Source organism: Geotrypetes seraphini, chromosome 2, assembly GCF_902459505.1.
Source record: "Geotrypetes seraphini chromosome 2, aGeoSer1.1, whole genome shotgun sequence".
Taxonomy (NCBI): domain Eukaryota; kingdom Metazoa; phylum Chordata; class Amphibia; order Gymnophiona; family Dermophiidae; genus Geotrypetes; species Geotrypetes seraphini.
Genome location: NC_047085.1, coordinates 518,485,786 through 518,612,902, shown reverse-complemented (window position 1 = coordinate 518,612,902; position 127,117 = coordinate 518,485,786). Strand labels below are relative to the sequence as shown.

General features: G+C 45.6%; 2 protein-coding genes across 2 annotated transcripts; both read right to left on the bottom strand.

Annotated features, from left to right (window-relative positions):
- Positions 1–10,070: 10,070 nt before the first annotated feature.
- LOC117355027 (oocyte zinc finger protein XlCOF6-like) lies at positions 10,071–75,358 on the bottom strand. The gene is made up of 5 exons (XM_033932973.1): positions 74,890–75,358; positions 74,359–74,485; positions 73,466–73,582; positions 19,056–20,793; positions 10,071–10,188 (listed from the first exon to the last, which is right to left on the bottom strand). The coding sequence occupies exons 1-5, from the start codon at positions 74,911–74,913 to the stop codon at positions 10,071–10,073; spliced, it is 2,124 nt and encodes a 707-aa protein (XP_033788864.1). The 5' UTR covers positions 74,914–75,358.
- A 5,585-nt stretch (positions 75,359–80,943) lies between these two features.
- Positions 80,944–116,889, bottom strand: LOC117355026 (zinc finger protein 98-like). Its single transcript, XM_033932972.1, has 5 exons — positions 116,722–116,889; positions 116,344–116,470; positions 115,454–115,567; positions 94,149–95,159; positions 80,944–81,005 (listed from the first exon to the last, which is right to left on the bottom strand). Exons 1-5 carry the CDS (start codon positions 116,743–116,745, stop codon positions 80,944–80,946), a joined length of 1,338 nt encoding a protein of 445 aa, XP_033788863.1. The 5' UTR covers positions 116,746–116,889.
- Positions 116,890–127,117: the final 10,228 nt, after the last annotated feature.

The window sequence follows — 127,117 nt, the reverse complement described above, 5'->3', positions numbered from 1 at the left end:
TGGCCCTCATTGGTCAGAATGTTCCTGGGACGGGGAGGAGGGGTTTTAGTTTCTTCTGGCCGTCATTGGTCAGAATGTTGCTGGAGGCGGGAAAGAGCCAAGGAAGGCGGGAAGCTCTGCTGTGGTGAACTTCAGGCCTGGCGGCGCTTCACTCTGAGTATTCGGTTTACTGAGGGGAGGCAGTCTTTTCTTCTTGGTCCCGCCCCTTTCAGTACTGATTGGTCAGACAGTTGCTGGGGGTGGAAGAGGAGTTAAGACGTTCCACCCACGGAGGGAGAGGAGGGGTTTTAGCTTCTTCTGGGCACTCATTGGTCAGAATGTTCTTGGAGGCGGGAAAGAGCCCAGGAAGGCGGGAAGTTCTGTACATGCTCCGCCCCTTCCAGGAGGAGACTCAGTAGCTACAGGGTCGTCTTGGAAATGTTGCCGGATCCCTCAGTGAGAAGCTCTGCCCTCTCCTTTGTGATGTCATCGGTCTTTGTCCTATTAAAAGCGCTTCCTAAAACCCTCCAATCCTGGGGCTCACTTTCTCCCCTTTTCCTTGCACTGCAAGAGAGAAACCCTCAAGCTTCTCCCCTGTACCCAGAGAATGATCCCGATTCCTTTCTAAATCGTGTCTGCCCACATCCCATCTGAGGAACTCTTCTTTATATATTGGCATTTATTAAACACCTTTATGAAGAGATTTATTTATTTCAGTATTTATATACCACTTATAGCCTAAGTGGTTTACATTCCGGTACTCAAGTATTTTTGCTTATCTGCCCTGCTGGGCTCAGACTCTATCTAATATACCTGGGGCATTGGAGGTCCCAAGGAGGAGTGTGGAATTTGAACTCGCAATCTCAGGGTGCTGAGGCTGTAGCTCCAACCACTGGAGCATACGCTCCCAGATAGGGTTTCCAGACATCCAGGAAAACTCAGCATGTCCTCATTTATTTATTTATACAACTTTATAAAAAATTTTCCAAGCATAATCATCTTGTATAGAAAAGTACGATCAAGACATCTCTGTTTAAATTAATTTTCAATTCTGAAAAATAATTCACTCAAATTAGAATAGGAAAAGAAAAGAACAGCTTCCCTTGATCGCACACAAGTCCTCTAAATTAAACTAGATCCAAGATTTAAAGAGTATCTTAATTAAATGCAAACTAATAATAAAGAGGCACTTTAACTACTACCAGTGGTGTACCTAGGGTATGTGGCACCCAGGGCCCATCATTTTTTGACAACCCCAGCCTTTCCATTCACAAAAATAGAAGGAAGAAAAGTTCCCATTTCCTGCTGTCTCATGTCCCCGGCCTATACAATATTTTTTTTCTGCAGACCCTTCAAAAGTCTGACCAAATCCTCGTTTCACTTGCATTATAAAGTACTGAGGATGCCATCTCTCCCCAATCCCAGGTCCTAAAGTCTAAGACAGTAGCGCAAACTAATGCTGCCAGATTCAGGAAAAAAAATTTTGATTCGATTCAGCCTATTGAATTGGTTTTTCAATTCGATTTTCCTGCCCAGTTGGGTGATTTTTTTCAAAACTCCTGGTGGGTTTTATAGCTTTTTCACCCCCTTTGGCTTCTCCTAACCACACTGGCGCTGTGGTGTAAATAAAATAAAGAAACAAAAAGGACTTTTCCTCTCTCTGTTAAATCCTAGCTCACGTTTGCAGTCCAACACCTGGCAGGATACACATTTCAAATCTGACATATTGTAATCACAAAACAGAAAATAAAATTAATTTTTCTACCTTTTGTTGTCTTGTTATATTTCAAATCTTGTTGGTCCAAGGCTCTGGTTTTCTTCTGATAACTTGCTTGCCAGGGTTTCCTTCTTTCTTCATGCTAACCATCCATCTGCCAAATCTGTCCTCCCTTTCCATTTCCCTTCCCTCCCCAGGAAGTCTGGTATCTTTCCTTTTTTTCATCTCCCTCCACAGATCCACCTTTTCTAAACTACCCTTTCATCCGACATCAGAGGAGGGGCGGGACCGCAGCGCAGGAAGCAGCGCCCAAGCAGCTCAGGGATCGCTGACGTCGCGATCCTGCTGCGGGCTGCTTCATAGGTGGTGCAGGAAGGTCAGTGGGCGCGCGGTCCTTCTGAGGTGGGGGGGGACTGAACGGCAAGGCCGGGAGCACCCCCCGCCCCCCCCCTTGGTACGCCACTGACTACTACTAATACAGAGAACTAATTTCCAATAGGAGCTGTTGTTACTTCATTCTCAAGGCGTTTCATTGAGATAAATCTTATCAGATGAGAAGGATCTACAAATACATATTTCAATGAACCATCTAATGACACATTTACATGGGTATCTTAAAAAGAAAAACCCCCCAATTTGAGTCACTCCAGGCTTCAAATTTAGGAATTCTCTTCTTCTTTTTTGAGTCTCTCTTGAGACATCTGGAAAAATTTGAATATGGAAACCCAGGAAATCATTGGATCTATTCTTGAAGTAAAGATTCAGGATCCAGTCCTTGTCTGGAGCCAAAGCCACAGTCAAAAGGAAAGTGGCTGGCGTAGCCACTTCTCTGTCCGATTGTTCTAATATAGCGGAAATATCCAATGGTTGTTCCTGAGGTTCTTCAACTTTTTCTTTTTGAAGAGTTTGAGCATTAACAGGAAGATAATAAGCCCTTGTAAGGGGAGGTAGAGAATTTTCAGGTATCTTAAGAATCTCCATAAAATATCGTTTTATCGTATCTCGAGGGGAAACTGATAAAATCTTCGGAAAATTTACAATCCGCAGGTTATTAGCCCGAGTATTGTTCTCCAAAGCTTCCAATTTCCTCCTCATGATTATATTATCTTTAACCAGTTGATCTTGATTTTGTTTGATAGTTATTAATTCTTTATTGGTTTCCTGCTTTAATAAAGATACATCTTGTTTTAAGGAATTAATTTCTTCTTTCTGAGATTTTATTTCTGTGTCCAAGTTTTTTATTTGAGGATTTAAAGTGTTCCCCAAATTAACTACCAAATCCCAAAGAGCTTCTAATGTGACTTGTGGGGGTTTAACCACTGAAAATAATTGTACTTGTGTGGTTAGAGTCTGTTCTTGGAGCTGGTTTACCTCAGTGAAGCCTTGTCCTCCTCCAGCACTTGGTGTCCCAGTTACAGGCTGAGATGTCCCATTCAGCGAGCCCTCCAGCATGTTTGCCTCTCGAGAAGAGAGAACTTCCTGTCCGGATGAACTCAACTCTCGCGGTGAGCTGGCTGCCTGTGGTTGTGGCTGGTGGGGTGGCGTCCGTTCGTCAGGGCTCAGAGAGATGTCGGGCCCTAGGGAATTCGCCGCAGCGATACTCTCCAGCGGCGTTCCCAGCGGTGATGTCCCTGGCAATCCTTGTTCCCGTTGCAGTTGCCGTATAAAGTCATCAATTGTAGCCGACGGGGGTACTAAGCATCGGGAGACAACAGCAGCGCTTTTCCCCCTCCTTTTCGGCATTTCTTTTCCAGATAGGAGCGAAGTTACGAGCGTCTGAGCAGCAGTTAATAAGTTGCGGCCATCTTGGATCTAGCCAAGACCGGCAATTCTTATGCTCTTATCGCATGTCCTCATTTTTGAGAATTGTCTGGGTGCCCTGATGTTTTTTTTTAATGGGATACCAACAAGGAGGCAGTAAAAATCATGTGGTTCTCAGAGAGACTGTTTGCTGACCAAACTATAAACACTAATGGTGAGAAATCACGTTTATAATTAATATAATTTGATAATGGAGTACCCTCAGTGTGATAAAGCAGCGAAGGGAGCAATACTCCTACGCTTCACATCTGAGACAAGGGCCAACCAGTCCCTATGATGGTGTGGGGGCAGGGACTATGGGGAAACTCGCTTTGATAAACGAGCATTTTGGATTACGAGCATGCTCCTGGAACGGATTATGCTCGTAATCCAAAGTACCACTGTATATATATTTTACCTAGAAAAGTATTCCACGGGGGGCGCTGCTGAGCCCACGAGGAATGGCTGCTTAATTGTGCAGCTCCTGCACCCGATCGCAGTATCCTGCCTAACTGCACTTCAACTGAGCCCAAAATCGTTCTAATTTAACACCATCGGGTCAGTACGCTTGTCTCTTCTGAATCGCTAATTTTCTTGCGGGAATGGCGGAAAAGAAGCTGAATAAACGGCACAAACTGGAACTCCTGTCGCCCTCGAAAGCGCCGCTGCCGGGAGCCGAAACCGAAAGTAACAAAGAAATACTCACAGAGCTTCGCAGACACTAAATCGACCACGGATGAGATAAATGAAAAGCTTACAAACCTCTCAGTGGACCTTTCTTTGCTGCAGAACTGAGTCCAAACTCTGGAAGGCAAGATGGATGCCACTAATCAACACGTGGCTGATCTGCGTGCTCAGACCCGACGCATTGCTTCTATGGAGGCTGAACTGGAAGACAATAATAACAGATCTCGTCGCTGCAATATTCGTCTTTTGGGGCTTAAGGAAGGATCACATGACCGTGACCTGGTCAAACACCTGGAAGAATTGATTCCTAAACTACTGGACCTCTCCTTTCACCGTGATTTTGAGATCGAGAGAGCCCACAGAGTACCATCCTCTAAGAATCCAAATGATCGTTACCCAAGGCCTGTGGTTCTCAAGCTGTTAAGATATCAACATGTACTGGATGTTATGCAGCGTGCCAAAATCAGGGCTCCTGTGAAGCACAAGGGAGCCACCATCTTGTTCCTGCCCGATCTGAGCAAGTCCACTGCTGCCCGTTGGAAGAAATTGCTTTCCTTCCGTCCTCAGCTTAAACAGCTGAATGCTAAATTTGGCATGTTATATCCAGCCCGGATGAGAGTAACTCTCCACAATCAAACCAAGGATTACACCAACCCTGAGGATTTAGCTGCCTTCATAGAACTGCAATCTCCTACTCCTATTCATCAGGTTTGACTTCTCCCGGGGGTTGCAGGTTCCTGACATGTTGACCATCACTTACATGCTGACTATACACCATTACTATTGCTCAGTTGTTTTGTTCTACCTTACTTCTTGATAGCTAGCCAGACGTTTTGTAGATGACGTTATGATTATCTGCCTGGTTTATTCTGGTGCACAAGCAGTTTTTTTTATTGAATCTTACTGTTTTTGTTATATTGCGGTTTTCAATGGGTGCTCTGCTGTGGTAGCTGCTGTTATCGCTCTCTCAGCGCACATAGGTTCTGTATTGTGTGACTTTAGGTCACTTTATAGAGAATTTGGTGTTCTTTCATATCATGTCATTAAGTATTCTAACCTGTCTTTTTTTCCCTGGAAGTACAGAGGATCACATACAGAAAGGCATTTGGGAACCCCATTTAAGAGGGCCAGCATCAAGTTTTCAGTTAATCACTGTATAATACTGCATGTCCCTTAAATGTATCTCTCTTAATACTAAAGGGCTTAACAATAGGATTAAATTAAAGAAAATCCTGCTGTACTTAGATCAACAAAAACCTGACGTCATCATGTTACAAGAGACCCATCTGGACAAAGCGGCCTCTGACAAAGTTCACTTGGGGTGGGCACTGCCTGCTTTCTACTCACCAGCAATCGCAAAGAAGGGAGGTGTGTTGACTAATTCGGAAAAAACAGGATCTTACAGTCATATCTTCCTCTGCTGACTTAAACAGCAGATGGGTCAAAGTCACCATAGCATGCGGCGGCCAGCGGATCACCTTATTTAATATCTATGATCCTAACACGGACAACCCGGAATTCTTTCGTGAAATCACCTCCTCGGTGTTACTGGATTCTGATTCTCACTTGCTGATAGGTGGTGATTTTAATATGGTACTAGACCCTGACCTCGACAGGAACTCTCAATATAGATATAAAAAATAAAAATCGTAGTATGCGCTCCAACACCTGATCAAGGATCTTCATTTGGTCGATATCTGATGGTCTGTACATGGGACTGAGAGAGCATACACGTTTTACTCTAACCCACATATGTCCTACTCGCGTATAGACTTCTTTCTGTTGAACACACCATTGTGTGACTCGGTTGCTAACGCTGAAATCTTACCAATCACGGTTTCAGACCATGCTGCCATTTCACTCCAGATTCACTGCCGGTCACCATCGGCCACCCACCAACAATGGTGATTCAATTCTTCACTGCTTCAAGATTCTCAATTCAAAACATGCATTCGTGAGGCTATCACTCAATACTTTCACTTCAACACTCCGGACCAGACCTCATGGATTACATGCTTGGATGCTTTTAATGCCTTTATTAGGGGCGTCATCATCTCCTTCGCTGCCAGTAAACATAAAGCCCAGAGGGAGGCCACTTTGCAATTGGAAAATGAGGTCAAGCAGTTGGAACGGGATCATCAAACGGATCCTACGGATGTCCCTACTCTCGTACGCCTTGCAAAGGCTCGTTTCCAGTATAATTCCTTGATCAGTAGGACCGCTGCTGCCACGGTGTTCCAGCAATCTGCTTCATATTTTGCTGACAAGTGTGGACACCTACTGGCCTCTTATCTTAAAAAGAGACAAGACAGAAAGAATATAGCTGCCATTGAACTGGACAATGGTGAAACTTTGAACACTAACTCGTCCATATCCCAGGCCTTTAAAAATTTCTTCGAGAAGTTGTACACCACGGAATTAGATGACTGCAATACTTCCACACATTTTCTGGATGACTTGCCTCACCTTACTCTAACAAAAGAGGACAATGGTATGCTTGACCTTATTGCTCTAACAAAAGAGGACAATGGTATGCATTGACCTTATTGGAACTCACCCAAGTAATTGACTCTATGGCGTCGCATAAAGCTCCAGGACCAGATGGTTTGTCTGTAGAGTTTTATAAAGAATTCCAGGATGTTCTGAATCCATACTATCTGAAATTCCTTTCTTCTATCATAGACTCTGGACAGGTACGTGGTACATTTACTGAAGCTCATATCATTGTTCTCCCGAAACCAGATAAAGATCCACGTTTTGTCTCCAACTATAGGCCGCTTTCACTCATAAATGTGGACGCTAAAATTACTCTAAACTCCTCTCCAACAGATTACAAAAAGTCATTTCTAAATTAATCAGCACGGACCAATATGGTTTCATCACAGGGAGGTACTCCACAGATAACACGAGAACCTTCTCACACATTATTGCTCACTCTCAGGACCGCCATCAGGATCTCATTGCGGTGGGGCTTGACGCTGAGAAAGCCTTCGACCGTGTGGAATGGGCCTTCCTGTTTAGAGTCATGTCTTGATATGGTTTTTCCGCTGATTTCATCCACAAAATCAAAATATTATATTCTTCCCCGTCTACCAGAACTTACATCAATGGTACTTTATCTTCTACTTTTCATCCAACACGGGGCACCAGACAGGGTTGCCACTTATCACCCTTGCTGTTCAACCTGGCGCTGGAACCACTCATCATAGCAATCTGTGATAACAATCTCATTGAAGGCTTCAAAATTAAGGACACTAAGCTAAAAATTTCTGCATATGCTAACGATATACTCCTCTACGTCTCTCACACATCTCTTCCACACTTAATTTCGCTGATTCAGGAGTATTAAGTCCAGTCTGGGTACAAACTGAACATGAACAAAACAGTGGTCATGCCAATCAATTGCCCGGATGTTAAACATGAGGTGGAACAATTTGCTGTTCAATGGTCCGCCACGAAAATGAAATACTTAGGTGTTTATTTTGGCCCCACTATTGAGGAGACGATACAACACAACACTGATTACCTGTTAAAAATCGCTAGGCATACCACAACCGCCTGGACTCCCTTCAATCTCTCCTGGTGGGGACGCCTGGAGTCTATACGTATGATGATCATACCAAAAATCAACTATGTTTTAAATATGCTACCATTTTACTTACCTCGCTCCTTCTATTAGGCCTTGGACTCAATTCTCACGAATTATATCTGGAATAAGCATCATCCCCGTATTGCTCTTAGCAAATTGAAAATGGGAAAATGGGAGGGTGGTGTCAACTTCCCGGACTTTTACAAATATCATAGTGCCTTCATCATACATCATTGAACTCAAGGACACAATGGCCACAGAGCTTTGGATTTACCGGCTTGGATTGGTTTGGAACATTCGATCTATGACGCTCTTCGGATGAGGTACCTCCCTGGACAAACCTTATCAAAGCTTGACAAATCTGATCCCGTTATCACCTCTTACAAAACAGCACTTCAAGAACTCGACTCCTCCCTGTCTCATGGATGGGAGCACTCTAAGTACTTACCAATTTGGAACAACCAGAGATTTCAGATTCAGTCTAAGGCTATTTCTTGGCCCTTGTGGCAACAGAGGGGCATATGGATGGTCAAGGATCTGATGATTGCTAATAGGTGGATGTCTTTTCAAGAACTATTGGATAAATGGGGAATACCCAACAACCAGTTTTTCCCCTGGATGCAACTCATGCATTGTTTTAAGGCCACTCTACCTGATCCGCAGGCGCTGGCAGACAAGCCTAGTTTATGCATGCATTTAGACAAGACCTCAGCGACCGGATGTAAAGCCTCTTTCTGGTACAAATTGATTCAACTGAACAAAGAGAAGGAACCTCTGACCTCTGAGATCAAGTGGCAGCATGCTCTTAACCTTCCATCTGATGCCATTGATTGGACCACGGTATGGGCGACTTTATATAAATCCATCAGATCTGCCTCTTTATTACAGTCTGTTTTCTTTTTATTACATCGAGCTGTATGGACTCCTATAATGTCTCATAAGATAGATTCTTCAACATCATCTAAGTGTTGGACATGTGATACTGCTGATGGCAATTTGGAACACATGTTATTTCATTGTAAACACCTAGACCTCTTCTGGCATGGTGTTTGGCGTACAATATGCACAATTTTGGACATTGCAGAGCCTCTCACACTTAGAATCCCCATTTTAATGTCTCAAGGTCTTATTCTACCCATTGATAAACAAAAGGGTTACCTCCTGTCTGTCATGTTATCTATAGCTATTCAAACTGTACTCTTCTGCTGGAAGGACTTAACTAAAGTTGATTATCATGCTTGGTGGAATACCCTTTGCTTGCATGGCAAATATGAAAAAGTAATAGCCGAAAAGAATGATGCCCTTTGTAAGTATGATGCTATATGGTCTCCTTTAATCAAATACTCCACAGATATATGAACCTCACCTAGATTGCCTTACTGAATTGTTTCTTTACTGCTTGCTACTAGAATATTCATGTCATCATTAATGTTGTTATTATATGATTGCGTTGTTTTGACTACTTCATGGCTCTAACACAGCTGGATTGTCTTACATGAACACCATGTAATTTATACTTTGATATTTACTTATTTACTTTTTGTATTGTGCTTTAAAACCACAATAAAAAACTTTTGAACGACAAAAAAAAAAAGAAAAGTATTCCACATTCAGCTTGTCCAAAATTCACAGAAGTATGTTCATATCACACCTCTTTCAAAAAGAGAACTGGCTCCCTCTCTCTCATTTTGGGGTCCTTTTAAGATGCGCTTACCGATTTAGCGCGTGCTAAATTCGAAGGAATCCATTATATCCTATGGGCATCTTAGCATTTAGCTCACGCTAATCTTTAGCGTGGGCTAAATTGGTTAACGCATCTTAATAAAAGGATCCCTATGTCACATAAAACTGAATTACTTACCTTTAAAATACTAGTAACATAGTAATATAGTAAATGACGGCAGATAAAGATCTGAATGGTCCATCCAGTCTGCCCGTTATAAATTAACTTGTCTCTTTTTTGATATTTCTGGGTCATAGACTATAAAGTCCACCTGGTATTGTCCTAGGTTCCAAATGCTGAAGTTGCCGTCCAAGCTCTACCATAAAGTCTGGCCAGTAACATTCTCATGTTCCAAGACAGTGAAGTTCCCATTGATGCCCCCTCCCCAGCCCATCCTACACCAAATCACCACATATGGGACACAGACCGTGCAATACCGCCAGTACCAGCCTTAGTTCTTTAATTTACATCTTTCATTTTCTAATTAGCGATCCTCTATGTTTATCCCACTCTTGTTTTAACTCCATCACCGTTTTTCTCTCCACCACTTCCCTTGGGAGGGCATTCCAGGCCTCTTAGACCTTAGGAGGGTTGCCATGACCACTTCCAAGTAGCTCTTTTCGCACTAAGGCGTTTTGATCAAGTGCCATGCTGGAAGCTCCAATGCATTCCAGATGTTCCAAGACAATTAAACTGCGAGGGAGACAAGCCAGATGATGAGAAAGTTTCATACTCTTATCCCTCCAGAGCTGCAGACCACCAGAGCCGCAGACCACAGCTGAGATATCCCATCAGGAGTAACTAGGATTACCATAATTGGTGGGTCACTATTCTTTGAATTTCCCGGCCTGTATAGTATAGTAGCTTTGAACTCATAACCTTATTTCCCTTTGCTCACCACCCTAGCCAGCAGTTTAAGAACATAATAGCAGCCTTACTGGGTCAGACCAATGCTCCATCAAGCCCAGTAGCCTGTTCTCACGGTGGCTAATCCAGGTCACTAGTACCTGACCAAAAGCCAAGTAGCAATATTCCATGCTACCGATCCAGGTCTTTCTCAATAACAGACTATGGTCTTTACCTCCAAGAAATTGTGCAAACCCTTCTTAAAACCTACTACTCTATCCGCTCTTACCACAACCTCTGGCAATGCGTTCCAGAGCTTAACTATTCTCTGAGTGAATTTTTGCCTCTTTTGCAAGTTTCTCTTCATATTCTTTCTTAGCTTTCTTTATCAATGCTTTGCATCTAACTTGCCAGTGCTTGTGTCTCTTCCTATTTTCTTCATGCGGATCTTTTTTCCATTCTTTAAAGAATATTTTTTTGGTTCTAATAGCCTCTTTCACTTCACCTTTTAACCATGCCAGCTCTCATTTCCTCTTCGTTCCACCTTTGATAATATATAGAATATATATGGTCAAGGCATCCACGATGGTATTTTTAAATAACATCCACGCCTGGTTTACAGTCCTAACCTTTGCAACTGATCCTTTCAGCTTCTTTTTATCATAGTCGCCCTTTTGAAAATTAAATACCATCCCTCTAACTGTAACCCCCTACCATGGCATCCTGATTATCTGTCTTGATTGTTTAGATTGTATGTTCTCAGTGATGAAAGACAGAGAAGGCAGATGACGAATGCTACCACGATTGACTGACCATAATTTCAACACTGTGTCACTTTCAAGGTCTTCATAGCTAACTCTGATGCTGAGAAAGTCCCTGGTACCAAGACTGCAGCATGTAATTAATTAATTTATTTAGATTTTATCCCGTCCTCCCAGTAGCTCAGAACGGTTTACAAGTAAACATTCACAAAGGAGTGAATTGGACATACAAGATTATACAGTAGATTTAAATATTTGGACATATGAGACTGTGCAGCAGTTTAGATATAGGGACTATATAGAAAATTAAGAACAGTAGTTTAAATATAAGCAGTTTAGTTTAGATACAAGTTATTTGAGTATAGGCTGAGAGTGGACTATACAGAAATTTAGGCAGAAGATTAGAATGGAGAAAGAAGGGTAGAGGTGGGATTTAAGGGGGTTGGGTGTAGACTGAGGGTGACCTTTAGTTGAAGAGGAGGGTCTTTACCATTTTCTGGAATCTCATTAGTGAGTTCTGTAGTCTGAGTTGAGGGGGGAGTTGGTTCCAGAGTTGGGGAATGAAGTGGCTGTAGGAGCGTTTGCGGGCGGTTTCAGAGAGGAGGGACCTTCTGGGGGGAATGCATAGGTGTATCTCCGTTTCTGAGTGGAGGGTGCGGGTGGGGATGTAGATGGGTAACTTGGATTTTATGTAGGAGGGGATGGTGGCATAAATTATTTTGTGTGCTATTGCCAGGGCCTTGAATGAACAGCATTGGCTAATTGGGAGCCAGTGTTTAGCGCAGAGTGCTGGGGAGATGGGATCATGGTAGTTGAGGCTGTGTAGGAGGCGGATAGCTGCATTTTGGACCCGTTGGAGGCGATTGAGATCTTTTATGGTTATTCCATTAAATAGGGAGTTGCAGTAATCCATTCTGGAGAGGACATATGCGTAGAGGAGTTGAGCTAGGTCAGGTGTGGAGATGTAGGGCTTGATCCTTCTCAGTTTGAGGAGGTAGTAGAAGGAGGTAGAGACTACTTGGGATATGTGGGTGGATAGGGATAGGTGTCCGTCTAAGGTTACTCCTAGGCTGCGTACTTGGTCTGTTGCCGTTAGTAGAATGGAGTCCCATGATAGTGTTGGGCGTGTGTATTTTGTGTGTTTTTTCCTGATCCATAAGAGTTCGGTCTTAGAGATGTTTAGTTATAGTTTGTTATTTGTCATCCAGGTTTTCATGTCAGAGAGGCAGTGTTGGAGGTTAGCAATTTGGGACGATCGGTTTTCGCTTAGAGGGAGGAGCAGCTGGATGTCATCGGCATAGGAGTGGATTTTAATGTTGTACTTCTGCGCTATATCAATGATAGGTCTGATGTAGAGGTTGAATAGGAAGGGGGATAGAAGGGCGCCTTGGGGAACGCCATATTTGATAGGCTTGGGGTTAGATTTGTGTGTCCCTAGTAGGACAGTTTGGGTCCTTTGGTGGAGGAAAGAGGTGAACCATTGGAGGGCAGAGTCCTTGATTCAAAGGTCATAGAGTCTGGATATGAGGAGGTGGTGGTCGACCGTGTCAAAGGCAGCACTGAGGTCAAGTAGGACTAATAGGGCATCGCTGCCTTTGTCGAATATTGACCAGCTGTCATCGATGATGTAAACAGAATAAAACAAAGAACAATGTCCATATTAATTTTTCATACATTGGCAGCAAGAACCTTAGCAGCAGTGACAGGCCCGTAGTGCTTTGTAGGAGAATCCATGGTGATTTTGCTCTGGCTTCATATGCACACATAAAGGTTGTTCAGGCTGAGGCCTTGTAATAGAAGCCTTTATTGTGGGTTTGGCTTCATCATCAAAACCAAGCTGAAATGCACATTCAGCCTTCTGGCTTGTGAATGGCCTCCTCTCCTCCAAGGCCTGCGCTGCTCTCCTCTCTGAGCACACCCATACACTGTTAACTATAAAACTCCTGGGCTTACCTTACTACTCTGGTGGTCTAGTGACACACTGGAATAGGATCAATCCGCAGTTGCTCCTGCCCAGCCCATGTCTTAAGTCAAAATGGCTGCTATGATTTTCAGAGGCAGTATCACAAGATGGCTGCCGTGACTTCCAGCAGCAAGTTTGGAATATAAGGCAGAATGGGCAAGAACCAGTCTTAAGGTCAAACAATATTTTATTGATGATAGAGGAAAGAACAACTGTTAAAGCAGGTAAGAAATACACAGAAGAAACAAGAATAATAACAGAAACCTCAAAAGGACAAAAGTAACATCATCAAATTTTTCACAATACAACTGCCACAATAGATCCCATCCCCTCCAAAAAAACAGAAATAAAATACCCACCAATCCACTCTCTCTCCCTCATGACAGCAATACAGCAAGGCTACAACAAGGTAGAAATAGCCAAGGCCCTGGTTCCTTAAAGACCCCAGAACTAGAGGAAAGGAAAAGAAGTGTCACAGAAACTCCAACGTAAGCAAAATGAAAAAAGAAAAAAAAGAGAAATGATTGCCACCTTTTCCACAGCAACCGCCCCGAATCTGCGACGTGTGGAAAGAGGCTCCCATCCCCCAGAACAAGTGGGCATAGACCAGCAAGTCTCAAAATGAATTAAGCACTAAGCTCCGAGCTCTGTGGTGCAAAGAATCAAGATAGGGGGCAGTAGCCAGTCTAAAACACCAAAGTTATTTGAGAGTGCAGAAACTACCTGTCGAGTCACAGCCAGTGTCTTATTCCATGATGTGAATGTAGTGGTGAATGTTTAGATTGAAAGCTGATTGAAGCTTTTATTACATTCAGTACAGCAGGGTTTCTCAATGCGCTACACGTACCCCAGAGGATACGCGGGCCGCTCTTTGGGGGTACACTGGCTGACTGCCTCCCACCCATTCGCTCACCACTTCTCGCTGGCTCCATTTAATCCACCCTGCTGTTGCTTCCGTTAACTGCAAAAGGGCCAACGTATGCAGAGATTGCACGCTGCCGACCCAGAAGCCTTCCCCGATGTCAATTTCTTTTTTTTTTTTGTAATTCCTTATTTAAAATGCTGCAAATACAACCCATAGAACATACAACAAAGAAGTTCATTAATCATAAACAGTACCAGAAACTCATGGACAGTGTTAACCAATTTCTTAAGCCCCCAATGAACTCCCCCGACCCCTACCTAAAATCCAGAATAACTGCCCCCTCTCCCCCCCCACCAGGAAACAGCTGATAGAACACCCCCTCCCTAATAACTAACAGCCCTGTACTGCAACATGACAATGTATAGCATACAAGGCATAAGAACTTAAGAATTGATGCTGCTGGGTCAAACCAGTCCATCATGTCCAGCAGTCTGCTCATGTGGCGGCCCTTAGGTCAAAGACCAGTGCCCTATTTCAGTCTATCCGTACCTACGAATGTTCAGGTCTAGCAGGAACTTATCTAACCTTTTCTTGAATCCCTGAAGGGTGCTTTCCCCTATGACAGCCTCTGGAAGAGCGTTCCAGATTTCTACCACTCTCTGAGTGAAGAAGAACTTTCTTACATTTGTACAGAATCTATCCCCTTTTAACTTTAGAGAGTGCCTTCTCATTCTTTTCATTTTGGAAAGGGTGAACAATCTCTCTCTCTCTCTACTAAGTCAATTCCCTTCAATATCTTGAATGTTTCAATCATGTCCTCTCACAGTCTCCTCTTTTCAAGGGAGAAGAGGCCCAGTTTCTCTAGCCTCTCATTGTACGTCAATTCCTCCAGTCCCTTACCATTTTTGTCGCTCTTCTCTGGACCCTTTCGAGAAGTACTATGTCCTTTTTCATGTATGACGACCAGTGTTGGACGCAGTACTCCAGGTGGCGGCGCACCATGGCCTGGTACAGCGGCCTGATAGCCTTCTCAGAACTGTTTGTGATCCCCTTCTTAATCATTCCTAGCATTCTGTTTCCCTTTTCGCCTCCACCATGCATTGCGTGGACGGTTTAATTGACTTGTCTAAAAGTACTCCCAGGTCTCTTTCCTGGGGGCTATCTCCAAGTATAGCCCCGGACATCCTGTATTCGTGCATATGATTTTTGTTACCGACATGCATTACCTTGTTCTTATGCACGTTGAACCTCATTTGTCATTTCGCGGCCCATTCCTCGAGTGTGTTTATATCTCATTGTAGGTATTCACAATCCTTCTGTGTCCTCACTACTCTGAATAACTTTGTATGATACGCAAATTTAATCACCTCACTCGTCGTGCCAATTTCTAGGTCATTTATAAATATGTTGAAGAGCACAGGCCCAAGCACCGAAACCTGCGGTACTCCACTTCTGATGCTTTTCCAGTCTGAGTATTGCCCATTTACCCCCACTCTCTGTTTCCTATCCGCCAACTAGTTTTTAATCCATGTGAGTATATCACTCTCGATTCCTTGGCTCGCAATTTTTTGAAGCAGACATTCATGCGGGATCTTGTCAAACGCATTCTGAAAATCTAGATATACGATGTCTACTGGGTCACCCTTGTCTATCTGCCTATTTACTCCCTCGAAGAAGTGCAGTAAGTTTGTCAAGCTGGTCCTCATCAGTTTGTGTCTGTCAAAGTGATTGATGATCCGGTTCTTTATCTGCGCCTCTACCAGCTTTCCTGGTACTAAAGTCAGACTCACTGGTCTGTAGTTTCCCGGATCTCCCCTTGAACTTTTCTTGAAGATCGGTGTAACATACACCACTTTCCAATCTTCTGGAATCTGTCCTGATTTAATCGACAGATGGGCTATTAGGTGAAGCAGTTTAGATATAACCTCTTTCAGTTCCTTGATTACCCTCAGATGGATGCCATCTGGTTCCGGGGATTTATCGTTTTTAAGCCTATCAATTTGCCTGCATGCCTCTTCTAGACTGACCGTCTTCATTTCCTGTGTATAGCCTGTTGGATTGTGGAATATTGGATATATCCTCTTTGGTAAATACAGACATAAAAAATGTGTTCAGTTTGTCGGCGATGGCTTTGTCCTCCTTTAGTACTCCCTTTCTTCCATTGTCATCTAACGGCCCCACTGCTTCCTTCACGGGTCATTTCCCCTTAATATATCGAAAGAACGGCTTAAAATTCTTTGCCTCCTTGGATATTTTTCCTCATAGTCTCTTTTGGCCCCTTTTACCATTTTATGGCATTGGTTTGATGTTTGTTTGTGCTTTTTCCAGTTTTCGTCCGTTTTTGTCCTTTTCCATTCCTTAAATGAAGTCTTCTTGTCTCGGATCGCTTCCTTCACTGCTACAGTGAGCCACGCCGGTTCCATGTTCTTTTTCCCCCATCATACCAAGAGGACCCCCAAAAATCAACGTGGTTCATTACCCTCCACCACTAGAAATCTACCTCAAATTGCTGCTATCGACGTGTCAATAGAACAGAGTCTATATTTCTCAAAGACCCATCCCAATTTTTCCCTTATCAGTATCAAGGTAGACATCTGAGGACTCTTCCAAAACGAAACCAACACCAACCTGACTACAGTGCACGCCAGGCAAGCCAGCATGTCTTATCGTCCACCCCTCCGGGTATCACCTCCAATAAGGCAGTTTCTGTGTTCACTGCCACCCGATATTGTAAAAGTGGCTGCACATACCCAAATACCTGGGTCCAATAACCAGAGAAGTCTGGGGCACCCCATCACATATGTAAAAATGTGCCCTGCTGGTCGCACCCTTTCCAACACTTATCTGTACACGAAGTATACATGTTGCTAAGCAAGGCTGGCATAATATACCAACACACCAATAGCTTAATGGCATTCTCGACCAACTGTGGCGCCCACCAACGTCATAACTGAAATAGGGGGAAGGATTATGGGCCAGTGGGTGCAATCGCTGCATGCGCTGGCCATTTTGGAGTTGTGGCGGCAGCAGGGGAAATTAAATGGAGCGGGAGGTGGCAACGCATGGCAGGAGTGGCGAGAGGCAGAATCGGCAGTGGGTTGGCTTGGAGGTAGGCGTGGGGACGGAGGAGGCACTAACGTGACACAGGAAGGAAAGAGAGAGTGAGGAAGAAGGGGCATTGTGACATAGGATGGAGTGAAGGAGGGAATAGAAAGGGACAATTGTTGGGCCGAAAGAAATAAAGAAAGAAATGGATGCATAGTTAGAAGGAAGTGCAACCAGAGACTAAGGGCTCCTTTTACAAAGGTGCGTTAGGGCCTTAATGCACGGAATAGCTCACGCTAAAATGCCACACGCTTACCGCTACCCCCTCCTTTTAAGCAGGCAGTTATTTTTCGGCTAGTGCGCGCCATAGCTCGCGCTAATCTTGTGCGTGCGCTTAAAATGCTAGCGCACCTTAGTATAAGTAGCCCTAATCAAATCACCAGACAACAAAGGTAGAGAAAATGATTTTACTATCAAGTGTGAAATGCGATAGTTTTGAGAATTTATATCTGCTGTCTATATTTTGCACTATATTAGTCTATAGTGATTACAGAGGTGACATTGCATATTTTAAAGTTATCTACATTGACCTCTTTGAAGAAAACCTGAATTTAAAAGATAATTCCTCTGCATAGAGTGTGTTTTGTGGTTTTTTAATTTTGTGGTTACCATTACGTATTAATAAGATTATTGTAGAAGCATACATCAACTCATCTTGGCTACCAATCCAAGAGAGAATACTATTTAAATTCTACTGTATGTTATTTAAAACCTTAGACGGACACAGCCCAACTTACCTGAACAACCGCCTCATCCAAACCACCTCAATCAGACATAGAAAAACACACACCCCTCGATCAAAGAAGTAAAACGGAAAAAAAACTATACGATGGCCTCCTGGCCACTCAAGCAGCTAAACTAGACAACCAAATCTCCAATCTACAGATAACGACACCACACTACATAACGTTCAAAAAAGAAATAAAAACTATACTCTTAAAGAAATTCCTGAAACAGCCCTAACTTCAATCTAACCGTCCTTCCCCCCTCCCTCTTCACGCCACACAGAAACTACATAACCTACTCATTGCCTCTCGAGAAAGAACAAATGTTCTTCCATTGTAACCCTCCGTTTTTTAATCTCTTTGGAATCCGCCTTGAACCGCAAGCTTTTATTATACAGTGGTGCCTCGCATAACGAACGCCTCGCACAACGAACGCTGCACACAACGAACTTCATGTCTTGATTTACACAACGAACTTCGTTTCACACAACGAACTTCACACAACGAACTTCGTTTCACACAACGAACTTCGTTTCACACAACGAAGTCGCCCGAGCTGCCGATGTATTGCATCCTTCCGCGCAGGCACTGCAGGCAGTCGTTAGTCACTGCGCTTAACTGCCCTCTCTCACTGTATACAGTCGTCCTTTTAAGATAAACTCAATATTTTTTATATATCATGGCTTCTAAAAAAAGCAGGAAGGTGATTTCTGTTGAAATGAAACGGGAAATAATTAGAAGGAGTGAATGTGGGGTAAAACAGTGTGACCTCGTCAAAGAGTTTGGCCTCAGCAAGACCACCATTTTCACCATTTTGACAAATTTATCTTTTTTTATGTCATCTTAGCATATTTTATGCTGCAGAACGAATTATTTTTTTTAACATGTATTGTTATGGGAAAACGCGTTTCACATAACGAACTTTTCGCATAACAAACTTGCTCCTGGAACGAATTAAGTTCGTTGTGTGAGGCACCACTGTACTTAGTACATGTATGGTTTTCTATCCTGTGTGGATCATTTTGTGACGTTTTAGATGTGAAAGCTGAGTGAAGCTTTTATTACACTCACTACATGTAAATGGCTTGTGTCCTGTGTGGATCATTTCATGACTTTTCAGAGTTGAAAGCTGAGTGAAACTTTTATTACACTCAGTACATGTAAATGGTTTGTGTCCTGTGTGAATCATTTTGTGACTTTTTAGAGCTGAAAGCCAAGAGAAGCTTTTATTACACTCAGTACATGTAAATGGTTTGTGTCCTGTGTGGATCATTTTGTGACTTTTTAGAGCTGAAAGCCAAGAGAAGCTTTTATTACACTCAGTACATGTAAATGGCTTGTGTCCTGTGTGAATCATTTTGTGTCTTTTTAGAGCTGAAAGACAAGTGAAGCTTTTATTACACTCACTACATGTAAATGACTTATGTCCTGTATGGATCACTTTGTGTGTTTTTAGAGCTGAAAGCTGAGTGAAGCTTTTATTACACTCACTACATGTAAATGGCTTGTGTCCTGTGTGGATCATTTCATGACTTTTCAGATTTGAAAGCCGAAGGAAGCTTTTATTACACTCAGTACATGTAAATGGTTTGTGTCCTGTGTGGATCATTCTGTGACTTTTTAGAGCTAAAAGCTGAGTGAAGCTTTTATTACACTCAGTACATGTAAATGGCTTGTATCCTGTGTGAATCATTTCATGACTTTTCAGAGATGAAAGCCGAAGGAAGCTTTTATTACACTCAGTACATGTAAATGGCTTGTGTCCTGTGTGGATCATTTCATGACTTTTCAGAGTTGAAAGCCGAAGGAAGCTTTTATTACACTCAGTACATGTAAATGACTTATGTCCTGTGTGGACCACTTTGTGTCTTTTTAGAACTGAAAGCTGAGTGAAGCTTTTATTACACTCAGTACATGTAAATGGTTTGTGTCCTGTGTGAATCATTTTGTGACTTTTTAGATCTGAAAACTGAGTGAAGCTTTTATTACACTCAGTACATGTAAATGGCTTGAGTCCTGTGTGGATCATTTCATGACTTTTCAGAGTTGAAAGCCGAGTGAAGCTTTTATTACACTCAGTACATGTAAATGGCTTGTGTCCTGTGTGAATCATTTTGTGTCTTTTTAGATGTGAAAGCAGAGTGAAGCTTTTATTACACTCACTACATGTAAATGGTTTATGTCCTGTGTGAATCATTTTGTGTCTTTTTAGATGTGCAAGCTGAATGAAGCTTTTATTACACTCAGAACATGTAAATGGCTTGTGTCCTGTGTGGATCATTTCATGACTTTTCAGAGTTGAAAGCCGAGTGAAGCTTTTATTACACTCAGTACATGTAAATGGCTTGTGTCCTGTGTGAATCATTTTGTGACTTTTTAGAGCTAAAAGGTGAGTGAAGCTTTTATTACACTCAGTACATGTAAATGGCTTGTGTCCTGTGTGAATCATTTTGTGACTTTTCAGAGTTGAAAGCCGAGTGAAGCTTTTATTACACTCAGTACATGTAAATGGCTTGTGTCCTGTGTGAATCATTTTGTGACTTTTTAGATCTGAAAGCCGAGTGAAACTTTTATTACACTCAGTACATGTAAATGGCTTGTGTCCTGTGTGAATCATTTTGTGACTTTTTAGATCTGAAAGCCAAGTGAAGCTTTTATTACACTCAGTACATGTAAATGATTTGACTGCTTTGGGGGGGTGTTGCTGGATATTTAGAGTTGAAAGCCGAGTGAGGCTTTTATTATGCTCAGTAGATGGAAATGGTTTATTAATTTGGGAGGGTCTCTGGTTCTCAGGGCTGTGACTGAGTTCCCTGTCAGTTCTCTCACAGGAAGGGCCTCTATCCATTGAGTCTTCTGCAGGGTCTCTCTGTTCCCTTGATTCCTGCTTACAATTCTTTGTGTTAATAATTTCAGGCGTCTGGGAAATATTCTCATAGACGTTTTCTGACTGTGTTTGGATTTCCTCCATTTCCACAGGACCTTCTCCTTGATTCTCAATTCTCTTCCAGTCATGTCGGTTCTGATGATCTGCTAAATATAAACAGAAGATATTTCCCATGAGTTAGAAAACTGCAGTGATTTCTAAGATTCTTTAAACTTTCAAATAATAAAAGAACAAGAGGGCATTCGAAAAAGCTGAAAGGGGACAGGTTCAAAACAAATGCTAGGAAGTTCTTCTTTACCCAACGTGTGGTGGACACCTGGAATGCGCTTCCAGAGAACGTAATAGGGCAGAGTACGGTACTGGGGTACAAGAAAGGATTGGACAATGTCCTGCTGGAAAAGGGGATAGAAGGGTATAGAGATAGAAGATTACTGTGCAGGTCCTGGACCTGTTGGGCTGCCGCATGAGCGGGCTGCTGGGCGCGATGGATCTCAGGTCTGACCCAGCGGAGGCATTGCTTATGTTCTTAACCAGTGTCTAATGAGGAAATATAGATGTTGCAGAAAGATTTTCCATTTGTGGCTTGAGAATGGGTCAGTTTCCTACTTGCAAAGCATTTTTTCAAGCATTTATCCCTAGACAGTGCCAATTTGTGAGCGGTTCCTTGGCAATGGCAGTGTGGAGAGTTAAGGGAGTCAATTCTCTCTAGGGCAGCAAATATCCGATTGCTCTATAGATATTGCATGTAGGTATAAGAATCACCTATCTATAGCCCACTCATGCATCGTCTATTTGCACACCACCCCCTCTCACTTGCACTCAATAACTCTTAGGCACTATCTTATGGTATAGCACTTAAGGAAAAATTATGTTCTTACCTGTTAATTTTCTTTCCCTTAGACGCAGCAGATGAATCCAGAGACCAATGGGATAGCTCACATCTACCAGCAGGCGGAGATAGAGAAACTGATTAACAGGTGGTCCTATTGGCTGGCACTCCTCCTGTTTATCTAATATAGCTCCTTGCCCAAGCATCCGCAACCATCAATAGGCATAGCATGTAAAAAACTTCTTTCCCATAACAAATCTCAAAATGCAATAATACAGAAAACAACCTGCCATAATAACAAACTGCGAAAGTTGCAAAAGAAAAAACCGAGAGACAATATCCAGAAAGGATGGGGCTCTGGATTCATCTGCTGCGTCTAAGGGAAAGAAAATTAACAGGTAAGAACATAATTTTTCCTTCCCTAGCAACAGCAGCAGATGAATCCAGAGACCAATGGGATGTAGCAAAGCAATCCTCAATCTGGGTGTGAAGCAAACGCCGCCTCCGCAACAACCGAAGCACAAAACGCCCCTACCGCATGCGCCCCCACATCCATGCAGAAATGTGGAGAGAAGGCACTCACGGAAGACCAATTAGCCGCGAGACAAATCTCCTCCAAGGAAAAAACCTCTGGGCCGAGCCCAAGAAGTAGTCATCGCTCCAGCGGCATGGTCATGAAGTTCAATCGCCACCCGCTTCCCGGCCAGCAGGCAAGCATAAGGAATGTCCTCCTGGACCCATTGAGCGAGGTAGGCTTTGGACGCCGCCATACGCATGAGGCGTCCCTTGAAGAATACAAAAAGGAGATATAAACAACTAAAAGTCGTTAGAAACCGAGCTCGCGGAGAACGCTACATACGTATCAAAAAATGCAGTGAATAAAAGCACTGCTCCCAATATCTCCTCCCAGGAAGAAGGAAGGAAAAGCGAGCATGACATAAAAGAAAGGATGACACCCCCCTAGAAAGAAATAGAGGTACCATCCGAACTGATACCCCATATTTAGGAAATCAGAAATAGGAATCCCCGTTGAACAAGGCCCGCAACATAGAAAACTGCAGAGCTGAAGCCATGGCCACAAGAAACCCCATGTTCAACGGCACAGCCCTTTAGAGTCCCAAAAGACAAGGATGAAATGAAGCCTTCGGTAAACTGAGAAGAAGTACGTGAAGATTGTACTCCAAACCGGGCTTTCTAAGAGGCGCATGAATATACTGCACTCTGTTTAGGAACTGAACTACATGAAGCTGAGAAGTAAGCGAAGAGCCATATACCTAGCCTTTGTAACAAGCCAAGAATGGCACTAGAAGCTGAAGGGAATTGAACGCTAAGCCCTCGGCAATACACTTGTGCCAAAAAGGAACTCTGGAGTGGTTCAAACGTTAAGAAGCACCCAAGAAAGGAAAACCCTCCAAAAGGAAGCAGATGTCCGTAGCACCTGGATAAGAGAAGAAACAACCTGCTTTGCATAACCCTTACACATCAGCCAAGATTTAAAAAAAAAAAAAACTAGGTCGTAATACTAAAGTAGTACAAATATCCATGTGGATCGGACCCTAGGTGGGCAAAGCCGGAGACACCAGGAAACTTCTTAGTCCAGTTGTCGAAAGACTCATCAAATCCGCATAGGAAGGATGGCGCCGCCAATCCAGGGATTCTACAAACACTGTGCCCGGAAGGCGAGCTCGAGATGGCAAATCCAAGCCATCATCAGCCAGCGGAAAACACTGAAAAGGAGAAGGCAGAGGCGAGAAAGGAGCCATGCAGCAACCCCCTCTAACTCCCACTCCCTAGGCCCGCCGAAGAAGCTAGGAAGAATAGAATTGAGAGACGGGGCCATGAGGTCTAGGTCAAGGAGATCTCGCTTTCCTAAAAGGAGCTAGAACGCCTGAGCCACAAATCACCATACCCAGGATGCAGAAGATTATACAAGTACTAGCATGCACACTTACAAGAGCGTACACAGCGCTGTACACAGTAACATCCAAGAAATGGGCCATGCTCAGATTCCGCGGAGAGAAAGTCTATCCACACTCTTATCCTGATCCATAAAAGGATCTGCCAACAGAAGACGAAGACGAGAGTCCACCCAATGAAGCAGACCAACTTCACCTGCCAACTGAGTACAACACCTACTGCCCAAGCTGTAGAGAAAGACCCCCATCCTAATACTGACCAAAAGGACCCTCAGCAGCAATCCGGAAGAATGATCTGAAGCTCCAGAAAGGTAGCCTGACCCTACTCAAGAGCAGAAGAATGAACACGTACTGAGTCGCTTCCGAAGACTAGACTCCTGGAGCTGAGGACGGAAACCACCGAGCCCCCCAACCCGACAGCCCTGGATGGTCATTGGTCATGAGCTAGTCCAGTAAACACTGAGGCATGCCATGAAAAGAGAACCGCGCTGAGCTACCAAATCATACAGAGCGATTCATGAGGAGCATACCAAATAATTGGAGCCCTGAGATACCGGGAACCACCGGAACAAAAGTGACTGCTGAAGCATAAGAAGGGGAAAGCAAGCCGAAGTTCCCAGTGGAATCAGCAATATGGATCCCAGAAACCGTACAGAATCCTATACTCTTGGTCATGGTAAGCGAAGAAGAATACCAATCTGAGACCGAGACCCCACGCCTAAGTCTCCGGAAAGAAACACATGTCTCTCCTATATGAAGAAAAACATTACCCCGATATACCAATAAATAGTACAGGAGAAAAGAGCGCTGTGCAAATTCGAAGATGCACGTATAAAGAACTGAGGAAAAGATACCACCCTTTTATCGTCAGTCAAATGGCCCGACTGGAAGTCGTCCGAATCAAGCAGGCAGTCAAGAAGAAATTAGGTGAATCGCCTGGTAGCGCCAAAACGGTCCCACCGCCCACATCACCTAAAACGTTCGTGAAGCCTTGGGTAGGCGAAATGGCATGTGCCAAAACCGAAAGCGCTGCTCCAAGAGAGGCAGGCAAACCAAGTGCCGATTCGGAGTCCCTAGAGAAAATGTAAATATACTCCCAGGTTGTCTGCAGAAATGTGCAACCCCGAGAAACTAATTCAGCAGAATGGGATCCAGCCTGCCCAATGCCCCCGTCTCGGGCACCATGCAGGAAGTGGAACAACGTCCCTTAGTTCCCGAAGAACTACAAGAACTGTCCTGAGCACTAGTAACACTGAAAAGGGAAACACAAAACATAGAGACTCCAAGAACGAACTGGAAACCGGAGGAGGATGCAAAGATGCAAGCATCTGGAAAAATCCCACTGACCTGACATTATAGTGTCTTCCCCCTCATGAGAAAGCCTGAAGAGTCATTGGAAGAAGTCAAGATCCCCTCAGAATGAAGTGCAGAAGGTCAGGGAATGGCAGGAGGAGACGGTAGGATCTGCAAGAAGATTCTCCTAGGAAAAATCAAGTTTTCCAATGTAAAGAGGAATATCCTGTAACCATGAAAACAGTACCAACTCCATGCCACGGGGGCGAAATACGTATGGCCTATAAAGAGAATACGCACTAGCTGCAAGCAAGAAGCTATACTTACCGCCCTTTGACAACAACAGCAACTTAAAAGGTATCAGACAACAGCGTCGTGACCTGCCCATATGACTGCTCCCTGTCCATGAGAAAGCCGAAAGAGCCGACAGCGTGTGTGCAGTTCCATGTGGCCCAGGGAAAGCAAATGATGGGACACCCCGGCCGTAGACTCTGGAACGCTATACAGAAAAGATTGTTACGCCCGATGGAACAGCTGCGAGGTAGATGGCCTGGAGCTCTAGCACGTTGATGTGACAGCGGCGGTCTTCTGCTGACCACATCCCCTGGGTGCGTAGGCCATCCAGATGGGCTCCCCAAGCGTACTCCGACGAGTCCGTGGTGAGTACCTTGCTGTGAGGAGGGGCGAGGAAGAGCAAAGATTTGAAGAGTTGGCCCACCAGCGGAGCGATCGTTGCAAGGAAGGAGTCACTGTCATGGGACGATCAATCGGGTCTCGGTCTTGACGCCATTGAGAGGCCAGAGTCCATTGAGGGATTCTCAAATGGAGGCGGGCGAAGGGTGTGACATGGACGGTGGAGGCCATGTGGCCCAGGAGAGTCATCATCTGTCGAGCTGATACCGAGTTCAGCAGGGAGATCCTTCGACTCAGACTTACTAACGCCTCTAGACGCGGAGGGGGGAGGAAGGAACGGAGGCGAACCATGTCCAGCATGGCCCCGATGAACTGTAGGGACTGCGAGGGGCGTAGTTGGGATTTTGGGAAGTTTATCTTGAACCCCAGACTCTGTAGGTAGGTAATAGTCTGTCGGGTCGCTGAGATAACCCCTTCCCTGGACGGGGCTTTGATCAGCCAGTCGTCCAGGTATGGGAATACCTGAAGGCCCTGGGAGCGTAAGGTAGCTGCGACCACCACGAGGCACTTGGTGAAGACCCGAGATGACGATGCTAGGCCGAAGGGGAGGACTCGGTATTGTAGGTGCCAGTCCCCTACCTGAAAACGCAAGAACTTGCGGTGAGCGGGGTGCACCGGAACATGTGTGTACGCCTCCTTCAGATCGAGGGAGCAGAGCCAGTCGCCCTCGTCGATCAGGGGGTAGAGGGTCGGTAGGGAAAGCAGGTCTCGAGCTTCTAAGAGGAGTAGGGGTAGCTGCGTCCGGTTGGGAGGGCAATTCCTTGGGGGGTTGTCCGGAAGAATGGCCCGAAAGTTGAGAGAGTATCCTGATGAGATCACGCCAAGGACCCATGCGTCCGACGTGACTTGTTTCCAGCGAGGATAAAAGGCTTTGAGGTGACCCCCGATGGGAAGGAGGCCTGGGACTATGGCGGAGGGGGCCCGCCCCCTTCCGCGTATCCCGTCAAAAGGACGGGGATGGTTTGGTAGTCGCAGGCGGTTGGGACTTGGGCAGAGCACGATGGTGGGCTTGCGGATGCCTGGGTGGAGGCCGCGAGAAGGCAGGAGTGGATTTTTGTGGGTAGCGGCGCGGAGGGGCCCTGAACGGCCTGGACGCGGGCGGTTTAGGCTTTTCCCGGACGAGGGAGGCAAACGAGCGTTCGTGTTCGGAGAGGCGTTTTGTAGCCGCCTCGATAGTGTCATCGAACAGTTCTTTTCCCACGCAGGGTAGGTTAGCCAACCGGTCCTGTAAGTTGGGGTCCATGTTGACCAGGCGCAGCCAAGCTAGTCGGCGCATGGCGATTGCAAAGGCTGCCTCTCTGGAGGAGAGTTCGAAGCCATCGTAGGCCGCGTGGAATAGATGGAGGCGTAGGTTGGAGAGGGAGTCTAAAAGCAGGCCAAACGCTCCTTGGCGGGAGGCCGGAAAGTCAGTTTCAAAGGCTCTCAGTAGTCCAATGAGGTGTTTGAGGTAGTATGTGAAGGTGAAAGTGTAGCTTTGCACCCTAGAGGCCATCATCGCATTTTAGTATAGTCTCCTGCCGAACTTGTCTAGGGTTCGGCCTTCTCGGCCTGGGGGGACCGCCGCTGAGACCCAGGAGGGGTGAGCCTTTTTCAAGGAGGATTCTACTAACAGCGACTGGTGGGAGAGCTGTGGTTGTTCAAATCCAGGGTAGGGTACTGTACGGTACTTGGCCTCCATTTTGGAGGGTATGGCTGTGACCATATAGGGGGTCTCCAGGTTCCTGAAGAAAGCCTGTTGGAGTACCGGGTTAGGCGGTAAGCGAAGGGACTCTCTGGGCAGTGATATCCAGCTCCGCTAGGTACTCCTTAGAGTATCTGGAGAGTCGGACTGGAGGTCTAAGTCCAAAGCGTGGCCCATGTCCTGGACAAAGCGAGTGAAGGATGGGCGGGATGTTCCCGAGGCCCCGTGCGGGGTCGGTGAACGAGACCTCCGTCGGGTGGAGAAGGATGGGGAGGCTTCCCTAGAGTATCGAGGCTCCTGCTCCGATCCATGCTCCGAGACCATGGAAGGACTGTAAAAGTGTTCCGGGGTCGTGGATCTCCGACGTCTCGAGGAGCCCCTAGGAGACGATGCCGGGGTTCGGGGTACCGATCGATGTCGAATCGGTGACCTCGACCCGGACTCCCTCGGTGAAAGCCTGGAACCTCGGATCGGAGACCCGGTCCGAGGGTGAGTTCGGAGGATGCGCGGGTTGGAGAGTGATAACTCCGTCACCCTCAGCGGACCCGTACGAGGTGTAGGTGAACGGCCTCGTAGAGTGGGGGAACCCCGGGCCTTCTTGGAGGTACGGCGGTTCGAGGTTTCTGTCGTTTTAGCACGACGTTTTGCCCCGCGGCGGTCTGTGGAGGGAGAGCGCCTCGGGTGCCTCGGCGAGGAGTCCAAGGAGGATGGGATGCGGCGAAGCTTGCGCGCTTTTCCCCGAGGTGGCTCGACGCAAGCCTCAGGCTGGTCTGGCACATGCGGGGTCGAGGCCGGTTGCAGATGGGCCATTGCAGCGGACAGCTCCGACGAGATCATCGCTTGGAGTAGGTCCTGGAAAACGGGCACGGACAGCATCAAGGGCATGTCCACTGCCTCGGTACACTCCACCGGGGGCGACCTCGTATCAGAGTATTCCCGTGTGGTGGAGGCACGGCCCGAAGGCTTGGAGGGCTTCGCCGGGGCTGTAAGCATGGGACTTCCGCCATGCGTCGCCGGTGTCCACGAGGCTGGTTTCTTCGCTGGTACGGAACCTGAAGAGGGAAAAGGGGACTTACCCAGAGCCGAGGCTTTCTGTTGTCCTGAGGACTTCGGATTCGAGTCTCGAGGCGATGCCGAGGTATTCGGGGCCGAGGTCAAGGCCGGGGCCGAGGCCGACCTCGAGGCCGAGGTGGAGGGTTGGTCGGCGGCGAAAAGATCCGCCATGCAGGCTTTTCTTCGACGGAGGGCCCGGTTCTGGAAAGTAGCACACTGGGGGCAGGAGTCGGTTGGATGAGCGGCCCCCAGGCAGAGGATGCACCGGCGATGCGGGTCTGTGATGGAAAGAAGCCGCTCGCACCGGGTGCACTTTTTAAAGCCGGTCAAAGGCCGGGACATAGAATCGAAACTGGCCGCGGATCGAGTAGCCACGCGGCCACGGGGACCCGGAAGCCTCCGGGTCGGTCAAAACGAAGCAGGAACAAGTTGAAACAAGAAAAAATGTGGGCACAGTGACTTAATCGAGAAAAACAAGAAAAAATCGCGGTGCTAGAAGGCAGTTGGGGCAGAGCCTGAAAAAACACGACTTCTAGGCTCAGCGGAAAATTTTGAACTGGAGACCACGAGGGGATGCGCCCCCTAGTGGAGCAGGAAGGCACGCATGCGTGGAGCAGCAGAGCAAACTTAAATCTTCAATCAAGTTTGCTTGAAAATGCTTCCGCATCGGGGCTCCGTAGATGACGTTACCCACATGTGAGAATATCATGCCTGCTTGTCCTGGGATAAATGCTTTTTCAATCTTCATATGCTAAGAAAAGTCAGATCCTGCTTCCACCAACAACATTTCGCTGTCCTTGTCCAATCCATCATTCTATCCAGACTCGATTACTGCAACTCCATCTATCTAAGCCTAACAAAGAAAAGTCTTCTCAGACTTCAGCGGATTCAGAACACCGCAGCTAAACTAATCTTCGCAAAAGGCAAATTCGACCACGTCTCCCCGCTTCTGTCTAAGCTTCACTGGCTCCCAGTCTTCCTCAGGGTTCGCTACAAATGCGCCTGTCTTACCTTCAAATCTCTTCACGGCATCCTTCCTCCCCTCTTCCCACTATCTTGGCTCTCGAGTACTCACTCCACCTGATCCACTCAGAAATTCAAACTATCCTTCCCTTCTCTAATTGGCATTTTCCATACAGGAAAACTTGGTACATCCCTCCTCTTCAGGATCACCGAGCTGTGGAACAGCTTTACGGCCCATCTTCGGAGTTCGACCTCACTCCAACATTTCAGAAAACATCTGAAAACCTGGCTTTTCTCCAAAATGTAACTACACCCTCCCTCTCCATTATTCTAACTCCCCTCTTTCCTTCCTGTTCACCAAGCCCTTCTTCCTTCCATTGGAGTTCCTTTCTTTGTTTTTAATTCCTGTAAACCGTGTCGAGCTCCACTTCCGTGGAGATGACGCGGTATATAAACTTAAGGTTTAGTTTAGTTTAATGAAAAAGATCAGAATTCTTAAGCCCATATTCCTCAACTAATTCAGAGAAAGGGAGAAATCTATCGGCCACCCAGATCTGTTTCAAGGTGCGCAAAGAAGACAACCCAACGAAGAAAAGTAGTATAACATTGATTAGGTGGAAAATCAGGAAGGAAAGAAATAGGAGACAAAAGAAAATATTTACACTATGGAAACAGCGTATGGCAGGGTATCTGCATGAGAGTGGGCAGCTCAAAAAGTAATAGACGCAATCTATCCATCGGGAGCCATGGCACAAGCCCATAATGGAATGGAAGGTATCAGACTGCTCCAAACGAAGCCACGGTTTATATGCATTCCCGAACCATTCTCCAAAAATCTGTAATTGTGCAGCTTGGTGATAAGAGTGTGAAATGTGGGATCCCCATACCCCCCTCTCGTTTTTACCTGATAGAGTTGCCCGATTAACCCTTAGGGGGGTTCTTTTCCCAAATATATCAAAATACTTTCCTGTTTAATCTAAATAAAAAAATATTGGGGGATGGCAATCGGGAGAGCCATGAAAAGGTAAAGAAGTTTTAGCAAAATCTCCATCTTCACCGCATGGATACGTCCCAACCAAGATGTACTTAGACCCTTCCACCGGTCCATATCTAAGGAGATGTCCTTCAATTTGTCAGGAAAATTGTATTTATAAGCCTCACCCAAGGATCGCAGAAGATTAACCCCTAGATATCTTATAAAATGAGGAGCCCAAGAAAAAAGGAAAATTGGATTTCACTCAACTCACTTCCTCAAGAGATACATTAACTTTCAATAGTTCCGATTTATGCATATTGATCTTGAAACCAGACACTGCACCGTATCGCCTGAGAATATCCATAAGATTTCCAAGGGACACCGATGGATTGCTTAACATCAGCAAATAACAAGACCCGATGTTCTGCACATCCCGCCAAAATCCCCGTCACTTCCTCTGATGTTCTAATTAAGTGTGCCAAGGGCTTCACTGTTAAAGCGAATAATAAAGGGGGCAAGGAACACCCCTGCCGGACCCTCTAAACAATTCAAAAGGTTCAGTGTAATGACCATTGATCTTCAAAGAGGCCCAAGGTGATTTCTATAAAATCTGAATTCTCTGTAGAAAGGAATCCGAGATCCCAATATGCCTAAGAACTACCATCATAAAAGGCCAGTGCACCCTATCGAAGGCTTTCTTTGCATCAAGGGAGAGCAGAACTGAAGACACCCCTGACTCCCGCGCTACTTCAATAAGATGTAAGGCTCTATTAATGTTATCTGCGGCTCGCCTCCCTAAAATAAAACCTGCTTGATCTAGGTGTACAACCACTAAAATAACCTATTGCAACCTAGATGACAAGATCTTATTATAGATCTTTTAATCATTGACTAGGAGAGAAATGGGTCAATAGGACTCACATAGCTGAGGATCTTTTTCCGGCTTAAGGATAAGTGTTCTACTCTCTCCTGGTTTTCTTCCTATCTCTCTCGTCGTACCTTCAGTGTAGTTACGGTGGATCCTGCACCGCCGCATCTGAGGTGGCACTCTAGGGGGCGCTATGGAATGCATAATGTTTAAGATGTGTTTGTAGAGTATTTTGTGGAGTTTTTTCTACAAAAACGCCTTCTTTTCGTATGGTTCTGGATAACTCTAGTTAGATACAAGCATATGTATGAGTTAAGGCCACGCCCAATAGAAGCGTACAAAAAGTTGGTGAATAAAAATTCTGAGTATGAATGTAGCCAAGGCCAGAAAAACACACTACAGATTAATATTAAGGAAAAGCATAATAATATTATCTTTATGTACTTTGCTATTAAGCCAGAGCATAGAGGAAATCATGTATTAAGAACTCCATCTTGTTGTAATGACACCATTTTGTGGTTTTCTGGGTTTCTGTCTTTCTGTAAGTAGCTTTTTCTTGGCTTTTACTCCATCTTGGTTCTCTCTGCGGTCTTTGTTCAGTTTGAGCCTTGTGGGCTAATTGATAACAGATGTGCTTGAGCTGCTTAGGAGCATATTAGATTACATATACCAAAATGGGATTGTATTAAGTATGAATGCAATATACCGTGTTGTGTGTGAATGGGGCCCCGAATGAATGATGTATGAATGATGTGTGAAGGTATACTAAAAAATAAAAATAGAAAATTGGCTAAACAGTCCTCTCCCTTGAAGGAAAAGTGCAAGCTTAAAATTAAAATAATGGACATCAGTATGAGCTTTTATGCATGAACGAGGAACTATAGGCTCGGGCAGTGCCTTCATGAAGGTATACTAAACATGAGTGGGTTTTGAAAAAACATATTTTATATATTTTAAACCTGAAGAAACTCTAAGGCGAAATCCTGAGGCAACATCTGGAAATAGTTAGAATCAGAAACGCTGTAACAGTCTTAGAGAGGCCCACCAGCATAGGAAGGGGTCTGGGGCTTCTGAGTCTGTGTGTAAGTGAAATTTGTAACTGTCAGTTTTCCAAAGCAAGTGTGTCGTGGACTCAGACAAGGGGTTTTGATTTTACCTTTTTGAGAATGACAAAAAGAGTATCGGATATGTTATAATATGTTTATGCATATTCAGAAATTAAGGTAAACAAAAATATGACTTTAAAAACTATATCTTTGGGTTTGAAAAACTTGTAGAGGAATTCCCTTTGTCCAAAGTTAAGGACAGCCTCTATTAGTGGATTGGCTGACAAGTAATGATGTCATGCAGAATAAAAGGTACATATTGGGGAGCAACGAATTATCAGGTTGAGATCTTTGTCAGAAAGGACAGCTTTGAGGAAGGTGTTGTGGCGAATTGCCCAGTCCCAGATTTTCAGAGCCTCTTGACAGAGGGAGGCCGATCCCGTGCCTCCCTGTTTATTGACATAATACATGGCGACTTGGTTGTCCGTGCAAATGAGGACTACACGGTCGTGAAGTAGATGCTAAAAAGCATTGAGAGCATTGAAAATCGCTATGAGTTCCAGCAGATTGATGTGGCAATGACGATCCGCACTGGTCCAATAGCCTTGAGTATGGAGACCATCTAGATGAGCCCCCCAAGCATAAGTTGAAGAATCGGTTATGAGAACCTTCTGATGGGGGGGGGGTGCGTGTGAAAAAGTAAGCCTCTAGATAGATTGGAAGAGAGCATCCACCAGAAAAGAGACTTTATCAGAGCAGGAGTGACCTGGATGTGATGAGTCAGAGGGTCGGAAACCTGCGTCCATTGAGATGCCAGGGTCCACTGAGGAATACTGAGGTGAAGTCTGGCAAAAGGAGTCACATGTACTGTGGAAGCCATGTGACCCACAAGGACCATCATGTGTCTCGCCGAGATGGACGGGCAAGAGGAGATTGACTGACAAAGATGGAGAAGAATCTCCAGACGTTGTGGAGGAAGGAACGCCCTGAGTTGGACTGTATCCAGAACAGCTCCAATGAAAGGAAGAGTCTGAGAAGGTTGAAAATGGGACTTCGGAAAGTTGATTTCGAATCCCAGACTCTGCAGGAACCAGATAGTCCGCTGGGTCGCTAGGTCTATTCCCTGAGACATGGAATCCTTGATGAGCCAGTCGTCCAGGTAGGGGAACACCTGAAGACCATAGTTTCTGAGCGCTGCGGCCACCACTACCAGGCACTTGGTGAAGACTCTGGGCGACGAGGCCAGGCCGAATGGGAGCACTCGGTATTGGAGATGAAGATTTCCCACCCGAAATCTGAGATATTGCCGGGAGGCCAGATGGATGGGAATGTGCGTGTAGGCCTCCTTGAGATCCAGAGAGCATAACTAGTCATTCTGCTCGAGGAGGGGATACAGAGATGCCAGGGTTAGCATAGTAACATAGTAGATGATGTTAGATAAAGACCCGAATGGTCCATCCAGTCTGCCCAACCTGATTCAATTTAAAAATTTTTTTTTTTTTTTTCTTCTTAGCTATTTCTGGGCAAGAATCCAAAGCTTTACCAGGTACTGTGCTTGGGTTCCAACTGCCGAAATCTCTGTTAAGACTTACTCCAGCCCATCTACACCTTCCCAGCCATTGAAGCCCTCCCCTGCCCATCCTCCTCCAAACGGCCATACATAGACGCAGACCGTACAAGTCTGCCCAGTAACTGGCCTAGTTCAATCTTTAATATTATTTTCTGATTCTAAATCTTCTGTGTTCATCCCACGCTTCTTTGAACTCAGTCACAGTTTTACTCTCCACCACCTCTCTCGGGAGCGCATTCCAGGCATCCACCACCCTCTCCGTAAAGTAGAACTTCCTAACATTGCCCCTGAATCTACCACCCCTCAACCTCAAATTATGATCTCTGGTTTTACCATTTTCCTTTCTCTGGAAAAGATTTTGTTCTACGTTAATACCCTTTAAGTATTTGAACGTCTGAATCATATCTCCCCTGTCTCTCCTTTCCTCTAGGGTATACATATTCAGGGCTTCCAGTCTCTCCTCATACGTCTTCTGGCGCAAGCCTCCTATCATTTTCGTCGCCCTCCTCTGGACCGCCTCAAGTCTTCTTACGTCTTTCGCCAGATACGGTCTCCAAAACTGAACACAATACTCCAAGTGGGGCCTCACCAATGACCTGTACAGGGGCATCAACACCTTCTTCCTTCTACTGACTATGCCTCTCTTTATACAGCCCAGAATCCTTCTGGCAGCAGCCACTGCCTTGTCACACTGTTTTTTCGCCTTTAGATCTTCGGACACTATCACCCCAAGGTCCCTCTCCCCGTCCGTGCATATCAGCTTCTCTCCTCCCAGCATATACGGTTCCTTCCTATTATTAATCCCCAAATGCATTACTCTGCATTTCTTTGCATTGAATTTTAGTTGCCAGGCATTAGACCATTCCTCTAACTTTTGCAGATCCTTTTTCATATTTTCCACTCCCTCTTCGGTGTCTACTCTGTTACAAATCTTGTTATCATCTGTAAAAAGGCACACTTTTCCTTCTAACCCTTCAGCAATGTCACTTACATTCATATTGAACAGGATTGGCCCCAGCACCGAACCCCGAGGGACTCCACTAGTCACCTTTCCTTCCTTCGAGCGACTTCCATTAACCACCACCCTCTGGCGTCTGTCCGACAGCCAGTTTCTGACACAGTTCACCACTTTGGGTCCTAACTTCAGCCCTTCAAAACTTCATGCAAAACTTTTCTTTGACCAGATATTTGTTGAGCACCCTGAGATCCAAAATAGGACGCAGATCGCCCATCTTCTTTGGAACAAGGAAGTACCGGAATAAAATCCCTTGTTCTGTTGAGCCAAAGGAACTGGCTCGATAGCTCGGAGCTGCAACAATGCCTGAGCTTCCTGAAGAAGAAGGGTGGTCGGGGCAGAGGAGGAAGAATACTCTCTTGGAGGATATTCTGGAGGAACTTGATGGAATTGAAGAGAATAACCCTCCCTTACGATGGAAAGGACCCAGAGGTCGGTAGTAATAGTCATCCATCGATGGTAAAAATGATGGAGACGACCTCCGATAGGGGGAAAAACAGGGAAGGGCAGAACCACTGACCTTATGCTCTCGAGAAGACAGTCAATAAGGCTGAGGAGTCTTAGGCACAGCAGGTGGTTGAGGCTTCTGCTTCTTCTGCGGATGCTGCCTCTTGACAGGCTGACGAGTGACAGGAGCCTGTTTGGGTGGAAAACGCCGTTGGTAAATCAGAGGAGGGTGGGAAGGACGGGAAGGAGCCGGCCTAGGCTTAGGATGGAGAATAGATTGAAAGGATTTCTCATGGTCCGAAAGCTTCTTGGTCGCTGCCTCAATGGACTCATCAAAGAGGTCACAAGGGACATTAGCCAGCCGGTCCTGAAAATTTGGGTCCATGTCGATGGTCCTGAGCCATGCCAGGCATCGCATAACCACCGAGCAAGCAGTAGCCCGAGCTGACAGCTCAAAGGCATCATATGAGGATTGAAGCAATTGCAGCCGAAGTTGAGACAACGAGGCCAGAACCTCCTGGAACTCAAATTGTACCCGAGGATCCAAGTAGGTCATGAACTTGGGAAGGAAGGACAGAAAAAACTCAAAATATGTAATGAAATGGAAATTATAATTGAGGACTCTGGAGGTCATCATTGAGTTCTGGTAAATTCGAAGCTCAAATCTGTCCATTGTCTTGCCCTCTCTGCCCGGTGGAACAGTGGCATATACTTGAGAGGGGTGAGACCACTTCAATGAAGATTCCACCAGAAGGGATTAATGGGATAGTTGAGCCCCATCAAACCCCTTTTGATGAACCGTCCGGTATCTGGAATCCAATTTCCCTGGAACAGCTCCGATGGAATAGGGAGTCTCCAGACAGTGCACAAAAGTTTGATCCAGTAGCTTATGAAGAGGAAGCTTGAGGGATTCAGCAGGAGGTTGAGGAAGATGCATAGTCTCGAGATACTCCTTTGAAAATTTGGACCCAGTGTCAAGTTGAATGTCCAAATCAGCTGCCATATGACGAAGAAAAGAGGAGAAAGACAGCTGGTCAGCCAGAGCCGGGCCTCAAGAGGGACTCGAGGACGTTGAGGCTTCTGGATCCAATGAGGACGGGGATCTCGATGGGGAAAAAGACCCCATCGTGTCCTCGAGATCCAGAAGTGGAGGAAGCGAAGTAGCCGATGGGGAATACTGGAGAAAAGGCTGCCTTTGATGAGGTGAAGCATGCCTGGAGGAGTGCCTCGAAGAATGTCTTGATCGATGATGCGAGCTGTGTTTTGAAGCAGGCCTCGACAAACGAGGCGAGTGCATCTTCGCTGAAGCCCCCAGAGAGTGGATGGGGCTGGAAGCGGTAGATCGAAGCAGAGGTGGTTGGCTGGAAGTACCATGAGGCACTCGCAAAGACTCGAGTCCTTGCATCGAGTGGATAGGTTCCAATGGAGGCACTCGCAAAGACTCTACTCCTTGCATCGAGTGAATCGATTCCAATGGAGGCATGGGCAAAGAATCTGCTCCTTGCAATGCATACATCGATGCCAGACCAGACACTCACAGAGACTCTGCTCCCTGTAGAGAGTGTGCGTACGGCTGAGGCACAGGAGGCGGCTCGACCTCGCGGGAGACTTCCACATGCCTAGGCTGGAGTTGAGAGAGAAGCTTCGGCCCCATGGTGGTAAAGAGCTGAATGAATTGCTTCTCAAGTAAGGTCTGGAACAAAGCTGACAAGGATGGATCCGCGTCACCAACGGGACCACCTGCACGGGCTTCGTGCTTCCTTGAGGCAGTGTGAGAGTGCTTGGACTTAGAAGCCTTGGGCACTTTGAGCACTTCCAGGGAAATGGGCTGCTGCGCTATCTGACCTGAAGAGACAGAGGAAGGCAACGCAACCGGCGTCGAAGGATGAGCCGGTACAAACGAAGCAGGTTTGATGAGGCTCGGAGCAGTAGATGTGGAAGACTGGAGAGCCTCGGATGTGGTCGATGGTGAAGCACCCTTCGATGACGGAAGCTCCATCGAAGACTCCATGCTGTAAAGCTGCTCCCACAAGAGGCAACGAAGCTTGAAGGCATGGGCTGTAAATGTTGAACAAGGCCAGCATGATTTCAGGATGTGTTGAGGCCCAAGACACCAAATGCAGCGTCGATGAGGGTCCGTCAGTGAAATTGCGCGCTGGCACTTGGAACACTTTTTTAAAACCGGTCGCAGGCCGGGACATAGGCTGAAAAAGCTCCACCGCAAGATTGAAGCCGCGGGGCTGCGGCCACGTGGCCTGCCCAGTCGAACGGATGGAAGAAATTTTTTTTTTTTAAAAAACAAGAAAGCATGACGAAAATCAACGATTCTGAGAAAAAGAACCCAAAACCGCGGACTTAAGAAGGCACAAGTGAAAAAACTTCACGCAGAGAGTCGAAGACAGACTTCTCGGCTCCGTGGAAAAGTAAGAACTGAGGAGACGCGCCCTACGCTGGGCGGGAAGTCACTCACGCTTGAGCAGTGCGGGCAACTCGAAACTTCAAGTTTCTTCAAGCAAGACTGCTTGTTAGACGTCCGCATCGGGGATCCATTGGATCACGTCACCCACTTGTGAGAATACCTGCCTGCTTGTCCTGGGATAACTGAAAGGTATGGCGATTAAATAAATGGATTATATTATGTTATTTAAGCACCAAATGAAAACTTAAATGTACAGAGCACTAGGCCTCATGTGGGCAAGTGTGTTCTTATGTGCATTAAGTGCTTGGAGAACTCAGTGGTAGTCTATAAATCAGGGGTGTCCAACCTTTTGGCTTCCCTGGACCGCATTAGCCAAAAAAAAAAAATGTTTCTGGGGACGCACAAACACAGAAACGCTGCAGCAAGACAGAGGAGGGAGCCAGCAAGATGGTAAATACCTGGGGGCAGCACAGGAAAACATTACATCGCCTTTGACCGGGGCCGCACAAAATACTTCATACGACTGCATGCGGCCCTTGGGCCGCAGCTTGGACACCCCTGCTATAAAGTACACGCTCAGTAGCACATAAGTACCAGGAAGGGCCATGGACGGGGCGCACTTACAATCTTAACTTACAGAATAGATAAATAATGTGTTAAAGTGACACATTTAGGTGTTCGCTTTTATGGCTGCCAGCTGGACAACATGCAGAGACCCTGCTGCTACCCACGCTTCTGCACACAGACCCAGTACACAGCAAAGCTCACAACAGTCACAGCCCAGAATCTGGCACCACAAATCATGCCTTCCACCAAAAACCCACCATACTTCAATGATGCACAAACTGACAAAGCTATTTTACCTTTATGTTAGGCTATGTCCATATGGAAAATGATGTAACTTAAACCACCATAGGCTATGTCTTTTCAGAAAATGCTGCAATTTTAAAACACCCTATGTCCACTAAGTCTATATTTCCAAATCTGTATGTTATGACTATACTGTAAAAGCTAAAATTTATACCTCTATGTCCACCAAGTTTATCCTGCTTATTATACTGTGAATGTACTCTGTTCTGGGCTCCTTTGGGAGGCTAAATAAATGACTAACACACACAGTTTCCTCCACCTCTCCAGAGCTAAGACTGTATGGCCCACTGATTAAGCCTTCGTTACAGACCAAGTGACTGATCCTCATCTATAAAGGGGTAGAACCCCCCCTCCAGCAGTCACCCTACAGAAGGTGTTTTACCAGTCCCTCTTATTACTGCACTCACCCGTGCAGCTACTTTTCACAGTTTCTCTTTCCTCTGATCCTGGCTCATCCCTGATGTACGGCTCTTCTCCTCGTTCAATGTAGGATATAATCTTAGGGGTGAAGGTGGGAGAACCTGTTGTTAGGGTAAGAAAAGCGTGTTAATTTTTTCTTAAATGTAACATAAACCCTCTTTATTTACCTTTAAAATCTAATCCCCACTCTAAATATTGCAATATTATCACCTTCTCTTCAATATATGTAAACTTCTTTAAACCTTACACAGCATGCAGGTTTCCTTGTTCATACCTAAAACAGCTGGAATAAGGTGAAATAAACACAGACAGCATGTTCAGACTGATGTGAGCTCAGAGAAGGGGCAGGAAGCTAAAATTATTTCCCCACATCTCTCTCCAGAGAAAACTTTCCAGCAAAGAATCTGCATTTCAGAGATTATCTTTAACTAGTACAGTACGAAGTTCTTTTCCATTTTAACGTAGTTAACATAGTAAATGACGGCAGATAAAGACCTGCATGGCCCATCCAGTCTGTACAACAATCATAACTTCATGATTAAATTAAAATATCTTTTTTTCCTGTTCTCGAGTATGTTACCGGCCTCTTGTGGCACCCACTATTGTTGTTGGTGGACGCTGCCTCTTTGGGTAGGTTTGTCCCTGTGTGTTGCTTGCTGTAGTTTACTTGTGGTAGAATTGTTCTCACTGTTGCCAAATTTATCCATTGACTGCTGGTTACTAGGAACATTTCCTTCAGGCTTCATACAGCTGTCTTTTTTCATTTGGAGTAGGTTGGGTGGGTCCCCCCGACCTCCGCAGGCCTGAAGGTTGTGCCTACTCTTTAATCCCCCCCCCCCCCACTACTGCTAATAAATATGTTAAATTTATCCCATACCCAGAGAGATCAGGATCTCATAATTCTCCTTCATCACCTCCCTGTAGAGCTCCTTCTGCTCTTCATCTAAATACTCCCACTCCTCCTGGGAGAAAGAGACAGCGATCTCCTCAAATGTCACCTGCATCTGAAACACAAACCAGAAACACATTCAGCATTTTCTGCAACTCTTCCAGGACGGGCTGATGCTCATTGGGGAGGAGGAACATTTACTGTATATACATAACACACAGTCCCAGAATAATTATATTGCAGAAGAGCTGCCAGTGCTGGGACACAGTGAGGCAGAGGGAGATGTTTTGGGAGACCTCTCAGGGCAGAGGGAAGGGTTTCTGGGTTTGTCCCAGCCCAAATCTCTCTCCTTTCCACAAGACCCACCTGGGCAGAAGCTCCTGCAGCCATTTCCCAGGATCAGAAATGAAGGTGGTCCAGGGTTTGTCTCTTACACTTTTGCGAGAAAGAACAAAAGGGCAGAAGCTGAGACTTGAAGCCGGAATTACAGGAAGTAGAAAAGACTCGTTTCCTGTTGGGCACAGGCGGATGACATAACAAAAAGGAGGCGGAGCTTCACTCTGAGCACTCGGTCTACAGAGGGAGGCAGTCTTTTCTTGTTGGTTCCGCCCATTTCAGTGCTGATTGGTGAGACAGTTGCTGGGGTGGAAGAGGAGTTAAGACGTTCCATCCACAGAGGGAGAGGAGGGGTTTTAGCTTCTTCTGGCACTCAATGGTCAGAATGTTCCTGGGACGGGGAGGAGGGTTTTCAGCTTATTCTGGCCGTTATTGGTCAGAATGTTGCTGGAGGCGGGAAAGAGCCAAGGAAGGCGGGAAGCTCTGCTCTGGTGAACTTCAGGCCTGGCGGCGCTTCACTCTGAGTATTCGGTTTACTGAGGGGAAGGCAGTCTTTTCTTCTTGGTCCCGCCCCTTTCAGTACTGATTGGTCAGACAGTTGCTGGTGTGAAAGAGTAGTTATAAAGCTCCACCCACTAGCCGGGAGGAGGAGGGGTTTTAGCTTCTTCTGGGCACTCATTGGTCAGAATGTTGCTGGAGGCGGGAAAAGGCCAAGGAAGGCGGGAACCTCAGCTCTGGTGAACTTCAGGCCTGGCGGCGCTTCACTCTGAGTATTCGGTTTACTGAGGGGAGGCAGTCTTTTCTTCTTGGTCCCGCCCCTTTCAGTACTGATTGGTCAGACAGTTGCTGGGGTGGAAGAGTAGTAATAAAGTTCCGCCCACTAGCACTGAGGGTGGGAGGGGAGAAGGAGGGGCTTTCTTCTGGCCCTCATTGGTCAGAATGTTACTGGAGGAGGGAAAGAGCCAAGGAGAGCGGGAAGTTCTGTACATGCTCCGCCCCTTCCAGGAGGAGACTCAGTAGCTGCAGGGTCGTCTTGGAAATGTTGCCGGATCCCTCAGTGAGAAGCTCTGCCCTCTCCTTTGTGATGTCATCGGTCTTTGTCCTATTAAAAGCGCTTCCTAAAACCCTCCAATCCTGGGGCTCACTTTCTCCCCTTTTCCTAGCACTGCAAGAGAGAAACCCTCAAGCTTCTCCCCTGTACCCAGAGAATGATCCCGATTCCTTTCTAAATCGTGTCTGCCCACATCCCATCTGAGAAACTCTTGTTTATATATTGGCATTTATTAAACACCTTTATGAAGAGATTTATTTATTTCAGTATTTATATACCACTTATAGCCTAAGTGGTTTACATTCAGGTACTCAAGTATTTTTGCTTACCTGCCCTGCTGGGCTCAGACTCTATCTAATATACCTGGGGCATTGGGGGTCCCAAGGAGGAGTGTGGAATTTGAACTCGCAATCTCAGGGTGCTGAGGCTGTAGCTCCAACCACTGGAGCATTCGCTCCCAGATAGGGTTTCCAGACATCCAGGAAAACCCAGCATGTCCTCATTTTTGAGAATTGTCTGGGTGCCCAGATGTTTTTTTTAAATTGGATACCAACAAGGAGGCAGTAAAAATCATGTGGTTCTCAGAGAGACTGTTTGCTGACCAAACTATAAACACTAATGGTGAGAAATCACGTTTAAAATTAATATAATTTGATAATGGAGTACCCTCAGTGTGATAAAGCAGCGAAGGGAGCAATGCTCCTACGCTTCACATCTGAGACAAGGGCCAACCAGTCCCTATGATGGTGTGGGAGCAGGGACTGGTTGGCCCTTGTCTCAAGATGAAGCGTAGGAGTATTGCTCCCTTCGCTGCTTTATCACACTAAGGGTACTCCATTATCAAATTATATTAATTATAAACGTGATTTCTCACCATTGGTGTTTATAGTTTGGTCAGCAAACAGTCTCTCTGAGAACCACATGATTTTTACTGCCTCCTTGTTGGTATCTTGTTAAATTTCGCTGGCAGGTGTTTTGGAGTTATTTTTTGGGGGTTTTAAATGGGGACATCGGTCCTGGTTGAGCCAGTTCTTCCATCTACCTCCTGCTGCCCTGGCCCAGCTGCTATAATTTAATCTTCAGGCAGCAGCAATATGGTAAGCCTGCTCCCACTGGTCTGCGCCAGAAGCCACGTCTCTGCAATGACTTCCTGTTCCCTCTTAATCAGGACTTGCAGAGGCGGCTTCCAGGGCAAGATGGCGATAGCAGGCTTACCTCTTTGTTGGTGCTGCCGGCTTCCCGAAGATTCAATTGTAGCACATGCTCAAGGCCCAGCACCTGAGGCAGATCTTCGGGCACCGGCACCAGCACCAGCACAGGACATGCTGGTGCCGGTGCGGAAGCTACATCAAAGTAAGAAGAGGGTTCGGGTGGGTTGGGGGGACGTCAGATCGCAGCGGGGGGTGCCCGATGGCGGCGGGGGGGCAGTGCCAGATCGCGGGGGGGAGGGTGCCGGTTCGCGGGGGGGCCTTCGGGGGGAGCAATGCCGGTTCTTAATCTTACCAATCACGGTTTCAGACCATGCTGCCATTTCACTCCAGATTCACTGCCGGTCACCATCGGCCACCCACCAACAATGGCGATTCAATTCTTCACTGCTTCAAGATTCTCAATTTAAAACATGCATTCGTGAGGCTATCACTGAATACTTTCACTCCAATACTCCAGACCAGACCAGACCTCATGGATTACATGCTGGGATGCTTTTAATGCCTTTATTAGGGGCGTCATCATCTCGTTCGCTGCCAGTAAACATAAAGCCCAGAGGGGGCCACATTGCAATTGGAAAATGAGGTCAAGCAGTTGGAACGGGATCATCAAACGGATCCTACGGATGTCCCTACTCTCGTACGCCTTGCGAAGGCTCGTTTCCAGTATAATTCCTTGATCAGTAGGACCGCTGCTGCCACGGTGTTCCAGCAATCTGCTTCATATTTTGCTGACAACAAGTGTGGACACCTACTGGCCTCTTATCTTAAAAAGAGACAAGAAACATAGAAACATAGAAGATGACGGCAGAAAATGGCTACAACCCATCAAGTCTGCCCACTCTGCTTACCCACCCCCTGTCTATGCCCTAATGACCCAATTTCCTTATCTTGACCCTCGAAGGGATCTCACATGGGTATCCCATTTATTCTTAAAGTCTGGCACGCTGTCTGCCTCGATTACCTGCACTGGAAGCTTGTTCCAATGATCAACCACTCTCTCTGTGAAGAAATACTTTCTGGTGTCGCCATGAAATTTTCCGCCCCTGAGTTTGAGCGGGTGCCCTCGTTCATATCCCAGGCCTTTAAAAATTTCTACGAGAAGTTGTACACCACGGAATTAGATGACTGCAATACTTCCACACATTTTCTGGATGACTTGCCTCACCCTACTCTAACGAAAGAGGACAATGGTATGCTTGATGAACCATTGACCTTATTGGAACTCACCCAAGTAATTGACTCCATGGCGTCGCATAAAGCTCCGGGACCAGATGGTTTGTCTGTAGAGTTTTATAAAGAATTCCAGGATGTTCTGAATCCATACTATCTGAAATTCCTTTCTTCTATCATAGACTCTGGACAGGTACGTGGTACATTTACTGAAGCTCATATCATTGTTCTCCCGAAACCAGATAAAGATCCACGTTTTGTCTCCAACTATAGGCCGCTTTCACTCATAAATGTGGACGCTAAAATTACGCTAAACTCCTCTCCGACAGATTACAAAAAGTCATTTCTAAATTAATCAGCACGGACCAATGTGGTTTCATCACAGGGAAGTACTCCACAGATAACACGAGAACCTTCTCATACATTATTGCTCAGGCTCAGGACCGCTATCAGGATCTCATTGCGGGGGGGCTTGACGCTGAGAAAGCTTTCGACCGTGTAGAATGGGCCTTCCTGTTTAGAGTCATGTCTTGATATGGTTTTTCCGCTGATTTCATCCACAAAATCAAAATATTATATTCTTCCCCGTCTACCAGAACTTACATCATTGGTACTTTATCTTCTACTTTTCATCCAACATGGGGCACCAGACAGGGTTGCCCCTTATCACCCTTGCTGTTCAACCTGGAGCTGGAACCACTCATCATAGCAATCTGTGATAACAACCTCATTGAAGGCTTCAAAATTAAGGACACTGAGCTAAAAATTTCTGCATATGCTGACGATATACTCCTCTACATCTCTCACACATCTCTTCCACACTTAATTTCGCTGATTCCGGAGTATTCAGTCCAGTCTGGGTACAAACTGAACATGAACAAAACAGTGGTCATGCCAATCAATTGCCCGGATGTTAAACGTGAGGTGGAACAATTTGGTGTTCAATGGTCTGCCACGAAAATGAAATACTTAGGTGTTTATTTTGGCCCCACTATTGGGGAGACGATACAACACAACACTGATTACCTGTTAAAAATCGCTAGACATACCACAACCGCCTGGACTCCCTTCAATCTCTCCTGGTGGGGACGCCTGGAGTCTATACGTATGATGATCATACCAAAAATCAACTATGTTTTAAATATGCTACCATTTTACTTACCTCGCTCCTTCTATTAGGCCTTGGACTCAATTCTCACGAATTATATCTGGAATAAGCGTCATCCCCGTATTGCTCTTAGCAAATTGAAAATGGGAAAATGGGAGGGTGGTGTCAACTTCCCGGACTTTTACAAAAATCATAGTGCCTTCATCATACATCATTGAACTCAAGGACACAATGGCCACAGAGCTTTGGATTTACCGGCTTGGATTGGTTTGGAACATTCGATCTATGACGCTCTTCGGATGAGGTACCTCCCTGGACAAACCTTATCGAAGCTTGACAAATCTGATCCCGTTATCACCTCTTACAAAACAGCACTTCAAGAACTCGACTCCTCCCTGTCTCATGGATGGGAGCACTCTAAGTACTTACCAATTTGGAACAACCAGAGATTTCAGATTCAGTCTAAGGCTATTTCTTGGCCCTTGTGGCAACAGAGGGGCATATGGATGGTCAAGGATCTGATGACTGCTAATAGGTGGATGTCTTTTCAAGAACTAAATAAATGGGGAATACCCAACAACCAGTTTTTCCCCTGGATGCAACTCATGCATTGTTTTAAGGCCACTCTACCTGATCCGCAGGCGCTGGCAGACAAGCCTAGTTTATGCATACAATTAGACAAGACCTCAGCGACCGGATGTAAAGCCTCCTTCTGGTACAAATTGATTCAACTGAACAAAGAGAAGGAACCTCTGACCTCTGAGATCAAGTGGCAGCATGCTCTTAACCTTCCATCTGATGCCATTGATTGGACCACGGTATGGGCGACTTTATATAAATCCATCAGATCTGCCTCTTTATTACAGTCTGTTTTCTTTTTATTACATCGAGCTGTATGGACTCCTATAATGTCTCATAAGATAGATTCTTCAACATCATCTAAGTGTTGGACATGTGATACTGCTGATGGCAATTTGGAACACATGTTATTTCATTGTAAACACCTAGACCTCTTCTGGCATGGTGTTTGGCGTACAATATGCTCAATTTTGGACATTGCTGAGCCTCTCACACTTAGAATCCCCATTTTAATGTCTCAAGGTCTTATTCTACCCATTGATAAACAAAAGGGTTTCCTCCTGTCTATCATGTTATCTATAGCTGTACTCTTCTGCTGGAAGGACTTAACTAAAGTTGATTATCATGCTTGGTGGAATACCCTTTGCTTGCATGGCAAATATGAAAAAGTAATAGCCGAAAAGAATGATGCCCTTTGTAAGTATGAAGCTATATGGTCTCCTTTAATCAAATACTCCTCAGATATATGAACCTCACCTAGATTGCCTTACTGAATTGTTTCTTTACTGCTTGCTACTAGAATATTCATGTCATCATTAATGTTGTTATTATATGATTGCGTTGTTTTGACTATTTCATGGCTCTAACACAGCTGGATTGTCTTACATGAACACCATGTAATTTATACTTTGATATTTACTCATTTACTTTTTGTATTGTGCTTTAAAACCACAATAAAAAACTTTTGAACTTTAAAAAAAAAAAAAAAGAAAAGTATTCCACATTCAGCTTGTCCAAAATTCACAGACTTATGTTCATATCACACCTCTTTCAAAAAGAGAACTGGCTCCCTCTCTCTCATTTTGGGGTCCTTTTAAGGTGCGCATACCGATTTAGCACGTGCTAAATTCGAAGGAATCCATTATATCCTATGGGCATCTTAGCATTTAGCTCACGCTAATCTTTAGCGTGGGCTAAATTGGTTAACGCATCTTAATAAAAGGATCCCTATGTCACATAAAACTGAATTACTTACCTTTAAAATACTAGTAACATAGTAATATAGTAAATGACGGCAGATAAAGATCTGAACGGTCCATCCAGTCTGCCCGTTATAAATTAACTTGTCTCTTCTTTGATATTTCTGGGTCATAGACTGTAAAATCCACCTGGTATTGTCCTAGGTTCCAAATGCTGAAGTTGCCGTCCAAGATCAACCATAAAGTCTGGCCAGTAACATTCTCATGTTCCAAGACAGTGAAGTTCCCATTGATGCCCCCTCTCCAGCCCATCCTACACCAAATCACCACATATGGGACACAGACTGTGTAATACCGCCAGTACTGGCCTTAGTTCTTTAATTTACATCTTTCATTTTCTAATTAGCGATCCTCTATGTTTATCCCACTCTTGTTTTAACTCCATCACCGTTTTTCTCTCCACCACTTCCCTTGGGAGGGCATTCCAGGCCTCTTAGACCTTAGGAGGATTGCCATGACCACCTCCAGGTAGCTCTTTTCGCACTAAGGCCTTTCGATCAAGTGCCATGCTGGAAGCTCCAATGCATTCCAGATGTTCCAAGACAATTAAACTGCGAGGGAGACAAGCCAGATGATGAGAAAGTTTCATACTCTTATCCCTCCAGAGCTGCAGACCACAGCTGAGATATCCCATCAGGAGTAACTAGGATTACCCTAATTGGTGGGTCACTATTCTTTGAATTTCCCGGCCTGTATAGTATAGTAGCTTTGAACTCATAACCTTATTTCCCTTTGCTCACCACCCTAGCCAGCAGTTTAAGAACATAATAGCAGCCTTACTGGGTCAGACCAATGCTCCATCAAGCCCAGTAGCCTGTTCTCACGGTGGCTAATCCAGGTCACTAGTACCTGACCAAAAGCCAAGTAGCAATATTCCATGCTACCGATCCAGGTCTTTCTCAATAACAGACTATGGTCTTTACCTCCAAGAAATTGTGCAAACCCTTCTTAAAACCTACTACTCTATCCGCTCTTACCACAACCTCTGGCAATGCGTTCCAGAGCTTAACTATTCTCTGAGTGAATTTTTGCCTCTTTTGCAAGTTTCTCTTCATATTCTTTCTTAGCTTTCTTTATCAATGCTTTGCATCTAACTTGCAAGTGCTTGTGTCTCTTCCTATTTTCTTCATGCGGATCTTTTTTCCATTCTTTAAAGAATATTTTTTTGGTTCTAATAGCCTCTTTCACTTCACCTTTTACATTACAGCTACAACCTACTGACAGCTTCAACTGACCTCAAAACTTTTCGAAAAGAAATCAAAACCATACTATTCAAGAAATACATTCTAATTTCCTAACCCTACTCCTCTCCCCTCTCTCCCCTTCTTAGGATCCTCCCTTCAACTTGTGAATTAGACCTAACGCCTTTAACTGTATTCCTCTTCCTGAAAACGTCCAGCTATCGTTTAGATGTATTAGACCCTACGTCGTTAATTGTATTCCTATTCCTGGAAATGTCCAGTTATCTTTTTGTTGTAATCCGCTTAGAACTGCAAGGTACAGGCGGAATAGAAGTCATTAATGTAATGTAATGTAATGTAATATGTGGGTGGATAGGGATAGGTGTCCGTCTAAGGTTACTCCTAGGCTGCGTACTTGGTCTGTTGCCGTTAGTAGAATGGAGTCCCATGATAGTGTTGGGCGTGTGTATTTTGTGTGTTTTTTCCTGATCCATAAGAGTTCGGTCTTAGAGATGTTTAGTTATAGTTTGTTATTTGTCATCCAGGTTTTCATGTCAGAGAGACAGTGTTGGAGGTTAGCAATTTGGGACGATCGGTTTTCGCCTAGAGGGAGGAGCAGCTGGATGTCATCGGCATAGGAGTGGATTTTAATGTTGTACTTCTGCGCTATATCAATGATAGGTCTGATGTAGAGGTTGAATAGGAAGGGGGATAGAAGGGCGCCTTGGGGAACGCCATATTTGATAGGCTTGGGGTTAGATTTGTGTGTCCCTAGTAGGACAGTTTGGGTCCTTTGGTGGAGGAAAGAGGTGAACCATTGGAGGGCAGAGTCCTTGATTCAAAGGTCATAGAGTCTGGATATGAGGAGGTGGTGGTCGACCGTGTCAAAGGCAGCACTGAGGTCAAGTAGGACTAATAGGGCATCGCTGCCTTTGTCGAATATTGACCAGCTATCATCGATGATGTAAACAGAATAAAACAAAGAACAATGTCCATATTAATTTTTCATACACTGGCAGCAAGAACCTTAGCAGCAGTGACAGGCTTTGTAGGAGAATCCATGGTGATTTTGCTCTGGCTTCATATGCACACATAAAGGTTGTTCAGGCTGAGGCCTTGTAATAGAAGCCTTTATTGTGGGTTTGGCTTCATCATTAAAACCAAGCTAAAATGCACATTCAGCCTTCTGGCTTGTGAATGGCCTCCTCTCACCCAAGGCCTGCGCGGTTTGGAATATAAGGCAGAATGGGCAAGAGCCAGTCTTAAGGTCAAACAATATTTTATTGATGATAGAGGAAAGAACAACTGTTAAAGCAGGTAAGAAATACACAGAAGAAAGAAGAATAATAACAGAAACCTCAAAAGGACAAAAGTAATATCATCAAATTTTTCACAATACAACTGCCACAATAGATCCCATCCCCCCAAAAAAAACAGAAATAAAATACCCACCAATCCACTCTCTCTCCCCCATGACAGCAATACAGCAAGGCTACAACAAGGTAGAAATAGCCAAGGCCCTGGTTCCCTAAAGACCCCAGCACTAGAGGAAAGGAAAAGAAGTGTCACAGAAATTCCAACGTAAGCAAAATGAAAAAAGAAAAAAAAGAGAAATGGTTGCCACCTTTTCCACAGCAACTGCCCCGAATCTGCGACGTGTAGAAAGAGGCTCCCATCCCCCAGAACAAGTGGGCACAGACAAGCAAGTCTCAAAATGAATTAAGCACTAAGCTCCGAGCTCTGTGGGGCAAAGAATCAAGATAGGGGGCAGTAGCCAGTCTAAAACACAAAAGTTATTTGAGAGTGCAGAAACTACCTGTCGAGTCACAGCCAGTGTCTTATTCCATGATGTGAATGTAGTGGTGAATGTTTAGATTGAAAGCTGATTGAAGCTTTTATTACATTCAGTACAGCAGGGTTTCTCAATGCGCTACACGTACCCCAGAGGATACGCGGGTCGCTCTTTGGGGGTACACTGGCTGACTGCCTCCCACCCATTCGCTCACCACTTCTCGCTGGCTCCATTTAATCCACCCTGCTGTTGCTTCCGTTAACTCCAAAAGGGCCAACGTATGCAGAGATTGCACGCTGCCGACCCAGAAGCCTTCCCCGATGTCAATTTCTTTTTTTTTTTTTGTAATTCCTTATTTAAAATGCTGCAAATACAACCCATAGAACATACAACAAAGAAGTTCATTAATCATAAACAGTACCAGAAACTCATGGACAGTGTTAACCAATTTCTTAAGCCCCCAATGAACTCCCCCGACCCCTACCTAAAATCCAGAATAACTGCCCCCTCTCCCCCCCACCAGGAAACAGCTGATAGAACACCCCCTCCCTAATAACTAACAGCCCTGTACTGCAACATGACAATGTATAGCATACAAGGCATAAGAACTTAAGAATTGATGCTGCTGGGTCAAACCAGTCCATCGTGTCCAGCAGTCTGCTCATGTGGCGGCCCTTAGGTCAAAGACCAGTGCCCTATTTCAGTCTATCCGTACCTACGAATGTTCAGGTCTAGCAGGAACTTATCTAACCTTTTCTTGAATCCCTGAAGGGTGCTTTCCCCTATGACAGCCTCTGGAAGAGCGTTCCAGATTTCTACCACTCTCTGAGTGAAGAAGATCTTTCTTACATTTGTACAGAATCTATCCCCTTTTAACTTTAGAGAGTGCCTTCTCATTCTTTTCATTTTGGAAAGGGTGAACAATCTCTCTCTCTCTCTACTAAGTCAATTCCCTTCAATATCTTGAATGTTTCAATCATGTCCCCTCAGTCTCCTCTTTTCAAGGGAGAAGAGGCCCAGTTTCTCTAGCCTCTCATTGTACGGCAATTCCTCCAGTCCCTTACCATTTTTGTCGCTCTTCTCTGGACCCCTTCGAGAAGTACTATGTCCTTTTTCATGTATGACGACCAGTGTTGGATGCAGTACTCCAGGTGGGGGCGCACCATGGCCTGGTACAGCGGCCTGATAGCCTTCTCAGAACTGTTTGTGATCCCCTTCTTAATCATTCCTAGCATTCTGTTTCCCTTTTCGCCTCCACCGTGCATTGCGTGGACGGTTTCATTGACTTGTCTAAAAGTACTCCCAGGTCTCTTTCCTGGGGGCTCTATCCAAGTATAGCCCCGGACATCCTGTATTCGTGCATATGATTTTGTTACCGACATGCACTACCTTGTTCTTATGCACGTTGAACCTCATTTGTCATTTCGCGGCCCATTCCTCGAGTGTGTTTATATCTCATTGTAGGTATTCACAATCCTTCTGTGTCCTCACTATTCTGAATAACTTTGTATGATACGCAAATTTAATCACCTCACTCGTCGTGCCAATTTCTAGGTCATTTATAAATATGTTGAAGAGCACAGGCCCAAGCACCGAAACCTGCGGTACTCCACTTGTGATGCTTTTCCAGTCTGAGTATTGCCCATTTACCCCCACTCTCTGTTTCCTATCCGCCAACTAGTTTTTAATTCATGTGAGTATATCACTCTCGATTCCTTGGCTCGCAATTTTTTGAAGCAGACATTCATGCGGGATCTTGTCAAACGCATTCTGAAAATCTAGATATACGATGTCTACTGGGTCACCCTTGTCTATCTGCCTATTTACTCCCTCGAAGAAGTGCAGTAAGTTTGTCAAGCTGGTCCTCATCAGTTTGTGTCTGTCAAAGTGATTGATGATCCGGTTCTTTATCTGCGCCTCTACCAGCTTTCCTGGTACTAAAGTCAGACTCACTGGTCTGTAGTTTCCCGGATCTCCCCTTGAACTTTTCTTGAAGATCGGTGTAACATACACCACTTTCCAATCTTCTGGAATCTTTCCTGATTTAATCGACAGATGGGCTATTAGGTGAAGCAGTTTAGATATAACCTCTTTCAGTTCCTTGATTACCCTCAGATGGATGCCATCTGGTTCCGGGGATTTATCGTTTTTAAGCCTATCAATTTGCCTGCATGCCTCTTCTAGACTGACCGTCTTCATTTCCTGTGTATAGCCTGTTGGATTGTGGAATATTGGATATATCCTCTTTGGTAAATACAGACATAAAAAATGTGTTCAGTTTGTCGGCGATGGCTTTGTCCTCCTTTAGTACTCCCTTTCTTCCATGGTCATCTAACGGCCCCACTGCTTCCTTCACGGGTCATTTCCCCTTAATATATCGAAAGAACGGCTTAAAATTCTTTGCCTCCTTGGATATTTTTCCTCATAGTCTCTTTTGTCCCCTTTTACCGTTTTATGGCATTGGTTTGATGTTTGTTTGTGCTTTTTCCAGTTTTCGTCCGTTTTTGTCCTTTTCCATTCCTTAAATGAAGTCTTCTTGTCTCGGATCGCTTCCTTCACTGCTACAGTGAGCCACGCCGTTTCCATGTTCTTTTTCCCCCATCATACCAAGAGGACCCCCAATAATCAACGTGGTTCATTACCCTCCACCACTAGAAATCTACCTCAAATTGCTGCTATAGACGTGTCAATAGAACAGAGTCTATATTTCTCAAAGACCCATCCCAATTTTTCCCTCATCAGTATCAAGGTAGACATCTGAGGACTCTTCCAAAACGAAACCAACACCAACCTGACTACAGTGCACGCCAGGCGAGCCAGCATGTCTTATCGTCCACCCCTCCGGGTATCACCTCCAATAAGGCAGTTTCTGTGTTCACTGCCACCCGATATTGTAAAAGTGGCCGCACATACCCAAATACCTGGGTCCAATAACCAGAGAAGTCTGGGGCACCCCATCACATATGTAAAAATGTGCCCTGCTGGTCGCACCCTTTCCAACACTTATCTGTACACGAAGTATACATGTTGCTAAGCAAGGCTGGCATAATATACCAACACACCAATAGCTTAATGGCATTCTCGACCAACTGTGGCGCCCACCAATGTCATAACTGAAATAGGGGGAAGGATTATGGGCCAGTGGGTGCAATCGCTGCATGTGCTGGCCATTTTGGAGTTGTGGCGGTAGCAGGGGAAATTAAATGGAGCCAGAGAGTGGCGGGAGGTGGCAACGCATGGCAGGAGTGGCGAGAGGCAGAATCGGCGGTGGGTTGGCTTGGAGGTAGGCGTGGGGACGGAGGAGGCACTAACGTGACACAGGAAGGAAAGAGAGAGTGAGGAAGAAGGGGCATTGTGACATAGGATGGAGTGAGGGAGGGAATAGAAAGGGACAATTGTTGGGCCAAAAGAAATAAAGAAAGAAATGGATGCATAGTCAGAAGGAAGTGCAACCAGAGACTAAGGGCTCCTTTTACAAAGGTGCGTTAGGGCCTTAATGCACGGAATAGCGCACGCTAAAATGCCACACGCTTACCGCTACCGCCTCCTTTTAAGCAGGCAGTTATTTTTCAGCTAGTGCGCGCCATAGCTCGCGCTAATCTTGTGCGTGCGCTTAAAATGCTAGCGCACCTTAGTATAAGTAGCCCTAATCAATTCACCAGACAATAAAGGTAGAGAAAATGATTTTACTGTCAAGTTAGTGATTGAAATGCGATAGTTTTGAGAATTTATATCTGCTGTCTATATTTTGCACTATATTAGTCTATAGTGATTACTGAGGTGACATTGCATATTTTAAAGTTATCTACATTGACCTCTTTGAAGAAAACCTGAATTTAAATGATAATTCCTCTGCATAGAGTGTGTTTTGTGGTTTTTTAATTTTGTGGTTACCATTACGTATTAATAAGATTATTGTAGAAGCATACATCAACTCATCTTGGCTACCAATCCAAGAGAGAATACTATTTAAATTCCACTGTATGTTATTTAAAACCTTAGACGGACACAGCCCAACCTACCTGAACAACCGCCTCATCCAAACCACCTCAATCAGACATAGAAAAACACACACCCCTCGATCAAAGAAGTAAAAAAAACTATACGATGGCCTCCTGGCCACTCAAGCAGCTAAACTAGACAACCAAATCTCCAATCTACAGATAACGATACCACACTACATAACGTTCAAAAAAGAAATAAAAACTATACTCTTAAAGAAATTCCTGAAACAAACCTAACTTCAAACTTACCGTCCTTCCCCCCTCCCTCTACCCGCCACACAGAAACTACATAACCTACTCATTACCTCTCTAGAAAGAACCTCTCTAGAAAGAACAAATGTTCTTCCATTGTAACCCTCCGTTTTTTAAATCTCTTTTGTAATCCGCCTTGAATCCCAAGCTTTTATTACACATAAATGGTTTGTACCCTGTGTGGTTAATTTTGTGATTTTTTTTTAGATGTGAAAGCCGTGTGAAGCTTTTATTATACTTAGTACATGTATGGTTTTTTATCCTGTGTGGATCATTTTGTGACGTTTTAGATGTGAAAGCCGAGTGAAGCTTTTATTACACTCAGTACATGTAAATGACTTATGTCCTGTGTGGATCACTTTGTGTCTTTTTAGAGCTGAAAGTCGAGTGAAGCTTTTATTACACTCAGTACATGTAAATGGCTTGTGTCCTGTGTGGATCATTTCATGACTTTTCAGATTTGAAAGCCAAGTGAAGCTTTTATTACACTCAGTACATGTAAATGGTTTGTGTCCTGTGTGGATCATTCTGTGACTTTTTAGAGCTAAAAGCTGAGTGAAGCTTTTATTACACTCAGTACATGTAAATGGCTTGTATCCTGTGTGAATCATTTCATGACTTTTCAGAGATGAAAGCCGAAGGAAGCTTTTATTACACTCAGTACATGTAAATGGCTTGTGTCCTGTGTGGATCATTTCATGACTTTTCAGAGATGAAAGCCGAAGGAAGCTTTTATTACACTCAGTACATGTAAATGACTTATGTCCTGTGTGGACCACTTTGTGTCTTTTTAGAGCTGAAAGCTGAGTGAAGTTTTTATTACACTCAGTACATGTAAATGGTTTGTGTCCTGTGTGAATCATTTTGTGAATTTTTAGATCTGAAAACTGAGTGAAGCTTTTATTACACTCAGTACATGTAAATGGCTTGAGTCCTGTGTGGATCATTTCATGACTTTTCAGAGTTGAAAGCCGAGTGAAGCTTTTATTACACTCAGTACATGTAAATGGCTTGTGTCCTGTGTGAATCATTTTGTGTCTTTTTAGATGTGAAAGCACAGTGAAGCTTTTATTACACTCACTACATGTAAATGGTTTATGTCCTGTGTGAATCATTTTGTGTCTTTTTAGATGTGCAAGCTGAATGAAGCTTTTATTACACTCAGTACATGTAAATGGTTTGTGTCCTGTGTGGATCATTTCATGACTTTTCAGAGTTGAAAGCCGAGGGAAGCTTTTATTACACTCAGTACATGTAAATGGCTTGTGTCCTGTGTGAATCATTTTGTGACTTTTTAGAGCTAAAAGCTGAGTGAAGCTTTTATTACACTCAGTACATGTAAATGGATTGTATCCTGTGTGAATAATTTTATGACTTTTCAGAGTTGAAAGCCGAGTGAAGCTTTTATTACACTCAGTACATGTAAATGGCTTGTGTCCTGTGTGAATCATTTTGTGACTTTTTAGATCTGAAAGCCGAGTGAAACTTTTATTACACTCAGTACATGTAAATGGCTTGTGTCCTGTGTGAATCATTTTGTGACTTTTTAGATCTGAAATCCAAGTGAAGCTTTTATTACACTCAGTACATGTAAATGGCTTGTGTCCTGTGTGAATCATTTTGTGTCTTTTTAGATGTGAAAGCTGAATGAAGCTTTTATTACACTCAGTACATGTAAATGGTTTGTGTCCTGTGTGGATAATTTCATGTCTTTTCAGAGTTGAAAGCCAAGGAAAGCTTTTATTACACTCAGTACATGTAAATGGTTTGTGTCCTGTGTGAATCATTTTGTGACTTTTTAGAGCTGAAAGCTGAATGAAGCTTTTATTACATTCAGTACATGTAAATGGTTTGTGTCCTGTGTGAATCATTTTATGATTTTTCAGAGTTGAAAGCCGAGTGAAGCTTTTATTACACTCAGTACATGTAAATGGCTTGTGTCCTGTATGGATCACTTTGTGTCTTTTTACATCTGAAAGCAGAGTGAAGCTTTTATTACACTCAGTACATGTAAATGATTTGACTGCTTTGGGGGGGTGTTGCTGGATATTTAGAGTTGAAAGCCGAGTGAGGCTTTTATTATGCTCAGTAGATGGAAATGGTTTATTAATTTGGGAGGGTCTCTGGTTCTCAAGGCTGTTACTGAGCTCCCTGTCATTTCTCTCAACGGATAGAGGCCCTTCCTGTGAGTCTTCTGCAGGGTCTCTCTGTTCCCTTGATTCCTGCTTACAATTCTTTGTGTTAATAATTTCAGGCGTCTGGGAAATATTCTCATAGACGTTTTCTGACTGTGTTTGGATTTCCTCCATTTCCACAGGACCTTCTCCTTGATTCTCAATTCTCTTCCAGTAATGTCGGTTCTGATGATCTGTTGGATATAAACAGAAGATATTTCTCATGAGTTAGAAAACAGCATTGATTTCTAAGATTCTTTAAACTTTCAAATAATAAAAGAACAAGAGGGCATTCGAAAAAGCTGAAAGGGGACAGGTTCAAAACAAATGCTAGGAAGTTCTTCTTTACCCAACGTGTGGTGGACACCTGGAATGCGCTTCCAGAGAACGTAATAGGGCAGAGTACGGTACTGGGGTACAAGAAAGGATTGGACAATTTCCTGCTGGAAAAGGGGATAGAAGGGTATAGAGATAGAAGATTACTGTGCAGGTCCTGGACCTGTTGGGCTGCCGCATGAGCGGGCTGCTGGGCGCGATGGACCTCAGGTCTGACCCAGCGGAGGCATTGCTTATGTTCTTATGTTCTTAACCAATGTCTAATGAGGAAATATAGATGTTGCAGAAAGATTTTCCATTTGTGGCTTGAGAATTGGTCAGTTTCCATTTTTTTAAAGCATTTATCTCTAGACAGTGCCAATTTGTGAGCGGTTCCTTGGCAATGGCAGTGTGGAGAGTTAAGGGAGTCAATTCTCTCTAGGGCAGCAAATATCCGATTGCTCTATAGATTTTGCATGTAGGTATAAGAATCACCTACCTATAGCCCACTCATGCATCGCCTATTTGCACACCACCCCCTCTCACTTGCACTCAATAACTTTTAGGCACTATCTTATGGTATAGCACTTAAGGAAAAACTATGTTCTTACCTGTTAATTTTCTTTCCCTTAGACGCAGCAGATGAATCCAGAGACCAATGGGATAGCTCACATCTACCAGCAGGCGGAGATAGAGAAACTGATTAACAGGTGGTCCTATTGGCTGGCACTCCTCCTGTTTATCTAATATAGCTCCTTGCCCAAGCATCCGTAACCATCAATAGGCATAGCATGTAAAAAACTTCTTTCCCATAACAAATCTCAAAATGCAATAATACAGAAAACAACCTGCCATAATAACAAACTGCGAAAGTTGCAAAAGAAAAAACCGAGAGACAATATCCAGAAAGGATGGGGCTCTGGATTCATCTGCTGCGTCTAAGGGAAAGAAAATTAACAGGTAAGAACATAATTTTTCCTTCCCTAGCAACAGCAGCAGATGAATCCAGAGACCAATGGGATGTAGCAAAGCAATCCTCAATCTGGGTGGGAAGCAAACGCCGCCTCCGCAACAACCGAAGCACAAAACGCCCCTACTGCATGCGCCCCCACATCCATGCAGAAATGTGGAGAGAAGGCTCTCACGGAAGACCAATTAGCTGCGAGACAAATCTCCTCCAAGGAAAAAACCTCTGGGCCGAGCCCAAGAAGTAGTCATCGCTCCAGCGGCATGGTCATGAAGTTCAATCGCCACCCGCTTCCCGGCCAGCAGGCAAGCATAAGGAATGTCCTCCTGGACCCATTGAGCGAGGTAGGCTTCGGACGCCGCCATACGCATGAGGCGTCCCTTGAAGAATACAAAAAGGAGATATAAACAACTAAAAGTCGTTAGAAACCGAGCTCGCGGAGAACGCTACATACGTATCAAAAAATGCAGTGAATAAAAGCACTGCTCCCAATATCTCCTCCCAGGAAGAAGGAAGGAAAAGCGAGCATGACATAAAAGAAAGGATGACAACCCCCTAGAAAGAAATAGTGGTACCATCTGAACTGATACCCCATATTTCGGAAATCAGAAATAGGAATCCCCGTTGAACAAGGCCTGCAACATAGCAAACTGCAGAGCTGAAGCCTTGGCCACAAGAAACCCCATGTTCAACGGCACAGCCCTTTAGAGTCCCAAAAGACAAGGCTAAAATGAAGCCTTCGGTAAACTTAGAAGAAGTACGTGAAGATTGTACTCCAAACCGGGCTTTCTAAGAGGCGCATGAATATACCGCACTCTGTTTAGGAACTGAACTACATGAAGCTGAGAAGTAAGCGAAGAGCCATATACCTAGCCCTTGTAACAAGCCAAGAATGGCACTAGAAGCTGAAGGGAATTGAACGCTAAGCCCTCAGCAATACAGTTGTGCCAAAAAGGAACTCTGGAGTGGTTCAAACGTTAAGAAGCAACCAAGAAAGGAAAACCCTCCAAAAGGAAGCAGAAGCCACAGGAGAAGATGTCCGTAGCACCTGGATAAGAGAAGAAACAACCTGCTTTGCATAACCCTTACACATCAGCCAAGATTTTCAAAAAAAAAACTAGGTCGTAATACTAAAGTAGTACAAATATCCATGTGGATCGGACCCTAGGCGGGCAAAGCCGGAGACACCAGGAAACTTCTTAGTCCAGTTGTCGAAAGACTCATCAAATTCGCATAGGAAGGATGGCGCCGCCAATCCAGGGATTCTACAAACACTGTGCCCGGAAGGCGAGCTTGAGATGGCAAATCCAAGCCATCATCAGCCAGCGGAAAACACTGAAAAGGAGAAGGCAGAGGCGAGAAAGGAGCCATGCAGCAACCCCCTCCAACTCCCACTCCCTAGGCCCGCCGAAGAAGCTAGGAAGAATAGAATTGAGAGACAGGGCCATGAGGTCTAGGTCAAGGAGATCTCGCTTTCCTAAAAGGAGCTAGAACGCCTGAGCCACAAATCACCATACCCAGGATGCAGAAGATTATACTAGTACTAGCATGCGCTCTTACAAGAGCATACACAGCGCTGTATACAGTAACATCCAAGAAATGGGCCATGCTCAGATTCCGCGGAGAGAAAGTCTATCCACACTCTTATCCTGATCCATAAAAGGATCTTCCAACAGAAGACGAAGACGAGAGTCCACCCAATGAAGCAGACCAACTTCACCTGCCAACTGAGTACAACACCTACTGCCCAAGCTGTAGAGAAAGACCCCCATCCTAATACTGACCAAAAGGACCCTCAGCAGCAATCCGGAAGAATGATCTGAAGCTCCAGAAAGGTAGCCTGACCCTACTCAAGAGCAGAAGAATGAACACGTACTGAGTCGCCTCCGAAGACTAGACTCCTGGAGCTGAGGACGGAAACCACCAAGCCCCCCAACCCGACAGCCCTGGATGGTCGTTGGTCATGAGCTAGTCCAGTAAAGACTGAGGCATGCCGTGAAAAGAGAAACGCGCTGAGCTACCAAATCATACAGAGCGATGCATGAGGAGCATACCAAATAATTGGAGCCCTGAGATACCGGGAACCACCGGAACAAAAGTGACTGCTGAAGCATAAGAAGGGGAAAGCAAGCCGAAGTTCCCAGTGGAATCAGCAATATAGATCCCAGAAACCGTACAGAATCCTATACTCTTGGTCATGGTAAGCGAAGAAGAATACCAATCTGAGACCGAGACCCCACGCCTAAGTCTCCGGAAAGAAACACATGTCTCTCCTATATGAAGAAAAACATTACCCCGATATACCAATAAATAGTACAGGAGAAAAGAGCGCTGTGCAAATTTGAAGATGCACGTGTAAAGAACTGAGGAAAAGATACCACCCTTTTCTCGTCAGTCAAATGGCCCGACTGGAAGTCGTCCGAATCAAGCAGGCAGTCAAGAAGAAATTAGGTGAATCGCCTGGTAGCGCCAAAACGGTCCCACCGCCCACATCACCTAAAACGTTCGTGAAGCCTTGGGTAGGCGAAATGGCATGTGCCAAAACCGAAAGCGCTGCTCCAAGAGAGGCAGGCAAACCAAGTGCCGATTCGGAGTCCCTAGAGAAAATGTAAATATACTCCCAGGTTGTCTGCAGAAATGTGCAACCCCGAGAAACTAATTCAGCAGAATGGGATCCAGCCTGCCCAATGCCCCCGTCTCGGGCACCATGCAGGAAGTGGAACAACGTCCCTTAGTTCCCGAAGAACTACAAGAACTGTCCTGAGGACCAGTAACACTGAAAAGGGAAACACAAAACATAGAGACTCCAAGAACGAACTGGAAACCGGAGAAGGATGCAAAGATGCAAGCATCTGGAAAAATCCCACTGACCTGACATTATAGTGTCTTCCCCCTCATGAGAAAGCCTGAAGAGTCATTGGAAGAAGTCAAGATCCCCTCAGAATGAAGTGCAGAAGGTCAGGGAATGGCAGGAGGAGACGGTAGGATCTGCAAGAAGATACTCCTAGGAAAAATCAAGTTTTCCAATGTAAAGAGGAATATCCTGTAACCATGAAAACAGTACCAACTCCATGCCACGGGGGCGAAATACGTATGGCCTATAAAGGGAATACGCACTAGCTGCAAGCAAGAAGCTATACTTACCGCCCTTTGACAACAACAGCAACTTAACAGGTATCAGACAACAGCGTCGTGACCTGCCCATATGACTGCTCCCTGTCCATGAGAAAGCCGAAAGAGCCGACAGCGTGTGTGCAGTTCCATGTGGCCCAGGGAAAGCAAATGATGGGACACCCCGGCCGTAGACTCTGGAACGCTATACAGAAAAGATTGTTACGCCCGATGGAACAGCTGCGAGGTAGATGGCCCGGAGCTCTAGCACGTTGATGTGACAGCGGCGGTCTTCTGCTGACCACATCCCCTGAGTGCGTAGGCCATCCAGATGGGCTCCCCAAGCGTACTCCGACGAGTCCGTGGTGAGTACCTTGCTGTGAGGAGGGGCGAGGAAGAGCAAAGATTTGAAGAGTTGGCCCACCAGCGGAGCGATCGTTGCAAGGAAGGAGTCACTGTCACGGGACGATCGATCGGGTCCCAGTCTTGACGCCATTGAGAGGCCAGAGTCCATTGAGGGATTCTCAAATGGAGGCGGGCGAAGGGTGTGACATGGACGGTGGAGGCCATGTGGCCCAGGAGAGTCATCATCTGTCGAGCTGATACCGAGTTCAGCAGGGAGATCCTTCGACTCAGACTTACTAATGCCTCTAGACGCGGAGGGGGGAGGAAGGAACGGAGGCGAACCATGTCCAGCGTGGCCCCGATGAACTGTAGGGACTGCGAGGGGCGTAGTTGGGATTTTGGGAAGTTTATCTCAAACCCCAGACTCTGTAGGTAGGTAATAGTCTGTCGGGTCGCTGAGATAACCCCTTCCCTGGACGGGGCTTTGATCAGCCAGTCGTCCAGGTATGGGAATACCTGAAGGCCCTGGGAGCGTAAGGTAGCTGCGACCACCACGAGACACTTGGTGAAGACCCGAGATGACGATGCTAGGCCGAAGGGGAGGACTCGGTATTGTAGGTGCCAGTCCCCTACCTGAAAACGCAAGAACTTGCGGTGAGCGGGGTGCACCGGAACATGTGTGTACGCCTCCTTCAGATCATGGGAGCAGAGCCAGTCGCCCTCGTCGATCAGGGGGTAGAGGGTCGGTAGGGAAAGCATCCAAAATTTTTCCCGTACCAGAAATTTGTTGAGGTGTCTCAAGTCTAGTATTGGGCATAGGTCTCCCGTTTTTTTCGGTACTAGGAAGTAACGGGAGTAGAAGCCCTTCCCCCGTTGGCCGGGGGGAACCTCCTCCACTGCCCTCAGGCGAAGCAGGTCTCGAGCTTCGAAGAGGAGTAGGGGTAGCTGCGTCTGGTTGGGAGGGCAATTCCTTGGGGGGTTGTCCGGAAGAATGGCCCGAAAGTTGAGAGAGTATCCTGATGAGATCACGCCAAGGACCCATGCGTCCGACGTGACTTGTTCCCAGCGAGGGTAAAAGGCTTTGAGGTGACCCCCGATGGGAAGGAGGCCTGGGACTATGGTGGAGGAGGCCCGCCCCCTTCCGCGTATCCCGTCAAAAGGACGGGGATGGTTTGGTAGTCGCAGGCGGTTGGGACTTGAGCAGAGCCCGATGGTGGGCTTGCGGACGCCTGGGTGGAGGCCGCGAGAAGGCAGGAGTGGATTTTTGTCTAAGGTTCGGCCTTCTCGGCCTGGGGGGACCGCCGCTGAGACCCGGGAGGGGTGAGCCTTTTTCAAGGAGGATTCTACTAACAGCGACTGGTGGGAGAGCTGTGGTTGTTCAAATCCCGGGTAGGGTACTGTACGGTACTTGGCCTCCATTTTGGAGGGTACGGCTGTGACCATATAGGGGGTCTCCAGGTTCCTGAAGAAAGCCTGTTGGAGTACCGGGTTAGGCGGTAAGCGAAGGGACTCTCTGGGCAGTGATATCCAGCTCCGCTAGGTACTCCTTAGAGTATCTGGAGTCGGACTGGAGGTCTAAGTCCAAAGCGTGGCCCATGTCCTGGACAAAGCGAGTGAAGGATGGGCGGGATGTTCCCGAGGCCCCGTGCGGGGTCGGTGAACGAGACCTCCGTCGGGTGGAGAAGGATGGGGAGGCTTCCCTAGAGTATCGAGGCTCCTGCTCCGATCCACGCTCCGAGACCGGGGAAGCACTGTAAAAGTGTTCCGGGGTCGTGGATCTCCGACGTCTCGAGGAGCCCCTAGGAGACGATGCCGGGGTTCGGGGTACCGATCGATGTCGAATCGGTGACCTCGACCCGGACTCCCTCGGTGAAAGCCTGGAACCTCGGATCGGAGACCCGGTCCGAGGGGGAGTTCGGAGGATGCGCGGGTTGGAGAGTGATAACTCCGTCACCCTCAGCGGACCCGTACGAGGTGTAGGTGAACGGCCTCGTAGAGTGGGGGAACCCCGGGACTTCTTGGAGGTACGGCGGTTCGAGGTTTCTGTCGTTTTAGCACGACGTTTTGCCCCGCGGCGGTCTGTGGAGGGAGAGCGCCTCGGATGCCTCGGCGAGGAGTCCCAAGGAAGATGGGATGCGGCGAAGCTTGCGCGCTTTTCCCCGAGGTGGCTCGACGCAAGCCTCAGGCTGGTCTGGCACATGCGGGGTCGAGGCCGGTTGCAGATGGGCCATTGCAGCGGACAGCTCCGACGAGATCATCGCTCGGAGTAGGTCCTGGAAAACGGGCACGGACAGCATCAAGGGCATGTCCACTGCCTCGGTGCACTCCACCGGGGGCGACCTCGTATCAGAGTATTCCCGTGTGGTGGAGGCACGGCCCGAAAGCTTGGAGGGCTTCGCCAGGGCTGTAAGCATGGGACTTCCGCCATGCGTCGCCGGTGTCCACGAGGCTGGTTTCTTCGCTGGTACGGAACCTGAAGAGGGAAAAGGGGACTTACCCGGAGCCGAGGCTTTCTGTTGTCCCGAGGACTTCGGATTCGAGTCTCGAGGCGATGCCGAGGTATTCGGGGCCGAGGTCAAGGCCGGGGCCGAGGCCGAGGTGGAGGGTTGGTCGGCGGCGAAAAGATCCGCCATGCAGGCTTTTCTTCGACGGAGGGCCCGGTTCTGGAAAGTAGCACACTGGGGGCAGGAGTCGGTTGGATGAGCGGCCCCCAGGCAGAGGATGCACCGGCGATGCGGGTCTGTGATGGAAAGAAGCCGCTCGCATCGGGTGCACTTTTTAAAGCCGGTCAAAGGCCAGGACATAGAATCGAAACTGGCCGCGGCTCGAGTAGCCATGCGGCCACGGGGACCCGGAAGCCTCCGGGTCGGTCAAAACGAAGCAGGAACAAGTTGAAACAAGAAAAAATGCAGGCACAGTGACTTAATCGAGAAAAACAAGAAAAAATCGCGGTGCTAGAAGGCAGTTGGGGCAGAGCCTGAAAAAACACGACTTCTAGGCTCAGCGGAAAATTTTGAACTGGAGACCACGAGGGGATGCGCCCCCTAGTGGAGCAGGAAGGCACGCATGCGTGGAGCAGCAGAGCAAACTTAAATCTTCAATCAAGTTTGCTTGAAAATGCTTCCGCATCGGGGCTCCGTAGATGACGTCACCCACATGTGAGAATATCATGCCTGCTTGTCCTGGGATAAATGCTTTTTCAATCTTCATATGCTAAGAAAAGTCAGATCCTGCTTCCACCAACAACATTTCGCTGACTTGTCCAATCCATCATTCTATCCAGACTCGATTACTGCAACTCCATCTATCTAAGCCTAACAAAGAAAAGTCTTCTCAGACTTCAGTGGATTCAGAACACCGCAGCTAAACTAATCTTCGCAAAAGACAAATTCGACCACGTCTCCCCGCTTCTGTCTAAGCTTCACTGGCTCCCAGTCTTCCTCAGTGTTCGCTACAAATGCGCCTGTCTTACCTTCAAATCTCTTCACGGCATCTTTCCTCCCCTCTTCCCACTATCTTGGCTCTCGAGTACTCACTCCACCTGATCCACTCAGAAATTCAAACTATCCTTCCCTTCTCTAATTGGCATTTTCCATACAGGAAAACTTGGTACATCCCTCCTCTTCAGGATCACCGAGCTGTGGAACAGCTTTACGGCCCATCTTCGGAGTTCGACCTCACTCCAACATTTCAGAAAACATCTGAAAACCTGGCTTTTCTCCAAAATGTAACTACACCCTCCCTCTCCATTATTCTAACTCCCCTCTTTCCTTCCTGTTCACCAAGCCCTTCTTCCTTCCATTGGAGTTCCTTTCTTTATTTTTAATTCCTGTAAACTGTGTCGAGCTCCACTTCCGTGGAGATGACGCGGTATATAAACTTAAGGTTTAGTTTAGTTTAATGAAAAAGATCAGAATTCTTAAGCCCATATTCCTCAACTAATTCAGAGAAAGGGAGAAATCTATCGGCCACCCAGATCTGTTTCAAGGTGCGCAAAGAAGACAACCCAACGAAGAAAAGTAGTATAACATTGATTAGGTGGAAAATCAGGAAGGAAAGAAATAGGAGACAAAAGAAAATATTTACACTATGGAAACAGCGTATTGCAGGGTATCTGCATGAGAGTGGGCAGCTCAAAAAGTAATAGACGCAATCTATCCATCGGGAGCCATGGCACAAGTCCATAATGGAATGGAAGGGATCAGACTGCTCCAAACGAAGCCACGGTTTATATGCATTCCCGAACCATTCTCCAAAAATCTGTAATTGTGCAGCTTGGTGATAAGAGTGTGAAATGTGGGATCCCCAAACCCCCCTCTCGTTTTTACCTGATAGAGTTGCCCGATTAACCCTTAGGGGGGTTCTTTTCCCAAATATATCAAAATACTTTCCTGTTTAATCTAAATTAAAAAAATATTGGGGGATGGCAATCGGGAGAGCCATGAAAAGGTAAAGAAGTTTTAGCAAAATCACCATCTTCACCGCATGGATACGTCCCAACCAAGATGTACTTAGACCCTTCCACCGGTCCATATCTAAGGAGATGTCCTTCAATTTGTCAGGAAAATTGTATTTATAAGCCTCACCCAAGGATCGCAGAAGATTAACCCCTAGATATCTTATAAAATGAGGAGCCCAAGAAAAAAAGAAAATTGGATTTCACTCAACTCACTTCCTCAAGAGATACATTAACTTTCAATAGTTCCGATTTATGCATATTGATCTTGAAACCAGACACTGCACCGTATCGCCTGAGAATATCCATAAGATTTCCAAGGGACACCGATGGATTGCTTAACATCAGCAAATAACAAGACCCGATGTTCTGCACATCCCGCCAAAATCCCCGTCACTTCCTCTGATGTTCTAATTAAGTGTGCCAAGGGCTTCACTGTTAAAGCGAATAATAGAGGGGACAAGGCACACCCCTGCCGGACCCCCTAAGCAATTCAAAAGGTTCAGTGTAATGACCATTGATCTTCAAAGAGGCCCAAGGTGATTTCTATAAAATCTGAATTTTCTGTAGAAAGGAATCCGAGATCCCAATATGCCTAAGAACTACCATCATAAAAGGCCAGTGCACCCTATCGAAGGCTTTCTTTGCATCAAGGGAGAGCAGAACTGAAGACACCCCTGACTCCCGCGCTACTTCAATAAGATGTAAGGCTCTATTAATGTTATCTGCGGCTCGCCTCCCTAAAATAAAACCTGCTTGATCTAGGTGTACCACTAAAATAACCTATTGCAACCTAGACGACAAGATCTTATTATAGATCTTTTAATCATTGACTAGGAGAGAAATAGGTCAATAGGACTCACATAGCTGAGGATCTTTTTCCGGCTTAAGGATAAGTGTTCTACTCTCTCCTGGTTTTCTTCCTATCTCTCTCGTCGTACCTTCAGTGTAGTTACGGTGGATCCTGCACCGCCGCATCTGAGGTGGCACTCTAGGGTGCGCTATGGAATGCATAATATGTAAGATGTGTTTGTAGAGTATTTTGTGGAGTTTTTTCTACAAAAACGCCTTCTTTTCGTATGGTTCTGGATAACTCTAGTTAGATACAAGCATATGTATGAGTTAAGGCCACGCCCAATAGAAGCGTACAAAAAGTTGGTGAATAAAAATTCTGAGTATGAATGTAGCCAAGGCCAGAAAAACACACTACAGATTAATATTAAGGAAAAGCATAATAATATTATCTTTATGTACTTTGCTATTAAGCCAGAGCATAGAGGAAATCATGTATTAAGAACTCCATCTTGTTGTAATGACTCCATTTTGTGGTTTTCTGGGTTTCTGTCTTTCTGTAAGTAGCTTTTTCTTGGCTTTTACTCCATCTTGGTTCTCTCTGCGGTCTTTGTTCAGTTTGAGCCTCGTGGGCTAATTGATAACAGATGTGCTTGAGCTGCTTAGGAGCATATTAGATTACATATACCAAAATGGGATTGTATTAAGTATGAATGCAATATACCGTGTTGTGTGTGAATGGGGCCCCGAATGAATGATGTATGAATGATGTGTGAAGGTATACTAAAAAATAAAAATAGAAAATTGGCTAAACAGTCCTCTCCCTTGAAGAAAAAGTGCAAGCTTAAAATTAAAATAATGGACATCAGTATGAGCTTTTATGCATGAACGAGGAACTATAGGCTCGGGCAGTGCCTTCATGAAGGTATACTAAACATGAGTGGGTTTTGAAAAACATATTTTATATATTTTAAACCTGAAGAAACTCTAAGGAGAAATCCTGAGGCAACATCTGGAAATAGAATCAGAAACGCTGTACCAGTCTTAGAGAGGCCCACCAGCATAGGAAGGGGTCTGGGGCTTCTGAGTCTGTGTGTAAGTGAAATTTGTAACTGTCAGTTTTCCAAAGCAAGTGTGTCGTGGACTCAGACAAGGGGTTTTGATTTTACCTTTTTGAGAATGACAAAAAGAGTATCGGATATGTTATAATATGTTTATGCATATTCAGAAATTAAGGTAAACAAAAATATGACTTTAAAAACTATATCTTTGGGTTTGAAAAACTTGTAGAGGAATTCCCTTTGTCCAAAGTTAAGGACAGCCTCTGTTAGTGGATTGGCTGACAAGTAATGATGTCATGCAGAATAAAAGGTACATATTGGGGAGCAACGAATTATAGGTTGAGATCTTTGTCAGAAAGGACAGCTTTGAGGAAGGTGTTGTGGCGAATTGCCCAGTCCCAGATTTTCAGAGCCTCTTGACAGAGGGAGGCCGATCCCGTGCCTCCCTGTTTATTGACATAATACATGGCGACTTGGTTGTCCGTGCAAATGAGGACTACACGGTCGTGAAGTAGATGCTAAAAAGCATTGAGAGCATTGAAAATCGCTATGAGTTCCAGCAGATTGATGTGGCAATGACGATCCGCACTGGTCCAATAGCCTTGAGTATGGAGACCATCTAGATGAGCCCCCCAAGCGTAAGTTGAAGAATCGGTCATGAGAACCTTCTGATGGGGGGGGGGGGGCGTGTGAAAAAGTAAGCCTCTAGATAGATTGGAAGAGAGCATCCACCAGAAAAGAGACTTTATCAGAGCAGGAGTGACCTGGATGTGATGAGTCAGAGGGTCGGAAACCTGCGTCCATTGAGATGCCAGGGTCCACTGAGGAATACTGAGGTGAAGTCTGGCAAAAGGAGTCACATGTACTGTGGAAGCCATGTGACCCAGAAGGACCATCATGTGTCTCGCCGAGATGGACGGGCAAGAGGAGATTGACTGACAAAGATGGAGAAGAATCTCCAGACATTGTAGAGGAAGGAACGCCCTGAGTTGGACTGTATCCAGAACAGCTCCGATGAAAGGAAGAGTCTGAGAAGGTTGAAAATGGGACTTCGGAAAGTTGATTTCGAATCCCAGACTCTGCAGGAACCAGATAGTCCGCTGGGTCGCTAGGTCTACTCCCTGAGACATGGAATCCTTGATGAGCCAGTCGTCCAGGTAGGGGAACACCTGAAGACCATAGTTTCTGAGCGCTGCAGCCACCACTACCAGGCACTTGGTGAAGACTCTGGGCGATGAGGCCAGGCCGAATGGGAGCACTCGGTATTGGAGATGAAGATTTCCCACCCGAAATCTGAGATATTGCCGGGATATTCCCAGATGGATGGGAATGTGCGTGTAGGCCTCCTTGAGATCCAGAGAGCATAACTAGTCAGTCTGCTCGAGGAGGGGATACAGAGATGCCAGGGTTAGCATAGTAACATAGTAGATGATGGCAGATAAAGACCCGAATGGTCCATCCAGTCTGCCCAACCTGATTCAATTTAAATTTTTTTTTTTTTTTTTCTTCTTAGCTATTTCTGGGCGAGAATCCAAAGCTTTACCCGGTACTGTGCTTGGGTTCCAACTGCTGCTGTTAAGACTTACTCCAGCTCATCTACACCCTCCCAGCCATTGAAGCCCTCCCCTGCCCATTCTCCTCCAAACGGCCATACATAGACGCAGACCGTACAAGTCTGCCCAGTAACTGGCCTAGTTCAATCTTTAATATTATTTTCTGATTCTAAATCTTCTGTGTTCATCCCACGCTTCTTTGAACTCAGTCACAGTTTTACTCTCCACCACCTCTCTCGGGAGCGCATTCCAGGCATCCACCACCCTCTCCGTAAAGTAGAATTTCCTAACATTGCCCCTGAATCTACCACCCCTCAACCTCAAATTATGTCCTCTGGTTTTACCATTTTCCTTTCTCTGGAAAAGATTTTGTTCTACGTTAATACCCTTTAAGTATTTGAACGTCTGAATCATATCTCCCCTGTCTCTCCTTTCCTCTAGGGTATACATATTCAGGGCTTCCAGTCTCTCCTCATACGTCTTCTGGCGCAAGCCTCCTATCATTTTCGTCACCCTCCTCTGGACCGCCTCAAGTCTTCTTACGTCTTTCGCCAGATACAGTCTCCAAAACTGAACACAATACTCCAAGTGGGGCCTCACCAATGACCTGTACAGGGGCATCAACACCTTCTTCCTTCTACTGACTATGCCTCTCTTTATACAGCCCAGAATCCTTCTGGCAGCAGCCACTGCCTTGTCACACTGTTTTTTCGCCTTTAGATCTTCGGACACTATCACCCCAAGGTCCCTCTCCCCTTCCGTGCATATCAGCTTCTCTCCTCCCAGCATATACGGTTCCTTCCTATTATTAATCCCCAAATGCATTACTCTGCATTTCTTTGCATTGAATTTTAGTTGCCAGGCATTAGACCATTCATCTAACTTTTGCAGATCCTTTTTCATATTTTCCACTCCCTCTTCGGTGTCTACTCTGTTACAAATCTTGGTATCATCTGCAAGAAGGCACACTTTTCCTTCTAACCCTTCAGCAATGTCACTTACATACATATTGAACAGGATTGGCCCCAGCACCAAACCCTGAGGGACTCCACTAGTCACCTTTCCTTCCTTCGAGCGACTTCCATTAACCACCACCCTCTGGCGTCTGTCCGACAGCCAGTTTCTGACCCAGTTCACCACTTTGGGTTCTAACTTCAGCCCTTCAAAACTTCATGCAAAACTTTTCTTTGACCAGATATTTGTTGAGCACCCTGAGATCCAAAATAGGACGCAGATCGCCCATCTTCTTTGGAACAAGGAAGTACCGGAATAAAATCCCTTGTTCTGTTGAGCCAAAGGAACTGGCTCGATAGCTCGGAGCTGTAACAATGCCTGAGCTTCCTGAAGAAGAAGGGTGGTCGGGGCAGAGGAGGAAGAATACTATCTTGGAGGATGTTCTGGAGAAACTTGATGGAATTGAAGAGAATATCCCTCCCTTACGATGGAAAGGACCCAGAGATCGGTGGTAATAGTCATCCATCGATGGTAAAAATGATGGAGACGACCTCCGATAGGGGGAAAAACAGGGAAGGGCAGAACCACTGACCTTATGCTCTCGAGAAGACAGTCAAAAAGGCTGAGGAGCCTTAGGCACAGCAGGTGGTTGAGGCTTCTGCTTCTTCTGCGGATGCTGCTTCTTGACAGGCTGACGAGTGACAGGAGCCTGTTTGGGTGGAAAACGCCGTTGGTAAATCAGAGGAGGGCGGGAAGGACTGGAAGGAGCCGGCCTAGGCTTAGGATGGAGAATAGATTGAAAGGATTTCTCATGGTCCGAAAGCTTCTTGGTCGCTGCCTCAATGGACTCATCAAAGAGGTCACAAGGGACATTAGCCAGCCGGTCCTGAAAATTTGGGTCCTTGTCGATGGTCCTGAGTCATGCCAGGCATCGCATAGCCACCGAGCAAGCAGTAGCCCGAGCTGACAGCTCAAAGGCATCATATGAGGATTGAAGCAATTGCAGCCGAAGTTGGGACAACGAGGCCAGAACCTCCTGGAACTCAAATTGTGCCCGAGGATCCAAGTAGGTCATGAACTTGGGAAGGAGGGACAGAAAAAACTCAAAATATGTAATGAAATGGAAATTATAATTGAGGACTCTGGAGGTCATCATTGAGTTCTGGTAAATTCGAAGCTCAAATCTGTCCATTGTCTTGCCCTCTCTGCCCGGTGGAACAGTGACATATACTTGAGAGGGGTGAGACCACTTCAATGAAGATTCCACCAGAAGGGATTAATGGGATAGTTGAGCCCATCAAACCCCTTATGATGAACCGTCCGGTATCTGGAATCCAATTTCCCTGGAACAGCTCCGATGGAATAGGGAGTCTCTAGACAGTGCACAAAAGTTTGATCCAGTAGCTTATGAAGAGGAAGCTTGAGGGATTCAGCAGGAGGTTGAGGAAGATGCATAGTCTCGAGATACTCCTTTGAAAATTTGGACCCAGTGTCCAGTTGAATGTCCAAATCAGCTGCCATATGACGAAGAAAAGAGGAGAAAGACAGCTGGTCAGCCAGAGCTGGGCCTCGAGAGGGACTTGAGGACGTTGAGGCTTCTGGATCCAATGAGGACGGGGATCTCGATGGGGAAAAAGACCCCATCATGTCCTCGAGATCCAGAAGTGGAGGAAGCGAAGTAGCCGATGGGGAATACTGGAGAAAAGGCTGCCTCTAATGAGGTGAAGCATGCCTGGAGGAGTGCCTCGAAGAATGTCTTGATCGATGATGCGAGCTGTGTCTTGAAGCAGGCCTCGACAAACAAGGCGAGTGCATCTTCGCTGAAGCCCCCAGAGAGTGGATGGGGCTGGAAGCGGTAGATCGAAGCAGAGGTGGTTGGCTGGAAGTACCATGAGGCACTCGCAAAGACTCGAGTCCTTGCATCGAGTGGATAGGTTCCAATGGAGGCACTCGCAAAGACTCTACTCCTTGCATCGAGTGAATCGATTCCAATGGAGGCATGGGCAAAGACTCTGCTCCTTGCAATGCATACATCGATGCCAGACCAGACACTCGCAGAGACTCTGCTCCCTGTAGAGAGTGTGTGTACGGCTGAGGCACAGGAGGCGGCTCGACCTCGCGGGAGACTTCCACATGCCTAGGCTGGAGTTGAGAGAGAAGCTTCGGCCCCATGGTGGTAAAGAGCTGAATGAATTGCTTCTCAAGTAAGGTCTGGAACAAAGCTGACAAGGATGGATCCGCGTCACCAATGGGACCACCTGCACGGGCTTCGTGCTTCCTTGAGGCAGTGTGAGAGTGCTTGGACTTAGAAGCCTTGGGCACATTGAACACTTCCAGGGAAATGGGCTGCTGCGCTATCTGACCTGAAGAGACAGAGGAAGGCAACGCAACCGGCGTCGAAGGCTGAGCCGGTACAAACGAAGCAGGTTTGATGAGGCTCGGAGCAGTAGATGTGGAAGACTGGAGAGCCTCGGATGTGGTCGATGGTGAAGCACCCTTCGATGACGGAAGCTCCATCGAAGACTCCATGCTGTAAAGCTGCTCCCACAAGAGGCAACGAAGCTTGAAGGCATGGGCTGTAAATGTTGAACAAGGCCAGCATGATTTCAGGATGTGTTGAGGCCCAAGACACCAAATGCAGCGTCGATGAGGGTCCGTCAGTGAAATTGCGCGCTGGCACTTGGAACACTTTTTTAAAACCGGTCGCAGGCCGGGACATAGGCTGAAAAAGCTCCACCGCAAGATTGAAGCCGCGGGGCTGCGGCCACGTGGCCTGCCCAATCAAACGGATGGAAGAAATTTATTTTTTTTTTAAAAACAAGAAAGCATGACGAAAATCGACGAGTCTGAGAAAAAGAACCCAAAACCGCGGACTTAAGAAGGCACAAGTGAAAAAACTTCACGCAGAGAGTCGAAGACAGACTTCTCGGCTCCGCGGAAAAGTAAGAACTGAGGAGACGCGCCCTACGCTGGGCGGGAAGTCGCTTGCGCGGTGCGAGCTACTCGAAACTTCGAGTTTCTTCAAGCAAGACTGCTTGTTAGACGTCCGCATCGGGGATCCATTGGATCACGTCACCAACTTGTGAGAATACCTGCCTGCTTGTCCTGGGATAACTGAAAGGTATTGCGATTAAATAAATGGATTATATTATGTTATTTAAGCACCAAATGAAAACTTAAATGTACAGAGCACTAGGCCTCATGTGGGCAAGTGTGTTCTTATGTGCATTAAGTGCTTGGAGAACTCAGTGGTAGTCTATAAATCAGGGGTGTCCAACCTTTTGGCTTCCCTGGACCGCAATAGCCAAAAAAAAAAATGTTTCTGGGGACGCACAAACACAGAAACGCTGCAGTAAGACAGAGGAGGGAGCCAGCAAGATGGTAAATACCTGGGGGCAGCACAGGAAAACATTACATCGCCTTTGACCGGGGCCGCACAAAATACTTCATACGACTGCATGCGGCCCTTGGGCTGCAGCTTGGACACCCCTGCTATAAAGTACACGCTCAGTAGCACATAAGTACCGGGAAGGGCCATGGACGGGGCGCACTTACAATCTTAACTTACAGAATAGATAAATAATGTGTTAAAGTGACACATTTAGGTGTTCGCTTTTATGGCTGCCAGCTGGACAACATGCAGAGACCCTGCTGCTACCCACGCTTCTGCACACAGACCCAGTACACAGCAAAGCTCACAACAGTCACAGCCCAGGATCTGGCACCACAAAACACGCCTTCCACCAAAAAACCACCATACTTCAATGATGCACAAACCGACAAAGCTATTTTACCTTTGTGTTAGGCTATGTCCATATGGAAAATGATGTAACTTAAACCACCATAGGTTATGTCTTTTCAGAAAATGCTGCAATTTTAAAACACCCTATGTCCACTAAGTCTATATTTCCAAATCTGTATGTTATGACTATACTGTAAAATCTATACCTCAATGTCCACCAAGTTTGTCCTGCTTATACTGTGAATGTACTCTGTTATGGGCTCCTTTGGGAGGCTAAATAAATGACTAACACACACAGTTTCCTCCACCTCTCCAGAGCTAAGACTGTGTGGCCCACTGATTAAGCCTTCATTACAGACCAAGTGACTGATCCTCATCTATAAAGGGGTAGAACCCCCCCTCCAGCAGTCACCCTACAGAAGGTGTTTACCCCAGTCCCTCTTATTACTGCACTCACCCGAGCAGCTACTTTTCACAGTTTCTCTTTCCTCTGATCCTGGCTCATCCCTGATGTACGGCTCTTCTCCTCGTTCAATGTAGGATATAATATTAGGGATGAAGGTGGGAGAACCTGCTGTTGGGGGTAATAAAAGCGTGTTAATTTTTTCTTAGAAGTAACATAAACCCTCTTTATTTACCTTTAAAGTCTAATCCCCACTCTAAATATTGCAATATTATCACCTTCTCTTCAATATATGTAAACTTCTTTAAACCTTATACAACATGCAGGTCTCCTTGTTCATACCTAAAACAGCTGGAATAAGGTGAAATAAACACAGACAGCATGTTCAAACTGATGTGAGCTCAGAGAAGGGGCAGGAAGCTAAAATCATTTCCCCACATCTCTCTCCAGAAAAAACTTTCCAGCAAAGAATCTGCATTTCAGAGATTATCTTTAACTAGTACAGTACGAAGTTCTTTTCCATTTTAACGTAGTTAACATAGTAAATGATGGCAGATAAAGACCTGCATGGCCCATCCAGTCTGTACAACAATCATAACTTCATGATTAAATTAAAATATCTTTTTTTCCTGTTCTCGAGTATGTTACCGGCCTCTTGTGGCACCCACTATTGTTGTTGGTGGACGCTGCCTCTTTGGGTAGGTTTGTCCCTGTGTGTTGCTTGCTGTAGTTTACTTGTGGTAGAATTGTTCTTATTGTTGCCAGATTTATCCATTGACTGCTGGTTACTAGGAACATTTCCTTCAGGCTTCATATAGGTGTCTTTTTTCATTTGGAGTAGGTTGGGTGGGTCCCCCCAACCTCCGCAGGCCTGAAGCTTGTGCCTACTCTTTAATCCCCCCCCCCCCCCCACTACTGCTAATAAATATGTTAAGTTTATTCCTTACCCAGAGAAATCAGGATCTCATAATTCTCCTTCATCACCTCCCTGTAGAGCTCCTTCTGCTCTTCATCTAAATACTCCCACTCCTCCTGGGAGAAAGAGACAGCGATCTCCTCAAATGTCACCTGCATCTGAAACACAAACCAGAAACACACTCAGCATTTTCTGCAACTCTTCCAGGAAGGGCTGATGCTCATTGGGGAGGAGGAACATTTACTGGATGTACATAACACACAGTCCCAGACTAGTTCTGTTTTAGAAGAGCTGCCAGTGCTGGGGTTCAGTGAGGCAGATGTTTCTGGGTTTAAATAGTTCACAGCCACCTAACAGCCAATCCCAGAGTATCTCTCAAGGGCAGATGTACAGAATTGACCTTCACATAACCCACAGTGCCAGACTAGTTGTGTTTCAGAAGAGCTGCCAGTGCTGGGGCTCAGTGAGGCAGAGGGAGATGTTTTGGGAGACCTCTCAGGGCAGAGGGAAGGGTTTCTGGGTTTGTCCCAGCCCAAATCTCTCTCCTTTCAACATGACCCACCTGGGCAGAAGCTCCTGCAGCCATTTCCCAGGATCAGAAATGAAGGTGGTCCAGGGTTTGTCTCTTACACTTTTGCGAGAAAGAACAAAAAGGCAGAAGCTGAGACTTGAAGCCGGAATTACAGGAAGTAGAAAGGACTCGTTTCCTGTTGGGCACAGGCGGATGACATAACAAAAAGGAGGCGGAGCTTCCCTCTTAGCACTCGGTCTACAGAGGGAGGAAGTGTTTTCTTGTTGGTTCCGCCCCTTTCAGTGCTGATTGGTCAGACAGTTGCTGGGGGTGGAAGAGGAGTTAAGACGTTCCACCCACGGAGGGAGAGGAGGGGTTTTAGCTTCTTCTGGCACTCATTGGTCAGAATGTTCTTGGAGGCGGGAAAGAGCCCAGGAAGGCGGGAAGCTCTGCTCTGGTGAACTTCGGGCCTGGCGGCGTTTCACTCTGAGCATTCGGTTTACTGAGGGGAGGCAGTCTTTTCTTCTTAGTCCCGCCCCTTTCAGTACTGATTGGTCAGACAGTTGCTGGGGTGGAAGAGGAGTTAAGGCGTTCCACCCACGGAGAGACAAAAGAGGTTTTAGCTTCTTAGGCACTCATTGGTCAGATTCTTCCTGGAGGAGGGAAAGAGCCAAGGAGATCCGGATGTTCTGTATATGCTCCGCCCCTTCCCGGAGGAGACTCAGTAGTGCAGGGTCGTCTTGGAAATGTTGCCGGATCCCTCAGTGAGAAGCTCTGCCCTCTCCTTTGTGATGTCATCGGTCTTTGTCCTATTAAAAGCGCTTCCTAAAATCCGCCAATCCTGGGGCTCACTTTCTCCCCTTTTCCTAGCACTGCAAGAGAGAAACCCTCAAGCTTCTCCCCTGTACCCAGAGAATGATCCCGATTCCTTTCTAAATCGTGTCTGCCCACATCCCATCTGAGAAACTCTTGTTTATATATTGGCATTTATTAAACACCTTTATGAAGAGATTTATTTATTTCAGTATTTATATACCACTTATAGCCTAAGTGGTTTACATTCAGGTACTCAAGTATTTTTGCTTACCTGCCCTGCTGGGCTCAGACTCTATCTAATATACCTGGGGCATTGGGGGTCCCAAGGAGGAGTGTGGAATTTGAACTCGCAATCTCAGGGTGCTGAGGCTGTAGCTCCAACCACTGGAGCATTCGCTCCCAGATAGGGTTTCCAGACATCCAGGAAAACCCAGCATGTCCTCATTTTTGAGAATTGTCTGGGTGCCCAGATGTTTTTTTTTAAATTGGATACCAACAAGGAGGCAGTAAAAATCATGTGGTTCTCAGAGAGACTGTTTGCTGACCAAACTATAAACACTAATGGTGAGAAATCACGTTTAAAATTAATATAATTTGATAATGGAGTACCCTCAGTGTGATAAAGCAGCGAAGGGAGCAATGCTCCTACGCTTCACATCTGAGACAAGGGCCAACCAGTCCCTATGATGGTGTGGGGGCAGGGACTGGTTGGCCCTTGTCTCAAGATGTGAAGCGTAGGAGTATTGCTCCCTTCGCTGCTTTATCACACTGAGGGTACTCCATTATCAAATTATATTAATTATAAACGTGATTTCTCACCATTGGTGTTTATAGTTTGGTCAGCAAACAGTCTCTCTGAGAACCACATGATTTTTACTGCCTCCTTGTTGGTATCTTGTTAAGTTTCGTTGGCAGGTGTTTTGGAGTTATTTTTTGGGGTTTTTAAATGGGGACATCGGTCCAGGTTGAGCCAGTTCTTCCATCTACCTCCTGCTGCCCTGGCCCGGCTGCTATAATTTAATCTTCAGGCAGCAGCAATATGGTAAGCCTGCTCCCACTGGTCTGCGCCAGAAGCCACGTCTCTGCAATGACTTCCTGTTCCCTCTTAATCGGGACTTGCAGAGGCGGCTTCCAGGGCAAGACGGCGATAGCAGGCTTACATCTTTGTTGGTGCTGCCGGCTTCCCGAAGATTCAATTGTAGCACATGCTCAAGGCCCAGCACCTGAGGCAGATCTTCAGGCACCGGCACCAGCACCAGCACAGGACATGCTGGTGCCGGTGCGGAAGCTACATCAAAGTAAGAAGAGGATTCAGGTGGGTTGGGGGGACGTCAGATCGCGGCGGGGGGGTGCCCGATGGCGGCGGGGGGGAGTGCCGGATCACGGAGGGGAGAGTGCCGGTTCACGGGGGGGCCTTCGGGGGGAGCAATGCCGGTTCTCGGGGGGTGAAGCAGCGCTGCTGGCCTCGGGGGGGGGTGGAGGGTGGGAACGTATCAAAGCGAGTTTCCATTATTTCCTATGGGGAAACTCGCTTTGATAAACGAGCATTTTGGATTACGAGCATGCTCCTGGAACGGATTATGCTCGTAATCCAAGGTACCACTGTATATATATTTTACCTAGAAAAGTATTCCACGGGGGGCGCTGCTGAGCCCACGAGGAATGGCAGCTTAATTGTGGAGCTCCTGCATCCGACCGCAGTATCCTGCCTAACTGCACTTCAACTGAGCCCAAAATTGTTCTAATTTAACACCATCGGGTCAGTATGCTTGTCTCTTCTGAATCACTAATTTTCTTGCGGGAATGGCGGAAAAGAAGCTGAATAAACGGCACAAACCGGAACCCCTGTCGCCCTCGAAAGCACCGCTGCCGGGAGCCGAAACCGGAAGTAACAAAGAAATACTCGCAGAGCTTCGCGGACACTAAATCGACCACGGATGAGATAAATGAAAAGCTTACAAACCTCTCAGTGGACCTTTCTTTGCTGCAGAACCGAGTCCAAACTCTGGAAGGCAAGATGGATGCCACTAATCAACACGTGGCTGATCTGCGTGCTCAGACCCGACGCATTGCTTCTATGGAGGCTGAACTGGAAGACAATAATAACAGATCTCGTCGCTGCAATATTCATCTTTTGGGGCTTAAGGAAGGATCACATGACCGTGACCTGGGCAAACACCTGGAAGTACTGATTCCTAAACTACTGGATCTCTCCTTTCCCCATGATTTTGAGATCGAGAGAGCCCACAGAGTACCATCCTCTAAGAATCCAAATGATCGTTACCCAAGGCCTGTGGTTCTCAAGCTGTTAAGATATCAACATGTGCTGGATATTATGCAGCGTGCCAAAATTAGGGCTCCTGTGAAGCACGAGGAAGCCACCATCTTGTTCCTGCCCGATCTGAGCAAGTTCACTGCTGCCCGTCGGAAGAAATTGCTTTCCTTCCGTCCGCAGCTTAAACAGCTGAATGCTAAATTTGGCATGTTATATCCAGCACGGATGAGAGTAACTCTCCGCAATCAAACCAAGGATTACACCAACCCTGAGGATTTAGCTGCCTTCATAGAACTGCAATCTCCTACTCCTATTCATCAGGTTTGACTTCTTCCGGGGGTTGCAGGTTCCTGACATGTTGACCATCACTTACATGCTGACTATACACCATTACTATTGCTCAGTTGTTTTGTTCTACCTTACTTCTTGATAGCTAGCCAGACGTTTTGTAGATGACGTTATGATTATCTGCCTGGTTTGTTCTGGTGCACAAGCAGTTTTTTTATTGAATCTTACTGTTTTTGTTATATTGCTGTTTTCAATGGGTGCTCTGCTGTGGTAGCTGCTGTTATCGCTCCCTCAGCACACATAGGTTCTGTATTGTGTGACTTTAGGTCACTTTATAGAGAATTTGGTGTTCTTTCATATCATGTCATGAAGTCTTCTAACCTGTCTTTTTTTCCCTGGAAGTACAGAGGATCACATACAGAAAGGCATTTGGGAAGCCCATTTAAGAGGGCCAGCATCAAGTTTTCAGTTAATCACTGTATAATACTGCATGTCCCTTAAATGTATCTCTCTTAATACTAAAGGGCTTAACAATAGGATTAAATTAAAGAAAATCCTGCTATACTTAGATCAACAAAAACCTGACGTCATCATGTTACAAGAGACCCATCTGGACAAAGTGGCCTCTGACAAAGTTCACTTGGGGTGGGCACTGCCTGCTTTCTACTCACCAGCAATCGCAAAGAAGGGAGGTGTGCTGACTTATTCGGAAAAAACAGGATCTTACAGTCATATCTTCCCTCTGCTGACTTAAACGGCAGATGGGTCAAAGTCACCATAGCATGCGGCGGCCAGCGGATCACCTTATTTAATATCTATGGTCCTAACACGGACAACCTGGAATTCTTTCGTGAAATCACCTCCTCGGTGTTACTGGATTCTGATTCTCACTTGCTGTTAGGTGGCGATTTTAATATGGTACTAGACCCTGACCTCGAAAGGAACTCTCAATATAGATATAAAAAATCAAAATCGTAGTATGCGCTCCAACACCTGATCAAGGATCTTCATTTGGTCGATATCTGATGGTCTGTACATGGGACTGAGAGAGCATACACGTTTTACTCTAACCCACATATGTCTTACTCGCGTATAGACTTCTTCCTGTTGAACACACCATTGTGTGACTCGGTTGCTAACGCTGAAATCTTACCAATCACGGTTTCAGACCATGCTGCCATTTCACTCCAGATTCACTGCCGGTCACCATCGGCCACCCACCAACAATGGCGATTCAATTCTTCACTGCTTCAAGATTCTCAATTTAAAACATGCATTCGTGAGGCTATCACTGAATACTTTCACTTCAATACTCCAGACCAGACCTCATGGATTACATGCTGGGATGCTTTTAATGCCTTTATTAGGGGCGTCATCATCTCGTTCGCTGCCAGTAAACATAAAGCCCAGAGGGGGCCACATTGCAATTGGAAAATGAGGTCAAGCAGTTGGAACGGGATCATCAAACGGATCCTACGGATGTCCCTACTCTCGTACGCCTTGCGAAGGCTCGTTTCCAGTATAATTCCTTGATCAGTAGGACAGCTGCTGCCACGGTGTTCCAGCAATCTGCTTCATATTTTGCTGACAACAAGTGTGGACACCTACTGGCCTCTTATCTTAAAAAGAGACAAGACAGAGAGAATATAGCTGCCATTAGAAACATAGAAACATAGAAGATGACGGCAGAAAATGGCTACAACCCATCAAGTCTGCCCACTCTGCTTACCCACCCCCTGTCTATGCCCTAATGACCCAATTTCCTTATCTTGACCCTCGAAGGGATCCCACATGGGTATCCCATTTATTCTTAAAGTCTGGCACGCTGTCTGCCTCGATTACCTGCACTGGAAGCTTGTTCCAATGATCAACCACTCTCTCTGTGAAGAAATACTTTCTGGTGTCGCCATGAAATTTTCCGCCCCTGAGTTTGAGCGGGTGCCCTCGTTCATATCCCAGGCCTTTAAAAATTTCTACGAGAAGTTGTACACCACGGAATTAGATGACTGCAATACTTCCACACATTTTCTGGATGACTTGCCTCACCCTACTCTAACGAAAGAGGACAATGGTATGCTTGATGAACCATTGACCTTATTGGAACTCACCCAAGTAATTGACTCCATGGCGTCGCATAAAGCTCCAGGACCAGATGGTTTGTCTGTAGAGTTTTATAAAGAATTCCAGGATGTTCTGAATCCATACTATCTGAAATTCCTTTCTTCTATCATAGACTCTGGACAGGTACGTGGTACATTTACTGAAGCTCATATCATTGTTCTCCCGAAACCAGATAAAGATCCACGTTTTGTCTCCAACTATAGGCCGCTTTCACTCATAAATGTGGACGCTAAAATTACGCTAAACTCCTCTCCAGGAGATTACAAAAAGTCATTTCTAAATTAATCAGCACGGACCAATGTGGTTTCATCACAGGGAGGTACTCCACAGATAACACGAGAACCTTCTCATACATTATTGCTCACGCTCAGGACCGCTATCAGGATCTCATTGCGGGGGGGCTTGACGCTGAGAAAGCTTTCGACCGTGTAGAATGGGCCTTCCTGTTTAGAGTCATGTCTTGATATGGTTTTTCCGCTGATTTCATCCACAAAATCAAAATATTATATTCTTCCCCGTCTACCAGAACTTACATCAATGGTACTTTATCTTCTACTTTTCATCCAACATGGGGCACCAGACAGGGTTGCCCCTTATCACCCTTGCTATTCAACCTGGCGCTGGAACCACTCATCATAGCAATCTGTGATAACAACCTCATTGAAGGCTTCAAAATTAAGGACACTGAGCTAAAAATTTCTGCATATGCTGACGATATACTCCTCTACGTCTCTCACACATCTCTTCCACACTTAATTTCGCTGATTCAGGAGTATTCAGTCCAGTCTGGGTACAAACTGAACATGAACAAAACAGTGGTCATGCCAATCAATTGCCCGGATGTTAAACATGAGGTGGAACAATTTGGTGTTCAATGGTCCGCCACGAAAATGAAATACTTAGGTGTTTATTTTGGCCCCACTATTGGGGAGACGATACAACACAACACTGATTACCTGTTAAAAATCGCTAGACATACCACAACCGCCTGGACTCCCTTCAATCTCTCCTGGTGGGGACGCCTGGAGTCTATACGTATGATGATCATACCAAAAATCAACTATGTTTTAAATATGCTACCATTTTACTTACCTCGCTCCTTCTATTAGGCCTTGGACTCAATTCTCACGAATTATATCTGGAATAAGCGTCATCCCCCGTATTGCTCTTAGCAAATTGAAAATGGGAGGGTGGTGTCAACTTCCCGGACTTTTACAAATATCATAGTGCCTTCATCATACATCATTGAACTCAAGGACACAATGGCCACAGAGCTTTGGATTTACCGGCTTGGATTGGTTTGGAACATTCGATCTATGACGCTCTTCGGATGAGGTACCTCCCTGGACAAACCTTATCGAAGCTTGACAAATCTGATCCCGTTATCACCTCTTACAAAACAGCACTTCAAGAACTCGACTCCTCCCTGTCTCATGGATGGGAGCACTCCAAGTACTTACCAATTTGGAACAACCAGAGATTTCAGATTCAGTCTAAGGCTATTTCTTGGCCCTTGTGGCAACAGAGGGGCATATGGATGGTCAAGGATCTGATGATTGCTAATAGGTGGATGTCTTTTCAAGAACTATCGGATAAATGGGGAATACCCAACAACCAGTTTTTCCCCTGGATGCAATTCATGCATTGTTTTAAGGCCACTCTACCTGATCCGCAGGCACTGGCAGACAAGCCTAGTTTATGCATGCATTTAGACAAGACCTCAGCGACCGGATGTAAAGCCTCCTTCTGGTACAAATTGATTCAACTGAACAAAGAGAAGGAACCTCTGACCTCTGAGATCAAGTGGCAGCATGCTCTTAACCTTCCATCTGATGCCATTGATTGGACCATGGTATGGGCGACTTTATATAAATCCATCAGATCTGCCTCTTTATTAGTCTGTTTTCTTTTTATTACATCGAACTGTATGGACTCCTATAATGTCTCATAAGATAGATTCTTCAACATCATCTAAGTGTTGGACATGTGATACTGCTGATGGCAATTTGGAACACATGTTATTTCATTGTAAACACCTAGACCTCTTCTGGCATGGTGTTTGGTGTACAATATGCACAATTTTGGACATTGCAGAGCCTCTCACACTTAGAATCCCCATTTTAATGTCTCAAGGTCTTATTCTACCCATTGATAAACAAAAGGGTTACCTCCTGTCTGTCATGTTATCTATAGCTATTCAAACTGTACTCTTCTGCTGGAAGGACTTAACTAAAGTTGATTATCATGCTTGGTGGAATACCCTTTGCTTGCATGGCAAATATGAAAAAGTAATAGCCGAAAAGAATGATGCCCTTTGTAAGTATGAAGCTATATGGTCTCCTTTAATCAAATACTCCTCAGATATATGAACCTCACCTAGATTGCCTTACTGAATTGTTTCTTTACTGCTTGCTACAAGAATATTCATGTCATCATTAATGTTGTTATTATATGATTGCGTTGTTTTGACTACTTCATGGCTCTAACACAGCTGGATTGTCTTACATGAACACCATGCAATTTATACTTTGATATTTACTTATTTACTTTTTGTATTGTGCTTTAAAACCACAATAAAAAAATTTTGAACTAAAAAAAAAAAAAAAAAAGAAAAGTATTCCACATTCAGCTTGTCCAAAATTCACAGAAGTATGTTCATATCACACCTCTTTCAAAAAGAAAACTGGCTCCCTCTCTCTCATTTTGGGGTCCTTTTAAGGTGCGCTTACCGATTTAGCGCGTGCTAAATTCGAAGGAATCCATTATATCCTATGGGCATCTTAGCATTTAGCTCACGCTAATCTTTAGCATGGGCTAAATTGGTTAACGCATCTTAATAAAAGGACCCCTATGTCACATAAAACTGAATTACTTACCTTTAAAATACTAGTAACATAGTAATATAGTAAATGACGGCAGATAAAGATCTGAACGGTCCATCCAGTCTGCCCATTAGTTATAAATTAACTTGTCTCTTCTTTGATATTTCTGGGTCATAGACTGTAAAGTCCACCTGGTATTGTCCTAGGTTCCAAATGCTGAAGTTGCCGTCCAAGCTCTACCATATAGAAACATATAGAAACATAGAAGATGACGTCAGAAAAGGGCTACAGCCCATCAAGTCTGCCCACTCTGCTTACCCAACAAATGGAATCAGAGCAACTTCCTGAGTCAAAAATATAGAAATAAGCAAGGAATCCCCTATCAAATCCAATGAGACTAAGAATTTATCTGGCGCCACCAATGCTAAGACTGAACAAACTGTCTCTCTCCAGAGTCCTCATGCCTGGAATAAACTACCTGAGTCTGTCTCTTATTCAAAAGTAGGCTGAAAACCCAACTTCTTGAGTAAGATGACTTGTCTATATAGATGTCTCTATCGATCTCTCATGCCTCAGGCATAGTTACTAATAAACACTGTACAAAGTCTTTGTTAGCTTCATCGAATCCTTGATGAAAAATTGTGGGATATAATATTACATTAGTGACTTTTATTAAGCCTTAAAATAGTTCTAAACGGATTACAAAAGAGTTAAACTGGACATTTCCAGGAGAATTACAGGAGCAGGTATTAATTACAAGATTGTGACTTAGTTCGAAGTAAGGGATACTTAGGTACGGCATTAGCTTTTCTTGACATAGTTCCTGAATAGCAGAGTTTTTATTTCCCTTTGGAGGCTTTTGTAATCAGTTGATAACAGTATGTGGGCGAGATTGTGGTCTAGTTTCGCTGCCCATGTTGCTAGTAATCTGTCATACAACCTCTTGCATTGTGTCGTTGATTGGGGGGGTGAGTAAATGGAGTCTGAGTTCTTCATGGCCTGCTTTGCATCTAACTTGCCAGTGCTTGTGTCTCTTCCTATTTTCTTCATGCGGATCTTTTTTCCATTCTTTAAAGAATATTTTTTTGGTTCTAATAGCCTCTCTCACTTCACCTTTTAACCATGCCGGCTCTCATTTCCTCTTTGTTCCACCTTTGGTAATATGTAGAATACATCTGGTCTGGGCTTCCACGATGGTATTTTTAAATAACATCCATGCCTGGTTTACAGTCCTAACCTTTGCAACTGATCCTTTCAGCTTCTTTTTATCATAGTCGCCCTTTTGAAAATTAAATACCATCCCTCTAACTGTAACCCCCTACCCTGGCATTCTGATTATCTGTCTTGATTGTTTAGATTGTATGCTCTGATGGTTAGATGAATCATGTTCTCAGTGATGAAAGACAGAGAAGGCAGATGACGAATGCTACCACGATTGACTGACCATAATTTCAACACTGTGTCACTTTCAAGGTCTTCATAGCTAATTCTGATGCTGAGAAAGTCCCTGGTACCAAGACTGCAGCTTGTAATTTATTTATTTAGATTTTTATCCCGTTCTTCCAGTAGCTCAGAACGGTTTACAAGTAAACATTCACAATGGAGTGAATTGGACATACAAGATTATACAGTAGATTTAAATATTTGGACATATGAGACTGTGCAGCAGTTTAGATATAGGGACTATATAGAAAATTAAGAACAGTAGTTTAAATATAAGTAGTTTAGTTTAGATACAAGTTATTTGAGTATAGGCTGAGAGTGGACTATACAGAAATTTAGGCAGAAGATTAGAATGGAGAAAGAAGGGTAGAGGTAGCTATGCCAAAAAAAAAAAAATGTAACTTCGCCGTAAATGTACAGTCTCTTCATCTGTTAACTGCATAGAACTTCAATGGTAATGCGGTATACAAAAATAAAGTTATTATTATTATTATTTATGGGGGTTGGGTGTAGACTGAGGTGACCTTTAGTTGAAGAGGAGGGTCTTTACCATTTTCTGGAATTTCATTAGTGAGTTCTGTAGTCTGAGTTGAGGGGGAGTTGGTTCCAGAGTTGGGGAATGAAGTGGCTGTAGGAGCGTTTGCGGGCAGTTTCAGAGAGGAGGGACCTTCTGGGGGGGAATGCATAGGTGTATCTCCGTTTCTGAGCGGAGGGTGCGGGTGGGGATGTAGGTGGGTAGCTTGGATTTTATGTAGGAGGGGGTGGTGGCATAAATTCTTTTGTGTGCTATTGCCAGGGCCTTGAATGCACAGCATTGGCTAATTGGGAGCCAGTGTTCAGTGCGGAGTGCTGGGGAGATGGGATCATGGTAGTTGAGGCTGTGTAGGAGGCGGATAGCTGCATTTTGGACCCGTTGGAGGCGATTGAGATCTTTTATGGTTATTCCATTAAATAGGGAGTTGCAGTAATCCATTCTGGAGAGGACATATGCGTAGAGGAGTTGGACTAGGTCAGGTGTGGAGATGTAGGGCTTGATCCTTCTCAGTTTGAGGAGGTAGAGACTACTTGGGATATGTGGGTGGATAGGGATAGGTGTCCGTCTAAGGTTACTCCTAGGCTGCGTACTTGGTCTGTTGCCGTTAGTAGAATGGAGTCCCATGATAGTGTTGGGCGTGTGTATTTTGTGTGTTTTTTCCTGATCCATAAGAGTTCGGTCTTAGAGATGTTTAGTTATAGTTTGTTATTTGTCATCCAGGTTTTCATGTCAGAGAGGCAGTGTTGGAGGTTAGCAATTTGGGACATAGAAACATAGAAACATAGAAATTGACGGCAGAAAAGGGCTATAGCCCATCGAGTCTGCCCATACCAATGACCCACTCCCTGATTCTTACTCTCTTAGAGATCCCACATGAATATCCCATTTCCTCTTGAAATCTAACACGCTGCTGGCCTCAATCACCCGCTGAGGCAGCTCGTTCCAATGATCGACCACCCTTTCGGTGAAGAAGTACTTCCTAGCATCACCCTGAAATTTCCCTCCCCTGATTTTCAGCGAGTGTCCTCTGGTTACCGAGGGCCCCGTAAGACTGAAGATATCATCTTTCACCACTATACGCCCAGTAATATACTTAAAGGTTTCAATCATGTCTCCTCTCTGTCTTCGCTCCTCCAATGAGTACATCCGCAGTTTTTTTAACCTTTCTTCATACGTGAGATCCCTGAGCCCCAAAACCATCCTGGTAGCCATTCGCTGAACCGACTCAATTCTCAACACATCTTTTCGGTAGTGTGGTCTCCAGAATTGAACACAATACTCGAGATGAGGTCTCACCATGGATCTGTACAGTGGCATTATTACTTCAGGTTTTCTGCTGACAAAACCCCTACGGATACAGCCCATCATTTGTCTTGCCTTGGATGAAGCCTTCTCTACCTGATTGGCAGCCTTCATATCGTCGATCGGTTTTCGCCTAGAGGGAGGAGCAGCTGGATGTCATCGGCATAGGAGTGGATTTTAATGTTGTACTTCTGCACTATATCAATGATAGGTCTGATGTAGAGGTTGAATAGGAAGGGGGATAGAAGGGCGCCTTGGGGAACGCCATATTTGATAGGCTTGGGGTTAGATTTGTGTGTTCCTAGTAGGACAGTTTGGGTCCTTTGGTGGAGGAAAGAGGTGAACCATTGGAGGGCAGAGTCCTTGATTCAAAGGTCATAGAGTCTGGATATGAGGAGGTGGTGGTCGACCGTGTCAAAGGCAGCACTGAGGTCAAGTAGGACTAGTAGGGCATCGCTGCCTTTGTCGAGTATTGACCAGCTGTCATCGATGATGTAAACAGAATAAAACAAAGAACAATGTCCATATTAATTTTTCATACACTGGCAGCAAGAACCTTAGCAGCAATGACAGGCCCGTAGTGCTTTGTAGGAGAATCCATGGTGATTTTGCTCTGGCTTCATATGCACACATAAAGGTTGTTCAGGCTGAGGCCTTGTAATAGAAGCCTTTTATTGTGGGTTTGGCTTCATCATCAAAACCAAGCTGAAATGCACATTCAGCCTTCTAGCTTGTGAATGTCCTCCTCTCTGAGCACACCCATACACTGTTAACTATAAAACTCCTGGGCTTACCTTACTACTCTGGTGGTCTAGTGACACACTGGAATAGGATCAATCCGCAGTTACTCCTGCCCAAATGGCTGCTATGACTTTCAGAGGCAGTATCACAAGATGGCTGTCGTGACTTTCAGCGGCAAGTTTGGAATATAAGGCAGAATGGGCAACAGCCAGTCTTAAGGTCAAACAATATTTTATTGATGATAGAGGAAAGAACAACTGTTAAAGCAGGTAAGAAATACACAGAAGAAACAAGAATAATAACAGAAACCTCAAAAGGACAAAAGTAACATCATCAAATTTTTCACAATACAACTGCCACAATAGATCCCATCCCCCCCAAAAAAACAGAAATAAAATACCCACCAATCCACTCTCTCTCCCCCATGACAGCAATACAGCAAGGCTACAACAAGGTAGAAATATCCAAGGCCCTGGTTCCTTAAAGACCCCAGCACTAGAGGAAAGGAAAAGAAGTGTCACAGAAACTCCAACGTAAGCAAAATGAAAAAAGAAAAAAAAGAGAAATGGTTGCCACCTTTTCCACAGCAAACCGCCCCGAATCTGCGACGTGTAGAAAGAGGCTCCCATCCCCCAGAACAAGTGGGCATAGACCAGCAAGTCTCAAAATGAATTAAGCACTAAGCTCCGAGCTCTGTGGGGCAAAGAATCAAGATAGGGGGCAGTAGCCAGTCTAAAACACCAAAGTTATTTGAGAGTGCAGAAAGTACCTGTCGAGTCACAGCCAGTGTCTTAATCCATGATGTGAATGTAGTGGTGAATGTTTAGATTGAAAGCTAATTGAAGCTTTTATTACATTCAGTACAGCAGGGTTTCTCAATGCGCTACACGTACCCCAGAGGATACGCGGGCCGCTCTTTGGGGGTACACTGGCTGACTGCCTCCCACCCATTCGCTCACCACTTCTCGCTGGCTCCATTTAATCCACCCTGCTGTTGCTTCCGTTAACTCCAAAAGGGCCAACGTATGCAGAGATTGCACGCTGCCGACCCAGAAGCCTTCCCCGATGTCAATTTCTTTTTTTTTTGTAATTCCTTATTTAAAATGCTGGAAATACAACCCATAGAACATACAACAAAGAAGTTCATTAATCATAAACAGCTCCTAGACAATAACAGTACCAGAAACTCATGGACAGTGTTAACCAATTTCTTAAGCCCCCAATGAACTCCCCCGACCCCTACCTAAAATCCAGAATAACTGCCCCCTCTCCCCCCCCCCCAGGAAACAGCTGATAGAACACCCCCTCCCTAATAACTAACAGCCCTGTACTGCAACATGACAATGTATAGCATACAAGGCATAAGAACTTAAGAATTGATGCTGCTGGGTCAAACCAGTCCATCGTGTCCAGCAGTCTGCTCATGTGGCGGCCCTTAGGTCAAAGACCAGTGCCCTATTTCAGTCTATCCGTACCTACGAATGTTCAGGTCTAGCAGGAGCTTATCTAACCTTTTCTTGAATCCCTGAAGGGTGCTTTCCCCTATGACAGCCTCTGGAAGAGCGTTCCAGATTTCTACCACTCTCTGAGTGAAGAAGAACTTTCTTACATTTGTACAGAATCTATCCCCTTTTAACTTTAGAGAGTGCCTTCTCATTCTTTTCATTTTGGAAAGGGTGAACAATCTCTCTCTCTCTCTACTAAGTCAATTCCCTTCAATATCTTGAATGTTTCAATCATGTCCCCTCACAGTCTCCTCTTTTCAAGGGAGAAGAGGCCCAGTTTCTCTAGCCTCTCATTGTACGGCAATTCCTCCAGTCCCTTACCATTTTTGTCGCTCTTCTCTGGACCCTTTCGAGAAGTACTATGTCCTTTTTCATGTATGACGACCAGTGTTGGACGCAGTACTCCAGGTGGGGGCGCACCATGGCCTGGTACAGCGGCCTGATAGCCTTCTCAGAACTGTTTGTGATCCCGTTCTTAATCATTCCTAGCATTCTGTTTCCCTTTTCGCCTCCACCGTGCATTGCGTGGACGGTTTCGTTGACTTGTCTAAAAGTACTCCCAGGTCTCTTTCCTGGGGGCTCTCTCCAAGTATAGCCCCGGACATCCTGTATTCATGCATATGATTTTGTTACCGACATGCACTACCTTGTTCTTATGCACGTTGAACCTCATTTGTCATTTCGTGGCCCATTCCTCGAGTGTGTTTATATCTCATTGTAGGTATTCACAATCCTTCTGTGTCCTCACTACTCTGAATAACTTTGTATGATACGCAAATTTAATCACCTCACTCGTCGTGCCAATTTCTAGGTCATTTATAAATATGTTGAAGAGCACAGGCCCAAGCACCGAAACCTGCGGTACTCCACTTCTGATGCTTTTCCAGTCCGAGTATTGCCCATTTACGCCCACTCTCTGTTTCCTATCCGCCAACTAGTTTTTAATCCATGTGAGTATATCACTCTCGATTCCTTGGCTCGCAATTTTTTGAAGCAGACATTCATGCGGGATCTTGTCAAACGCATTTTGAAAATCTAGATATACGATGTCTACTGGGTCACCCTTGTCTATCTGCCTATTTACTCCCTCGAAGAAGTGCAGTAAGTTTGTCAAGCTGGTCCTCATCAGTTTGTGTCTGTCAAAGTGATTGATGATCCAGTTCTTTATCTGCGCCTCTACCAGCTTTCCTGGTACTAAAGTCAGACTCACTGGTCTGTAGTTTCCCAGATCTCCCCTTGAACTTTTCTTGAAGATCGGTGTAACATACACCACTTTCCAATCTTCTGGAATCTTTCCTGATTTAATCGACAGATGGGCTATTAGGTGAAGCAGTTTAGATATAACCTCTTTCAGTTCCTTGATTACCCTCAGATGGATGCCATCTGGTTCCGGGGATTTATCGTTTTTAAGCCTATCAATTTGCCTGCATGCCTCTTCTAGACTGACCGTCTTCATTTCCTGTGTATAGCCTGTTGGATTGTGGAATATTGGATATATCCTCTTTGGTAAATATAGACATAAAAAATGTGTTCAGTTTGTCGGCGATGGCTTTGTCCTCCTTTCTTCCATGGTCATCTAACGGCCCCACTGCTTCCTTCACGGGTCATTTCCCCTTAATATATCGAAAGAACGGCTTAAAATTCTTTGCCTCCTTGGATATTTTTCCTCATAGTCTCTTTTGGCCCCGTTTTATGGCATTGGTTTGATGTTTGTTTGTGCTTTTTCCAGTTTTCGTCCGTTTTTGTCCTTTTCCATTCCTTAAATGAAGTCTTCTTGTCTCGGATCGCTTCCTTCACTGCTACAGTGAGCCACGCCGGTTCCATGTTCTTTTTCCCCCATCATACCAAGAGTACCCCCAAAAATCAACGTGGTTCATTACCCTCCACCACTAGAAATCTACCTCAAATTGCTGCTATCGACGTGTCAATAGAACAGAGTCTATATTTCTCAAAGACCCATCCCAATTTTTCCCTTATCAGTATCAAGGTAGACATCTGAGGACTCTTCCAAAACGAAACCAACACCAACCTGACTACAGTGCACACCAGGCGAGCCAGCATGTCTTATCGTCCACCCCTCCGGGTATCACCTCCAATAAGGCAGTTTCTGTGTTCACTGCCACCCGATATTGTAAAAGTGGCCGCACATACCCAAATACCTGGGTCCAATAACTAGAGAAGTCTGGGGCACCCCATCACATATGTAAAAATGTGCCCTGCTGGTCGCACCCTTTCCAACACTTATCTGTACACGAAGTATACATGTTGCTAAGCAAGGCTGGCATAATATACCAACACACCAATAGCTTAATGGCATTCTCGACCAACTGTGGCGCCCACCAACGTCATAACTGAAATAGGGGGAAGGATTTTGGGCCAGTGGGTGCAATCGCTGCATGCGCTGGCCATTTTGGAGTTGTGGCGGTAGCAGGGGAAATTAAATGGAGCCAGAGAGTGGCGGGAGGTGGCAACGCATGGCAGGAGTGGCGAGAGGCAGAATCGGCGGTGGGTTGGCTTGGAGGTAGGCATGGGGACGGAGGAGGCACTAACATGACACAGGAAGGAAAGAGAGAGTGAGGAAGAAGGGGCATTGTGACATAGGATGGAGTGAGGGAGGGAATAGAAAGGGACAATTGTTGGGCCGAAAGAAATAAAGAAAGAAATGGATGCATAGTCAGAAGGAAGTGCAACCAGAGACTAAGGGCTCCTTTTACAAAGGTGCGTTAGGGCCTTAATGCACGGAATAGCGCACGCTAAAATGCCACACGCTTACCGCTACCCCCTCCTTTTAAGCAGGCAGTTATTTTTCGGCTAGTGCGCGCCATAGCTCGCGCTAATCTTGTGCGTGCGCTTAAAATGCTAGCGCACCTTAGTATAAGTAGCCCTAATCAAATCACCAGACAACAAAGGTAGAGAAAATGATTTTACTGTCAAGTTAGTGATTGAAATGCGATAGTTTTGAGAATTTATATCTGCTGTCTATATTTTGCACTATATTAGTCTATAGTGATTACTGAGGTGACATTGCATATTTTAAAGTTATCTACATTGACCTCTTTGAAGAAAACCTGAATTTAAATGATAATTCCTCTGCATAGAGTGTGTTTTGTGGTTTTTTAATTTTGTGGTTACTATTACGTATTAATAAGATTATTGTAGAAGCATACATCAACTCATCTTGGCTACCAATCCAGTACATCTTGGCTACTGTATGTTATTTAAAACCTTAGACGGACACAGCCCAACCTACCTGAACAACCGCCTCATCCAAACCACCTCAATCAGACATAGAAAAACAGACACCCCTCGATCAAAGAAGTAAAACGGAAAAACACTATACGATGGCCTCCTGGCCACTCAAGCAGCTAAACTAGACAACCAAATCTCCAATCTACTGATAACGACACCAGACTACAAGGGATACAGAAAAGAAATAAAAACTATACTTTTCAAGAAATTCCTGAAACAGCCTTAAGTTCAGAAAAGAAATAAAGCCTACATTCTTCAAGAAATTCCTTCCCCCCTCCCTTTTCATGCCACACAGAAACTACATAACCTACTCATTACCTCTCTAGAAAGAACCACTCTAGAAAGAACAAATGTTCTTCCATTGTAACCCTCCGTTTTTTAATCTCTTTTGTAATCCGCCTTGAATCCCAAGCTTTTATTACACTCAGTACACATAAATGGTTTGTACCCTGTGTGGTTAATTTTGTGATTTTTTTTTTAGATCTGAAAGCCGTGTGAAGCTTTTATTATACTTAGTACATGATAGGAGGCTTGCGCCAGAAGACGTATGAGGAGAGACTGGAAGCCCTGAATATGTATACCCTAGAGGAAAGGAGAGACAGGGGAGATATGATTCAGACGTTCAAATACTTAAAGGGTATTAACGTAGAACAAAATCTTTTCCAGAGAAAGAAAAATGGTAAAACCAGAGGACATAATTTGAGGTTGAGGGGTGGTAGATTCAGGGGCAATGTTAGGAAATTCTACTTTACGGAGAGGGTGGTGGATGCCTGGAATGCGCTCCCGAGAGAGGTGGTGGAGAGTAAAACTGTGACTGAGTTCAAAGAAGCGTGGGATAAACACAGAAGATTTAGAATCAGAAAATAATATTAAAGATTGAACTAGGCCAGTTACTGGGCAGACTTGTACGGTCTGTGTCTGTGCATGGCCGTTTGGAGGAGGATGGGCAGGGGAGGGCTTCAATGGCTGGGAGGGTGTAGATGGGCTGGAGTAAGTCTTAACAGAGATTTCGGCAGTTGGAACCCAAGCACAGTACCTGGTAAAGCTTTGGATTCTCGCCCAGAAATAGCTAAGAAGAAAAAAAAAAAAAAAAATTTAAATTGAATCAGGTTGGGTAGACTGGATGGACCATTCGGGTCTTTATCTGCCGTCATCTACTATGTTACTATGTATGGTTTTTTATCCTGTGTGGATCATTTTGTGCCGTTTTAGATGTGAAAGCCGAGTGAAGCTTTTATTACACTCAGTACATGTAAATGACTTATGTCCTGTGTGGATCACTTTGTGTTTTTTTAGAGCTGAAAGCCGAGTGAAGCTTTTATTACACTCAGTACATGTAAATGACTTATGTCCTGTGTGGATCATTTCATGACTTTTCAGATTTGAAAGCCGAGTGAAGCTTTTATTACACTCAGTACATGTAAATGGCTTGTGTCCTGTGTGGATCATTTCATGACTTTTCAGATTTGAAAGCCGAGTGAAGCTTTTATTACACTCAGTACATGTAAATGGTTTGTGTCCTGTGTGGATCATTCTGTGACTTTTTAGAGCTAAAAGCTGAGTGAAGCTTTTATTACACTCAGTACATGTAAATGGCTTGTATCCTGTGTGAATCATTTCGTGACTTTTCAGAGATGAAAGCTGACTGAAGCTTTTATTACACTCAGTACATGTAAATGGCTTGTGTCCTGTGTGGATCATTTCATGACTTTTCAGAGTTGAAAGCCGAAGGAAGCTTTTATTACACTCAGTACATGTAAATGACTTATGTCCTGTGTGGACCACTTTGTGTCTTTTTAGAACTGAAAGCTGAGTGAAGTTTTTATTACACTCAGTACATGTAAATGGTTTGTGTCCTGTGTGAATCATTTTGTGACTTTTTAGATCTGAAAACTGAGTGAAGCTTTTATTACACTCAGTACATGTAAATGGCTTGAGTCCTGTGTGAATCATTTTGTGTCTTTTTAGATGTGAAAGCAGAGTGAAGCTTTTATTACACTCAGTACATGTAAATGGTTTGTGTCCTGTGTGAATCATTTTGTGTCTTTTTAGATGTGAAAGCAGAGTGAAGCTTTTATTACACTCACTACATGTAAATGGTTTATGTCCTGTGTGAATCATTTTGTGTCTTTTTAGATGTGAAAGCTGAATGAAGCTTTTATTACACTCACTACATGTAAATGGTTTGTGTCCTGTGTGGATCATTTCATGACTTTTCAGAGTTGAAAGCCGAGTGAAGCTTTTATTACACTCAGTACATGGAAATGGCTTGTGTCCTGTGTGAATCATTTTGTGACTTTTTAGAGCTAAAAGCTGAGTGAAGCTTTTATTACACTCAGTACATGTAAATGGCTTGTATCCTGTGTGAATAATTTTATGACTTTTCAGAGTTGAAAGGCGAGTGAAGCTTTTATTACACTCAGTACATGTAAATGGCTTGTGTCCTGTATGGATCACTTTGTGTCTTTTTACATCTGAAAGCAGAGTGAAGCTTTTATTACACTCAGTACATGTAAATGGCTTGTGTCCTGTGTGGATCATTTTGTGTCCTTTTAGATTCGAGAGCCGAGTGAAGGTTTTATTACACTCAGTACATGTAAATGGCTTGTGTCCTGTGTGAATCATTTCATGACTTTTCAGAGTTGAAAGCCAAGTGAAGCTTTTATTACACTCAGTACATGTAAATGGTTTGTGTCCTGTGTGGATCATTTCATGACTTTTCAGAGTTGAAAGCCAAGTGAAGCTTTTATTACACTCAGTACATGTAAATGGTTTGTGTCCTGTGTGAATCATTTTATGACTTTTCAGAGTTGAAAGCCGAGTGAAGCTTTTATTATGCTCAGAAGATGTTAATGGTTTCTTATTTTTATGATCCCTTTTGTGCATCTGGAGTTCTTTCTGGTGTGTTTTTCTTTTCCTCTTGCCATAGTGGGATTCAGAAGTCACTTTATCACTATTACTAATTTGGGAGGGTCTCTGGTTCTCAAGGCTGTTATTGAGCTCCCTGTCATTTCTCTCAACGGATAGAGGCCCTTCCTGTGAGTCTTCTGCAGGGTCTCTCTGTTCCCTTGATTCCTGCTTACAATTCTTTGTGTTAATAATTTCAGGCGTCTGGGAAATATTCTCATAGACGTTTTCTGACTGTGTTTGGATTTCCTCCATTTCCACAGGACCTTCTCCTTGATTCTCAATTCTCTTCCAGTCATGTCGGTTCTGATGATCTGCTAAATATAAACAGAAGATATTTCTCATGAGTTAGAAAACAGCATTGATTTCTAAGATTCTTTAAACTTTCAAATAATAAAAGAACAAGAGGGCATTCGAAAAAGCTGAAAGGGGACAGGTTCAAAACAAATGCTAGGAAGTTCTTCTTTACCCAACGTGTGGTGGACACCTGGAATGCGCTTCCAGAGAACGTAATAGGGCAGAGTACAGTACTGGGGTTCAAGAAAGGATTGGACAATTTCCTGCTAGAAAAGGGGATAGAAGGGTATAGAGATAGAAGATTACTGTGCAGGTCCTGGACCTGTTGGGCGCGATGGATCTCAGGTCTGACCCAGCGGAGGCATTGCTTATGTTCTTATGTTCTTAACCAGTGTCTAATGAGGAAATATAGATGTTGCAGAAAGATTTTCCATTTGTGGCTTGAGAATTGGTCAGTTTCCTACTTGCAAAGCATTTTTTCAAGCATTTATCTTTTGACAGTGCCAATTTGTGAGCGGTTCCTTGGCAATGGCAGTGTGGAGAGTTAAGGGAGTCAATTCTCTCTAGGGCAGCAAATATCCGATTGCTCTATAGATATTGCATGTAGGTATAAGAATCACCTACCTATAGCCCACTCATGCATCGCCTATTTGCACACCACCCCCTCTCACTTGCACTCAATAACTTTTAGGCACTATCTTATGGTATAGCACTTAAGGAAAAATTATGTTCTTACCTGTTAATTTTCTTTCCCTTAGACGCAGCAGATGAATCCAGAGACCAATGGGATAGCTCACATCTACCAGCAGGCGGAGATAGAGAAACTGATTAACAGGTGGTCCTATTGGCTGGCAATTCTCCTGTTTATCTAATATAGCTCCTTGCCCAAGCACACGTAACCAGCAATAGGCATAGCATGTAAAAAACTTCTTTCCCATAACAAATCTCAAAATGCAATAATACAGAAAATAACCTGCCATAATAACAAACTGCGAAAGTTGCAAAAGAAAAAACCGAGAGACAATATCCAGAAAGGGTGGGGCTCTGGATTAATCTGCTGAGTCTAAGGGAAAGAAAATTAACAGGTAAGAACATAATTTTTCCTTCCCTAGCAACAGCAGCAGATGAATCCAGAGACCAATGGGATGTAGCAAAGCAATCCTCAATCTGGGTGGGAAGCAAACGCCGCCTCCGCAACAACCGAAGCACAAAACGCCCCTACCGCATGCGCCCCCATATCCATGCAGAAATGTGGAGAAAAGGCACTCACCGAAGACCAATTAGCCGCGAGACAAATCTCCTCCAAGGAAAAAACCTCTGGGCCGAGCCCAAGAAGTAGTCATCGCTCCAGCGGAATGGTCATGAAGTTCAATCGCCACCCGCTTCCCGGCCAGCAGGCAAGCATAAGGAATGTCCTCCTGGACCCATTGAGCGAGGTAGGCTTCGGACGCCGCCATACGCATGAGGCGTCCCTTGAAGAATACAAAAAGGAGATATAAACAACTAAAAGTCGTTAGAAACCGAGCTCGCGGAGAACGCTACATACGTATCAAAAAATGCAGTGAATAAAAGCACTGCTCCCAATATCTCCTCCCAGGAAGAAGGAAGGAAAAGTGAGCATGACATAAAAGAAAGGATGACACCCCCCTAGAAAGAAATAGTGGTACCATCTGAACTGATACCCCATATTTCGGAAATCAGAAATAGGAATCCTCGTTGAACAAGGCCTGCAACAAAGAAAACTGCAGAGCTGAAGCCATGGCCACAAGAAACCCCATGTTCAACGGCACAGCCCTTTAGAGTCCCAAAAGACAAGGATGAAATAAAGCCTTCGGTAAACTGAGAAGAAGTACGTGAAGATTGTACTCCAAACCGGGCTTTCTAAGAGGCGCATGAATATACCGTACTCTGTTTAGGAACTGAACTACATGAAGCTGAGAAGTAAGCGAAGAGCCATATACCTAGCCCTTGTAACAAGCCAAGAATGGCACTAGAAGCTGAAGGGAATTGAACGCTAAGCCCTCAGCAATACAGTTGTGCCAAAAAGGAACTCTGGAGTGGTTCAAACGTTAAGAAGCACCCAAGAAAGGAAAACCCTCCAAAAGGAAGCAGAAGCCACAGGAGAAGATGTCCGTAGCACCTGGATAAGAGAAGAAACAACCTGCTTTGCATAACCCTTACACATCAGCCAAGATTTAAAAAAAAAAAAACTAGGTCGTAATACTAAAGTAGTACAAATATCCATGTGGATCGGACCCTAGGCGGACAAAGCCGGAGATACCAGGAAACTTCTTAGTCCAGTTGTCGAAAGACTCATCAAATCCGCATAGGAAGGATGGCTCCGCCAATCCAGGGATTCTACAAACACTGTGTCCGGAAGGCGAGCTCGAGATGGCAAATCCAAGCCATCATCAGCCAGCGGAAAACACTGAAAAGGAGAAGGCAGAGGCGAGAAAGGAGCCATGCAGCAACCCCCTCTAACTCCCAGTCCCTAGGCCCGCCGAAGAAGCTAGGAAGAATAGAATTGAGAGACAGGGCCATGAGGTCTAGGTCAAGGAGATCTCGCTTTCCTAAAAGGAGCTAGAACGCCTGAGCCACAAATCACCATACCCAGGATGCAGAAGATTATACTAGTACTAGCATGCGCTCTTACAAGAGCGTAAACAGCGCTGTACACAGTAACATTAATCCACGGAGAGAAAGTCTATCCACACTCTTATCCTGATCCATAAAAGGATCTGCCAACAGAAGACGAAGACGAGAGTCCACCCAATGAAGCAGACCAACTTCACCTGCCAACTGAGTACAACACCTACTGCCCAAGCTGTAGAGAAAGACCCCCATCCTAATACTGACCAAAAGGACCCTCAGCAGCAATCCGGAAGAATGATCTGAAGCTCCAGAAAGGTAGCCTGACCCTACTCAAGAGCAGAAGAATGAACACGTACTGAGTCGCTTCCGAAGACTAGACTCCTGGAGCTGAGGACGGAAACCACCGAGCCCCCCAACCCGACAGCCCTGGATGGTCGTTGGTCATGAGCTAGTCCAGTAAAGACTGAGGCATGCCGTGAAAAGAGAACCGCGCTGAGCTACCAAATCATACAGAGCGATGCATGAGGAGCATACCAAATAATTGGAGCCCTGAGATACCGGGAACCACCGGAATAAAAGTGACTGCTGAAGCATAAGAAGGGGAAAGCAAGCCGAAGTTCCCAGTGGAATCAGCAATATGGATCCCAGAAACTGTACAGAATCCTATACTCTTGGTTATGGTAAGCGAAGAAGAATACCAATCTGAGACCGAGACCCCACGCCTAAGTCTCCGGAAAGAAACACATGTCTCTCCTATATGAAGAAAAACATAACCCCGATATACCAATAAATAGTACAGGAGAAAAGAGCGCTGTGCAAATTCGAAGATGCACGTGTAAAGAACTGAGGAAAAGATACCACCCTTTTCTCGTCAGTCAAATGGCCCGACTGGAAGTCGTCCGAATCAAGCAGGCAGTCAAGAAGAAATTAGGTGAATCGCCTGGTAGCGCCAAAACGGTCCCACCGCCCACATCACCTAAAACGTTCATGAAGCCTTGGGTAGGCGAAATGGCATGTGCCAAAACCGAAAGCGCTGCTCCAAGAGAGGCAGGCAAACCAAGTGCCGATTCGGAGTCCCTAGAGAAAATGTAAATATACTCCCAGGTTGTCTGCAGAAATGTGCAACCCCGAGAAACTAATTCAGCAGAATGGGATCCAGCCTGCCCAATGCCCCCGTCTCGGGCACCATGCAGGAAGTGGAACAACGTCCCTTAGTTCCCGAAGAACTACAAGAACTGTCCTGAGGACCAGTAACACTGAAAAGGGAAACACAAAACATAGAGACTCCAAGAACGAACTGGAAACCGGAGGAGGATGCAAAGATGCAAGCATCTGGAAAAATCCCACTGACCTGACATTATAGTGTCTTCCCCCTCATGAGAAAGCCTGAAGAGTCATTGGAAGAAGTCAAGATCCCCTCAGAATGAAGTGCAGAAGGTCAGGGAATGGCAGGAGGAGACGGTAGGATCTGCAAGAAGATTCTCCTAGGAAAAATCAAGTTTTCCAATGTAAAGAGGAATATCCTGTAACCATGAAAACAGTACCAACTCCATGCCACGGGGGCGAAATACGTATGGCCTATAAAGGGAATACGCACTAGCTGCAAGCAAGAAGCTATACTTACCGCCCTTTGACAACAACAGCAACTTAACAGGTATCAGACAACAGCGTCGTGACCTGCCCATATGACTGCTCCCTGTCCATGAGAAAGCCGAAAGAGCTGACAGCGTGTGTGCAGTTCCATGTGGCCCATTGAGAGGCCAGAGTCCATTGAGGGATTCTCAAATGGAGGCGGGCGAAGGGTGTGACATGGACGGTGGAGGCCATGTGGCCCAGGAGAGTCATCATCTGTCGAGCTGATACCGAGTTCAGCAGGGAGATCCTTCGACTCAGACTTACTAACGCCTCTAGACGCGGAGGGGGGAGGAAGGAACGGAGGCGAACCATGTCCAGCGTGGCCCCGATGAACTGTAGGGACTGCGAGGGGCGTAGTTGGGATTTTGGGAAGTTTATCTTGAACCCCAGACTCTGTAGGTAGGTAATAGTCTGTCGGGTCGCTGAGATAACCCCTTCCCTGGACGGGGCTTTGATCAGCCAGTCGTCCAGGTATGGGAATACCTGAAGGCCCTGGGAGCGTAAGGTAGCTGCGACCACCACGAGGCACTTGGTGAAGACCCGAGATGACGATGCTAGGCCGAAGGGGAGGACTCGGTATTGTAGGTGCCAGTCCCCTACCTGAAAACGCAAGAACTTGCGGTGAGCGGGGTGCACCGGAACATGTGTGTACGCCTCCTTCAGATCGAGGGAGCAGAGCCAGTCGCCCTCGTCGATCAGGGGGTAGAGGGTCGGTAGGGAAAGCATCCAAAATTTTTCCCGTACCAGAAATTTGTTGAGGCGTCTCAAGTCTAGTATTGGGCATAGGTCTCCCGTTTTTTTCGGTACTAGGAAGTAACGGGAGTAGAATCCCTTCCCCCGTTGGCCGGGGGGAACCTCCTCCACTGCCCTCAGGCGAAGTAGGTCTCAAGCTTCGGAGAGGAGTAGGGGTAGCTGCGTCCGGTTGGGAGGGCAATTCCTTGGGGGGTTGTCCGGAGGAATGGCCCGAAAGTTGAGAGAGTATCCTGATGAGATCACGCCAAGGACCCATGCGTCCGATGTGACTTGTTCCCAGCGAGGGTATAAGGCTTTGAGGTGACCCCCGATTGGAAGGAGGCCTGGGACTATGGCGGAGGGGGCCCGCCCCTTCCGCGTATCCCGTCAAAAGGACGGGGATGGTTTGGTAGTCGCAGGCGGTTGGGACTTGGGCATAGCCCGATGGTGGGCTTGCGGATGCCTGGGTGGAGGCCGCGAGAAGGCAGGAGTAGATTTTTGTGGGTAGCGGCGCGGAGGGGCCCTGAACGGCCTGGACGCGGGCGGTTTAGGCTTTTGTCGGACGAGGGAGGCAAACGAGCGTTCGTGTTCGGAGAGGCGTTTTGTAGCCGCCTCGATAGTGTCATCGAACAGTTCTTTTCCCACGCAGGGTAGGTTAGCCAACCAGTCCTGTAAGTTGGGGTCCATGTTGACCAGGCGCAGCCAAGCTAGTCGGCGCATGGCGATAGCAAAGGCTGCCTCTCTGGAGGAGAGTTCGAAGCCATCGTAGGCCGCGTGGAATAGATGGAGGCGTAGGTTGGAGAGGGAGTCTAAAAGCAGGCCAAACGCTCCTTGGCGGGAGGCCGGTAAGTCAGTCTCAAAGGCTCTCAGTAGTCCGATGAGGTGTTTGAGGTAGGATGTGAAGGTGAAAGTGTAGCTTTGCACCCTAGAGGCCATCATCGCATTTTGGTATAGTCTCCTGCCGAACTTGTCTAAGGTTCGGCCTTCTCGGCCTGGGGGGACCGCCGCTGAGACCCGAGAGGGGTGAGCCTTTTTCAAGGAGGATTCTACTAACAGCGACTGGTGGGAGAGCTGTGGTTGTTCAAATCCCGGGTAGGGTACTGTACGGTACTTGGCCTCCATTTTGGAGGGTACGGCTGTGACCATATAGGGGGTCTCCAGGTTCCTGAAGAAAGCCTGTTGGAGTACCGGGTTAGGCGGTAAGCGAAGGGACTCTCTGGGCAGTGATATCCAGCTCCGCTAGGTACTCCTTAGAGTATCTGGAGTCGGACTGGAGGTCTAAGTCCAAAGCGTGGCCCATGTCCTGGACAAAGCGAGTGAAGGATGGGCGGGATGTTCCCGAGGCCCCGTGCGGGGTCGGTGAACGAGACCTCCGTCGGGTGGAGAAGGATGGGGAGGCTTCCCTCGAGTATCGAGGCTCCTGCTCCGATCCACGCTCTGAGACCGTGGAAGCACTGTAAAAGTGTTCCGGGGTCGTGGATCTCCGACGTCTCGAGGAGCCCCTAGGAGACGATGCCGGGGTTCGGGGTACCGATCGATGTCGAATCGGTGACCTCGACCCGGACTCCCTCGGTGAAAGCCTGGAACCTCGGATCGGAGACCCGGTCCGAGGGGGAGTTCGGAGGATGCGCGGGTTGGAGAGTGATAACTCCGTCACCCTCAGCGGACCCGTACGAGGTGTAGGTGAACGGCCTCGTAGAGTGGGGGAACCCCGGGCCTTCTTGGAGGTACGGCGGTTCGAGGTTTCTGTCGTTTTAGCACGACGTTTTGCCCCGCGGCGGTCTGTGGAGGGAGAGCGCCTCGGGTGCCTCGGCGAGGAGTCCAAGGAGGATGGGATGCGGCGAAGCTTGCGCGCTTTTCCCCGAGGTGGCTCGACGCAAGCCTCAGGCTGGTCTGGCACATGCGGGGTCGAGGCCGGTTGCAGATGGGCCATTGCAGCGGACAGCTCCGACGAGATCATCGCTCGGAGTAGGTCCTGGAAAACGGGCACGGACAGCATCAAGGGCATGTCCACTGCCTCGGTGCACTCCACCGGGGGCGACCTCATATCAGAGTATTCCCGTGTGGTGGAGGCACGGCCCGAAGGCTTGGAGGGCTTCGCCGGGGCTGTAAGCATGGGACTTCCGCCATGCGTCGCCGGTGTCCACGAGGCTGGTTTCTTCGCTGGTACGGAACCTGAAGAGGGAAAAGGGGACTTACCCGGAGCCGAGGCTTTCTGTTGTCCCGAGGACTTCGGATTCGAGTCTCGAGGCGATGCCAAGGTATTCGGGGCCGAGGTCAAGGCCGGGGCCGAGGCCGACCTCGAGGCCGAGGTGGAGGGTTGGTCGGCGGCGAAAAGATCTGCCATGCAGGCTTTTCTTCGACGGAGGGCCCGGTTCTGGAAAGTAGCACACTGGGGGCAGGAGTCGGTTGGATGAGCGGCCCCCAGGCAGAGGATGCACCGGCGATGCGGGTCTGTGATGGAAAGAAGCCGCTCGCACCGGGTGCACTTTTTAAAGCCGGTCAAAGGCCAGGACATAGAATCGAAACTGGCCGCGATTCGAGTAGCCACGCGGCCACGGGGACCCGGAATCCTCCGGGTCGGTCAAAACGAAGCAGGAACAAGTTGAAACAAGAAAAAATCGCGGTGCTAGAAGGCAGTTGGGGCAGAGCCTGAAAAAACACGACTTCTAGGCTCAGCGGAAAATTTTGAACTGGAGACCACGAGGGGATGCGCCCCCTAGTGGAGCAGGAACGCACGCATGCGTGGAGCAGCAGAGCAAACTTAAATCTTCAATCAAGTTTGCTTGAAAATGCTTCCGCATCGGGGCTCCGTAGATGACGTCACCCACATGTGAGAATATCATGCCTGCTTGTCCTGGGATAAATGCTTTTTCAATCTTCATATGCTAAGAAAAGTCAGATCCTGCTTCCACCAACAACATTTCGCTGTCCTTGTCCAATCCATCATTCTATCCAGACTCGATTACTGCAACTCCATCTATCTAAGCCTAACAAAGAAAAGTCTTCTCAGACTTCAGCGGATTCAGAACACCGCAGCTAAACTAATCTTCGCAAAAGGCAAATTCGACCACGTCTCCCCGCTTCTGTCTAAGCTTCACTGGCTCCCAGTCTTCCTCAGGGTTCGCTACAAATGCGCCTGTCTTACCTTCAAATCTCTTCACGGCATCCTTCCTCCCCTCTTCCCACTATCTTGGCTCTCGAGTACTCACTCCACCTGATCCACTCAGAAATTCAAACTATCCTTCCCTTCTCTAATTGGCATTTTCCATACAGGAAAACTTGGTACATCCCTCCTCTTCAGGATCACCGAGCTGTGGAACAGCTTTACGGCCCATCTTCGGAGTTCGACCTCACTCCAACATTTCAGAAAACATCTGAAAACCTGGCTTTTCTCTAAAATGTAACTACACCCTCCCTCTCCATTATTCTAACTCCCCTCTTTCCTTCCTGTTCACCAAGCCCTTCTTCCTTCCATTGGAGTTCCTTTCTTTGTTTTTAATTCCTGTAAACCGTGTCGAGCTCCACTTCCGTGGAGATGACGCGGTATATAAACTTAAGGTTTAGTTTAGTTTAATGAAAAAGATCAGAATTCTTAAGCCCATATTCCTCAACTAATTCAGAGAAAGGGAGAAATTTATCGGCCACCCAGATCTGTTTCAAGGTGCGCAAAGAAGACAACCTAACGAAGAAAAGTAGTATAACATTGATTAGGTGGAAAATCAGGAAGGAAAGAAATAGGAGACAAAAGAAAATATTTACACTATGGAAACAGCGTATGGCAGGGTATCTGCATGAGAGTGGGCAGCTCAAAAAGTAATAGACGCAATCTATCCATCGGGAGCCATGGCACAAGCCCATAATGGAATGGAAGATATCAGACTGCTCCAAACGAAGCCACGGTTTATATGCATTCCCGAACCATTCTCCAAAAATCTGTAATTGTGCAGCTTGGTGATAAGAGTGTGAAATGTGGGATCCCCATACCCCCCTCTCGTTTTTACCTGATAGATTTGCCCAATTAACCCTTAGGGGGGTTCTTTTCCCAAATATATCAAAATACTTTCCTGTTTAATCTAAATAAAAAAATATTGGGGGATGGCAATCGGGAGAGCCATGAAAAGGTAAAGAAGTTTTAGCAAAATCACCATCTTCACCGCATGGATACGTCCCAACCAAGATGTACTTAGACCCTTCCACCGGTCCATATCTAAGGAGATGTCCTTCAATTTGTCAGGAAAATTGTATTTATAAGCCTCACCCAAGGATCGCAGAAGATTAACCCCTAGATATCTTATAAAATGAGGAGCCCAAGAAAAAAGGAAAATTGGATTTCACTCAACTCACTTCCTCAAGAGATACATTAACTTTCAATAGTTCCGATTTATGCATATTGATCTTGAAACCAGACACTGCACCGTATCGCCTGAGAATATCCATAAGATTTCCAAGGGACACCGATGGATTGCTTAACATCAGCAAATAACAAGACCCGATGTTCTGCACATCCCGCCAAAATCCCCGTCACTTCCTCTGATGTTCTAATTAAGTGTGCCAAGGGCTTCACTGTTAAAGCGAATAATAGAGGGGACAAGGCACACCCCTGCCGGACCCCCTAAGCAATTCAAAAGGTTCAGTGTAATGACTATTGATCTTCAAAGAGGCCCAAGGTGATTTCTATAAAATCTGAATTCTCTGTAGAAAGGAATCCGAGATCCCAATATGCCTAAGAACTACCATCATAAAAGGCCAGTGCACCCTATCGAAGGCTTTCTTTGCATCAAGGGAGAGCAGAACTGAAGACACCCCTGACTCCCGCGCTACTTCAATAAGATGTAAGGCTCTATTAATGTTATCTGCGGCTCGCCTCCCTAAAATAAAACCTGCTTGATCTAGGTGTACAACCACTAAAATAACCTATTGCAACCTAGACGACAAGATCTTATTATAGATCTTTTAATCATTGACTAGGAGAGAAATGGGTCAATAGGACTCACATAGCTGAGGATCTTTTTCCGGCTTAAGGATAAGTGTTCTACTCTCTCCTGGTTTTCTTCCTATCTCTCTCGTCGTACCTTCAGTGTAGTTACGGTGGATCCTGCACCGCCGCATCTGAGGTGGCACTCTAGGGGGCGCTATGGAATGCATAATGTTTAAGATGTGTTTGTAGAGTATTTTGTGGAGTTTTTTCTACAAAAACGCCTTCTTTTCGTATGGTTCTGGATAACTCTAGTTAGATACAAGCATATGTATGAGTTAAGGCCACGCCCAATAGAAGCGTACAAAAAGTTGGTGAATAAAAATTCTGAGTATGAATGTAGCCAAGGCCAGAAAAACACACTACAGATTAATATTAAGGAAAAGCATAATAATATTATCTTTATGTACTTTGCTATTAAGCCAGAGCATAGAGGAAATCATGTATTAAGAACTCCATCTTGTTGTAATGACACCATTTTGTGGTTTTCTGGGTTTCTGTCTTTCTGTAAGTAGCTTTTTCTTGGCTTTTACTCCATCTTGGTTCTCTCTGCGGTCTTTGTTCAGTTTGAGCCTTGTGGGCTAATTGATAACAGATGTGCTTGAGCTGCTTAGGAGCATATTAGATTACATATACCAAAATGGGATTGTATTAAGTATGAATGCAATATACCGTGTTGTGTGTGAATGGGGCCCCGAATGAATGATGTATGAATGATGTGTGAAGGTATACTAAAAAATAAAAATAGAAAATTGGCTAAACAGTCCTCTCCCTTGAAGGAAAAGTGCAAGCTTAAAATTAAAATAATGGACATCAGTATGAGCTTTTATGCATGAACGAGGAACTATAGGCTCGGGCAGTGCCTTCATGAAGGTATACTAAACATGAGTGGGTTTTGAAAAACATATTTTATATATTTTAAACCTGAAGAAACTCTAAGGAGAAATCCTGAGGCAACATCTGGAAATAGTTAGAATCAGAAACGCTGTACCAGTCTTAGAGAAGCCCACCAGCATAGGAAGGGGTCTGGGGCTTCTGAGTCTGTGTGTAAGTGAAATTTGTAACTGTCAGTTTTCCAAAGCAAGTGTGTTGTGGACTCAGACAAGGGGTTTTGATTTTACCTTTTTGAGAATGACAAAAAGAGTATCGGATATGTTATAATATGTTTATGCATATTCAGAAATTAAGGTAAACAAAAATATGACTTTAAAAACTATATCTTTGGGTTTGAAAAACTTGTAGAGGAATTCCCTTTGTCCAAAGTTAATGACAGCCTCTGTTAGTGGATTGGCTGACAAGTAATGATGTCATGCAGAATAAAAGGTACATATTGGTGAGCAACGAATTATCAGGTTGAGATCTTTGTCAGAAAGGACAGCTTTGAGGAAGGTGTTGTGGCGAATTGCCCAGTCCCAGATTTTCAGAGCCTCTTGACAGAGGGAGGCCGATCCCGTGCCTCCCTGTTTATTGACATAATACATGGCGACTTGGTTGTCCATGCAAATGAGGACTACACGGTCGTGAAGTAGATGCTAAAAAGCATTGAGAGCATTGAAAATCGCTATGAGTTCCAGCAGATTGATGTGGCAATGACGATCCGCACTGGTCCAATAGCCTTGAGTATGGAGACCATCTAGATGAGCCCCCCAAGCGTAAGTTGAAGAATCGGTCATGAGAACCTTCTGATGGGGGGGGGGTGCGTGTGAAAAAGTAAGCCTCTAGATAGATTGGAAGAGAGCATCCACCAGCAAAGAGACTTTATCAGAGCAGGAGTGACCTGGATGTGATGAGTCAGAGGGTCGGAAACCTGCGTCCATTGAGATGCCAGGGTCCACTGAGGAATACTGAGGTGAAGTCTGGCAAAAGGAGTCACATGTACTGTGGAAGCCATGTGACCCAGAAGGACCATCATGTGTCTCGCCGAGATGGACGGGCAAGAGGAGATTGACTGACAAAGATGGAGAAGAATCTCCAGACGTTGTGGAGGAAGGAACGCCCTGAGTTGGACTGTATCCAGAACAGCTCCGATGAAAGGAAGAGTCTGAGAAGGTTGAAAATGGGACTTCGGAAAGTTGATTTCGAATCCCAGACTCTGCAGGAACCAGATAGTCCGCTGAGTCGCTAGGTCTATTCCCTGAGACATAGAATCCTTGATGAGCCAGTCGTCCAGGTAGGGGAACACCTGAAGACCACAGTTTCTGAGCGCTGCGGCCGCCACTACCAGGCACTTGGTGAAGACTCTGGGCGACGAGGCCAGTCCGAATGGGAGCACTCGGTATTGGAGATGAAGATTTCCCACCCGAAATCTGAGATATTGCCGGGAGGCCAGATGGATGGGAATGTGCGTGTAGGCCTCCTTGAGATCCAGAGAGCATAACTAGTCATTCTGCTCGAGGAGGGGATACAGAGATGCCAGGGTTAGCATAGTAGATGATGGCAGATAAAGACCCGAATGGTCCATCCAGTCTGCCCAACCTGATTCAATTTAAATTTTTTTTTTTTTTTTTTTCTTCTTAGCTATTTCTGGGCGAGAATCCAAAGCTTTACCAGGTACTGTGCTTGGGTTCCAACTGCCGAAATATCTGTTAAGACTTACTCCAGCCCATCTACACCCTCCCAGCCATTGAAGCCCTCCCCTGCCCATCCTCCTCCAAACGGCCATACATAGACGCAGACCGTACAAGTCTGCCCAGTAACTGGCCTAGTTCAATCTTTAATATTATTTTCTGATTCTAAATCTTCTGTGTTCATCCCACGCTTCTTTGAACTCAGTCACAGTTTTACTCTCCACCACCTCTCTCGGGAGCGCATTCCAGGCATCCACCACCCTCTCCGTAAAGTAGAATTTCCTAACATTGCCCCTGAATCTACCACCCCTCAACCTCAAATTATGATCTCTGGTTTTACCATTTTCCTTTCTCTGGAAAAGATTTTGTTCTACGTTAATACCCTTTAAGTATTTGAACGTCTGAATCATATCTCCCCTGTCTCTCCTTTCCTCTAGGGTATACATATTCAGGGTTTCCAGTCTCTCCTCATACGTCTTCTGGCGCAAGCCTCCTATCATTTTCTTCGCCCTCCTCTGGACCGCCTCAAGTCTTCTTACGTCTTTCACCAGATACGGTCTCCAAAACTGAACACAATACTCCAAGTGGGGCCTCACCAATGACCTGTACAGGGGCATCAACACCTTCTTCCTTCTACTGACTATGCCTCTCTTTATACAGCCCAGAATCCTTCTGGCAGCAGCCACTGCCTTGTCACACTGTTTTTTCGCCTTTAGATCTTCGGACACTATCACCCCAAGGTCCCTCTCCCCGTCCGTGCATATCAGCTTCTCTCCTCCCAGCATATACGGTTCCTTCCTATTATTAATCCCCAAATGCATTACTCTGCATTTCTTTGCATTGAATTTTAGTTGCCAGGCATTAGACCATTCCTCTAACTTTTGCAGATCCTTTTTCATATTTTCCACTCCCTCTTCGGTGTCTACTCTGTTACAAATCTTGGTATCATCTGCAAAAAGGCACACTTTTCCTTCTAACCCTTCAGCAATGTCACTTACATTCATATTGAACAGGACTGGCCCCAGCACCGAACCCTGAGGGACTCCACTAGTCACCTTTCCTTCCTTCGAGCGACTTCCATTAACCACCACCCTCTGGCGTCTGTCCGACAGCCAGTTTCTGACCCAGTTCACCACTTTGGGTCCTAACTTCAGCCCTTCAAAACTTCATGCAAAACTTTTCTTTGACCAGATATTTGTTGAGCACCCTGAGATCCAAAATAGGACGCAGATCGCCCATCTTCTTTGGAACAAGGAAGTACCGGAATAAAATCCCTTGTTCTGTTGAGCCAAAGGAACTGGCTCGATAGCTCGGAGCTGCAACAATGCCTGAGCTTCCTGAAGAAGAAGGGTGGTTGGGGCAGAGGAGGAAGAATACTCTCTTGGAGGATGTTCTGGAGGAACTTGATGGAATTGAAGAGAATAACCCTCCCTTACGATGGAAAGGACCCAGAGGTCGGTGGTAATAGTCATCCATCGATGGTAAAAATGATGGAGACGACCTCCGATAGGGGGAAAAACAGGGAAGGGCAGAACCACTGACCTTATGCTCTCGAGAAGACAGTCAAAAAGGCTGAGGAGCCTGATGTAGGCTAAAGGTATAAGTCATTTGTTTGAAGCTTAAATGCCCATGTAATTTCTGCTTTGCACAATATCTGAATTATTAACAGCTTAGCCTAGTATTATATGCAATAAGTACACTACGACATGTTATACTGCTCTGTTCTCGGTAGCATAGCAAGGGTGGGTACTTGTCTCTTTCCTTTTCCATGGGTGATTCCTAGCACATAGCCCCAGCCCATAATGTACAGTTTCTGATACAAACTAACTCCTCACCGAATGAACAGGGGTCAAAGCCACCTGGAGGGGCTTTGAAGAGGGGATGAGAGAGAATAAAGCATGGATACATCCCTGTAAGTCCTGACATTAGCCAGGTGAAGTGGGATACATCCCGATAAGTCCTGACATTAGCCAGGTGAAAGGGGATGGGATTAAGACAAAGATCACTTTTCTCTTTACAGAAAAAACTGCCCTCACCCCCTGCAACTGACATCTACCTTATCTATCTCTGCAGATGATAGAAACAGTAGATTAACTATGGAAAGATATTTCACCATTAACTGAAGAGCATGCAAAGATGGAGAAATAAGCTGTTTTATGAGTTCAATTAGTTACTGAAGAAATAAAACTAGAGAAAAAGCAACAGGTCCTGAGGCTGTGGGCTAGCTGTGGTTTTACACCAAGGCCCACCCAGCCAGATACCATAAAGAGATAAACAGACCGCGGTCAGAAGACAGAATTCTCAGAAGAAAGAATTCATAAGAAATATCATCTAATAGAAAGTATCAGGGATGTTTAAAGTTGGGAGGGGGGCTTGTGCTCGGAAATACTAAGTCCCCTTGGACTGGAAAACCGCCAATGTAATCCCACTCCACAAAAAGGGCTGCAGGACAGAGACAGCAAACTACAGACCAGTGAGTCTCACGTCTATAGTGTGTAAACTCATGGAAACACTGATCAAGCAGAATATTGACACAATCCTAGACGAAGAAAAACTACGTGATCCACACCAACACGGGTTCACCCGGGGTAGATCCTGCCAATCTAATCTGATTAGCTTTTTTGACTGGGTTACTAGACAACTGGATGCTGGAGAGTCACTGGACGTAGTGTATTTGGACTTCAGTAAAGCATTTGATAGCGTCCCTCATCGAAGATTACTGAACAAGCTAAAATCGATAGGATTAGGAGACACTCTAACTACATGGGTTGGGGATTGGCTGAGCGGCAGACATCAAAGGGTAGTGGTGAACGGTACCCCATCTGAAGCATCGGACGTGATAAGTGGAGTGCCGCAGGGCTCGGTCCTGGGTCCGATTCTATTCAACTTATTCATAAGAGATATGACGCAAGGACTTAGGGGAAAGGTATCGCTGTTCGCAGACGACGCCAAACTTTGCAACATAGTAGGCAGAAGCTTATTACCTGATAATATGACACACGATCTACTGCTGCTGGAACAATGGTCAACTACTTGGCAGCTTGGCTTCAATGCTAAAAAATGCAAGGTAATGCACCTGGGAAAGAGAAACCCGCGTAGAACTTATGTACTAAATGGTGAAACCTTGGTTAGGACCACAGCGGAACGCGATCTAGGAGTGATCATTAGCGAGGACATGAAGGTTGCCAATCAAGTGGAGAAGGCTTCCTCCAGAGCAAGACAAATGATGGGGTGTATCCGCAGAGGTTTCGTCAGCAGGAGACCTGAAGTTATGATGCCGTTGTACAGAGCCATGGTGAGGCCTCACTTGGAGTACTGCGTTCAGTTTTGGAGACCTCACTACCGAAAGGACGTGCTGAGAGTCGAGTCGGTGCAGCGAACAGCCACCAGGATGGTCTTGGGGCTCAAGGATCTCACGTATGAAGAAAGACTAGAGAAATTGCGGATGTACTCACTTGAGGAAAGAAGGGAACGAGGAGATATGATTGAAACGTATAAATATATCACGGGGCATATCGAGTCAGAAGATGATATCTTCCGGCTCATGGGACCCTCGACCACCAGAGGTCATCCGCTAAAAATCAAGGGAGGGAAGTTTCATGGCGACTTCAGGAAGTATTTCTTCACCGAGAGAGTTGTGGATCATTGGAACAGACTCCCACTCCAGGTGATAAAAGCCAGCAGCGTGACGGATTTTAAGAGAAAATGGGATACTCACGTGGGATCTTTAAGGGAGTAAACTCAGGGGGGGAGGATACTTGGAATGGGCAGACTTGGTGGGCTATAGCCCTTTTCTGCCGCTTTTTTTTTCTATGTTTCTAATATGGTGGGGAAACAGGCATTTCAGGGAAAAGGTAGGCTTTACGGAAAACAGAGTAGACATATAACATGACGTAGGTGAGAATAGCCAATAAATGAATGTAGTTAGGCAGTAATGCATAAGTAAATAACCAATAAGGATGTATCATGTGATGTAAACCAACGTGGTGTTGGCCACTAAGAAATGTATAAAAACCAGGCCTTTAGAAGGGAGAGGGCAGAACAGACATCGGAGGACCTCTAGGCCTAGAGATCATCACCTTCTGTTACGCTATATACTATCTGATCTATTCTTGTAAGCTGTTATTGATTGACTAAATAAATATATACTTATTGAAACCAGTATATAGCGTTCGAGGTCTCATTACCGAGGTAGGCCTGGACAGCGGCCTACATCAAGCCTTAGGCACAGCAGGTGGTTGAGGCTTCTGCTTCTTCTGCGGATGCTGCCTCTTGACAGGCTGACGAGTGACAGGAGCCTTTTTGGGTGGAAAACGCCGTTGGTAAATCAGAGGAGGGCAGGAAGGACGGGAAGGAGCCGGCCTAGGCTTAGGATGGAGAATAGATTGAAAGGATTTCTCATGGTCCGAAAGCTTCTTGGTCGCTGCCTCAATGGACTCATCAAAGAGGTCACAAGGGACATTAGCCAGCCGGTCCTGAAAATTTGGGTCCATGTCGATGGTCCTGAGCCATGCCAGGCGTCGCATAGCCACCGAGCAAGCAGTACCCGAGCTGACAGCTCAAAGGCATCATATGAGGATTGAAGCAATTGCAGCCGAAGTTGGGACAACGAGGCCAGAACCTCCTGGAACGCAAATTGTGCCCGAGGATCCAAGTAGGTCATGAACTTGGGAAGGAGGGACAGAAAAAACTCAAAATATGTAATGAAATGGAAATTATAATTGAGGACTCTGGAGGTCATCATTGAGTTCTGGTAAATTCGAAGCTCAAATCTGTCCATTGTCTTGCCCTCTCTGCCCGGTGGAACAGTGGCATATACTTGAGAGGGGTGAGACCACTTCAATGAAGATTCCACCAGAAGGGATTAATGGGATAGTTGAGCCCCATCAAACCCCTTATGATGAACCGTCCGGTATCTGGAATCCAATTTCCCTGGAACAGCTCCGATGGAATAGGGAGTCTCCAGACAGTGCACAAAAGTTTGATCTAGTAGCTTATGAAGAGGAAGCTTGAGGGATTCAGCAGGAGGTTGAGGAAGATGCATAGTCTTGAGATACTCCTTTGAAAATTTGGACCCAGTGTCCAGTTGAATGTCCAAATCAGCTGCCATATGACGAAGAAAAGAGGAGAAAGACAGCTGGTCAGCCAGAGCCGGGCCTCGAGAGGGACTCGAGGACGTTGAGGCTTCTGGATCCAATGAGGACGGGGATCTCGATGGGGAAAAAGACCCCATCGTGTCCTCGAGATCCAGAAGTGGAGGAAGCGAAGTAGCCGATGGGGAATACTGGAGAAAAGGCTGCCTCTGATGAGGTGAAGCATGCCTGGAGGAGTGCCTCGAAGAATGTCTTGATCGATGATGCGAGCAGTGTCTTGAAGCAGGCCTCGACAAACGAGGCGAGTGCATCTTCGCTGAAGCCCCCAGAGAGTGGATGGGGCTGGAAGCGGTAGATCGAAGCAGAGGTGGTTGGCTGGAAGTACCATGAGGCACTCGCAAAGACTCGAGTCCTTGCATCGAGTGGATAGGTTCCAATAGAGGCACTCGCAAAGACTCTACTCCTTGCATCGAGTGAATCGATTCCAATGGAGGCATGGGCAAAGACTCTGCTCCTTGCAATGCATACATCGATGCCAGACCAGACACTCGCAGAGACTCTGCTCCCTGTAGAGAGTGTGCGTACGGCTGAGGCACAGGAGGCGGCTCGACCTCGACGGAGACTTCCACATGCCTAGGCTGGAGTTGATAGAGAAGCTTCGGCCCCATGGTGGTAAAGAGCTGAATGAATTGCTTCTCAAGTAAGGTCTGGAACAAAGCTGACAAGGATGGATCCGAATCACCAACGGGACCACCTGCACGGGCTTCGTGCTTCCTTGAGGCAGTGTGAGAGTGCTTGGACTTAGAAGCCTTGGGCACTTTGAGCACTTCCAGGGAAATGGGCTGCTGTGCTATCTGACCTGAAGAGACAGAGGAAGGCAACGCAACCGGCGTCTAAGGCTGAGCCAGTACAAACGAAGCAGGTTTGATGAGGCTCGGAGCAGTAGATGTGGAAGACTGGAGAGCCTCGGATGTGGTCGATGGTGAAGCACCCTTCGATGACGGAAACTCCATCGAAGACTCCATGCTGTAAAGCTGCTCCCACAAGAGGCAACGAAGCTTGAAGGCATGGGCTGTAAATGTTGAACAAGGCCAGCATGATTTCAGGATGTGTTGAGGCCCAAGACACCAAATGCAGCGTCGATGAGGGTCCGTCAGTGAAATTGCGCACTGGCAGTTGGAACACTTTTTTAAAACCGGTCGCAGGCCGGGACATAGGCTGAAAAAGCTCCACCGCAAGATTGAAGCCGCGGGGCTGCGGCCACGTGGCCTGCCCAGTCGAACGGATGGAAGAAATTTTTTTTTTTAAAAAAACAAGAAAGCATGACGAAAATCAACGATTCTGAGAAAAAGAACCCAAAACCACGGACTTAAGAAGGCACAAGTGATAAAACTTCACGCAGAGAGTCGAAGACAGACTTCTCGGCTCCGCGGAAAAGTAAGAACTGAGGAGACGCGCCCTACGCTGGGCGGGAAGTCACTCGCGCTTGCGCGGTGCGGGCTACTCGAAACTTCGAGTTTCTTCAAGCAAGACTGCTTGTTAGACGTCCGCATCGGGGATCCATTGGATCACGTCACCCACTTGTGAGAATACCTGCCTGCTTGTCCTGGGATAACTGAAAGGTATTGCGATTAAATAAATGGATTATATTATGTTATTTAAGCACCAAATGAAAACTTAAATGTACAGAGCACTAGGCCTCATGTGGGCAAGTGTGTTCTTATGTGCATTAAGTGCTTGGAGAACTCAGTGGTAGTCTATAAATCAGGGGTGTCCAACCTTTTGGCTTCCCTGGTCCGCATTAGCCAAAAAAAAATGTTTCTGGGGACGCACAAACACAGAAACGCTGCAGCAAGACAGAGGAGGGAGCCAGCAAGATGGTAAATACCTGGGGGCAGCACAGGAAAACATTACATCGCCTTTGACCGGGGCCGCACAAAATACTTCATACGACTGCATGCGGCCCTTGGGCCGCAGCTTGGACACCCCTGCTATAAAGTACACACTCAGTAGCACATAAGTACCGGGAAGGGCCATGGACGGGGCGCACTTACAATCTTAACTTACAGAATAGATAAATAATGTGTTAAAGTGACACATTTAGGTGTTCGCTTTTATGGCTGCCAGCTGGACAACATGCAGAGACCCTGCTGCTACCCACGCTTCTGCACACAGACCCAGTACACAGCAAAGCTCACAACAGTCACAGCCCAGGATCTGGAACCACAAAACACGTCTTCCACCAAAAACCCACCATACTTCAATGATGCACAAACTGACAAAGCTATTTTACCTTTATGTTAGGCTATGTCCATATGGAAAATGATGTAACTTAAACCACCATAGGCTATGTCTTTTCAGAAAATGCTGCAATTTTAAAACACCCTATGTCCACTAAGTCTATATTTCCAAATCTGTATGTTATGACTATACTGTAAAATCTAAAATTTATACCTCTATGTCCACCAAGTTTGTCCTGCTTATACTGTGAATGTACTCTGTTCTGGGCTCCTTTGGGAGGACAGGCTAAATAAATGAATAAATGACTAACACACACAGTTTCCTCCACCTATCCAGAGCTAAGACCGTGTGGCCCCACTGATTAAGCCTTCGTTACAGACCAAATGACTGATCCTCAACTACAAAGGGGTAGAACCCCCCTCAGCAGTCACCCTACAGAAGGTGTTTACCCCAGTCCCTCTTATTACTGCACTCACCCGAGCAGCTACTTTTCACAGTTTCTCTTTCCTCTGATCCTGGCTCATCCCTGATGTACGGCTCTTCTCCTCGTTCAATGTAGGATATAATCTTAGGGGTGAAGGTGGGAGAACCTGTTGTTAGGGTAAGAAAAGCGTGTTAATTTTTTCTTAAATGTAACATAAACCCTCTTTATTTACCTTTAAAATCTAATCCCCACTCTAAATATTGTAATATTATCACCTTCTCTTCAATATATGTAAACATCTTTAAACCTTACACAGCATGCAGGTCTCCTTGTTCATACCTAAAACAGCTGGAATAAGGTGAAATAAACACAGACAGCATGTTCAGACTGATGTGAGCTCAGAGAAGGGGCAGGAAGCTAAAATCATTTCCCCACATCTCTCTCCAGAGAAAACTTTCCAGCAAAGAATCTGCATTTCAGAGATTATCTTTAACTAATACAGTACGAAGTTCTTTTCCATTTTAACGTAGTTAACATAGTAAATGACAGCAGATAAAGACCTGCATGGCCCATCCAGTCTGTCCAACACTCATAATTTCATGATTAAATTAAAATATCTTTTTTTCCTGTTCTCGAGTATGTTACCGGCCTCTTGTGGCACCCACTATTGTTGTTGGTGGACGCTGCCTCTTTGGGTAGGTTTGTCCCTGTGTGTTGCTTGCTGTAGTTTACTTGTGGTAGAATTGTTCTTATTGTTGCCAGATTTATCCATTGACTGCTGGTTACTAGGAACATTTCCTTCAGGATTCATACAGCTGTCTTTTTTCATTTGGAGTAGGTTGGGTGGGTCCCCCCAACCTCCGCAGGCCTGAAGCTTGTGCCTACTCTTTAATCTCCCCCCCCCCCACTACTGCTAATAAATATGTTAAGTTGATTCCTTACCCAGAGAGATCAGGATCTCATAATTCTCCTTCATCACCTCCCTGTAGAGCTCCTTCTGCTCTTCATCTAAATACTCCCACTCCTCCTGGGAGAAAGAGACAGCGATCTCCTCAAATGTCACCTGCATCTGAAACACAAACCAGAAACACACTCAGCATTTTCTGCAACTCTTCCAGGAAGGGCTGATGCTCATTGGGGAGGAGGAACATTTACTGGATGTACATAACCCACAGTGCCAGACTAGTTGTGTTTCAGAAGAGCTGCCAGTGCTGGGGCTCAGTGAGGCAGAGGGAGATGTTTTGGGAGACCTCTCAGGGCAGAGGGAAGGGTTTCTGGGTTTGTCCCAGCCCAAATCTCTCTCCTTTCCACAAGACCCACCTGGGCAGAAGCTCCTGCAGCCATTTCCCAGGATCAGAAATGAAGGTGGTCCAGGGTTTGTCTCTTACACTTTTGCGAGAAAGAACAAAAGGGCAGAAGCTGAGACTTGAAGCCGGAATTACAGGAAGTAGAAAAGGCTCGTTTCCTGTTGGGCACAGGTGGATGACATAACAAAAAGGAGGCGGAGCTTCACTCTGAGCACTCGGTCTACAGAGGGAGGCAGCCTTTTCTTGTTGGTTCCGCCCCTTTCAGTGCTGATTGGTCAGACAGTTGCTGGGGTGGAAGAGGAGTTAAGACGTTCCACCCACGGAGGGAGAGGAGGGGTCTTAGCTTCTTCTGGCCGTCATTGGTCAGAATGTTCTTGGAGGCGGGAAAGAGCCCAGGAAGGCGGGAAGCTCTGCTCTGGTGAATTTCAGGCCTGGTGGCGCTTCACTCTGAGCATTCGGTTTACAGAGGGGAGGCAGTCTTTTCTTCTTAGTCCCGCCCCTTTCAGTACTGATTGGTCAGACAGTTGCTGGGGTGGAAGAGTAGTAATAAAGTTCCGCCCACTAGCACTGAGGGTGGGAGGGGAGAAGGAGGGGCTTTCTTCTGGCCCTCATTGGTCAGAATGTTACTGGAGGAGGGAAAGAGCCAAGGAGAGCGGGATGTTCTGTACATGCTCCGCCCCTTCCCGGAGGAGACTCAGTAGTGCAGGGTCGTCTTGGAAATGTTGTCGGATCCCTCAGTGAGAAGCTCTGCCCTCTCCTTTGTGATGTCATCGGTCTTTGTCCTATTAAAAGCGCTTCCTAAAACCCTCCAATCCTGGGGCTCACTTTCTCCCCTTTTCCTAACACTGCAAGAGAGAAACCCTCAAGCTTCTCCCCTGTACCCAGAGAATGATCCCGATTCCTTTCTAAATCGTGTCTGCCCACATCCCATCTGAGGAACTCTTGTTTATATATTGGCATTTATTAAACACTTTTATGAAGAGATTTATTTATTTCAGGATTTATATACCACTTATAAGCTAAGTGGTTTACATTCAGGTACTCAAGTATTTTTGCTTATCTGCCCTGCTGGGCTCAGACTCTATCTAATATATCTGGGGCATTGGGGGTCCCAAGGTGGAGCGTGGAATTTGAACCCGTAATCTCAGGGAGCTGAGGCTGTAGCTCCAACCACTGCAGCATACGCTCCCAGATAGGGTTTCCAGACATCCAGGAAAACCCAGCATGTCCTCATTTTTGAGAATTGTCTGGGTGCCCAGATGTTTTTTTTTAAATGGGATACCAACAAGGAGGCAGTAAAAATCATGTGGTGCTCAGAGAGACTGTTTGCTGACCAAACTATAAACACCAATGGTGAGAAATCACGTTTATAATTAATATAATTTGATAATGAAGTACCCTCAGTGTGATAAAGCAGCGAAGGGAGCAATACTCCTACGCTTCACATCTGAGACAAGGGCCAACCAGTCCCTATGATGGTGTGGGGGCAGGGACTGGTTGGCCCTTGTCTCAAGATGTGAAGCGTAGGAGTATTGCTCCCTTCGCTGCTTTATCACACTGAGGGTACTCCATTATCAAATTATATTAATTATAAACGTGATTTCTCACCATTGGTGTTTATAGTTTGGTCAGCAAACAGTCTCTCTGAGAACCACATGATTTTTACTGCCTCCTTGTTGGTATCTTGTTAAGTTTCGTTGGCAGGTGTTTTGGAGTTATTTTTTGGGGTTTTTAAATGGGGATATCGGTCCAGGTTGAGCCAGTTCTTCCATCTACCTCCTGCTGCCCTGGCCCGGCTGCTATAATTTAATCTTCAGGCAGCAGCAATATGGTAAGCCTGCTCCCACTGGTCTGCGCCAGAAGCCACGTCTCTGCAATGACTTCCTGTTCCCTCTTAATCGGGACTTGCAGAGGCGGCTTCCAGGGCAAGATGGCGATAGCAGGCTTACCTCTTTGTTGGTGCTGCCGGCTTCCCGAAGATTCAATTGTAGCACATGCTCAAGGCCCAGCACCTGAGGCAGATCTTCGGGCACCAGCACAGGACATGCTGGTGCTGGTGCGGAAGCTACATCAAAGTAAGAAGAGGGTTCGGGTGGGTTGGGGGGATATCAGATCACGGCGGGGGGTGCCCGATGGCGGCAGGGGGGGGGAGTGCCGGATCGCGGGGGGGAGGGTGCCGGTTTGCGGGGGAGCCTTCGGAGGGAGCAATGCCGGTTCTCGGGGGGTGAATCAGCGCTGCTGGCCTCGGGGGTGGAGGGGGTGGAGGGTGGGAACGTATCAAAGCGAGTTTCCATTATTTCCTATGGGGAAACTCGCTTTGATAAACGAGCATTTTGGATTACGAGCATGCTCCTGGAACGGTTTATGCTCGTAATCCAAGGTACCACTGTATATATATTTTACCTAGAAAAGTATTCCACGGGGGGCGCTGCTGAGCCCACGAGGAATGGCAGCTTAATTGTGGAGTTCCTGCATCCGATCGCAGTATCCTGCCTAAGTGCACTTCAACTGAGCCCAAAATCGTTCTAATTTAACACCATCGGGTCAGTACGCTTGTCTCTTCTGAATCGCTAATTTTCTTGCGGGAATGGCGGAAAAGAAGCTGAATAAACGGCACAAACCGGAACCCCTGTCGCCCTCGAAAGCACCGCTGCCAGGAGCCGAAACCGGAAGTAACAAAGAAATACTCGCAGAGCTTCGTGGACACTAAATCGACCACGGATGAGATAAATGAAAAGCTTACAAACCTCTCAGTGGACCTTTCTTTGCTGCAGAACCGAGTTCAAACTCTGGAAGGCAATATGGATGCCACTAATCAACACGTGGCTGATCTGCGTGCTCAGACCCGACGCATTGCTTCTATGGAGGCTGAACTGGAAGACAATAATAACAGATCTCGTCGCTGCAATATTCATCTTTTGGGGCTTAAGGAAGGATCACATGACCGTGACCTGGTCAAACACCTGGAAGAACTGATTCCTAAACTACTGGATCTCTCCTTTCACCATGATTTTGAGATCGAGAGAGCCCACAGAGTACCATCCTCTAAGAATCCAAATGATCGTTACCCAAGGCCTGTGGTTCTCAAGCTGTTAAGATATCAACATGTGCTGGATGTTATGCAGCGTGCCAAAATCAGGGCTCCTGTGAAGCACGAGGAAGCCACCATCTTGTTCCTGCCCGATCTGAGCAAGTTCACTGCTGCCCGTCGGAAGAAATTGCTTTCCTTCCGTCCTCAGCTTAAACAGCTGAATGCTAAATTTGGCATGTTATATCCAGCCCGGATGAGAGTAACTCTCCACAATCAAACCAAGGATTACACCAACCCTGAGGATTTAGCTGCCTTCATAGAACTGCAATCTCCTACTCCTATTCATCAGGTTTGACTTCTCCCGGGGGTTGCAGGTTCCTGACATGTTGACCATCACTTACATGCTGACTATACACCATTACTATTGCTCAGTTGTTTTGTTCTACCTTACTTCTTGATAGCTAGCCAGACGTTTTGTAGATGACGTTATGATTATCTGCCTGGTTTGTTCTGGTGCACAAGCAGTTTTTTTATTGAATCTTACTGTTTTTGTTATATTGCTGTTTTATAATGGGTGCTCTGCTGTGGTAGCTGCTGTTATCGCTCTCTCAGCGCACATAGGTTCTGTATTGTGTGACTTTAGGTCACTTTATAGAGAATTTGGTGTTCTTTCATATCATGTCATGAAGTATTCTAACCTGTCTTTTTTTCCCTGGAAGTACAGAGGATCACATACAGAAAGGCATTTGGGAACTCCATTTAAGAGGGCCAGCATCAAGTTTTCAGTTAATCACTGTATAATACTGCATGTCCCTTAAATGTATCTCTCTTAATACTAAAGGGCTTAACAATAGGATTAAATTAAAGAAAATCCTGCTATACTTAGATCAACAAAAACCTGATGTCATCATGTTACAAGAGACCCATCTGGACAAAGTGGCCTCTGACAAAGTTCACTTGGGGTGGGCACTGTCTGCTTTCTACTCACCAGCAATCGCAAAGAAGGGAGGTGTGTTGATTAATTCGGAAAAAAACAGGATCTTACAGTCATATCTTCCCTCTGCTGACTTAAACGGCAGATGGGTCAAAGTCACTATAGCATGCGGCGGCCAGCGGATCACCTTATTTAATATCTATGGTCCTAACACGGACAACCCGGAATTCTTTCGTGAAATCACCTCCTCGGTGTTACTGGATTCTGATTCTCACTTGCTGTTAGGTGGTGATTTTAATATGGTACTAGACCCTGACCTCGAAAGGAACTCTCAATATAGATATAAAAAATCAAAATCGTAGTATGCGCTCCAACACCTGATCAAGGATCTTCATTTGGTCGATATCTGATGGTCTGTACATGGGACTGAGAGAGCATACACGTTTTACTCTAACCCACATATGTCCTACTCGCGTATAGACTTCTTCCTGTTGAACACACCATTGTGTGACTCGGTTGCTAACGCTGAAATCTTACCAATCATGGTTTCAGACCATGCTGCCATTTCACTCCAGATTCACTGCCGGTCACCATCGGCCACCCACCAACAATGGTGATTCAATTCTTCACTGCTTCAAGATTCTCAATTCAAAACATGCATTCGTGAGGCTATCACTGAATACTTTCACTTCAACACTCCGGACCAGACCTCATGGATTACATGCTTGGATGCTTTTAATGCCTTTATTAGGGGCGTCATCATCTCCTTCGCTGCCAGTAAACATAAAGCCCAGAGGGAGGCCACATTGCAATTGGAAAATGAGGTCAAGCAGTTGGAACGGGATCATCAAACGGATCCTACGGATGTCCCTACTCTCGTACGCCTTGCGAAGGCTCGTTTCCAGTATAATTCCTTGATCAGTAGGACCGCTGCTGCCACGGTGTTCCAGCAATCTGCTTCATATTTTGCTGACAAGTGTGGACACCTACTGGCCTCTTATCTTAAAAAGAGACAAGACAGAAAGAATATAGCTGCCATTGAACTGGACAATGGTGAAACTTTGAACACTAACTCGTCCATATCCCAGGCCTTTAAAAATTTCTACGAGAAGTTGTACACCATGGAATTAGATGACTGCAATACTTCCACACATTTTCTGGATGAGTTGCCTCACCCTACTCTAACGAAAGAGGACAATGGTATGCTTGATGAACCATTGACCTTATTGGAACTCACCCAAGTAATTGACTCCATGGCGTCGCATAAAACTCCGGGACCAGATGGTTTGTCTGTAGAGTTTTATAAAGAATTCCAGGATGTTCTGAATCCATACTATCTGAAATTCCTTTCTTCTATCATAGACTCTGGACAGGTACGTGGTACATTTACTGAAGCTCATATCATTGTTCTCCCGAAACCAGATAAAGATCCACGTTTTGTCTCCAACTATAGGCCGCTTTCACTCATAAATGTGGACGCTAAAATTACGCTAAACTCCTCTCCAACAGATTACAAAAAGTCATTTCTAAATTAATCAGCACGGACCAATGTGGTTTCATCACAGGGAAGTACTCCACAGATAACACGAGAACCTTCTCATACATTATTGCTCAGGCTCAGGACCGCTATCAGGATCTCATTGCGGGGGGGCTTGACGCCGAGAAAGCTTTCGACCGTGTAGAATGGGCCTTCCTGTTTAGAGTCATGTCTTGATATGGTTTTTCCGCTGATTTCATCCACAAAATCAAAATATTATATTCTTCCCCGTCTACCAGAACTTACATCATTGGTACTTTATCTTCTACTTTTCATCCAACATGGGGCACCAGACAGGGTTGCCCCTTATCACCCTTGCTGTTCAACCTGGCGCTGGAACCACTCATCATAGCAATCTGTGATAACAACCTCATTGAAGGCTTCAAAATTAAGGACACTGAGCTAAAAATTTCTGCATATGCTGACGATATACTCCTCTACGTCTCTCACACATCTCTTCCACACTTAATTTCGCTGATTCCGGAGTATTCAGTCCAGTCTGGGTACAAACTGAACATGAACAAAACAGTGGTCATGCCAATCAATTGCCCGGATGTTAAACGTGAGGTGGAACAATTTGGTGTTCAATGGTCTGCCACGAAAATGAAATACTTAGGTGTTTATTTTGGCCCCACTATTGGGGAGACGATACAACACAACACTGATTACCTGTTAAAAATCGCTAGACATACCACAACCGCCTGGACTCCCTTCAATCTCTCCTGGTGGGGACGCCTGGAGTCTATACGTATGATGATCATACCAAAAATCAACTATGTTTTAAATATGCTACCATTTTACTTACCTCGCTCCTTCTATTAGGCCTTGGACTCAATTCTCACGAATTATATCTGGAATAAGCGTCATCCCCGTATTGCTCTTAGCAAATTGAAAATGGGAGGGTGGTGTCAACTTCCCAGACTTTTACAAATATCATAGTGCCTTCATCATACATCATTGAACTCAAGGACACAATGGCCACAGAGCTTTGGATTTACCGGCTTGGATTGGTTTGGAACATTCGATCTATGACGCTCTTCGGATGAGGTACCTCCCTGGACAAACCTTATCGAAGCTTGACAAATCTGATCCCGTTATCACCTCTTACAAAACAGCACTTCAAGAACTCGACTCCTCCCTGTCTCATGGATGGGAGCACTCTAAGTACTTACCAATTTGGAACAACCAGAGATTTCAGATTCAGTCTAAGGCTATTTCTTGGCCCTTGTGGCAACAGAGGGGCATATGGATGGTCAAGGATCTGATGACTGCTAATAGGTGGATGTCTTTTCAAGAACTATCGGATAAATGGGGAATACCCAACAACCAGTTTTTCCCCTGGATGCAACTCATGCATTGTTTTAAGGCCACTCTACCTGATCCGCAGGCGCTGGCAGACAAGCCTAGTTTATGCATGCAATTAGACAAGACCTCAGCGACCGGATGTAAAGCCTCCTTCTGGTACAAATTGATTCAACTGAACAAAGAGAAGGAACCTCTGACCTCTGAGATCAAGTGGCAGCATGCTCTTAACCTTCCATCTGATGCCATTGATTGGACCACAGTATGGGCGACTTTATATAAATCCATCAGATCTGCCTCTTTATTACAGTCTGTTTTCTTTTTATTACATCGAGCTGTATGGACTCCTATAATGTCTCATAAGATAGATTCTTCAACATCATCTAAGTGTTGGACATGTGATACTGCTGATGGCAATTTGGAACACATGTTATTTCATTGTAAACACCTAGACCTCTTCTGGCATGGTGTTTGGCATACAATATGCTCAATTTTGGACATTGCTGAGCCTCTCACACTTAGAATCCCCATTTTAATGTCTCAAGGTCTTATTCTACCCATTGATAAACAAAAGGGTTTCCTCCTGTCTGTCATGTTATCGATAGCTGTACTCTTCTGCTGGAAGGACTTAACTAAAGTTGATTATCATGCTTGGTGTAATACCCTTTGCTTGCATGGCAAATATGAAAAAGTAATAGCCGAAAAGAATGATGCCCTTTGTAAGTATGATGATATATGGTCTCCTTTAATCAAATACTCCTCAGATATATGAACCTCACCTAGATTGCCTTACTGAATTGTTTCTTTACTGCTTGCTACTAGAATATTCATGTCATCATTAATGTTGTTATTATATGATTGCGTTGTTTTGACTACTTCATGGCTCTAACACAGCTGGATTGTCTTACATGAACACCATGTAATTTATACTTTGATATTTACTTATTTACTTTTTGTATTGTGCTTTAAAACCACAATAAAAAACTTTTGAACTAAAAAAAAAAAAAAAAAAAGAAAAGTATTCCACATTCAGCTTGTCCAAAATTCACAGACTTATGTTCATATCACACCTCTTTCAAAAAGAGAACTGGCTCCCTCTCTCTCATTTTGGGGTCCTTTTAAGGTGCGCTTACCGATTTAGAGCATGCTAAATTCGAAGGAATCCATTATATCCTATGGGCATCTTAGCATTTAGCTCACGCTAATCTTTAGCGTGGGCTAAATTGGTTAATGCATCTTAATAAAAGGATCCCTATGTCACATAAAACTGAATTACTTACCTTTAAAATGTACTAGTAACATAGTAATATAGTAAATGACGGCAGATAAAGATCTGAACGGTCCATCCAGTCTGCCCATTATAAATTAACTTGTCTCTTTTTTTATATTTCTGGGTCATAGACTGTAAAATCCACCTGGTATTGTCCTAGGTTCCAAATGCTGAAGTTGCCATCCAAGCTCTACCATAAAGTCTGGCCAGTAACATTCTCATGTTCCAAGACAGTGAAGTTCCTATTGATGCCCCCTCTCCAGCCCATCCTACACCAAATTACCACATATGGGACACAGACTGTGCAATACCGCCAGTACCGGCCTTAGTTCTTTAATTTACATCTTTCATTTTCTAATTAGCGATCCTCTATGTTTATCCCACTCTTGTTTTAACTCCATCACCGTTTTTCTCTCCACCACTTCCCTTGGGAGGGCATTCCAGGCCTCTTAGACCTTAGGAGGATTGCCATGACCACCTCCAGGTAGCTCTTTTCGCACTAAGGCCTTTTGATCAAGTGCCATGCTGGAAGCTCCAATGCATTCCAGATGTTCCAAGACAATTAAACTGCGAGGGAGACAAGCCAGATGATGAGAAAGTTTCATTCTCTTATCCCTCCAGAGCTGCAGACCACCAGAGCCGCAGACCACAGCTGAGATATCCCATCAGGAGTAACTAGGATTACCATAATTGGTGGGTCACTATTCTTTGAATTTCCCGGCCTGTATAGTATAGTAGCTTTGAACTCATAACCTTATTTCCCTTTGCTCACCACCCTAGCCAGCAGTTTAAGAACATAATAGCAGCCTTACAGGGTCAGACCAATGCTCTATCAAGCCCAGTAGCCTGTTCTCACAATGGCTAATCCAGGTCACTAGTATCTGACCAAAAGCCAAGTAGCAATATTTCATGCTACCGATCCAGGGCAAGCAGTGGCTTCCTCATGTCTTTCTCAATAACAGACTATGGACTTTACCTCCAAGAAATTGTGCAAACCCTTCTTAAAACCAGCTACTCTATCCGCTCTTACCACAACCTCTGGCAATGCGTTCCAGAGCTTAACTATTCTCTGAGTGAATTTTTGCCTCTTTTGCAAGTTTCTCTTCATATTCTTTCTTAGCTTTCATTATCAATGCTTTGCATCTAACTTGCCAGTGCTTGTGTCTCTTCCTATTTTCTTCATGCAGATCTTTTTTCCATTCTTAGTTTAAAGAATATTTTTTTGGTTCTAATAGCCTCTTTCACTTCACCTTTTAACCATGCCGGCTCTCATTTCCTCTTCGTTCCACCTTTGATAATATATAGAATATATATGGTCAAGGCATCCACGATGGTATTTTTAAATAACATCCACGCCTGGTTTACAGTCCTAACCTTTGCAACTGATCCTTTCAGCTTCTTTTTATCATAGTCGCCCTTTTGAAAATTAAATACCATCCCTCTAACTGTAACCCCCTACCATGGCATCCTGATTATCTGTCTTGATTGTTTAGATTGTATGTTCTCAGTGATGGAAGACAGAGAAGGCAGATGACGAATGCTACCACGATTGACTGACCATAATTTCAACACTGTGTCACTTTCAAGGTCTTCATAGCTAACTCTGATGCTGAGAAAGTCCCTGGTACCAAGTCTGCAGCATGTAATTAATTAATTTATTTAGATTTTATCCCGTCCTCCCAGTAGCTCAGAACGGTTTACAAGTAAACATTCACAAAGGAGTGAATTGGACATACAAGATTATACAGTAGATTTAAATATTTGGACATATGAGACTGTGCAGCAGTTTAGATATAGGGACTATATAGAAAATTAAGAACAGTAGTTTAAATATAAGCAGTTTAGTTTAGATACAAGTTATTTGAGTATAGGCTGAGTGGACTATACAGAAATTTAGGCAGAAGATTAGAATGGAGAAAGAAGGGTAGAGGTGGGATTTAAGGGGGTTGGGTGTAGACTGAGGGTGACCTTTAGTTGAAGAGGAGGGTCTTTACCATTTTCTGGAATCTTATTAGTGAGTTCTGTAGTCTGAGTTGAGGGGGGAGTTGGTTCCCGAGTTGGGGAATGAAGTGGCTGTAGGAGCGTTTGCAGGTGGTGTCAGAGAGGAGGGACCTTCTGGGGGGAATGCATAGGTGTATCTCCGTTTCTGAGCGGAGGGTGCGGGTGGGGATGTAGATGGGTAGCTTGGATTTTATGTAGGAGGGGGTGGTGGCATAAATTCTTTTGTGTGCTATTGCCAGGGCCTTGAATGAACAGCTTTGGCTAATTGGGAGCCAGTGTTTAGCGCAGAGTGCTGGGGAGATGGGATCATGGTAGTTGAGGCTGTGTAGGAGGC

Excerpts from the sequence above, each read along its gene's own strand:
- LOC117355027 (XM_033932973.1), bottom strand. The coding sequence starts at position 74,913 with ATGGCTGCAGGAGCTTCTGCCCAG. Across the intron at positions 73,583-74,358 it reads TGAGATCCTGATTTCTCTGG|CAGGTTCTCCCACCTTCATC; the intron begins GTAAGGAATAAA and ends TACCCCCAACAG. Across the intron at positions 10,189-19,055 it reads AATAAAAGCTTCTCTTGGCT|TTTAATTGTCTTGGAACATC; the intron begins TTCAGCTCTAAA and ends TCTCCCTCGCAG.
- LOC117355026 (XM_033932972.1), bottom strand. The coding sequence starts at position 116,745 with ATGGCTGCAGGAGCTTCTGCCCAG. Across the intron at positions 116,471-116,721 it reads CTGCAGGAGCTTCTGCCCAG|ATGCAGGTGACATTTGAGGA; the intron begins GTGGGTCTTGTG and ends TTTGTGTTTCAG. Across the intron at positions 95,160-115,453 it reads TGTGAAAAGTAGCTGCTCGG|CAGATCATCAGAACCGACAT; the intron begins GTGAGTGCAGTA and ends GTTTATATTTAG.